Source organism: Anopheles bellator, chromosome 1 (assembly GCF_943735745.2).
Source record: "Anopheles bellator chromosome 1, idAnoBellAS_SP24_06.2, whole genome shotgun sequence".
Classification (NCBI taxonomy): domain Eukaryota; kingdom Metazoa; phylum Arthropoda; class Insecta; order Diptera; family Culicidae; genus Anopheles; species Anopheles bellator.
The window spans coordinates 14,658,332-14,760,418 of record NC_071285.1 but is presented as its reverse complement, the minus strand read 5'-3'; the positions used below and the strand labels follow the sequence as shown (position 1 = coordinate 14,760,418).

General features: G+C 48.6%; 1 protein-coding gene across 3 annotated transcripts; it reads right to left on the bottom strand.

Moving 5' to 3' along the window:
• Positions 1–5,477: 5,477 nt before the first annotated feature.
• On the bottom strand, positions 5,478–97,055 carry LOC131205545 (solute carrier family 12 member 4). Of its 3 annotated transcripts, none has more exons than XM_058197684.1 (23): positions 96,932–97,055; positions 32,170–32,240; positions 31,007–31,127; positions 30,378–30,511; positions 26,187–26,269; positions 24,750–24,852; positions 16,710–16,815; positions 15,853–15,982; positions 15,656–15,777; positions 15,470–15,552; positions 15,226–15,361; positions 13,918–14,074; positions 13,426–13,818; positions 13,225–13,344; positions 12,771–13,133; positions 11,881–12,070; positions 11,571–11,786; positions 9,761–9,868; positions 9,060–9,119; positions 7,680–7,811; positions 7,440–7,606; positions 7,229–7,368; positions 5,478–7,108 (listed from the first exon to the last, which is right to left on the bottom strand). In XM_058197684.1, exons 1-23 carry the CDS (start codon positions 97,035–97,037, stop codon positions 7,017–7,019), a joined length of 3,333 nt encoding a protein of 1,110 aa, XP_058053667.1. In that variant the 5' UTR covers positions 97,038–97,055; the 3' UTR covers positions 5,478–7,016. The 3 variants fall into 3 exon arrangements, with proteins under 3 accessions (XP_058053667.1, XP_058053666.1, XP_058053668.1); XM_058197683.1 differs by lacking the exon at positions 96,932–97,055 and adding an exon at positions 54,599–54,734; XM_058197685.1 differs by lacking the exon at positions 9,060–9,119.
• Positions 97,056–102,087: the final 5,032 nt, after the last annotated feature.

Here is a 102,087-nt window from a genome sequence, read left to right as displayed (position 1 = left end):
GCAGCTGATCCCCGCGCAAATTGCTCTGAGCCGCGCAATAACGTGTTTCTTGTTTTGATTCCGTTGCATTTCGGGTTTTCTTGTTTAACTATCGTTCCAACGGAAGTAAATAGATCTCTCATAGCCCCATAACCATGATTCCCCTCGCACGGACGCCCATCAAACATTCAATAGTGGTAGTAGAAAAAATAAAATCTGCTTTGCATTCACAATAAATATGGAAATAATAGTACATATATCAATCATCATCAACAACAACAAAGTGCGCCCATAGCGTTCATATTATAAAGTACTCTTTAGACTTTTCCATTTTAGGTACTCAGCACCGTCTGCCATTTAACTACATCCTCCACGATCGTCCGTCCCGCAGTCACGTTCACCTCCTCCTCTGCCCATGCTGGCTCTCACGTAAGTGCAGTAAGTCTGCGATAATGCGGTGCACTGCTAATTCCTTTTTTATATAGAAGTCCCTACTATTTATTTGTCAAGTTTGACTCGATCATAACAATTTTACTCTACTCGGTGTTTCTTACTGAAGGTCTTCGCTTTGCATTTTAGCTCAGGTTTTTGTTTGATGCTTATTACTTGGATTACGAACAGAGTGTTCGTTTGCGGGGGATTTTGGGAGAAAATAGTGCACCAAACGTGAGAGTTGATGAGTTCACTGTTTTTTTTAACTTTTTCGGTAACTTTCCACCATTGCGTGTGGTTTGGTGCCTGTTCGTCTTGGATGACCGTTTGTTTCGATATTTTTGCAACGTTGGTAAAGGATTTAGCACACAGTGGCGCATATTTATGGTCAAAACGTAAAAAAATTGCATCTAAGACAAAGAATTAACAACACAAACAAATCCACCCAAGCATCCGACCACGCTGTAGAAAGTAACGGCAACATTCGCGACCCGTTGTAGGTTTGTCGAATACGCGTATGTGTCCACTTCACCGCTTCGCTTTGGCCTCTTGATTTGCCTGTCATTTGAATCTAGTCACTGTACTAAATACTACCGTGCGTGCAAGTTGAGTTTCTGTTACATCTCATGCGATTCCTTTTGGGCTAGAGTTGTGTCCGCTAACCTGGCCCTTGGTTGCGCCAGGGCAATTGCTAACATTTAGATGATACTAGTATTTTACTCGGTTTTGACCTTCCCCGCGCAATATCTACCGTGCTCACGTAATGTGATCGATTACGAACAATTTATTTTCGTGTTCGATAGTCGTTTTTGGTTGTGAAATGTTTGCATTTTTTGTGTGAGAAAAAGTTTCACGAAACAGAGACCGCGTAATGTAGTGGAAAGAGGATACATACGTGCGAAACCGAGTTTCGAAATCGGCAGTGATTCGGCCAATATTTACGATGCTTGATGCAAATTTTTCACATTGTCTTAAATGAAACGTTCAAACCGTTTTCGATGAGTCGGTAAGCAACAGTGAATCTAACTAGGGGAAAACAAATTCGAACATGAGGCAACAGCGAAGGTGGCGAACATAAACGATCGATTAAAGGGACGTAAACTGATCCATCGCTCGCTAATCTAGCGCCAGAGCTTACACTATCATGCTACATATGTTTCAGTGCACACAGTGGCTTTTGGTGGAATAATTGTTGCTCGTTTTTGCTGCTTCCTTAGCGTCTGTTATTCTGTTTGCGCCTATTACCTGCTGCGTTCTAAAACCTACCACTATAATTTGACTTTATCATTTTCACCATTTTATTTGTTAATTTTTTTATTTTATTTTTTTCCCTTTCTTGCCCCATCGTTTGAGTAGGTTCATCACCCAGCTGCGGCCCACGCCCCCCAGGAAAGGTTGGACAGAGATGTTGCGTTTTACGCGACGAAAGTCAGAACGTTTCACAATGAATTCAATGCGTCTGCTATGTAGTGGTTTTCTTTTCTTCTAGTGCTGCTCTACGTTTTTCCACATGTCTCTATTTTGCATGGACCCATCAACTTCACGCCCCTGTTCGTCCTCGTTCGTCTGTGAATTATTGCTTTAGGAAATGCTCATCCTGCCAAACCGGATTCGATCTATGCTTGCTTCTGTTGGTGTTGAGTGTGCCGAGTTTCGCCATGTTTGCTCGGCTCAAAAACGATGTAAATGTTTCGTCTCCTGGTGCTCATTGCGGAATGTAGTTCTATCTGGTTGATTGGTTTGCTGAAAACCGTTTGGTACAAATGCTTTTTAAATAGTTGTCTTTGGGCTGCTTGGGTTCAAGACCAATCGGTTCATAATTGCATTAAAACTGGGATATGGAATGCATGAGACTGTAATTTTAGTAAGATTATTAGCATTTAGATTACGCACTATTCGCCTTTGTTCCTGGCTTGTTCTGTTTGGATTATTGGTAGGGATGCTAAATTACAAAAATGGAGCTTACTTGTGTTAAGAATTCGAAATAGTAGGGCCTGGAGCATCGGACACGGACATACGCGTGTTCGAGATGCGTCTCTGTTTTCTGTGTTCCGTTAAAAAACATGATCCTACCGATGACGCTCGCGTACGCGCGTGATGAACCTACGGACGATCCAATAGCGTTTCGAGTGTAATATACTCTCGAGACGGCGAAGGATAGTGTTTGACATTTATATAAAAATCATTAAATGAGTAATTAAAGATACGGAAAACCGCGAAACTGTCTCATCGCTACGCACGGGGTGGTGGATATTTCGAAACACCCAAACTTATTTCCTCCTAAAATGGCCATCGCAAGTTCACAGACAGCAGTTGTAGCGACTGTCCCCGATGTAGTTCCCTATTCGAGTTAAATGCTAAAGAGTTTTTTTGTTGACCCACTGACTGGCTTTTTAAGTACGTTCGCATATGGGTCTATATGTATAACTGTCGGTGTCTGTCGGTTATGTTTTGGAATAGGTAAACTCTAGACACGTTAACCTACGCACTAAATAGCACTTTTTCGTGTACTAAATCGATTCTCGGCCTATTGGCCATGGGTACCATCTACTAGAGTACGGCTTTCCACTGGTTAGCTGTTACGTTTTGCTTTGCCTCTTTTGAGTGTTTTTTTTTGTTTGCCTTTTGCATCGTTCCTTTCCTTCCGTTCCCAGTTTTGTTAGCACTACAATTTGATTTAAATGTTTCACGTTTCATGTTTCACAGTAAATGAGCTATAACTTTCTTCCATCCAACACCTTCGAAAGCACTCCCGGCCGGTGGGTTTCGGTACCGATTCCACTCGGGACGAAAATGGTCGGTTCTCAGCCACCATCTGTAGGATCGGTAGTACTCCGGCCGGTGGGACGCCTCGGTTGTATTTCGTGGAAGAAAAGTTGGGTTTGGTATCGTTTGGTACCCTCCTTCTCAATGCTTTTCGCGGCCTTGGCTTTGGCTTGTTTTTTGCTTTTATTTTCTTTTTTTAATCACTTCTTCACGATCTACTTACTTCTCGTTCAACCTTAATTTTCCGATACGTTTTTCTTCCTAAGGTCTTTCCATTTCAACTAGAATGTCCGTTGGCCATTTTTCTTTTGTGCGATCGAAAGAGAAGGAGGGACTGTTCTTAACTTTTAGTACTTTGCTAAGATTAATAGTAAACAGTTACAATAATCTAAAAATGGGAGTGTATGAGAGAGTGTGTTTGTTTTACTTTGTCCATTGTTTGTTGGGTTTGCAGGCTGTCCGGTGATCGCACTGCACGTGTTACTTCAGTCACTAGAATTTATTATATACTTATCTTATGTAAAGGTTATTTTCCTCGCCCCGTCTAAACTTTACCTAGACCTTCCACGTTTTCTCAACGTTCCTCTTCCGGCTTCAGTTTTTGATTATCGCACGACATCCTGCTAGCCTCCCTCTCTCTCGCACACGCGCTCTTTCTTCATTCGATTGCCCATCGAAAATGAACCTATTCAATAAAATTATGTTAATTTCATGAGTGTGTCCTTGTTTCCTACCACCGTGACTCCGATCGTTACAATCGGAACCGGTTCGGAAAGAGTTTTTTTTTATTAAATTTAGTTTAGAAGTAATCAATTTCACGGTTTTATAATCTACAGTACACGCTACGGTAGGATATTTTCACGAATTTTCTTATGCTGCTGCCCACCGTAAGCTAACTATTTTTTAAACTTTGTTGGTTGATCTCATTGCACCTGGAAGCTACTACGTACGCCAAGACTTTGCTGGATCTTACGGAGCAGTGCATCTTTTCTAAACCGCTATTTATTCTCCCAGCTTGGAATAAAAAACAACAAACTACAATTAATCGTTTCGCTATTCTGTCTGATTGTACCGCGAACCAATCGAAAACAAGACATTGAGAAAGTGTAATCAAATGAAACATCAAAGATTGCAATAAACAAGAAAACAACAAAGATAGGTAAAGGTAAAGGTAAAGGTTTTCATAAGAAGCCATTGTGGAAGAAATGAAACGCAACAGTTTGTTATGAAACGGTTTGGCTTCGTGCACTTCGTACGGCCAAGATTTGTCTATGATTCGTTTGTCTGTTCCTAAAGTAATCTGTTAATCTAAAGTTCCTTTCATATCTTACTGGTAAGTGTATCCCTAAACTGTACGCATGTGTATATATGTATATATTAATATTAAGAAGATGAGTTTTGTATATTATTGTTGTTTTGGTTTTTCCTTTTCTTCTTGTGTTTAGAACTGTTCAGATTCGGTTTCGGAGAGCGCTACCAGAATGCCAACCTGAATTTTGTCCACGACGACCGGTCGCTTGTCAATATTGTTATACTATAATGTTAATATCAGCGTCATTTCTATCGTAATTAATTATTATAATTATGTTTGCAAACGTGGTAAATGTTAAACTGTAATTGCTAGCCAACCTCTCGGGTTATGAATATAGAGGATTTGGCTTTCCTTTGTTGTAGTGTTCATTTCCTCCATAAACTTTCATCATGTGTCGTAACAAAGCGAGAATGTTAAATAAAAACACAGTCTTAAATATGTTAATATCTTTCCGTTTTTGTTGTTTCCTTTGTTTTGTTCCATTAGCTTCCGTGTTGTGCCGTTCGTCAGCCCGTCGTAATCATTTTCGACATCCTGGCCACTGGTCACCGGTCACCGTATAATTTGTTCGTTTTCAATCAGTGCTTCTTTTATTTTTGCTTCAAATGCTGGATTCTGATGATTTATGATGAGTCTATGAAAGAGACTGCATCTCATCATCAATGCATGCCGTCCGCGAGAATTAGATATTTTGGAAAGTTTGTTTCGTTTTGCTGGTCAATATTATTTCGTATTAAATGTGGTCATACGTGGGTTTGTTAGTAGGCCGAGGAATTTCTAAATATTCACTCACCGCTTAGTTCACGCTTCTAGAAGCATGCTGTAACGATTGTTTGTCCATAACTGAATACATGAAAAGAATATAATCAAATCAAATGGCAATGAAACACAAACAAATATCATTAATTGGTATGCAAAAGTATGAAAGCATGAAATTGAAGCGTTCAAACAAAGTTTCTTACCTTTACCATACCACGGCAGCCTGCGAGATGATCGTCACCGTTTTGCTGCTGCTGATTTGGTGACCATTTCTTTCAACCTTGGCGTACAAAAACACCGAATACAAAATGAAAAAAAGGAAATGAACAGATAAATAATCGATTCCAATCAATAATCAACGCCCAATGCACTGGTGCACTGGAATACTATATAACTCATTTGCTAACAACAAAATAAAAAATAACATCTAACTTAGTTTCAATAATTCAAACGCAAAGGAACATAAAACTAACACATAAATCGGTCTGTCTGACGGACTGGTGAAGCAGGAACCGTTCGATAACGGAAGCGAAGGTTCTGACTCTAATTTTCCGCTAGTCGCCTTATCTTCTTTTTCCCTCTTTGACTGTTTGGTTGTTTTAGTTCGCTAGTCCGTTTGTTTGGTATCGGTTGTGGGAATAGTTTTGGTTTTTTATGTTTGATCGTTATTTTGTTGGTTGCTTCGCGTTTGCTTTTAGTTCGAGTTAACAGACTATAGGCACATAAGAGTTCTAGTATTACTGTAACGTTTTCTTATACAGACACAGAAAAGCGAAAACCTTCCATTCGCCGCCCTGATTTCGGGTGCATTACATTTAAACGCGCATGCTTTGGCCGCTGCGGTTTGCTGCCTCAACTATGCCCTCGTCAACATCTGGTGTGTGGTTGAAACTTGTTTCGAGTCTCGCGTTCAGTAGTATGTCGGTAGAGCTGTCCTGCATTTTTCTGCAACTGGAAACGTAAAGCCGATGCTCGGTGCAACAGTTTTATCACACCGAACTTAAACCTTTTGCGAGGGCTACATCCACATCAGGAAAATCAGACGGGGTATCGAGCTCCGATTCGAAAGGTTGCTTCGACAGATGCATCCCAACATGAAGAGGATTTCGAAATGTTTTCCGGTTTCCATTTTCCAATTTTTTCCTGTTTTTCTTGTGGGGCGTCAATTTTGTACTTTATAGACACAGTTACAGCAAGTGAAGCGTCGTCAACATCAGGTGAAAAGTGGGAACCAACATTAACCGCAGGTCCCACCGACCTACCATATGTTAGGACTATGCGTTGAGTTCGTTTGGCCTGCCAATTTTCCAGATTACAGCGCCAATGGACATTATGAATGGCAAACGAACTGGGTCCTTTGCTCCGTACGCTACTCTGTTGGCGAAACGGTGGTTCATTCCATGAACGCAATATTTAAACAGATGTTTTTCAGCCGCAAATGTGTGTCTGTTTAATTGAGTGATTGTAGTATAGTGATCACCAGCGAATGTTGCGACCCGATGGCAAACGATGTTGATGCACTCTTCGACGCATTACGATTTGACTGCCATTTCTCGATCGGACGAGAATGACAGTCTCTCAAAGTAGGATATCGGCGTGTGGCGGGACGATAGCCACGACTTGGTAATATCGTTCGTAAGCGTAGATGGGGCTGCTGTCTCGTGGGCAATGCTCGAAGTCGAAGAGGCTGATGAAGGAAGTGGATGGTACCTTGTCTTTGATGCGTGCACGATTCGAACGACAATGAACGTGGGTTTGGGTGTTTCGCTTAAGAGTAGATTGTGATGACTTCTCGGCCGCCTCCTCGCACCATCAGCACTCGTTCGAGACCTTCCGTTAGCACTTCCAAGAATTCCATATCTGGTGTGGTGAAGAACGTTTGGTTAAGGAAAGCTCATGGGATCAGGCGTTGGCTAATACATAAAAGAATCTACTAAAAAAATCCAAGATATGTTTCGTATGTGTTTATGCAAAGGATACAATTACTCTCCCGCTCCAGGTACGTTTCCTTCGGTGGGCCAGGCAAGTTGAGTATGACCAATTGAGCATCGTGCGATTTGTTGACGATCACCTCGTTCAACTTCACAGCCGTGTGCATCCGCCTGACGTTAGCCTCGTCGCTGGGGGAATCAAAGGGAGCCTCGTTAGTGCGGTACGCAACCGTTGCTTAACGGTCCACCCTAACACTTACGGCTTAAAGGCAGACTTAACATCGTCCGGCCCTTTCGATGCGTCGCCGCCAGCCTTCTTATCCTTGCCCGGCGATGGGGAAACGTTGTTGGCTAGCTTATCGGTGTTGTCCGCTTCTTTGTCGGCTTCGGTGGCTTCTTTGGTGTCCTTGTCCTTCTCCGATTCAGTCTACGGAGACGGTACGGTTGGGTTGAGAAATTTAGTTAGCGAAACGAAATGCAATAAATGGCCGCCGCATTACCTCATTCTTTTCGTCACGATCAACTTCCTCGCTTCCGTTTTCCTTGTTCTCCGTCGGATCTGCGAACCGAACCTTGGACGCAGGCTTGGCATTGTTGTCGTTGTGATGGTGATGATCCACAATTGCTTGCACCTGTCGTAAATGGCCGCACATAGTTGTCCACAGCGTTTGAAGAATCGAGAAAAAACATCAAGGAATTAGAAACAAAAACGAACAGCTGACATCGTTTTGGCCGACCATTTTGTGAGCGATCCCTCCGGGTTAAACGGAAAAAGGAGATGTTTCAGCAACGGCTGATGTGTCACTTTTTACCAACCCTTCCGGCGCTAACAAAATGACCGGTGGACCGACCGCTTACAGCTACAAGCGGTACGGGCGAGCTAAGGACAAGAAAAACCGACACGCACGCACACAGCACATCAGCAGGTAGCAAAAAGCAACACAAATCACACGAGCTGAGCTGCACACTACAAGGTGGAGCTATGAATTTGAGCCTTTATGTGAGATGCGTGACAATGCGAAACAATGAATGTTGTCGTAGCGTGATGGCAAGTGAATGTGCGTGCCGGATGTCGATGGGGGATCGAAACATCGAATGATCTGTACAATGAATCTAATGGCGGACGATTCGATGGGTTTCTAGTGTAAAAAAATCGTGATAGAGCAGTATCCGAACCGGTGCAAAAAGGTGTCGAATATTTTCGGATAATGATAATGAACATGAAAGGTGATAGTTGATGAAACGTATCCAATTGTAACATATACCATTCCTTGAAAATAAAAACATTTTCCACGACAGCGATAAATTTGACGCTCGGTGATAGTATGGTAAGATGATAAGATGATTACATCAAGATAAAGTAAATATCTATTCAGATAATTTATATTGCGAATGCTCACTAAAATGACACATAATTAAAAGCAGTGGCCGCAAGCATTTTTTGAATTCATAGAAACATGAATGGCCAATGTTGTTGCAAGCTGGTCTAGCTTTAAATGAAACGATTCAACCACATGAAGGGATGAAGCAAAATCCAAAAGACAGCTTTGCTTTAGTTTAGGGACAGTGAGCTATATTTGATGGAAAACATTGAACAACGATGATTAAAAACTGGATTCTAGGAGAGCAAAAAAAAACATCAAAGAGGATCACAGCAAAAGTTAAGCGCTCAAAAGTGTACACAGAACGAGGCTTAGAGGGGGTGGAAAAGGTAGCAAAACAGGTGGGTGAAAAAGGTAAAACCAGCATTAAACAAAAAAAACGGTTCTAGTCAGTGGCACAAGATCAAACAATTGCACTGCAATGATCGGGCACAGAACGAAACGAAAAAACGAGCAAACTTCGTTTATGTTTTCCACCAGCGCAGAGCGGGTCATTACCAGCGGTGTTCGATCCTCTCCATTGGCTGTGGCCTGAGTGAATTCCACCATATTTTCCACCTTGTGTGTTTGTGTGTGTTTTATTATTGGGGTTCAAGGGTTTTGTTTTAAACATTTTTTTTTCGGTTATGTTTGGTGCATGGATCAAAAGGAATTTTTATATTGTTTTTGGACGGCGGTTTTATGTTTTATTTTAAAACGATCCATTGTGGTTCGGGACATTTTGTTTACGGGACAGTTGGGTGATGGGAGAAAGAAGAAAGAAAATGTTGGTTAAGTCTTGGTTGCATCACAAAAGCCACCATTTGGCGGCTGACGAAACAACCCGTTTTTGTGCAGAAAGGGATGTAGCATTTTGCTGCATCGTCTCTAGATAAATGTACAAACAACCAGGCGCCTCCATCGGCCAATTCGGTTGATCCGTGTGGACGGCAAAACGCAATTTTCTCCGGCGGAAAACTAAATTATTTATCAATTTCAAAAACCATCCCCACGTATTGCGCCACGTATTTGCGAACAGTTCGAAGCACAGAAGCAACCAAATGCGCCGAACGTCCCGTGTTATCAATTCAACCCCGAGCTGGATCACGTCCAGCTACCAGCTCGGTTGGCGTTCCATCACCATCGTGTGTTCGTGGAAACCATCACCATTACGGCATTCCCCGCCACGACCCTGACCACTACCCTCCGACGCTACTTACCACGTTCTCCTTTTCCCGCTTGTTCAATCGAAGTTTTCGCAACATCTGATTCCGCTGCTCCATCATGAGCGTCCGCTCGTAGGTGTACGCCGAGATATCGCTATCCATCTGTGAATCGATTGAGAAAGCAGGTTTGAGAGCTCAGTGAAATCAGTTTAATCGTGCACGGTGTCTGGGGCCGGGACGATGCTGGATGAATGTAAATATGCTACAATGTTCGTAACCGTCGCGTCGGCGAAATAAAAACATATTTCATGCCATTGTACGGTTCGGTCGTTGGGCACGTTAGGCAATACACGACCGAGGATAGGGTGATGCGCAAAGCGATTCCTGGGGCGCGAAATTTACAATGTGTCAAGTAGATTACCAAAACGTTGTTGGCGAGATTCGTGCCGCCGTGTGCAAGTGGGAGATGATGAAGTTTCTTTCCCCAACGAGCACGTCCAGCATTGCCACTAACGTTACGTGCCGGTCTCTGTCCGATTGAGATTTTGATTAAGCGCGGATCGGTGCGACTGTCGGTTGATTCGATGGCCATCGGTGAGACAGGCTAAATGGTGCTCAACATTCAAAGCCTAAATCACGGCTAACGACATGATTTGACTGTTGAACTGTTTAGTTTCGAATCGATTTGGTACATTAACGACGGTGGACGAACTTTAAAACGAACTTTTCCGGCAGGTGCCAATGGATTGACGACACATGCGCACGTCTGTAAATAGCGAATGGTGGGTCAAATAAATTATTCTTTACACAACGCTTCGCGTTTGTGCTTCAATGCCACGGAACTCGGGCGCGAGTTCCAGTGGCTCCACACATATCGACGTGGAAATTGCGAAACAATTTTGAAAGAGCGTTGCAGGAAGCGAAAAAGACGACCCGGACCCGGGCTACAGAAAGGCAAAAAACAATAGAATGGCGGGGCGGGGAAACCACAGGGAGCGAATAGTGAAGCACCGGCTGGGCGGACCATAGCCATAGCTTCGGGTCCCCCCCGGTCCGGTATTAGCAACCGGAAGCTGAACGATAACCTTGCTCAACCCTTGCGGCTAAGCGGGGGAGCACAAGGGGGGCACCGGCGGTGGGGAACAGCGCGTCTTTCACAACAAAACAAACGAAACAACGGTGCCCGGGGAAGGCCGGTGCGCGCTAGCAGGTCGCAGAGCGTAAGCATCCCCGTTCTCGCATCCCGGAAGATGGTTATGCGCTGGCGTTGCGAGTGAAGGCGTCGCCTAAAAGGGGTCAGAAGAGGTGCCTGGCCTTGCCCGCCCCGTATCGCGTATGTACTGCTCGTTAGCCGAAACGAGGGCCGCCCCGGTGCTCCCGGGGAGGTTGAGCGCAGTGTTATAAAATAGAGACATAAACCGTTTTAAGCGCCATTTTATAATGAAGCCGTTCGGGTTCGCCTCACAGAGAGGGCATGTCGGAAGGGGGGTGTGCCAGGTTATCGGATTGTTTGACGAGGGGTTTACGTTTTTGTTTGACTGTTTGAATGACATGGCTCCGTGGCAGCCCGAATCGATGGCTGGGGAACTAGTGGCACCGCTTCCGCGTGAGCTCAGTCCTGGCACAAACATCGGGCGCACTCAGGGCAAACTTCACCCAAAGTTTGGTGTGCTCGTCGTCCTGTAGCCATTCAGCATCACTCTGAGCCGAGAGCCAATATTTGAACTGTGCCGCACTTTTGAGTCGGATTTTCCTTGGTTCCGGGGAACAACACTACAACTTAATCGGCGGATGACGCGCCGAGTGCACTGCACAGGACGCGTGATTTCGAAAAGATTACGCCCAAGCCCACAAACCAACTTACCATCTCGACCACCTCCACCTCGGCCTCGATACGCAGATGGTACAGGAACATCTTGAGATCCTTCTTAATCTGGATGGAGTTGTCCTCCATCTGGGCGACGGTGAAGATGCGCATCTTGCAGTTCTTCCACGAGCGGTGCTGCTTCAGCAGGAACGGCAGCAGCATAAGCAGGCCACCGTCGTGCACAATCCACCAGATGTCAATGTTTCCAGCGATCTGCAACCGGCGAGCAGGCATTAGGAGCCGTTTTTTGGGGTCGTCACGGAGGGCGTGGCACAACCTATGTACCGCGCAACGAATTAACACGTACCTTATCGCCAATGGCCGGGAAGAAGTTGATGCCTTTCGGCACGAGCAGCGCCATGCGGGCCGCACTAACGTGGCGAACCGTCTGCAGGAACACGTGCCAGGTGCGATCGTCCTCACTTTGGCGCCACCCGTACGGCCAGCCGATGATGACCGTGTTCGGTTTCATGCCTCCGAGACCGATGGTTTGTACGCTGGGTAGAAGCGAAAGGTAGCTTTATTTTTCATACGATAATTCTAACTCATTTTGTTCCCGTTCACATTCACGGACGGGACAGGTAAGGAGCTCAAACAAGATGAAGAGCAGGAAAAGAAAACTAATTTTCCCTTGGTTTATCTCCCAAGAAATAAGCTGGTTTCCTATCTGGCCGTTCCCATCTGGAGTCCGGTCAATGCTACCGGAGGCGCCCAGAAGTGATTGCATCACGGACCGGGTGGACATTGGCCAACAGTGCAGCGCAGGATTACATAGAGCTTATGGGGGTCCATTGTGAGAGTGTGCGAAAATGATGAGATCCCTTTTTGACAAGCCCGGTAGTGGCGCTGGGAATCAGATGGCATCCGAAGGCGTTCCGCAGTTCTGGGAAAGGGGATTTTTCCCGGTAGCAGCTTGGATAGTGACAAGGCTTCACTTTCGCAAGCTTCTTCGTAATTGGGTAACCGTTGCTGTCCGCTTAGATTCGGCCAACGGATACGCTTTCAATGTAATTAATTTCCAACGCATTCAATAAAAGAAGCACAACATTGTGCGAGCCAGAAAAGCAGGATATAATAGACAAAAAAAACAAAAAGCAACATTGGCTCGTAACGGACGGCTCTGGCAGACCATCCTTCGTACGCTGATCCGCGCCGTCAATCAAGAGTTCGTTCGTTTACCCTCCCCGGAGTACTCACGCGTGAGACAGCCCGTCGGCAATGTTGGAGGCGACCAGCACGTCACAGAAGCCCTTTAGCTTCTCGTCGTCCATGACCTTGCGCAGCGCTTGCTTGGCGGCGGCCGCTTCCCCGGCGCGCCGCGTAAAGTCACCGTGGATGAGTGACACGACCACGGCCAGCCCCTTGCCGGCCTTCAGCTGCGACACGAACGAGAACAGCTTGCGATACTTCGGCGTGAAGTCATCGTTCAGTTTGGCCAGCATCAGGATCTGCGGGCGCCAGTTCTTGGTGTGCGGCGGTCCCTCCTCCAGGCGCAGCAGCGAGTACCGGGCGGCGGACAGGGCGATACCGCGGATGCCGTCGCCCCACTCCTTCTCGGCTCTGCGCGAGTGAATGGGCAAAAGTTAATAACGTTCTCGGACGTCGGACGCGTGTCACGCGTTTGGGACTTTTGGCCACGGCCAGGGCTTACCCTCGGTACTCGATGTACTTGTAAATCAGGACGGCCATTCCCATCGCAATCAGGGCAAAGTACCAGGAGGTCATGAACATGATCGAAATGCAGAGCGTTAGCCCAATCAGCGACAGACACCTGGGAAATGGAAAGCGAAGGTTCGTGGTTCAGCTGGGGACATGACGGGCTCGACGACGCGACGGGCTCCGCCGGACTCACCAGTGGTAGTACTTGAAGCGGGGCCGCCAGTTGGGCGTACGCAGTAGCGTCTGGAGGGCGCAGGCCAGGTTCACGAATCCGTAGCACATCAGGAAAAACATGGACAGCAGCGGGGCCAGCAGATCGACGTTACCGAGCAGGATGCCACACTGGCAGATGAGTAGCGTCAGGACGAGGGCCCGCGTCGGCTCGCCGCGCTTGGACGATACGGCGAACGGTTCCAGGAACGGGATGATGCCGTCCTTTGCGATGGCCTGCAGCAGACGCGGTGCACCGGTCAAGCTCTGCAGGCCGGCCCCGAGCGTCGAGAGGAACGAACCGATCAGGATGACCCACTGGTTCGGCCAAGCCATGTTGGCCACCACCAGCTTGCCACCGATCGACTGTCCAAATCTGGCCACAGAGTGACAGAGAGAGAGAGAGAGAGAGAGAGCAAGAGAGATTAAGCGATGAACGGGCTTTGGTCGGGAAGGGCTGCCGTGGCCCACTTACTTGTCACGCAGCAGCAAGTTGTCCACGGTACCGGCAAACAGGAGCACGCACGACAGATACACGGTCGAGGTCGTCAGGATGGCACCGATCGTCCCGATGGGAATACTCTTTTGTGCGTCCGCCAAATCTCCCGAACGGTTCGAGCCGGCCATGATACCTGCGGGATACGAGGGCACACGGGACGGGTTTAGATGCCATCACGCGGGCCGTAATCTACAGGACGTGGCAAATCGAGAACTCGGCTCGGCTTCGGTGGGAATTTGTCAACCCCCTGCTCGATAAGAAGCCGGGGCAGATTATGGACAACTTTTCTCATCACGTAAAACTCCTAATTAAAACTAATTTCACTGCGCCTTTGGGAGCCTATCCCGGGGACCTAGCTTTGTTTTTTCTTCTTGCTCCTGCCGAGCAGACAAACTTCTGCCGAATGATTTATTGAATTGGTTTGGTTCCGCGCGCAGGAAGCGCGCCTTAATCAAGAGTGTCTCCCAACGCTCCCTGCATTCTATCCGGTCGTCTCGCGACAAAAGCGCGGCCCAGTTCGGCGGACCTTCGCGACGGATCATTTCTGGATCGCCCCGGTTTAAGGTCGACCGTGTCGAGCCAATCTTCGCCACGGTCGAGGTGGAAAAAGTTTTCGCCCATCCCCATTCCCGCCTGGGGTCGCGCCCAGGGACCGCGTAACGACTTTCGCAATTATTCTTCTCATTGCACCACGCGCTCTGGGCCGGCAGACAGGCACTTGGCTTGGCTTTTTGTTGGCTGCGCTTGTTTGAAGTGGCTTATCAGAATCGCGTTCTGGACTACTGGGCGTCCGGCGTTTTCATCTCTCCGCCTACCGTGGACGATGAGTTCTGGAGGATCCGCGGCGTTTTTCTCTTCGGGACGGCCCGATTGTGCTTATTACGGTGAGCAGCGACTTCACTGAAGTCGCTGATGGAGGCGATGCTAGTCAGCAGTTTTGAACCGCTCTCTCATAGATTCTTGTGTACCGTCGGATCGTGGCAGTTGAAGCATATTTCGGGGATTCCCGTTTTTGTTTTCGCGTCTGACCAGAATGACTTTACGTGAGCTACGAGGGTGTCTATAGCGAAAGTTTCTTCGTTCGACCGGGTTAAGATGGATAGACGATACCGGCTAGAAAGTTGGAATATTGAAAATGACCCTTTTTTTGCGCATTAGCGCACTGTTCGTGGTTTCGTACCACTTTCGTTCGACATTATTTGAGTTAGATCTGCCGGTGTCCGTTTCAAGTAAAAGTTTCAAGCGAGCGAAGGATCGGGAACCAAAAAAAAATAAAACACGTACCAGTTACCGAGGGAAAGAAGATACCGATCAAAATCGTGAAGGCGGTCGTCAAGTCGGCGTACACCTGGTTGTAGCTCGGGCGGTCCATCGGCTCGATGTGCTCCGGATCCATCCCGTACGAAATGTACTGTCCTTCCTGGATTGGGGAAACCGAAAGCCAAAGAAAAGGCCAAAAATTGCGTGTCAGAAACGATTACCCTCCCGCTGGCGGCCGGCGCAACGGATTACAACTCGGGTCGCTCACCTGCAGGAACGACGGGAGCAAGTTGTCGAAGAACACACCACTCTTCAGGCCCTTGATACCGCGGACCAGCGATACGTTTTGCTCTGCAATCGAGAGAGGAACGGAAAGAAGAAAAGCCGAGAGGTCAACAGTGCGTAGAGTCATCGGGCGGGCCGTCACTGGACTGCGTGGAGTAAATGGGCTCACCTTTGAAGTAGGGATCACATTCACCGGACGCACAGAAGTAGTTCCACAGAACGCCACCCTCGTCCTTGCTGCAGTTAGCGACGGCCACATCCTTCAGGAGTCGTTTTCCCAGCACACACATGCTGTTGAGAGAGAGAGAGAGAAACGGGGAGATGATGATGCGGCACACGAAGGAACACTGGTTTCGTTCGCCTTACAATAGTTTGTCGTTGCCGTCGATGTTATCGAAGATACCGGCGTAGACCGCAATGATCGAGAAGATGACACAGGCTAGGGCGACGGTGGCAAATTTGTTCACGAACTTTACACCAAGGTAAACGATGAGTCCTGTGGAGTAAAGGAAAGCCGACCAAACGTTTAGTCTTTGGCGGTTTTGGAACCCCTTCAGGACCGGCTATCCGGGACGTCGAAGATCCAACGGTCCAGTAGAGATGCACCAGGGCAGAGTTGGACAAATTGGACACCGTTCGACGTGATTTATCTGCGACTTCGCTGGGTTCGCTATGGGCGCTAGTTTCAAGGACGAGCGAGACTCAAGGAAAGAGCCACCGCGCTCGCGAACGGAAACTGGGCGCTGGAACAGTTTGGTCGAGTTGCATTTGAGTGGCGCGCGTTGACAGATGATTTATGGTGCTGGTCTGGTTCCAACGGGTTCGTAGTCGAAGCTACGCGCGGTGCTCAAAGCTTAGCCTCCCAATGTTATTGGCGTGCAAAATGTGCATTTAAAAGCTTAAAGTTCCACTCCTAGTGAACCATGGACAGCAATATACGAGGACAGCAGTTTTCAAACCTGTTTCCGAATACGAGATGTGAGTGCGAGTTCGAGTGGATTGGGACCACTCTTCACAACCGCGGGACGTGCCATACTGCGCTGATATAGGTGGAAATGGATCACACAAATTGAACATTGGTCCTCTTCGGTTTTGGGCGCGATATCGCGTAACACGCTCGGTGCCGGTGCTCGATTGAGCGCGTTTGATTTATGCGACAGGTTTAGGAAGGCTGAGTGGTTTTCCCGCTTTTCCCCGGCCACCGACCGATCACCGACACTTACCCATCACGCAGAGCAGTCCGGTGCCGTAGACGCGGAAGTTGTTGTACATCGCCGACGCGTCCTTGGTGAAGTCACCGAATATCGATAGCCACGGTGCCATGTAGGTCTGCAAAACGCGGAATAAGGATAAAGGATTTAGGTGGTGTTTGAATTGGCACTGGCAAGCACGGCCGCAGCAGCGGAACTGTGCCACGTCACCACAACGGTGGTGGTTTGTGTTGTTCGTGCCACATCGCTGCCCGGTTACGGGAATTAATCAATCTTCATTATCGCCGATTGCATTCGGCGGCGGCGGCGCTGATGATGTTCTGCTGACGTCGCGTATTTTCCGAACGCTTCATCACTTTTTTATTCATTCCATTAATTTGCAATTCGATACGCCAAATCCGTCAAGCAAATGCGACGGCGGTCATAAATATTTTAAACTCATCTTCCCGGTTTTATCAAATGTCCAACAATGTCGGTCCACACACGTGAATGGGCCCTTTCATTAATTTCAGGACCCATCGTTAGCAATCAGCGTTCCTGGGGATCTCGGAACCAGCTTCCATACGCCATGGAACGGCCGGTCTCAAATATATGCAACCATCCGCCAGCTCGTCACATGCTGGGGCGTTTATACTGCAGAACTTTGAAAAAGGGCGCAAAGCAAGGCCTTCCAATGTGCGAAAAAACCCGGCCCAAGACTGACGAAGAGTGATTGTCAGTGTTCCAGAAAAATGTTAAACCGACCGACCGGTTCAACGGTAGCAACCTGCGCAAGGATTACTGCTGCGTCGCGGCGGTTTTTATTGGCTCATCAAAATTCCTTCTCCCGGCCCGAAAGGGGCGTGAAAAGGATCCGTGGATCCATGGGCCGGGATCCGGACAGCAAGGGTCGTCCGCTAGTCTGCCGGCCAGTGGTGTGTATGTAGATCTTCAAAACGGTGGCGAGGTACAACTTCAATTAAGGACCTCACGTCCAGCAGCCTCCTCTAAACCGCCTGCCTCCGCAGACCGTGCCGACATTCTTACCGAAACGCTCGCCGAAAGGCGACCGTACACTCAATTATCCTGATGGTGCCGCCGGGTGTGCGGTAGTGGATGTGATGGCCCGGGCCCCAGTCAAGAAGTTTTAATAACAACTTCGTGTAACGTGCTCCTCTCGTACCGGCCGTCGTGGTCGTATTGCTTATTAGTATTGTTTCGCTCGGGGGAAAAAAACGGGCCACGAAGTTCATCGCTACGTGAATGTGAATTTAAAACGCTGATGAACTGACAGCCCGAGCCCGGGCACGCTTAACGGCCTGGGAGGATCGTTAATGATGGTCGAGCCCCGTTGTCGGGCTGACAGAAATGGACCATTTCGGGTGGGACGAATTATTATCTAATTCGCAATTTTGGGCCCCACCGCCAGTCAGCACCGGTCCGGGTCCTGGTAATTTGTCCCCAGCCCAAGACGCCACGGGGTCGTCGGTTTTGTGGTGACAGAATAAGTGACACTCCACCGTTGCGATACGATCTTCGATGTTCTGGTGTCCGCTGCCCGGGCGGAAGAATCTGTGCCGCAATTACACGGCCAGAGCACCAAGCGGAAAGCTCATTAGCTCGTCTGCCTCGCTGAGGCACGAATTCGGTAGAGGCGATAAAGTGAAGCGCCCGGTTTCTCGCTGCTGACGAAAACCGCGGGCCTGCCGCGGCATCCGGTTTGTGGGTTTTTTTTCTCGTCGACCAGAAATCGACAGCGGACCAGAAGGCGGTCCGCCGCCGAATTACATGTAATCGGAAAATGATTTATTAATTCTACGCTCATTTGAGCGAGAAAAGATGGTTTTGCCACACACTCACTACGGCTCCCCGGTGTTGTCGGTGAAAGACAAAAAGTCAAACCCTGGCTCCCCGGTCCCAGCTGAATTTCCGGCGTCGTTCCGGTTCTCGCAGGACGCAGTTAAGCTCGCCGACAGTAATCGGATTAACTTTCTGGAGTGCCGGGGAAGCTCTTCCGGGCTTCCGGAGGAGCAACACACGAGAGCGCGGTGTACAAGTGGCGGGCGTTGGAGCGAGCAAAAACCCGTTGAAAATCGTTCAGTTAATGTTTCGGAGGTTGGAAAAAAGAATTGCGAGCAGCGCGTTGGTGCTGCTCCCGCGAAAGCTTTACTTCGGACCATAATGGAGTTGATGGTTGAACGGAGGGAGTAAAAAAAAACAAAGGCAGCACCATGGCCGGGGCAAGCAGAACGAGGACGATTTGTTAAGTTGACAGGGAAATCGTAAGAAGCGCTTAGGCGGGCACACAACGAGCGAAGACAACGGGTCTTTAGGCGGAAGGCGGAAGAGAACCGAGAGCAAAATGCGAAGCGAAGCGGACACGAAAACACGAGGCTCTCAAACGGAAGGATAAATAAGATAAGAAGTCGTTCGACTCTACAGCCCTGGGCCGCGTGTTTGGGGCCCTCGTCTTGTTTATGAGGCTCATTTTTTGTTTTGGCTCGTGCCTATTCGGAAATTGTTTGCGCGGCTGATTGTTTGGCTAATAGAGAAATTATTCCGAGCGAACCGAAGCCGAAGTTTTACCAGGGCTATCCATAGGGCGGAACGGGCGGTTCGTTTCAATTGGTACCCCTTTTCGGCGTACGGCATCACTAATTAAATAAATAAATAATTATTTGCATGAATGAAGGCGTCCGGCACGCCTGGCCACTGGGCGCTGAATTAGTTTACCATAAAGCTTTTGGGCTTTACGGTGAAAAAGTGGAAGTCGTGTCGTGCTTGGTGCTTGCGGGTTTTTATCAATTACGCAACTCGGCTACCGAGAACACGAACTGCGAAAGCAATAATGCATGTTGTGTAAGAAGAGTCGGAGGGCGGGACTCCAAACAGCCTGTTCCGAAGTAAGGTAGGACTGCCGGAACGGAACTGTGGAAAGAACTCTAAGTCCGCTTGAAACCAAATTAACCTCACCGTTGGCCAACGAGATGGGTTTGGTCTCCGAGCCCGGTCTTGGTGCGCTGTATCGGTTACTTAGGCTCCCGGGCCAGGCACTGGTGGTGTTGATTTTCGTGAGTCTCTGTGTACACAATGTTCCGTTTCGCTTCTGTTTTCGACTAATTTCCCACCAGCGCCCAACGTTGGGGGTTTCTTTGCGCATGAAGAGGGTCCGCGCCCTGGCGCTTGCCTTGCGACAGGCACTGGTCCTGCCACTGGTCCGGTGTGGAGATGGCGAGGCGGATGAAACACTTTATAATGTAATTTAATTTGGGAAGCATGAGCCATAAAAGATGCTTTGCTTCTGCGTCACCCAGCTAACCACCAGCAGCAGCGAGCACGGTGGCACTTTGCGGAACGTCACGGATGAGCAACTAGCTGGTGCGGTCCAGGCAGCATTTTCCCAGGGCACTCGATGCTCACGGGGACCATCCGAAGGACGATCAATGTCAAGCGACCTGGAAAACAGAGGCAAAGGAACTCGAAACACGAAAATTAAAGCCTTCTTCCTGCCCGAATCAAGCAGAACTCGGATCACCTTTTCGATCGCAATGAGCTACAAAACCGCAATCAATCGAGGCTCCAGCCTATGAGCGGGATTAAAAACAAAGACCACAAAATTATGCAGCCAATTGAATGCCTCGAAAGATCCAAAAAACCCACCCGCGTTTAATCGAGGAGTAGTGTTAAACATCACCCAATGGTTGGAGCCGAACCATCGCTAAACCATCTTCTCAATATGCTGTCAATGTCGACACCGTGTCACCGCGTGTGCTGATAGAGACGACAATTGGCAAAGCTTCCGGCTGGTCGATGTGTAACGACACGAAATACATGAATATTCGATTCGTTTTGGATGATGTCGAGTACTCGGATTTGGGCGGCGGATCGCCGCTCCGTGTGGATATCGCCAGCGCCGCTCTGGTTAAGCTCACCCCAAACGAACCGAAATGCGAAATGCTTTCCTTAAGTCAAGGACGTGCCGCCTGGACCGACATTATCATCATCCGATGTTGCTTTGGGAGTTAGCGCTGATGTCCGTATCGCCCTGTGTGTTTCAATCTTTTTGTGTCGGATTGCGATCGGGCAAAACAAGGCACGGAAGTCCGGCTAGGGATTGTTCGTGGTCGGGAGGACAAGGTTGCCGGCACGACAGTAGCCGGTCTCCGGATGAACTCCTCTCCGGTATTGGCTATTATTGCGTACATTAATGACATTATACCGGCCCGGAAGCCTGTGATGATTCGATTACTGCGCCGGTGGCGGATTGGAACCCAACTGGGTGCCAATCTCTGGGACAGGATTGATTCGATGCGATCTGGCCAGTGTTTTACCGCAGCATTTATGGTGGTTCCTGTTATCGTGTACTGCCGCATGATCAAATGAAGCATCAGTAATCAAAACCTCTCCTTCGGTACATCAAATTGATAAAGTTGGCGTCCCACGAGTTAGCAACGTGAAGTATGTAAGTTGTCAACATAATTTTGGCCGAATCAAGAATCTCAAAGGAATTTAAAAAAATGCTGTCTTACCCTCGAAACGTCTAATGAAGGCTAAACGATCTAATTGGGGGAATCGAATAACGTCCTAAAAATTTGCACCACAACGGAACCAAAACCAACAGCCTGCCTGCCCTCTGACGAAGGATAATTGAATGAATATCATTAGAAGTTTCGCGCTCGATCAGCAATAGCCACCGCCCGGGATGTCCACCGGTCGGGCATTGGCGGATGGGCGGATTTAGCCACCCCGTTGCCAGCCCCCGTGATGGTTGACGAAATTTAATTAAGAAATTGTTCAAAACAATCTTTCACGCAACTGACGGCGCCGGCCGTCGTGTCCGTGTCTTCGCCGCCCGCGTCGGCTTATTGGTTTCGATGATGGAATGCGAAATTTGACCACCGCCATCCTGTCACCGGAATACCGCCGGGAGAGCCACCGCGAGATCATTTTCATATCGTTTGTTTGCCCGGAATGTTGTTCGACTCTTCCCGGTTCGTAAACAACGTACGGAAGTGGAAACTCAGGGAGCACGAAATGGAGAAGGATAATAATGTTGTCCGGCCGCGACGCGGTATTTGGGTTGGTGTTGGAACTCAGGCAAGTGTTTTTAATGACACATACCTTGGGAAATTTTTTCTTTACTTTGGCACGCTTCGCAAGGACAACTGTGTTGTGGATTCCTTCTGCCTGATTCCCAACGACGCTGGGAGATAACTTTTAATTAGTCTAGCCTTATGACCACAAAGTGGTCAGAATGTGACCTAAGGTTGGTAGGTATCTATTGCATCAAGTTGTGAGATTAATTAAAACAGATTGTCTAATGCTGCCTGTGGTACATTGCCCGGAGTGCAAAGTGTTCAGAGGTAGGCTTCGTACCAGATGTGCTGGGAGCTCATACAAATAGAATTACTTTCTATTGAGCGCACCTTCTCCATCATGGAATAGCATGATCGGTTTTTGTTCAATCCCAGTGGGTTATTCTCGTATTTGATATTCTAATTTAACTAACTGTCGCGGCCAGGTTTCGATTAATGGTGTTTTCCAATTTAATAACGTTTAGCTGTTGTTGTCACGAAGAACTGCTATTACTTTACCGACTGTGAGCGTTCGTAGAAGCAAAATGCGGAAATAGTAATCCCGGACACTTTCCGACAACATCTCAAAGGACGCAGTCAACGGACTATAAAACATGTGACACCAGCTAGCAAACTCCAGGGTTTTCCTGGGAAACTTTTGAAGGATGCATGAACGGTTCCGCTGTTGCCAATGGTAGTCGGATGCGAGCGTTAGGTACACACTTATCGCTACGGATTTGGGGCAACATAAAAATGTGTGTCGCAAACATGACAACCCTCCTCAATTCTATTCGTATTCCGTGCATTCACGCCGCACCATACGATACTGGCACACCGGAAGCAAAACGAGAAGCTATCCCCAGCGACTGAATATCGGGTATCGATTGGAGCGGGATTTGAAACATTTCTGCACCATGTTGGCGCCGTGGAAAAATGGAGCCGCCCCAGGCATTGGCACGGCGCGGAACGCCAGGTGCTTGAGACGTTGATTCGAGGCACCGGGCAAAGTGGAGCATTCCAGTATGTGTGCACCCTTTTTTTCCTACGAAGATCAAATTTTTCGGGAAACCAATCGAGTATTAATAAACGTCTAACGGTTTGGCGAACTGTGTGCTCGGAATAGGACACGCCGGCATCGAAGAAAGTAAGCAAAGCTCTGCAGCAGCCTATTTCCGCTCGGGCGAACCGCCGACTCCTGAGGGTCCGGACACAAGTGCGAATCGATATCAAATTGGAGCCTTTTCGGGAACCTATTTTGGACGCTTGGTAGAACTGCAAGCTAGAGAGCGAAAATCCTCTTCCAACCAGATATGGCCACCAAAAGGCAGCCAGGCAGCGCTAACTTTCGAACTGGTTTGCGCATTTCGTTCGTCGGCTTGTTCAACACGTTCTGTTGTTTAGTTCTTAATTCAATTAAATGTTCCTGCGGAGGTCTCCCCCGGGAACGCAGACTCCTCTGCCTGCGCATGAAGCTAATGCTCGGCTTCGGGCAGGATAAGTTTCCATTTCCTTCCTAGAAAATCCATTAGAAAACACTCCAATTAGTAGCTCTAGCTTAGCTAAAGTAGGTCCCGCAAGAAAATCGTTTCTTCAGTTCAGTTTGTTCTTTTACAGTTCATACAAATTAATTTCAATTAGAGCAGAAGAACGAAAGTACTTCCCAGATTACCTCATGACGCGGTAAGACTATAACTGTTGCTTATGCCTGAATTAAAACTAAAACAAGACTACAAAATAGCAACCTTAAGGCTAGGCTGTTGACATACATTCGCCTAATATTCAGCCCTCCTGACGGGTATAGTGTTGGGACTTCTTGTCAGAAGAGCCTGAGAAATCGATTCTCTAGCCGTATTGCCTCTGCGTAATTCACACTATTCCATCATCTTTCGCAACAGTGCGTATCTGCCATCATCGGTATTTGCCCATCTCGGCAGTGGCATCCCACATTCATACCGATTCCCCATGCGGTGAATTGAAGGTGGCCAATACGTCCTGTTTGTTTCCATTTGCTATACGATACTCCAGAGATGGATTGTAATTAAAACAGGGAAAACCCTTTTTCTCTCCCCGAAGCTATGACACCTTTCCGATTATAAAGGGCTCTTTCCACCCGGCGCGTATTCTGGACAAAGATCAGCCACGAGAACGTATCGAATTCCCAGGGGCCACACAAAAGAAAGATAGAAAGCGATGTTCCAACCCATGGCATGTTGTGGCACAAAAACACGAATCGGAAGGTTCCATGAAGGAGTCCATCTTTTCCTCTTCAGGGCCGAACGTTGAGATGGATTACTTCTGCTCCGTTGTTCCACAATAAATATTCGAGTTGATAAAAACCTTCAGTAAAAGTCAAAGATCGTTAGCAGAAAAAGTTGAGCCGGCGACCACGAATGAAGGGTTTTCCGATAAGGAAAAGAAAATGGCATTGAAAGAGAATGTACCAATAGTCGTTCGTTCGTTGGCACTCCGGCGGTTCAGTGAAGTAAATGATTCCGGCGGAAAGGCGAAAAGCAACGAAGATTCCAGTACGTTATTTACATTTTACTCAAATAATGAACATTGAACCCAACAAACGTTGGTCCACCACGACGCTGGCAGTAACTTTTCCGACGCTCAGCAATGTCGCGAAAGGAGTGAGTCGACTGTAAACGATAAATTGTTCATGGCGCCATTTTGGATAAAAGTTTTCTCAATTTACCGGCGCTGATCCCGCGAGAGGTTGTGCGCTTGTCCGTGCACCTGTTGGTGGTACCGTGTTGCCATGCACTCGTGAAAAGCATTAGAATTAATTGTCTCCAAAAGGCCGGTGTTCCTAGAGACCGAGACCGAAACCTAATACGACACCAATCGTGACGTTCCGTTCTGCCTCCGTGAAAATTAGAACGCAACCATGAGCGCTCCAATTCCAATTTCGTCGAAAGTTCAAGCAGAAATTACGAGCGGGCAAGGAACGCCCTGCTCGAACGCGAAGATCGTAAAGCATAACAGGGTTACTTACCAGCACGATTTCCACCGCACCAACTATGTACATGGCGGCCGCCAATGTTGTCCCGGTGTAGAACAACATCCCGACAGCGCCACCAAACTCGGGTCCCAGCGATCTGTTGCGATGGAAAAATGAAGCATTCAACATTAGCGTTATTTAGCGGTAGAGAAGGGAAAACAGAAATTGATTAGCAAACTTTTGAAGTCAAACTTTTGTCGCCAGCCCGCCAGCGAATTTTCTTAAACCGCGCTTGTCCGGGTCCGGGGCTCTGGTTGTGGGTTTTCTTCAACTTCCTTCGCCGAGTGAAACGATTCGATGCGATGACCGTACGACAAACGCCGGGCGAGAGAAGCATTGGTGTGGAAAAAATGTGACAGCTCATGGATTTCTCGTGTATCCTCATCTATTTCAATTCATTTCTGTGGAACGTCCTCGACCATTGCCGGATCGGAGGAAAGAAACGAAAGTACGATTTGACCGACAGAGTTTACTTTAACTTGACGTGCCTTTGAGCGTCCACTTCCGTCAGATTCGATTCGGGTGGTGGCCCTTCTGTAGCAGACAGCGTTTTTATATTCATTAAGCGCTTCAAGACCCTTTTTGGATGATGATTTGTTGCGGATATCATTTGCCTTGCCTCGTGCTCCGGTCCGGTTGAAGGTTATCCGGGAGCTCTTTTTTTTTGTCGGGCTGCCAAAAGCATTTCAAGTACAGTCTGCCCTCTGATGTCTTTCATAATGCTCGAATTATTTGTCACGCGACGGTTGGGTCGTTCGGAGCTGGCGGCTTGGGATCGGAAGTGGCGAGTTCTAGAAGGCGGATCTAACGCACTAGAAAAAGGTACCGACCAGCTTCCGGACCTTTTTCCGGTGAACTTTAGCGTAAGCGATTGAGAAGATAGAACTTTCTCGGAGATAAATAAATGATCCAGGACATGACAAAGGGATCCAACAGAGTGCTGAGCCGGGTGCAAAGACGAGGAAATGAAATTCTTGAAAACTGAAACCACTGTCCCCAAATTCTTTGCTCTGTTTGAGTATTTTAAAGCAATGCTCAGATTGCAAATTTATCACATTCTTGTGTCACTCTTTTGGGGAACAATATTCAGGAAAAGTAGGGTTTGTAGGCTACCGAAAAAAACTGGCAGGGTCAACATTCCTCACGGCGTAACGTCGCTCGTCACGGACAGCTGGGATGGAGTGGAAGGACATACAGAAACTGTGCCACAACAAGCCCGGTCCGTGATCTTTTGGCTCACGTTAACGACCCTTTATCGGTTGGTTCCCGAAAAACTTTTCAGTTGGCAGTTGCGAAACCAAGCGAAACTTTATATCTTATCGCCGGCGGCCGTCCTAGAGCGTTACACATCTTCCACGTTGGCACTCATCCAAGCACTGCGACTCCGGGCTGCTTCTGGGGTGCTTCCGACTGTTTAGCGACCAAACTTACCTCGATATCATGAAATAGCTGCCACCCGCCGGTACTACCCCGTTCGTGGCGATGGCCGACATGGAAATGGCAGTCAACATTGTCTGCGCGGCAGCGGGGCGCGGTGGTCCAGTGGTCCAGTTCCAGTTCGGGATACGTTCATTAGCGAGCGAATGGGAACGAGACCGTTTAGTGAACAACATGATTAGCATAGTTTTAGTGAGTTTCGTTCTAAACCTTCCGAAGGCGGAAAGTGAGCAAAGCAAGAGCGGATGGATGATAATGATAATGTATTCCGGAGGATGCTTTTGACAAGATGAAGAAATGAATTCCTGCGCATTGTTAAGGTGTTTGGCTAGGGAACCTTCTCTGGAAAAGGTTCAATGCTATAAGTGGCGCGCGTTTGATTGGTTGTTTCTGAGGAGGAATCGTAAAGCTATCTGTAGGAATCCTTTGTCTACACCGTCCCTAAGCCAATACAACGACCAGGCAACCAATCAGGGACCGCTACCTTCAGGTGTTACCCGTACCGTATCTTGGGAACCCTCAGAGCTAACACAGTTTACATTGTGGCAGGTGCGCTGGTCGACGATGATGAGGGAAGAGTTTTATCGTAAGCCTGGGGAAGTTCCTTAGAGGTCCTTAACGGCATTACTGTCTTATTTATGACTCTTTTCCCATGGAAACGTAGCCCGAACGTGCCACGGATGGCAGCGTCTTCATACCGAGCGGCGATGTCCGGCGCGAACATTTTTGCCGAGTTTACGGCCCGATCGCCGTCGCGCAATAATATCCGACTTTATGGGTGGAAGCTTCAGGAATTCCGAAGAAGTCGTTGGATTGCTCAATGATTCATTCGATTGGATGGATATTTCTGAGACGGGTTTTATCCGGCCGGTTCCATGGCTGAAGCCACACTACGCTCCCTCCACAGGACACGCCACTGGATGGACTATCGGAGAACGGAGATAAATTGCGATTTTCGGACGTCGAGAAACGTCCACAACATGAATTGTTCTACCCACGCACCACTCAACGGTTCGTATTGCAATATCTCCTGGGGAGCTCGAGCCTTTACTGGAACGGTCTCCTACAAGCGGGGAGAACTCCGGGAATGTGGTGCGTCATGTGGGCGTTCCCATGGGGCGCAGAATATCGAAGGAAATATGTTCCTCGCCCGATAACGAGGTAAATTAAGTTCTCAGCCATTCAGGGATTCACCAACCACCCAGTCCGTCGGGGCAACCCGTAATCGAATTGACTCCGCTTCGGCTGGAATGTTGCGGCCGGCCTACTTTCCAATCCGTGGGAAATAGTCGAAACGAAAAAACGGAGCGACAAATCCGTTGAAGCTTTTAGTATGCCGGCTCGGGCGGATGTCTCGGCCTTGTGCCTGGATTAGCAAATGATGTGTAACAGACGACCAACGCGGACTACTCATCGAATGGTTCCATCGGGGCTGAACGAAAGTCACCGGCCGATGATGATGACGAGGGTTATTGGACCATAATAACTACCGTGGGTTATGTTGCATGCCAATCAACACCAATTAGTCCCCAAAAATCCCTCCGGAAGGTACGCAAATTTTGGTCGCCGAGCTTTTGTAACAGAAAATAAGGTTCAATATTATGTTACCTCGACTCACGCAGCTGGCTATAGTATTCGCAATCAAATTGCACGAAGCAAAGTTGAGTGCGTGATGAAAATCCCAATAACATTCTGCTGACGCCGCGTCGTCGCGGTTGCCGGTCGTAGAAAAACCACAACCGAGCGACACCAAAAACCGGATGCTGAGTTGTCGAGCTAAGCCGACTCCTCGGCAGAACGAACACCGTCATTAATTATCGCTAATTTAACCGCACCATTTCCAACCGGCTGGCTTTTGGAGCTGGGAGTGATCGAAGCCGTGCCACGGCGTGGCAGCATGGGGCGCGTATGTGGGAAGAAGTCGGAGGTGACCGGGCTTTCCGCAGCGCAGTGTTAATCGTCGGCTTTCGTCGTCCTTTCGTCGATAGACTAGCGGTGTCAAGGACGAGAATGTGCCTTGGTAGTTGTCGTTCTGCAGCTGACCTTCCAAGAAACGTGCGAGCCCACCCTCCGGAGTCTTCCGGTGGTCTAGCACCGCCACACACTAGTAATCAGCCTATCGAGAGAAGCTACGGACCGAGCCCGGGTGGGGGTGAGGTTTCTGGTTGGCCTTCGCATGGGCCTCCGAAGGACGTTTGATTGCCTTTGATTGATAGTCCGCAATCAAGGGGGGAGAATGAGATTAATTCGATTCATTCGAACGGCCCAGTTATGCTGCTGAGTCGATGTGACGGTGCTCTCGGTCGGGGGAGGCGCCACTGGCAGCCCGGTCTGCCCCGTTGCCAATTGGCCGTGACAAGCGATGTTCATTTGCTCGTTGTCCGTCGTTTTGCTGGTGCGAAAAGTCCTGTGTGCCTAGAATAACTTCATCTGCATCGAAGGTCGGATCCCGAACAGACCCCGGGATGTAGTAGTGTCGGAGCTTGCAAAGTTTGCCCTACCGATCCCACGTCTCATCGGTCAACCTTCGAATAATAATTGGATTAGTGGGGGGCCAAACAGAGCGTGGCAAAGCTAGGCTCGAACCAGACTTCCAACAAAAACCAACGAAATGTAGGCGCAATTTTGAAAATTGACTCCTCTCGGGGCACGAAAAAGGACTGACACGGTTCGAGGACGGTAACAAAATCAACCAAAAGCACTCGAACAAGCATTTTCACTCGAAAACTAACGCTTCGAATGCCGAGTGTCCACAGTGGGCCCCCCCCGCAGATGGGTATCCAGTTTCGCACCGAATTATAGCGTCGCAATTGGAAGTAGTGGCTTAGCGATTTAAATTACCGCCACTCATTAACTACCACAATGTCACCCAATACCACTGACACTGATTGCGCCGAGATCGCTATAGACAGGCGGCGAAGATAATATAGTGCACGGCAGGATTACTCCCGAGAACTTTCCGGTTCCCAACCGGTTGCCGGCCAGCCAGTCGGACGGCCGGTCGGTCGAGTAACCCGAGCCGCCCGGGCGCCATTTCGTATGCAAATGAATGTTTGATTAAACCCATACATAAAACATGAAACAGTCCTAGATATGACCCATATTTCCTTTTTTTGTGTGCGTTTGGTTCGCTTCCTACCGGTTCCAATCACCGAAGGGATCCAAGGGATACGATAAATTTAACAGTATGTGTTCGATTTACGGGAGCTTGGAGAATAATTTAACCAGCCCAGAGCAGGACTTCGAAACGATCCGAGCTCACGGACCTGGCCAATGTTCATTTTGGGGCTGCTGCTTTGCATTTCAATGGATCGTAGACGGATTTACTGTAGAGACACGAGCGTACGCACACGTGGCTGTGGGTTGCGTAATTGTTAAACACGGGCGAGTGGTGGTCTGGCATTTTGTGCGGGCAATGTTTAAAATGCTCTTCACCTCGAGCCGAGATGCCATAAATCAAATGTGTCTACAGATGCCATAAATCCATCAAGATTTATTATTTGCTCTTCCTAGGATCCGGCACATTTGTTTGCGGTGGCCAACCGCACTTTCGGCATTGCAAGCTAAACACATTAATCATTGAACGAAAGGAGTCACAGGAACGGCGTGCAAAACATGAGCTTTTCCATCTTTTGAGCGTATAATGTTTGACAGCCGGTTAGCTTATGTCCAATCGGTTAGCTCTAGCGACACATGCCCGAACACAACCATCATAATTAGCACAGGTGTTGGGAGCCGATTAGCTGGGAAATGCTCTAAAGATTTGAATTCTCTTGAAACTCTTCAAAGGAATGTTAATTTCAAGGGCGCAGTTAACAAACGGCAACGTTAAATTATGCTTCTGCTTTTGGGGTAAGTCCAGATTAAGGAGAACTCCATTCCTTGCTATGCTTATACATGAAGTTGTCGTATAAGTTGTGAAGCATGAAGGATAGAACTTTAAGCTGTGATGATGATGATGATGAGGATGACGATTGTAAGTACATAGCATCTACAGCTTCTATCCATAATTTATGAACCGCATGCCAATGATGATGATGATAATGATGGTGAAGATGGTATGGGATTCTAATGAGTTTCGGGCGAGCAGCATTGCACTACTCAGGCGATCGGCGGATGACGGGCGAAGCATGTAGAGATAGCGGGGCCAGTTAATCAACGAACGTATAAACAGCGTCAACGTACCACACAGCAACAGCATAATACGATTAAAAACCCGAATATGGCACCGGCCGTACCGACCACCCAGGTTAAACGGATGAATAAAATGACACCGAAAATGTTCTGTATGCACGGCAAGTAGACACCGATGAGTGTGCCTGTTGCGGTCGCCGTCGCCACCGGAAGCCATTTTGTTTTGCGTTGCGCCGTTGATTATTGATTGTTGGGGGGATAGGGTTATAATTGGGTGTCCATTGGTTTTTTGTATTGTTGGGGTTTTCACAACACCGACAGATAAAAGGGAAATTGTTAGAGAGAGAGAGAGAAAGAAAAAGAGAAAAAAGAAAGAGAAACATTATAAACAGTGTGGGAACAATACACCTTTTTCGCGTTGCTACACTACTTCGCGTACACCACACCGGGCCGGGCGTTACTTAGCCTTTGGCCCCGTGGAACCATTTTTACAACCTCGAAGCACTCGGTTTCCGTTTTAAAACTATAAAAGCGTCTTTATAGCGTCGCCGAGGGCCAAAATAAATATTTCATCGTCCGTTGGTGATAAAAACCGCAACAGCCGCCAGCCGCGGCGAGCGGCTTCCGGTGGTGTCTGCCCGGGGAGCAGGAAAGTAGCAGTAGCACGGAACGGTACTTACCCATCCGGGCGGAGGCGGGCGCTGGCTTGGCATCGGGGTCCGTCGGTGCCGGGATCGTGTTCGAGTAGTTGGCCAGGGACGAAATGAGCGTGGTGACATGTGGACGTTCTTGGATTTCATCCTGTGGGAAGAGCAACACCGGAGCGGTTAGCGAGTCCACCGAGAACCACCCAGCGGCGTATCGTGCCCTGTACACAAATGGCGCCGATAAGATATTAATCATCCCGTGGGAAAGCGATTCCGACAGTTTGTTCCTCGTCCACCGGCAGGGCAAGGTTAAGACGTACGTGCTGTTGTACATGATCCTTATGGCTCGCTTCAGTGAACCCTCCGGTGGTGGTGGTCTCCGGAAGGTTAGGGAAAGGAACAATGGCCGGGCGCCCAGTGAAACAGCGCGCCAGTGCCATGAGCGCCATCTTTGACACCGTTTTTAATATTTTATGAACCCTATTAACTCGTGTAACGCTGCCCGGCTACTTCTTGGCAGGTTCCGGTGTTCCGGCACCGTGCGACCCATCGCGGGACTTCCTATCATCCTGGGAACCATATGGGCCGGGAACCGGGGCGGGTGAGGGCGTGGTAAGAATATGATAAATGGTTGCCAAGTTGGTGTCAGCGTCACACCGGCGTGTTGGGTCATAATTATTTTCCCTGCATTTTCCATACAACCAACCGGGGCCTGGTGTCGGCGTCTCAGAGTGATGCCGACAGCCAAGTGGCCCGCTTTACGGAGGATGATGGCAATTTTGTGAAAGAAAGGTTGAAAAACAAAAAACGGAAGAAACGAAAAAGCGAAACAAACACCGGACCTAGTGGGAGTTAATAAAAATGTTGAAGGCGATATTTGGTCGGACGCGAAAGGTGAAATTGCTTCTTTTTCGTCAATGCGCCAACAGCCGGTTCTCGATGCTAGGCGGCTCGCTAAAGGCTGTGGAAGCTGCTGAATTGTCGAATAAATTTGAAAACCGGAAGTGATCCGACGAGTGTTTTGTTTGGACTACGATGCAATGTCGAATACTTAATTAACTGCTGACGAAACTAATTTATTTTTATGGACCTCTACCGTTTATGCTGCTGCTCACTGGCCCATCGAAAGTTACCGCATTCGAGGGGATCATCCTGTCGGGAGGCAAAAGATAGTACAATAAATTGCTGAAACTTACCGAGTATAGGTACAGATTGGTTTCGATTTTATCTTTCGACGAAACGAAGGGTTGATCATCGGTGGGTTCACCTGCGTAAAGGGGTCAAAAAAGAAGAAGAAAAAAGAAAAGGGATGAAAAACTGTGGGATGAAGCAATTTATCAGTGGAGTCGAATTTGCAGAATCTGTGCATCAGAGCGAGTTACAAAAGGGACCACTTCGGGTTTTTTTTTTTCGAAATAGACCCTCCGAGTAAACGAACCGTTCATGATTTTGGTGCACTTCGGTCCGACCGTCCTGGCCATGGATCGGAAACCGGGTTGCCCGGATGGTTGATCCACGGGACTCGACGTGGCGGTGGACGTTAATTAACTTTTGCTGTAGTATCGGCCCGAGTGCGGGGGTATAATACTCCAAGTTAAGTGCACTCACTCGGGGACGGAGTTCCGGCTCCTCGCCTAGCATATGCTGGCGGGCCAACACCGCCAACATACGTGCTCTAGTGATGTTCGAGTCGTAAGGACGATTCAATTAATTGCTAAAGCGCTCCTGGTCGACGGCCGAGACTTCCGATTAGAGAGATTGTTTATGGAAAAGCCCTGTTTCGACAGGCCATTCAAGATAATTAGTTGCACCCTGCTATCGCCCTGCCGTCCTTCTATTATTTTTGCTAGCAACAGACGAGCATTCAAAGTGCCTTCTCTGCTCAGCGGGAACACAGCGAGGCCACCGGGGGCACGAACGGGTCAAATATGTTTGTCCTGTAAAATGTGGTCATCTACCGATTTGCTGTTTCTTTTGGTCTTGTAGCAGCAGCAGCAGTAGTGACGACAGCCAGGGCGGCCATTAAAAATGGCTGGCCAAATAATCGGTAGTTAATGTGCGGTAGCTTATAAAACACGCTCTGTTGGCGCCTTTTCGGTTGAGCTTACCCGAAACCAAGTTCCGGGGAAAGCTCGCTACCACACCGGCAGAGTGTTGGCTTTGATTTGCGTCAGGCGCAACACACATCACAAAGTTCCTGCGTTCCTGGCGTACGGTGGACCCATTTGTGGTTTCCTTAATGTTCGATGTTCTTCGGAGTTTTTTTTGTGAGTCGAGAGGCCTCATATGTTTCGTGTGGGGAAGACAAGAAATGGAGAATTGATGATGGCACATAAAACCGTAATCGATTCGATCGTTTCGGCCGGGACGGCGACCAGACGACTAGGGCCGGGCGCATTCCTGTCTTTTCGGAGGACGACGACGACATTATGGCTGCACTAATCGCACTCAGCTTTCCGCGTGCACTGGACCCCATTCTTGGGCGGTGGAATGGTCCATAAATAACCGCCGGCTCGCGGGCAGCGTCTTCCGGTAATCGATTCACCCGATTGAACCGAAAGGCCCATATTTGTTACTGGAAGACGGCAGCAAAAATGTGTCTGACAGGATCATCGATCGAGTTGGTAGAATGAGTGAAGAAGAAAACAAAAAACCTTGTTCTAAGTGCAACCTGTCCAAGGAGCGAGAGAGTCGCTCTCTGGCCGAGGGCAGCAAGAACTCGTTCCACGTACTCGATCGGCCCTACTTCTCGGTCCCGATCTTGCTTCGCACGCAAAAAGGACAGTAATGAGAAATGACTTTTCATTATCTAAAAGCAGCCCAGCATGCGCCGAGCGACCAGTCGTTGTCTAGTGTCCTTGGAGAAGGACTCCGGACGGGCGGCTGTGTCCGTGACGCAGAACCAGTCGGCGGAAGGAGAAGAAAACTATAATCTGCGAAAAGGACAGGAGGAAACCGGCACTGGGAAAGGTATCGACATCAGCAGAAAAGGTGGAAGGTTTGTTCGGTCGGTCGAAGTTAGTAGCAGCAGCAGCAGCAACCTGCCAGCATTCCACTGACCGAATTCTATTTTCTCCATTCGCAGCCGCAGGTCGGGCTGGTCGTTCGGGACGGATGGGCCAGCCCAAGGACGGCTGGGAGATAAATTTCCCATAAATATGTATGCGCACAGTTTTGCGATAAATCATCGATGACCACACATACACATATCCCGGATGCTCAGCGGTTCTCACATGTATGCGTCCTCGAACTCCTTTTCGCACCATCCGACCGGCCCCGAACCGGTCGTAGTGGTACTCGACCACCGAAGGAATCCCATCGATTTTTTATCTCATTTCTCGTTTTCACCCCCCACATTCCACGTTACACTGAAAGCTTTAATTCGGAGATGAGCGCAAATTGTTGACGGTATGCTGTTAGTTGTGTTGGTGTTGGTGGTGTTGACTGCGCCTTGGCTATCTAAAAAAATACACTTTTTTAATTAAAATTAATTTCCACAGGCGAAAGGCTATGTTTTCCAAGCACTCGGGGCGGATTATTCATTTTGTGAAAATGTATTTAATTGTTTCCGCCCGCGCACACACATGTAACAAACGAATGTGTCGCGAAAGCGACACAGTTCCTGCGGTGCGCACCGGAAGCAGGATACGTCTGTCGAAACTACTGTGAATTAATGAATTCCGCCCACAAACACATAAAACTTCTATCTGTGGTGGGTGAGGGCGTTTCGGCGGCACGCAGGGTGGGTGCTTGCATCTTCCCACATGTCCTGTCCCGTTCCGTGCACTGAGCGGCGAATTTAAAGGCTGCTGGCTCATAAACAACTACCGAACGCTGTGTGCGTATGCGTCGCATTTGTCCCCGGAACGCTGAGAAGCGCTAGGCGCGTATGTAGGTCAGGCATTACAGAACGAGCAAAAAAGGGCGGAAGCAACCCGTAGCAAAAAAGGAAAAACGGACGGAAAATCACACAAAACCGAGCCCTGGACGTTGCCGGTTGGAAGCGTTGAAATTTCGTTATGTCCCTATTTTTTGTCGCGTCCTTCGCTCCGTGGTGGACAATTTTACTATTCGCATAAATATTAAATTGCACAAGAACGAAGGCAGTCAGTGGGACGTGGGGCTACGAATGAGGGACCCCTGTGCCACGCTCGTTCGTGCTGCTGCCCGGTATGATTTGCTAACTGGCTGCAGCACACATGCTGTTTCGAGTTCCCGGTGGGGGCTTTCGGGTTGTTTGTTTTCCCATTGTCCGATGCACAGCACCCAAGTGCGCACCGCTTTTTCTGTGTGGGCTTTTTTAGCCCGTTTTGTATTAGGTCAACATAGAACGGGGTCCTTTTTTTCTGGTGAGAGAAACAATCATATCCCTTTTGGAACGATGCAATTCACAGTTCGCAGCACCACGAGCTTGAGGTTCGATATGCTTGCGCCACTAAACCGCGCCCGATCGGCGATACGATTAATTTGCGTTCCGTTGTTTGATGGGTGTCGCCGGGATCCGGGATAAAGCGCGTTTTTGCTGGGTATCCTCTAGAGAGTGCCAGAATGGTATTGTTCGGTGGGTGTAACGTTGGGAGTTTGGGTCAGTTTTCAAACGAATTCATGAGTTTGTTGATCGATTGGCGAATTTTTTTCCAATATGCTCTGTAGGTTCAATAGAAACAACAAAATCGGTTTCACTTCAACTGCCTTAGGTTGTAATTCTCAAAAGTATTTCATTGAAGCCCTGTAAATAAAGTTTTAAATAAAAATGGCTAAAATAGATTTCAACATCGAATTAATTGATCGCCATTTGGCGCACTATTTTCTCGGACCCCAACCTAATAAGTTGATGGCTTCAGCTTTATCACCGTTCGCCAAAGCTCCGTTTGGTTGCGCATCGGTAAACCCAAGATGCCGAGCAAGATCCGGGCGAACGCCCGGAGCTTGGGTTAAAATCCAGGCCTCAGACTGTACGGTTATTAAAAGTTTTCTTCACATTTTATAAATTATTCTAACCCCTTCCGGGACACGGGCATGGCCCACAAGAAAGAACCCGTGTGGTTAGGTTTGTGTGGTTTGTGGTGTTCCTTGGGAATGCGCCACTTCAAGGTGAGCAACTTTCCCTAATGCCGCGTGCGCGTGGAAACTTTTCCCGACGGCTCATTTCATTAACTCGTTGGCTATTTGACTTTTTTTCCACGCCACGCTGGATTGCTGATGATCCCGCCTCCGACTGGAAAACCGAGCTTCGCACAGGCTGAGCGCCGTTACGTCCGAAACGAAGGGAAACATAATTTGCTGCAAAAATAATAAATGATCTTCCAAAGACGCTAGGGGACCGTTGATAAGCCCAACATCCGAACCCGATGTTCGGGTTCATAACTTTTAAAGGCATCCTTCAGTCTGGGCATTTTGATAAGACAAAACTCGGGAACCTTTGCACCGGGCTTAACGAAAAGTCCGAAGAAGGATTTCCAGGGCGAAAGAACTCGGATTTCTTACGCGACTAACAGTGCACCGCGACTATCTGCGGGCCGAAATGGGCAATAACTGCTGTCGGAGGTCCGTTCTCATCTTCTTGAGAGCAGTTTGATGGCTTTGCGTCAAGAAAATTGTTCACCAAACTGAAGTACGCAAGCCAATGGACGAATGTGCCCACGCCACTTGTCCACAAAGCACGAAAGCCAACGGCAAAGAATTCACAACCGTGAACATTATGTAGCCGGACGCATTTCATGCATACGATATAAGGTTCTAAGGCCGGTTCAACATGAGGCGCTAGCTCGAGCTCGTCGTTTTTCACATCAAAAGTGACTCCAGTTCGATCCCATGCATTGAAGACGCCGTGTCCGATCCACGCTGAAGTACGTCCGCTGGAGGAGGAAAGCAAAGCACCGCAAGAAAGGATTGTCCTCTCCGCAGGACACTCTTGGGACGCGGCTACGGTTGGCAAAAGTTTCGAAACCCACCGGTAGCGGCGCAATAGAAGGTTCCGAGTAAGACGTGATTGAAATTCATAGCGACCCTGCAAAGAGGGTCTGTTTGATCGAAATCGATAACGGTAGCTCAGGCGGAGATTTTGGACGCTCTTCTGCTACCGAAAGTTGCGGATTATGACATTTGGAATTCAAGAATCTAAGGGCTTCAGTTCTGTTGTTTTACGCGCAAAAACCATTAACAACAGGATGGCGAAAGCGGATGGAGTGGCATCTAATGTTTTATCAAATCCGACACCATTGTGGCAAACTTATTTGTCAATCTCAAACTGACTTCATGATGAATGCTGGCATAGTGTACGACCCGGCGAGTACTTGGAATCGAGAGGCTTTCGCAGATTGAGTTACACCTAGCACGGCAAAACGAGAAGCATGTTATCCAATTAGTTACATTGTCCCGAACGATTAATACGCTGCCGTCACCAAAAGCGGGACAGCGATCGTCGTGGGGAGCAACAACAGCATTGATAAATGAAGCAAACAACGACCCACGATTCGGCCCAATTTGGGCCCCATTAGCTGGGCGGGATAAGCCTCGATTTATCAGCCCTGGCCTGAAGCAATTTCCAGGAAGCTGGAACCGCTTCCTTCCGAGCCAGCAGGCACCATCTCGCACAGCAATGACATATACAATAACATTTTTCTACCCTCATTGTGGGAAGCCCCGGTGTCTAGGTGTGGTCGTTCCACGAAAGCGGCATCGAAGTAGTTCCATTTTTTGGACACAACCTTAACCCCAGCAATGGCTTCATCACAACCAGGAGAAGACGTCTGACCGAACGTAACCTACGCTGTGAGGTTAACGTACTAAAGAGGTTGCCTTCTGCCATCCCTTTTGCGGGCGCGCTTTGGCGTGTGAAGCATAATCCGAAACATAATAATAGATGCAAAGTTTTCTTTTTATTTTTCCCGGGGAGCCCAGGGAGCGTCTGCGATCAGAGTGTCGGGGCAACGTGGTGCGTCTCGGCCCCGGTGGTTCCGTTGTCGGCGAAATTAAGTGAAGAGAAAACTGGGGTTCGTTTGGGTTCGGGTGACATTGATGGAATGGCTAACCAGGCGTACGATGGATGTTGGACATGGTCGACCGCACCGAAGAATGCCCACGGCTTGGTGGGTTGTTTGGCTGATTGAAAGTCCGGGCACAGTGAAAGGATACGTTTGTCGTGCAAATCGGTTCGCCGTCTCCTGCGTCCGGCCCAGGCGGCGTTAATCGATTGTGTTTCGAAACGGACGAATGTGAGCTACCCGCTGGACCGTGAAGATACAGCTGATGTAGTCGCGTTTCGTTTGGCAAGCGGTACGAATTTATTTGCATAAAATATTCTACAGATCGCTAGAGTGTATCGATGGCTTTGCGACGTGCGCTCGTTCCATTATTTTTGACATAAATTTTATATCGTTTCTGTTACACGTTCTGAATCAAAAGAATTCGAATTTGAAAAATAGTATGCAACTAAAACACAGAACATCGTGAACGTCACCGGTATAATGATCGCCGAAAAATCTAAATCATGCACCAAGCTTAATTTAAATTTCGGTAAACAATTTATGCCTCGAATGGTGAGATAATCAATGCGACTTAATCAACCGCCAGTTAGGTTTCACTACCGTAGCATTCTTGGTAATTTTCACCTCATTTACCGGAGCATGGTCGAGGCAAAGTTTCGAAGCAGTTCAAACCACTGACCACCGGACAAGCTTATTGGTAACAGCGTGTGCGGTCAACTGAACAGTCATTTATCATGGCAGTTTCCCATAAACGAACGCTACCAAAGACAGGTGTCTCACCAAAAACGGGATCAACACACGTTTCGAAAGGACCCCCAATGTTGAGCTAGATCGGTACACAATGTTCTTCTTGGTATTCGACACCTTCAACAGCTGTGAAAGTACGAAAACTGTCCCGTGCAGTCTGGACTGCGCCCGACCTGGTCCGTAAATAGTTTTGAGCTGCTGAGGTTAAAGGCGATGCGGAGCTAATTGAATACTGAACTGCTGCACCAGCTTCCAACACGAACACGAAAATGAGATTGTGCTATTTTGCTGGCGCCATGCTGGCGTTTGGTTGACCGCTGGATCCAGTTCTGATTTGGTGGATTATTTATTTAACGTTTTCCACTTTCCCAAATTCATTACCATGACCGCTGTGCCACTAGGGTCCAGGGAGCGGAGCGGTAAACTGGAAAGCTCATTAATGGTCTAGATTGAAAGTTGCTTGCCAAACTTTCGCTGACTGCAAGTAATAGTAATTTAATTACGTTTGTAGATTTACGTAGGAAACTAAATTTTGAATTTTGTGCAATATATTTACAAAGTAAAACCGCAGTTCTTTTAAGTAGTTTTTGCCGTACGTATCTATCAGAAATGCAGCAAGCATTTCTCCTTCTTTGTTAGGTGCAATACAAAAGACCTTCCCTTTCGTATGCTCCACTGTCAACAAATTCCAAAGCTCTAAATGGAAGGTAATCACGTTATTGCATTGTTAAAGACAGCAGCAGTTTGTTTGGTCTCAGTGCAACATAAAGCAATCAGCTTTATGTTTATTCACCGAATAAACATGAAAATGCTGCCTCTTAATTGAATCCCGTTTGACGAAACCCATTTCCGGTGGCTTAACATGCTAACGATGGACTATCCTATCCCGGAACTCGTGTTTCGTGTTTTTTCATTATGCAGTCGTATCGTGAATTTAGTGACGTAGCACATTCCTTTGCGTATCGCATCTACATAAATCATCGCTTCTGCATCCCATCAGGAGCGTTTTTGTGTGTTTTTCGCCCGCTCGTAAGCCCGAGCTGCAGCTGACCCTTCGTCAGCGGCAGATTCCCGACGTCGCGGTAGTTCTAGTTCGAGACTAACGAACGGAGCGCGCACGTACACGATGAAGCTGTTAGCGCACTTGCGTTGGCGATGATGGCGAATAAACAATTTTAATGAGATGACATTTGTTTTAATTTTGTAACGCTTGCGACGACTGGCGAGACCCGGGAGCGGAAGTGAGGGCGTATTTCCGGGATTCGCATTTCTTTGCGGAGTTTTTACCTCCCCTTCTTGGGGTGAGGCCGGGCAGAGCTGTAGAGAAAATCTGGGCCACTGGGGCCGACAAGGACACACAGACGTTAGCGTGGTTTGGTTTCATCAAAACTGACAAGTTTGACGCGCAGAACGCTTGGTGGCGTCATCGTCGACATTGCCACCTCGCCGTCGTGACTAATGAAGTGTAAATTTGTTTTAATTATGCGCGGAGCGAGTGCGATCTCTCACACGCTCGCTGGATGTTCCCGGAAGCGCCACAGATTCGGAGGGTTTTTGTACTCAGTTTTGGGGAATATTCGTACGATGTTGCAGTCTTTCGAGCAAATGGTCCGTTAAATAATTTTCGACCCTCGAGAAGCCTTTCCGAGAATTAAACTATTTCTGTGCCTTTCCACTCGGGTAAACCGTAGTTTTATTCTTTCACCCTAACGATGAAATCATTAGATCATTAACAGCCAGCCATTAACAGGCTCTTTTGTTGGAGGAAAGTGAAAACACTTGAACGTTTACGACTTCACGTTTGGGTTTGTGCCTATTTAATGATTTCGGTTGCTAATGTGATCATTTTATTGATTTTTGCTACTAAAGTAGTTGTTTTCCTTGAACTATGCTGAAGGACATTCAAGTACACTGCCAGCCACAGCGTACAGACGAACATATGGAACTGTATGTTTTAAGTTGTTTTAATCAGTTAAGTCTTGAACATTAGTTTCTCTCCTCCGCAATTTCAGGCCCCGTAGTCCAGCTGTCAGACTGATTTTCTTCCAGTCTTTTGCTTACGCGATGGCCTTGCGCTTGATCTGATGTTAGTGACAAATTGGACCCAAGATAAGTCGAGCAATTTTGCGGTGAACCGGCGAATTTCCGGAACGCTGTTTAGCGCTGACTTTCTTGGGGGCTGCGTGAGCTTCTCGTCCATAAAATTAGTATTGGAAAAAGGAGAGCCAAGAGGAGCGGGGATACGGAAGGGGGTATTATTAAAAGCCCTGCCAAACCTAAACCCGAACACTTGCGCACGAAGGATTACCATTTGGTGCGGTGCGGCATTTGCATAATCACATAATCAACAGTGCCACTGACTTAGAATTAGTAATCTACATCGACATCGAGTTGTTTTTCGCTTCGCCATAGCAATTGGCCAGTTACGCGGCGAGTCGCTTTAGTTACTTATCTTAGCAGCAAAGGAACTCCACGATACAAGTCAAGATTTAGGAACTTTACAGTAACATAAAGTAACACTTCACGAAGCAGAAATTCTTGTCGAACATTTTGTTCAAATTCAACAAACTCAAGAATTAACCTAAAAACTTTGGACATTTTCACTAAACCATCCCACTAGCGTCACATTAGGTTCGTTGCCCAATTTCTTGCCATCTGTCGTCGTCGGCGTAACGTGTCGTCAATTTATATTCTTCACGGCACCATACTGAACGGCCAATACAATATGTCGAGCCGATGTGTTCTTTTGACACCGAAATTGCTTGTTTTTGTAGTGCCGTACGTGCCTTATTGGAACGACACGAACTCGATATAGTGGGACAGTCGAACGGTTTCTTTTTTGGGGCAAGGCGAATTTCATATTGTTCATCAACGTCATGTCAGTGCTGATATAACGTCACTGCCTAACTTTGAGGCATGGCATTGCGAGCTCAAGATCGATGAGATGAAAAATTAAAAGCAAACCCCCTTAATCTTTGGCTAAAAATCGCTTATCTTCTAAGTTGAAAATGTGTGCACGGATCTACAATATGTTGGTTCAAATTTTGTTCTCACGCTAATGCCCCACAGAAAGAAACAAATTATGAAAAACTTTGCTTTTTGTTACGAATCGCAAAATGCGTTCACCCACCGTGATCAGCAGTGAGATAGTCACAGAGAGTAGAAGCGAAAACACATCACACACCAGTACGGCTTTCGTAAATTGGTACATATTTCGTCTTGGTCCGACTTCTCGGTCCGTGGGCTGGCCGTAACGATCGGTCGTAATTTTTGTTTTGTGCTCCTCCGCTCTTTTTTCTCAAAATCCCCGGCTGGTTGTCGAGACGCCATCTGACCTGATACTGAAATGTGTGCCGAGGGTTCGCAGTAATCGAGTTGATTTTTGCTGCGATGCGATGGAAAACGATGAACAAAATGGACCCTTGATAGAGTCCCGTCCGGTCCGCCTTTGCGTTTACGCAGAGCTATCGACGACAGGGAGTGGTTACGGTCTACATTTTCGTAGAGATTCATTCGAAGAAAGAAAAAAAAAACCTCGCAAGTGCCTCGGTGGATTAACTCCATCGGATCCATAGGAAGAGTTCGTCGAATAAGAGAGAATAATAAAAACATAAGTGCACTTACAATTCAGCTTGGATGAACTGTTAATGTTTCCCAAGTGATACGCTAACGGAAGGTTGAAGAGTATCGCTCACTTTAAATAAAAAGCTTCAGTACGATTAAAAAGTGGATTCAGAGAGGAAAACATTAGATATATGGAAAGGATACGGGGATTTTTATTGTTCAACTACATAACGATCCAGCTGAATTTGATTAGTACTGAAAATCAACAACGGATTGAGAAAATCGAAAAAACGAATAAGAAATTAATAAGGATATATTGGGAACCCGTAAGAAAGAAGTCCATTATAACAACTTATGGCTGGGACCAATTTAAAAAAATTTAGCTAAGAAAACATTTTTATTGTGTATTTAAGAGTTAAAAATTCTCACGTAAATATCATTCCTTCAAAATTAGTATGCAGCAACTTGGTTCTGAAGCTGCCGAAACAATCAGTATCACGACAAGACCTAGCAGTCTGATCTAGGCCACCGAAAGGGCCATTTTGTTGCATGATTTGTCGCAGAAGGAAAAAACCAAATCATGGACAGAGCGTAGTTTCACACATCATGGTGGTGCCCGCCATCAATCTGATTTGGTGCCGAAACGTGACACGCACTTTGCATCCGTTTTCCAACCTTGCGCGTACAGCCATATTTCACGGAAGTGTAATGCATAAAATGGCCCAACACGGCGCTATGGAACTGTCCCTACACGATGCTTGTTGGATGGTTCGGCAGAAATAAATAAATCACGCAACCTGTAGTGCCACCATCTGCGAGCTCAACGCCCTCGTGCGTTGCTTACAGATTTATGATGCATTACTAGTTGTTGGAATTGCCACTACTATCTACAAAAAGTTTCACAAACTTTATGTATCGTGCAAAACAATCAGGATGGAACCATCGGGCAACGGACACCATAAACTTCACAGTTCCGTGCTGCCCGGAAGCAGCAGCCTACGGTGCAGTAAATAAGACGCGCAGCAGGAGCAACGATTTTCTAGTCCGAACTCCGGCGGTACGTGTGGTATGGCGTTCTAGATTCTGGTACACTGCCCGTCTCTGGGATTGACTTATGGCGCAGAGAGCAACGGTTGCGTGAAAGGCCCGCTAGGCAAGCTTCTTTCAGTCTGGCGAAACATTAAAGCAACGCTACGCTCGGTGGTTCTGCGTGGCAGCTCGTTGGCAGCTCTTTCTCAGGGCTCCTGATGGTTCATTTTAGCACCGCAGCGCCACGGAGGCCACAAGAAGTCGAGAAAAGCACTCGTTCGTAGCTGCATCGCGTGGATCATGTGGTTTTCAACTGCGCTGCTCTCATCGTCATCAGCATCCACTTGACCTATTATTCCGGGCTGATCCGCAACGGGACAGCGGTGCAGTTAGGAACGGAGCTTCATTTACTTCGCTCAATTCAAGTGTTTTTAGTTCACGTTCCCGTCGCCCGTGCGGCCCAGTTCTTTTGTGGCAGCATGAAAAGGGTGACAATGATACGTTCGCCTTTGGGATTATCATATCTTAAAACGCGGTTCACAAAACTCCAGAAAGGGCTTTTGATGTTGACTTAAAGGATTTTGGGTTTAAAAAAAAATCATAATAATCATAAAAGTGCGTAAGTACTTATTCGGATTTGCCATCAGAATATTAAATCAGGCACAAACAGTTGAGTCGACATAAAAGAATACGATAATTACACTTAATAGCTGTTTTGGAAGTGTGCTAGAAAATTAAGAAATGACAGACCACGAGATGACGTGGTGACTTCATGTCATTCCTGCTAAATACTTTGAAAAATCTGTAACACCATATCCGAGCCACCCCAGCGAGTGAGCTTGTTTCCCCACATTATCCCACATTAACGGCAGCACCTGCGAGGGCTTTGAACAAATGACTTGTGAAAAGACTTGTCATACACTAATCTGCCATGACAAGGAGCTTTCTCAAGTTGTTGTGCCGATTCTTCCGCCTCGGTTGCCATCTGGCGGTACGGAGTTCAAGCTTAGCTTGACGAAAAAACAAACGAGAGAACAGTTTATACCATTCACAAACACAAGAGTGACACGACGGCACGGACCAAGACGGTAAACAATGACCATAAACGATGATATAATAGCCCGCCACTAGCTCGCCACCATCATCGTGGCAATAATCAATATTCGTCGTGTTGTTGCCCACAGGACCATTGGGCGCTCCACAATCAATAGGCGGAAACATGAAGTTTTATTTGCGATACATTCCGGTTTGTCGTAAAGAAGCGACCCAAATAGCAATAAAAAGCTCGGGAAACTTTGCACAACATCGGAGCGACGGCAACCTAGGAAAATGCGGCCCACCGACTCACTCTCCAGTGTTGTAAAATGTTTGCTCTCGTAGACTTTATGCTTCAGTGACACCGCGTGTGCCGATGTCGAGTGTCGGTAGCGAAGCAATAGAAATTGAATGGATCAATGCTTCCGGATCCGTGCGCCACCAGGCGTCTCCATCGGGATTGACTTTATTTATTTTCGTTTCCAACAGTGTATCCCAGCTGGTTTTACTCGACGTTTCTCGTTTGTCCGTTCACCCAGCGCAGCCCGGAGGAGCCACTGACCGATGGTGACACTGTGATACTTTACTCACCACCACCGGCGGCGAGGATTTATCGGGCCCTGTTTTTATGCTCGACCTAGTCGGCCGGACGTTTTTTTCAACTGGGCGCTTCTTCCAGTGGCCAGTGTCGCAAATTGTACCATACCGTAGAACCGTAAGTCTGTGGTTGAGGTAATCAGGAAATGGAATCATTTTCTTCGCCACAAGCAAATTGGGACGAACAAACAGAAAAGTGAAGCATTTTGGTGCACTTCGGTGCTTGGTTATTTCCATGATCGAGCAATAATGTACTAAGTAGTAACAATTTATACACATTTGTCCTTTCATAGCCGGAGAAGTCACTGTTTCCTATCATCGAGCTACACTTTGCGAGCGATCTTCTCTTCATTTTCTTTTCAATCTTCCTGTCATTGCCATCTTCAAATCTTCAAAGTTTCCTATCATTGCAATAAAATCTGTGGCTTTACGTAGAAGTCACTTCTGGTTCCTCGCTTCGGTCATTAAAACTGAAACCCTTATCTACAGCCACAAGCCTGCCTGCCTGTTGTGCCAATGAGGCATCTCGCAGTTTGCTCACCAATTACCGGCCTTATACCTTAGCATATTTATGCTGCAAAGAGACATGCTTTCGATTGGCTATAAAGCTAGCAATCCATTATTAAATCTCCCGCCACGCGACACATAAACCATGGCCAGACCATGGCGTTTCGGGGAAACGATTTTCCTTTCGGATGTCCCGGTTCCTGGTTATGACATAAATTTTCCCTCCTACGAAAGGACAACAATCGCCGTCGCAATCCGTACATCAAACGAGGCGCTCGAAGGCGGACGGAACGGTCCCATCATAACGAGATGGTTTGGAGGCGCGCGGCGGAGGCGGTGGCCCCGTGCCCGTACCGGTTTCGGTATTCTATTGCGAAGCGTTGTTGTAACTATACCGTTGTTCCGCCAAAACCGGGGCTCCCTGCGGGAGATTTGGCTTGATTCGAACGAGCCACAAGCGGCCAAACCGGGGCCGGGTGTATCATTTGCTTTCATCGCCATTACCATCATCGTCCTCGCAATCATTGTCGCTGCCACCGCCAAAAAACAGTGAAGCGTCGTGTGGCTGATGCTCAAGGATCTTACACTTTGTTGCAATGAACTTGCCAGCCGTCCACGGTTCCTGGCGGGCCGAAGCTCTTGGGCGGAATCTGCCCTTCAAAGTAGTGGAGATATAAAAATAACAAGCTCTCCGGACTCCGGACTCTCTTAACTGAATGCAAATATATTCGTTTCCGGCACTCCCGCCGGTCCTGTAGGTAGGTTAGCTCGCCCTCATCGCCGATCCCGCCCTGCTGGCTGCACCTGCCCCCGGGAAATCGACCATTAATTCGGGTGTGGTTCAGCTTTTGGCTTTCATTCCGGTACGGTTCCGTGCCCAAAGACAAACCGCTCGTATTGCGGGAGGCCGCCACGGGTGTTCACGGCTGAGCTTTTCGCCCGGTTCGGCGAAGAAGCGGAAGAAGTGCGCACCGCGCTCCCGTGGCTTCGGTGTGGTTGCCTGGATCGTGGCGGATGTCAGTAGACTCCCGGGGTGCTTATATTGGTGGGGGCCAAATTTTATGCGCTTGTTCAAGGGCGGGCATGGGCGTTACCAGTGGACCCCGAGTGTCGCGGTCAAGGCGCTGCTGGTGGTGAAGTTTTTCGAGTACCCTACAGGCTCCAAACCAGCGCCCATGGAGAGGCTCACACGCGCGCGTTCGAAGTTAGGCAAATGCAGAACGCCTGGCGTTCGGGCCCTCGGAGAGCAATTTTATCAATATATCAAAGCCAGGCTAAGGTCGAAAAATAAAGAAAAAAAAACACATACACACAATTTGTGGGCATTGCACGGAAAAACACCGTGCCATATCGGAACGGTTTGCCACGGTTCCAGCACCGGTGGGCGTCGAGAAAGGCAAAGGGCAGCATAAGTTATTGCTTTTCTTCCTCAAGTAAAAATAATATGCTCGAAGAATATTACCTTCTTATCGCACGGGGGAAAATCTTTATTAAGGCTATGGGGTGATTTGTATAAGTAAAATGGCCCAGTTGCCAGTTTAAAATAATGGAAATCGATTTTTCATGTAGCCGTTTTGGGTATTTGGGAGCATAAATGAGTCTCGCTTTCAACGTCGCATATGATCAGAACTGACGTTTTGCGTTATTTGATCCTTTTAAGCTATTCAGCCAATTTGTTCCACAGAACTTTTGGTAATGCAACATAATCAGGAACCTCAAGTGTCCATCACCTTTTTATCATGATTAGAAATGAAATGATTTGATTACTGTTTCATATGTTCAATTAATCAAATGACATCAACACCAGGACCTATTTATTTCTTGACCTAAAATGAAAAAAAAAAACGCCGAAATCGGAGCTCACGGAGTCTGTGGGCCCAGCGAATACATTTTGGCTGACAGGAAATGTTTAGGCAGCCAGCAAGAAACCTTCGGTTCCTGCTTCGGATGTGGTGGAACTTAATAATGAAGCCTGCACCTGCCACCGCAACACTCATGCCACGCCTTCCCGTGACATGATCCCCTATAGTGTCACGGTCTCCATTTCGTGTTCCGTTTCCTGTTACACAACACAGCGCACGGGGTGGCGCTCGCGCTGAAAAGTAGCACACGCAAAAGCTCACTCTGTCGCCGGCGGCCGCGCGCCTGTCCTCGCTTCGGCCCCGGATGTCTCGGGGCCTGTTCTCAAAGGGTGAATCTGGCGGAAGCTGGCCGGCAGGCGGATGCTGCCCGGGAGTGTAAATTAAAATTGAGTGCCACGTTCTAGTAGGACGGCTTCACGGCCGTGTCCTCGTTTGAAGCATGCCTTAATTCCCTTCGGTGGTTTAGCAGCAGCAGCCGCCGGTTCCGACAGCGCGCACCGTGATTGCCGTGCGGTTGTGCCGTGCCCGTGGATTAACGGAATGTCACGAATCAACACTCAGCGCCAGCAGCAGCAGCAGCAGCAGCAGCGTGAGCACGATGAATCGGGGTACGAACGCGACTTCCTTCCGTCTGACAGGACGGAAGACTCGCGCCGAGAAATGCATGACGGACTACTCTGGCAACCCGTGGGATCGGATCCGGCGGTCTTTTTTTGCTTGTCTTGCCACATTGGGCAGGCGTTTGAAGGAGAAGTTGGAGAAAAAATATGTGCAGATCAGCGCTCGTAAGTCGCTCAGATTGCGGTCCGATTGGATGGGAAAGGATTTTCCATCGAGGACTCTTTGCAGAGCGGTTGTGAGACACAAATTGATGGCACACGTTCGAGTCGATAGAAAATTATTGGCTTTTCCCAAAGCCCAAATATAGCCCGGAGGCACCTTTGAAAGGGCGCGGCCCAAAAGGATGACGGACAGTGGACTGAAAAGCGGGTTAGATATTGGTCAGCTTAGAGTATTATGCGCCGGTTCGCTCGCTGATTGAGGTCCGGAAGCTGTGTTTAGCCTTAACATTGTGAAAACCTTTTCTGCGAATCCTCAAGTAAGACTCCTAATTTAAGGGCCTCCAGGACTTTGAGGGCTGCGAAGCGTTTTTTTTTTCGTTGCTTGGCCCCCTCCGCCAGAGGCGATGTGAAAGCAGCGTTCCGGTCCTTACCTGAAAGTAAACAGGAAATGAAAAGAAAAAAAATACGTCAGTGGCTAGGTCAGTGGCAAGAAGAATGGTCGGTATTCTGTTTGGAGGCAAAGAGGCTTTTCGGGACGGCTGACATTAAACATTTAACAAATAATAAAAAGTACCGACCGCCAAGGGCCGAACACGGGTGGCTGGTAAAGTACTTCTCATTAAAATAAATCCCGGCTAAAAGCGCTACCGCAGTGCTTCGTTTCGACCGGATGTGGAACGCTTACGATGACGCCCTTTGCCCTGTCACCAAATCTCAACCCCAGCCGGGCACACTAACCGCCACTTTGTCCGGCAGCGTCAATAAAACGGGTCTTTGATCATGGCCAGGAAGCATTATGACAGTGTGACCACAGTCGTAATGGGGCACCATTTACCGGATGGCCGGGACCGACGACGACGACGGCAACCAGACGACGGTAATCACCGTAGTGAGCCTCAGCCGGGCAAACTTCCGTTTCGCGGCGGAAAGTTGCATCCGCCAGCTTCGTCGGATTTTTCGGAACGGAACAACCCTTTTTCGGTTGCGGTTGGTACCCGTTTCGGTGTTTGTTGGCCATGCGGATGATGGGAAGGGTTCTTTACCAGGAAGCGGTTCAGGGTTGGGCGAAAGGATTCGGCATCATTACGCCACCAACACAGCATAATGCCGTGGCAGTGCAAGAGCAATTAAAAACCGAAATTAGCAAAAGTTGCTCATGAGAAAGCAATACATTTAATTAAATTCTGCCAAACTGGCATTTGATGTGTTTGTTTAACTGTTTACAATGGAAAAAAATTGTGGGCTTTCACTAGAAGTTTTGAGTGTTTCGAAACCAACCTTGACCTTTGTGCAAGGACTTTTCCTAACATTGTAAAACCATTAAACTATCTTTCCAAGGACTTTAACTGAGCGTCGCCAAAACCTTCAGCAGCGGGAGCTACAGCAACAAAGTAATATGCTTGTTGCCAACTTACTTCCACCTTTCATCACTTTAATCATTCCGAACCTCTCGCTGAAGGGCCCTTCAAACGGAACAGACTATTCAGCCAGTGTCGACAACAAATCGGGTACACTCAGGAAAGTGTCAAAAGCAGCATAAAATATTCAGAATGCACAGAAAAGCCGCGTGGCCAACGTGGAATGCTTTAATGGGGTGCGGTACCTTCCGAATGGGAGCATCAGCCTTCGGGGGCTTTTACTACACTCCACAGGGCCACAGGAGGATGAGAGAGCGAGCGTACCTTCTTCGGTCACCGCACTAGAGACTGGGGAATGTTTTAAGTTTAAGACCAACAAAAAGACCACAGATAGGCCGCGTTGTTGGCTGTCGTGTATGATTCAGTGGAGCGAAGTGAAAAAAAGAAGAACGTGGGAACCGATGCCCATATGCCCGGTGAGTCTTTTGTAGTAAAATATCCCGTTTTAGTACAAAACGTGCGTGTGATTTCTCCACCATTCAGAATTCCGCATAAACGGACGAGCCGTCACGATGTTTACTTTGGCCGGAAGTAATTCTGTGCGTTGATGTTAATAGAGTGGAATCAACGGAACCATGGAACCGTGCCAACAAGGCTCGAAAGCAGCCGTGGAGACCATAGCTGCGAATGTTCTCAGCATATTTAGTAAAAAAAAGTACGCTTGAATGTTTGGTGTGCTTTTGTAAAACATAACAGCAAAAAGTGTGCGTAATGTAAACAACAATCCGTGGGCAAGCTGCCCACCAACACACGCCGTTGTTAATTTACTACAGTTTACAACGCAAGCTACAATGTTGAGCTTTTGATGTTTCCGAAAAACCTGCTAATTGAACGGTGTTCTGGTTCCCGATTTTTCCACTCCGCTTTTCGCAGAAACACGGGCGGGCGCCAGGGCCAACATGAAAGCGCCGACAAAGTACGGGAACGGTCGAACCCGGTCACGGCACGATCCGGCCTGGGCTGTAAATATCCATTTTTACTGACATTCATAAATTCCGAAAGCGCCCAAAATCCGGAACCACCGTAGCAGGGAAAATGGCCGAGGCGGAGAAAGAGAGAGAAAGAGTGTGTGTCTGTGTGCGGTTGTCGTAGGCACAGAGGCACAGGTATGGGAACGGTTTTCTTTCGCTCGGGAAAGCCTCGCCAGGGAACGACTACGTTGGGTTGGGCGTTTTTTTCTTCGCTCGCTCTGCTCTGTACTCACCGGAACGCGCAAGGCTCGTCCGAGACATTAGAAAATAAGCCGGATTTTCACAATTTGGCCAACGCTAGCACTTTGGCACCGCATTTTACGAATACTTTTCCATCTCGGCGAGCCGTGTGCGTGCCAACGGAACGTGGTGCCCTTTGCGTCCTTTTCGGCGAGGAAATATCGAATGGCATGAAATATTTAAATGTTAACATTTTTACACTCAGTGACCCATTTTTTTGGCTCTCTCTCTCTCTCTCGGTTCGGCCATCAGATATGGGAAAATGTGCGTAATCTGAAATATAGGGTGAGAGTTACGTAAATAATTGAACGATAAGAAAGTTGGCGAGGTTTGGCCGTACATAAAACATTCCCAACTCCTTCGCAAAGGCAACTTGTAAATGGGATTATTTAAAGCTCCGTACTTATCGCTAACGATAGCGAACATGGAATAATTGCAAGAGTTTTTAGCAACAGCAAAAGAAAGAAAAGGGAAAGCAGCGGACAAAGATTGTGCAATCTAACTATTGCAGGCAGATGGAGTTCACAAAACCCTGACGAAACTTCAACACCTGGTGCATACGAAGAACGCTGAAAGCACCGAGGTGGGATAAGTTATTCTCAAGATTCACGAGAGCACAGATAAAGAAAATCACAAGACAAAACGCCTCGCGGCATCTTGGTGCATTGCATTCCAACCGCCCGTGTTCGTCGTTCTCCATCATATTCGGTGTGCGCTAAGCCGCTGTTTTTCCAGCCGCGATCCTTACGATTGTGGGCGGGCGGGACTTGAGATTTCAGGCACAGGACACAGCTGCCGCGAGCTGGTACAGTGTTTGTCGTGGTCGCGGTGATGGCGGCAAGTTGCTGAGAAAGTTGGGCAAACTTTAGGCGAGAAAAATCGCGCATTTCACGACGACCCATTCTCTAGTCGAAGAACCGCCCGACGGTAGGAAAAAGAACTAAGCCGCCGGTATCCGGGGTACGACAAAAAAAAACGGCGTATAAAAGGAACACCTTCTTGGGACTTGCCGGAAAGACGATCGTATTTCTCTCGGCCCGGCGGGTGATTACAAATAAGGGCATGTATTTCGTGAGTCTGTGCCTCGGTGTCCGCAGATGCCCCATCTGAATCCGAAGCGCAACGACGGAAGAGTGGCACGGGAGCGACATGCTCCTTCATCGATCGACGAAAAAAGGATGTTTTATGGTTGAATCGTTTCGGGGTCCACCTTGCCCTGTCCTGAGTCGGCTGTGGCACACTGGGTTTATTGCCTTCGAAAATTTCCACAAATCTTGTTTGAGTAACTTTGGTGGAGTCGTTTTCTGGTTCGTTCGGATTTTGTTCCCAAACGATGGTGTATCGTTGCTCTGACATGGTCATCGATGTTCGGGCAATGGTTTGTCACGGCTTATCGTGTCTTTCAACGGAAACGGTGGCGCTGAAGACAAATTCTTGGCACAGTGGTGACAGTCGGCGGAATAGTATATACCAACTCAAGGGAAAAAAGCATTATCGAAACAAATCGCGAGGCACGGTGATAAATTCTTCAGCTTGACAGCTGAAACCCCTTCCGACTGGCGAGCAATGCGAATGGCATGGATTTGGCAAAAGCTGCACTAATGCTCACCGGAATTAGGGGTGCCATTGCGGTATGTCTTTAACTACATTAAAAAGGACCATTGATCATTTTACAGATCAATGCAAATTTCCAAATAAAATAGCGTTCCCAATGAAGCTGTCTCAATAATGCAATAAATGGGATTATCATGGGTGAGAAACACAACGTTCTGAATCCATGGACATGGCCAAGCGTTTCCGAAAGAATTCGATGCATCTAACCAATCCAATTAATACTAGACACCGCGGGAAAATTGCCCAGCTGCCCATGTGCGGCTGAATCATCACTGAATATTTCAACAGCTTGCGGAATCCATTGCGAGCGAAGGAAATCAACCCCCGAAACGGGATTCGAAACTTACTCAGAATGTGAAACGAATTTGATGTTCGCAGGAATGTCAGTTACCAAAAAGTACCATTTATTTTGCATTCTATAGTGGACGGGCTACTAAACTGTTTAATAATAATGCTACGGCGAAGAGTCCTTCTTGGGTTCATAGAAAAAGCCCTCACCAGCTTTCCGCTCAACAGGCTGCTCCACAAAAGGCGCCAGTTTGGAACGGTGGTTGTAAATGTTTTTTTAATTGCCCTGCGGATGCAACTGGCGCCAGGAGAAAAAGGGTGCGGAGGGTCGAAGCTACGGTGCTGGCAAATGGCCGTACCACGTTGTATGCTTACTATCGACTGTCCATTCGAGAGCGGCGCTATTTTGGGACCGAAGGACTCGGCCCCTGCTGACGCAATAAGTAATAAGTGTTCGTGTTAGCGAAATTCGTCTTCAAACAACCGGACGGCTAACGGTCGCAGGCCGTGGACGAGATTTATTCAATTATTTGTGTTTACATTACCTCATCCTCATGGCTCGCTGCTCCTGCCGACGACTCATAGTAGCCGAGGGAGACTACTGGTTTGTTTTCCGGGGAAAGGATAAAAACAACTGGCCGAAATTGGGTTCCACTCAGCGCGGGTGTGTAATTCGATTCGTACAAGCTCGAAAACCAAACCAACCATTCAGCGTGTCCGGGGGTTATGTGCTACCGGAAAACGAACCATCGAGTGTGCATTTAAATGTGTACAAATAGTCACGTTTGTAGCTGTTGGCCCGGCGGCACGAAAACCCGATCCGAAATGCTTTCGAGACAGTGGGCGATGACAGTTAAACGGATCGCTACTTGAAATAGGACGTTGAGCAGCGAGTGTGCATGGGAAGCTACTGAAAGACCTTATCCAAGCTTCTTGTACGATGGGTCCCGAACGGAGAGAACGGTGCTTTTCACAAGAACTGGTCCGCGGGAGATGCAGGATGTAGAATAAACACACAATTCGCCTTCCTTGTGATTGCGCAATAAATTGGACAGAATCTAAGGGACGTGAGGACTAAATATTGCGCCCTCAATAGTCCTTACATTGCCAACAGAAGATAGTTCGACGTCTGCAAACATATGAACGTAGCAGCAGTGAATCAAAGTTTGCGCCACTCTACGGTGATTCTTCTCTCTATCTTACGTTCGTTTAAACACCTTCCCCAGCAGCAGTGTGTAATTGGCATTTGTTGGCCGGCCAGAGATTGAAAATAGTTTTATCGTGCAATTGTTTTCGCTCCACAATTACACCATCAACGTCAGAACGTGCCAGCCAGTGTTCGGCCACGGTCAGTCGTTGGCGTCGTTGGCAGCACAAAAGCTGTCGTTTGTTTTTTGAAAACGTTATCAACATCGAGCAGAGAGAGTGGAGTCCACTAGGCACTAGGCTACCCCGCACTAACTGAACTGAAGCAACCCGGCCAATGGGGTCTGCCGGTGACACACTTCACTCCACCGGAAACGGTTTCATGGGAGCTTGTGTGTCAATCATGCCGTTAGTTTTCCGCTTCGTCGAATCGCAACCCGATGCGAGAGTTCCACAAGATCTGCCCGAGCATAAGGCGAGATGATCGTGCATGTCGGGCAACGATAACGGTTGTTGAAATTGGAAACCTCATGCCTCGCGGGCGAGCTACACTACGAGCCGCAACCACGAATGACAGTAATGGTGCTGATGTGTTTGATATGAATTATTTAGATATCGCCCCAAACCGCTGTTTGCGGTCCTTTGTGGGATTGATGTTTGCACTTTCGTGGCGGTTTCGAGGTTTCGGCCGGCACTCGGATCACTTGCCACCGGCGCACGTTCGACTTCGAGCAGTGTAGCGTATGATGTGCCATTATTTTGATGAGTTACTCAACTAAGGAGCACGGATTCGCTTCATTTACGGGATGCCCGCCCCGCACTGCACTCGGGATTACCTTTGGCGGCCGCCTTGTTCGGCGATGTTCCCTTGCTGCCCGCATTCTTCTGTTGCGGCGCTGGACTGGCCAGTTTGGTGGATGCCTTCTCCAGGTCCCCTCCAGTGGCCGGAGTTTTGTCGCAATCTTCGGCCATCGTTGCTGCTGCTGCTATCACTCACTACTAGTTCAGCTGCAAGCTCCGTTTGCCAACGGTCTGAGCGTGGGTCGGAAATGAAGGTCGAACAAATCGCGGCTAGGGGAGGACTTTTTTCCAAGAACACAAACACACACTGTTAGATGTTGCTGCTGGCTATCGATTTCAGTACAACACTATTTTTCGAACACTCGCCCAAAACACCGACGATAGGTACGATCACCAACGTGCATTAAGAATGCCCACTGTCACTCTTCGGAGCGGATGCAACATACGGAGCTGGAAAACATATGCACACTGTTACGTACGCTATCTTAACTTGGTCAAGTTTTTTTCCTAATTTTAAACCCAGTGTGGCAAGTCAGAATTAGGCCCGCACCCCATTTTAATCCTACTCATCACACGTTTCAGAAATGGTTCAGCAAGACACTTTGATGAAACGATTACACTCTTACGAAAAATTAACCTTCCTCAGACCCACCCAGTACGATCACATGTTCGCACAAACTTTCGCGGTCATCACGATAGGCGATAGAACCCGGTCCGGTCCGACCGGTCGATGGTCGACTACGATCTCTGGTGCGATCCACGCCCGTTCGTCGGATGCGGTTGTGTTATAATAGAAAATTAACCCAAGCAAGTTCGCGAACATCGTATCGACCATCTTCCCGCAGATCGGACCGGAGTAGGGTAGCAGGTGAACGGAAACGAACCAATCCCGGGGCAGATATCACACATGTGCCGAGGGTTAAACGCCAAAATCAGGCGCCCGCATTAAAACGTGACCCCCCCCCACCAGTTACGACGTAGTGAAGGCTCGCTCAGTGCACAGTGATGGCGATGAGGGCAACTGTTTAATTTTTCATCTAAATTTGGAAAATTATTTAACAATTATTTGACTAACTGGTGTAAAAAATTAAAATTAAAATTTCAAATTAGAATTGTTGTAAAACATTTTTTAGGTGAATTTCAAGAACAATCGTTAACAGCGCTGTTGATGTCCTTGGATGTCACTTCGCACACCGTTTAATAGACTGTCACTGCCACTGCTATATTGAAGTGATGTACAAACAAACTCTGTCGCAAACACATTCGAATCTGACTGACGCTCGAGTAGCAAACCACCGAAAAGCAGCTCCACGGGAACGTCATCGTGATTCGTCGTGTTTGTCGCCCAAACGATGCACAATTTGAGAACGGTCAGTAGTGCAGAAAAAACACCATACGCTAAAATCATGTTCACTCCCGAGAGGAGCTGCGCTACAAATCATAAAAATAATTCTCGGTCGACCGGCGAACCGGTTTCCCTTCCATACCCATAAGGTTGCCAAAAAGACCCGGGGTAACAGCCACCCCACGAGACCCAGCGATGCGTGGAAAAATTGCGCGGAAAATTGAACTCTGGGCGTGCAGTGGCCACGCTAGGGGTAGTTCTTCAAATTCGTTTGACAGCGGTATGGCGGAGAAGGCCAGAATGTGATCGCACGAAAACTCACGGCACGGGAAAATCCGATTATCAAGATACGGGCGAGGTCACTCGAAATTCGCGGCCCGCAAAGGAATCACCAGAGGTGTGCTGTAAATTTATTGTGTTGCGGATTCGTAGTCCATTTTTCTAACTCAATTTAGTGCAGATTTAGTTTCACTGCAACGCAACCCAACGACGACGACGACGTTGATGATGATGGAAAGGTTTACATATGCCTCTGCCAAAAAACGAGGACAGGCAAATTGAATCATGCCAACACACATGGCACGGCACGGAACCCGCAAATGATCGGCGAGATTTATGGCTTCAGGGCCACCGCAATTTCGCAACCGTGATTGGCATTAACATGGCGATCGTAACCGATTGGTGACAAGGGCTTGCGAGTTTCGTTAGGTTGTTTTTGCTTATTAATGTATTCTCTATTTAATCGCTACTGGCGAAGTGTTGCTTCTCGGTTTCGGTAGAACCGCTTTCGTGTGGACAGCCAGTAGCTCTACACAACATAATGGTTGCGCGGTTCAGCACCAGCGTGGGAAAACTTTGAGTAGAACTAATCAGAAAATAACTTCCACACAACAGCGGCACGGGACACAACCAACTTGCTCTATGGAAACACCACACAAATCTGGTGTTCTTCACAACCAGAACGGTGCCACTGCTACGGTGGGTCAGGTGCGCTATCAAACGATTTTCCACTCCAACAATTTGATCTCGTGCCGGCGAAAGTTCACGCACCGGGGGCCACGGTGTAAGTGGATGCGGTGCCGATCGAAAAGGATAAAAGTAACACCCGAAAGCGAAGCGGGCTCGTGATAAGACACCCGGCACGTAACCTTCGGCTGTCCTTTGTCAAGCATCTCCCACACACTGTTAGGCTACTTTCTCGACGAACGCCACTCCACTTCAGGAACGCGCGGAACGACACTCGAGTTAATCAAACGGCACCGTTTTGCGATCGTCGTTGGATTGGCAATTCTCGAATTTCCCGCGAATCGCAGCCATAATTTTCCGTCACGTTAAACAAGCGGCGGCTCGGAGATGGTGGTGAAAATTTGGGCGTGCGATTAAACCTTAATGAGGGCCACCGCCAAGTAACGGTTTCAGCGGCGCCAGTAGCGATACAATTAGCAAACACCATTTGGAGAGCTTTTCTGGATGTTGAAAGTCCGTCTTCTAGGCAATCACTTCGATAAGGCACTGGAAACTGGGTTTTGTCAATCAACTTGGGATTCGACAAACTTCACTCACAGAAAGAAATCCGTTACTCGCGGAAAGACCCATAAAAGCAGGTTGGCACCATTGGGTTTCGATCAAAGACTGCCGTCCGCCGCAGTAGGTCATCGGCAGACGGTCAGCTGTGACAAGTGGTAAGGTTTTCGGTGGGGATGACCATCGATCTTCCGGCGGCGACGACCGCGACACATCACTCGCAGCGGTGAGAAAATGTATGTTCTAACCGGCGCACCCAACTAACAATGGTGTATGATAATTTTCTCACAATCGTCCCCGTCGCGGTTTTGGTTGTGCTGTTCATGCTAGAATGCATGGCACTGAGAGATGCGTTTTGCATTTGATCTAGACATGATTTATCGCCAACCATCCGCGATAGGTGTACGAGCCCAGCTGGTTGGGCTATTTTTCAGCTGTGGGGCGTGTGGTGTTAATTCTGATCACGATGTTACGTGGAAACCGCCATGAACAAGATGGTCACGTGCCGTCCAACACAAGTTGGTTAGCAAATGCGCGTACATAAATTTAATTATTTGCTCCGCTATTTCTGCACCGAAAAACGGGCCGCTCCGGCCGAGATTTGTGAAAAGCAAGAAAATGCAATCGAAAAAAAAGTTGTTTAATATCTGTTTAATCTACACGCTTTTTTCGATTGTCCGTTTTGTACACACAGGCACAGACAAAGGCAGCCAGAATGCAGTTTCCGGAAAAAACTGAACTCATTAAAACCGCTAAAATTAAAAACCCCGTCGGGCATGAGGCATGACTGCAATCCGGTGCAGTCCTGGTCGGGAATATTAAAATGAAATGAAACGAAAATTGCCACAAAAAACACGGTACTTTGGCAACTACATTCTTTGGTAGCAATTGTCAACGGGAAGAAAATTATTTAAACAATGGGGCGAGGGCTGAGAGATGAGAAACAAAAAAGCAATAAAGGACCCCAAGTTTCTTTCCCGGCCGAAGATGCAGTCTCGGCACGGTGACACGGTTTGGCAGAAAATCTGGTGGAATTTAGATTCCAGCGAGCGAGCGTGGAGCGGCCGAAAGCAAAACGCTTGTTTCGGGTCCGAAATGAATTTTCAATTCCCAGCGCCCGTGCAATGTCCATCCTGGGAGCGAACCTTTTTTTTGCGCCATCGGAAACTGGCCACTGAGCGAAACTGAGAACGAGTATTCGATTGCCAACACGCTGGTGGGGTTGGTGTTGAAGTTTGCCCCTGCAAAGTTCTGCTGTTTTCTGGACGGGCAGCGAAGCGAAAAGGAAAACTTTGCCCGGTTGGGGCCGGCTTAGACACCAAAAACCGGTCCACCGGATTATGCGCTTGGGAAACGCGTTTTGGAGGTGCACGTAGGACACTACACCCCGGGTCGTTATAAGAGACACGTCGGAACATCATCTCCAGGTTACAGGGGCACCGTGCGCGAAACGTGCATCGTGGGTGTAATTAAATTAATTCCTTCTCGGAAAAATCGTTCCTCCCGTGGGCGCAGTAGAACCTTCAATTTTTGAGCCCTCCACGTCCGGAATGCTGATGAATAACAGCGGTATGTATGGGTGTGTGCGAGAGCCTAAATGAGCTACCTCAAGTAACTAGCGAGCCAGGCAGGAAAGAAATTACGCCTGAAACGAGATCTTGTGAAAGAGTTTCTCTGCCATTGACGGGCAGCGGCCTTCATAAGTCTTTCGTTTAATGACCATCCTCTTGTTAGTTCCTTCGCTCGCTTGGCTAAACATGGCACCGGCCACTAGAACTGCCAGCGCCTTCGTTGCTGTGCTAAAAAGCTGGCAGAAATAAAAGTTTCTTAATTGGTCCCGACAAACACGGGCTCCGGAAGCGCCCGTCCCGGCTCCGTGCCGCTATTATTAGTTGATAAGGGCAGCCGAACACTGACCAGTTAAGTTTGCCCGGTCCTGCCCGCCGTCACGCCTCAGCGTTCTTGGGCACCAAGGTGGGCACCTCATCTTTTCGTCCTTTTCCTCTTCCGCCGAGCGTCTCCAATTGTCTCGCAGGCAGGGGTAACGTGCCGCGCACGGATGGGAATTTCTTTACCGGTGGGGACTCAATGGTGGCGATTAATTTCGTTTTATAGCGGATAGTTTGGAGGTTTGGGAAATTATCCTCCATTATGGCGATGGCACCATAAAGTAGGGAGCCCGTTGCAGTAAAAGTAGTAATGGGCCACGTCCGCAACGTTACGGAGGTCGCGTCGTTCCTTGCCGTTTCCAGGAGTTTTGTTTGCATATTTGTGGCAAATGCTACACATTTGACGTGTTGTCGGAGAACCGGAGAATTGACGAAACTGGATTTTCAGAAACATCACGCACCATCGCATACGCATTTTGGGATTCGCTTTTCGTAGAACAAAACCGATAGCCACCGATGGCAGGCCAAGCAAACTTGCTTACGCCATCATCATCGGCTGAACCGGAGGGCACGTCAATATCTCGGAACGGACTGGGCATGTGAACCAACGAGCCAACCACACGTCGGCTGACCCGGACCCAGGAGCTCTGCTTGACTTCCGCATGGCCGCTGCTGACCAAATTCATTATACAAATACGGGCAGCATGGCATGGCTGCTGTTCGCATCGGTCGCGGTTTTCGAACTAATCGGATTGGCCGACCTGTTATAGTCATCACTCTCTATCGGGCGCTCTCACAGCCGGTCAGCTGTGGCGGTCCGTGTATCAGAGGCGGGAAACCCCAGCAAAGGCAATTGGCGCTTACGGTGACGGTAAGTACGGCACAATGTCACCGGCTGTCAATTAATGGCCGACGACGGGCGGGAGAAACCCAGTGCTGGCAGCAATAGAATGCCGCCACCAGCCGCTGGACTCCAGGCACACGCGCAACCATTACGCAATGGCCCCCTTCCCGTCCCGTCCCGTTCCTGAATCCTGAATCCCAGCCACGAGCTGACCTAGGCGAGGGTGTCTGGCTGGATGTTGGACCGTTTGTAGAAGTTATGAGCTGCTACTCGTGTCCTACACAGCAGCTAGCAAGCCTAGCACCGGAATTCTGGCCGAAACCGGAAGGGAGGGGGGAGGGGACTTGGTGCACGTGTTGGGCTGAACCGGGCGACCCGGAAGCTCCCGAGCGCGGGGTGGGATTATCGTGGCCGGTGGACAGATTGTGCAACGACCCAGTTTTCGTACCAGAGGCGCTGATGGTCGCACGAACACATTCACAAACGGAATCGTACGCTAATCGTAGGCCCGGTCGCACCCAGATCCTTCGCTCGCCGTGGTGCTCGAGTCAAACGTAAGTGGAATCCTCAAGGTTCATTTGGACACTGCCACAGGGTGAGCATATAATTTGTAATAATATCTCTACGGCCAACCAATAAAGGGACCGTTGACTAATCCTTTCGTGGTGGTCTAAGCAGGGATAGCGTAGAAAGAAAAAGGGTTTGTTCGTCGTCCGACAATCGGACTACCGCAGTCGGTAGGAGACCGACATCTGCAGCTGCCAAGCAATGATAATTGTTGAAAATTTAATATAAATATCTAACACACTAATCGCTAGTTGATTCAAGAAGACATCACAACCCTCTCATTGCAACGAAGTGTTTTTAAATTTTCACTCCGCAAACGACAATGACTGGCTAATGGGTAACACGACACAGTAACGACTCCGCTAAGAGCTTTACCAGGTACCGTCCCATTTATGGCCACCACAAAACAGAAGAGCCAATCAAGTGCGTGACTCGTCGTTTAAGGAGTAACATTTCATTTGCCCAACGAAAACAACGAAATCATTCTCCAGCGGATCCCGAGGGCTGGTGGTGTTGTTCTGACTTCCCCAGGATTTTGACACAAACACACACAGACACGCAGGAAATGGAAAACTACATCCGAGACGCCTAAATTTTCCGCCCCACAATCAATCTCCGCTCCGGTGGTGGTGATTATGTAAATCGACGGCATTGTGGACCGTAGAGCTAAAAATTCCGGCTTCCCGCCGAAGCAGCCTGCCGGAAAAGTGGCAAAAAATGCAACTCCTCTAAATCTAAAGCTAGGCGTAGCTCATAGTTCAAAGGCCCTATCATCCGCTTAATCTGCCGACGTCGGCGAGTGTCAGCGAGCCGAAAGAAAAACAATGTGTTGATGGTTGCTTTTCCCATTCACGCGTTTTCCTCCGTTTTTTTTGCTTTTCGATTGTTCGAAGTTTTCGCGCCAGTTTGCCGGGTTTGTTTCCGCCGCACTCGCGCGCCAGCGGTCCGGTTGAAAGGGAAAAATCGACATCCAGGATCTTGGAACGAACGGGGCGCCCGAGGCCCGAGAAACGGCCCCCGGCCACCGGTGGGGTTATTTTATTTTTGGATCACGTTCAAAACCGATTTTCCACCGGCCACGACCTTACGCTGGGCGAAAGAGTATCCATTTTGTTTTCCCAGCTGCAGAGCAGAAACCCGGCCGGAAAAAATACTGCGGACAGCTGGACGGTCGGTCCTGCCACCTCCTGCCCGAACACACGGGTCGGTCGTGATGAGAGAAATTGCCATCCGGTTCGTAGGCCCACCGCCACCGTCGGCCACCTCCGACAGATGTGAGGAAAATGATCATTCGCCAAATTCGATTAAATTGGTCGATGCGTCCACCGTCGGTGCTCTGCAGATACACCACCGCCCCGATGCAGAGGGTGCGAAATTTGGCCACACTTTTGCCGGATGCGTGTGCATGGCTGTGTGTTTATTCGGGATTCGAGTTCAGCTCTAAATCCGGGCGCTCGTTGGGAAATGGGAACAAAAACGGCGGACCTCGTCCGTCCGTTGGGAAAATCAACTTCTAATCAACGGAGACGGACTTGAAGTTTTCCACAAGAACTTTAGAAGTGAACTAAGCCTAGTCTAACGACACTCGTAGCGAACCAAACGTTCCAACACCCTGTTGGCTTGCTCGCCTGTCGGAGACACTGCTGTGTCGGAACTTGTCAAAAAGTTGTCAAAAAATGTCAAACCGAACGGACTTTGGCCCGGAACGTGGTGCAGAAGCGACCAAAACCGGGCATCCATCTGAATCCATCTCGACGACGACGACGGCCACGACGACGTGTAGTATGCAAATGTTTCTGGGTCACTTTCCCGACGGCCCGAGATCCGGTTTTTTCCGCATTCGTGCTAATGGCGCCCACTTTTCTTCTTCCCCGTTTTGGAGCCCATGTGGGTAGCAAAAAACAGGAAGCGACCAGTAAAACTGCACATTCCGCTGGAAAGAAACGGTGCCGGGATGCGATGCGATGGCCATCGGAGCGGTGCTCCGTTTATGCCGGGGAGGGAAAACTCTGGAAAAGCCTGCCATCCTGCCCGGAATGGGTCGGTCAGCGGCTGGTCACTTCGGAGACTGGCGCCAATAATTGGCGTCTCGCGCCCTGGTCTGTGATGAGTAATCAGGAAGATGATAGCCTTTGGAGCACGTCACGTCTCGAGCGTTCGGAGTAAGTATGGTGTCCCGTGCTCGTGCAGTCGACGGACCGAAAGCCGACGGAACCGGCAGAAACCGGGTGCTATGAAATATGGTGCTTTGCCCGGTGATGAGCCCGAGCTGTCACGATGCTGAAGCGTGACGGATATCACGGAAAGTATCACTTTCCAGCAAAAAAATCGAAGGGACGAACTCAGGCCACGCACACAACCGTCGCGGGCGACATGTCGCTAGATTGGGCTGATGATTGTGTGATCGCGAAAATTGAAATTCAAATCAAATTTTCTTCACCCCGGACCGTCTTGGGCCGTGCTCAAGAAGCTCAAGGGCCATCCGGGGGTGGCCGGATAGTTCAGGTGGGTTGCGACTTCAAGGATCATTTCTGAGACGGGCGCACGGGCTGCAAATGGAACACGGCCGTCGATCACGACCGGCTGCCGTGGCCCGAGCGATGACAGGAAACTCGATTGCCGTCTGCAATCAAACGTCTCTGGCCAGCCCGGGGTGTGGTCTGGGTTGTCATGACGCCGGGGCCATGTCCTCCCCCTCCCTCGGTTTCGAGGTAATAAAAATAAAAATGATGTCGTCATCTTTGGCACGGGCACCGTGGCCGCGGGCCGCTGATAAAATATTGAAGCGGTAATTGGATTGCAGCCGGAGCGTAACGTACCGCGTTTTGATAGAATTTCACCAGCAGCCAGAAGCCGGAACCGAGCCCGGTTTTTGGTCACACCGAAAGTTGCCGAGTTTGCCAGTGGGGGGCACACGCGTGACAAAGTTGCGAAAAGCACGGCGGGAGCGTCGAAATCGGCGTGTCAAAATGCCAACAAATTAAGGGCGCCAACGCTAAATTATGATCTATCTCGCTTTGTGTGCGCAATGTCTGCCCGTCTGCCCTCTGGGTGCCGTGATAGAGACCAGAATAATCGCGTTTACAACGACAGTAATGAAAAAGTTACCGACTCGTGGCTCCGTCAATCCACCGTAAATGATTTAAAAAGTTTCCAAATCCCTTTCGGAAACTCTCGGAAAGTTCCGGCAAATGATCACCCCAAATCGAGCTGTCGAGGACCCGGTGAAGTCTTTTAGTCTCCAAAAGTGGCATTACCTATCTCGCTCTCTTTCTCTCCACTTCCACTTATCGTGCGCCACTGATTGCGCAACGTAGGGTGTGTCTGCCCAGAATGGATCCTAGTTGTTGGCGGTGTTTTCTTATAAGGACACTCCCTGTTGGGCGGTGTGGATTACAGAGCAAACACATCGACCAACGATTTCATTTGGCCCCCCCCTCGATGCATTTCTGCTGACAGCTGTCAAAATTAGTGGCACGGGAATGGTTCGCCAAAGAGAAACAGGTAAGCTAGTGCGACCCGTTACTTGCGTTACGATGTCGCAAGAGGAGCAAAAGGGGCCGCCTGGTTGTTTACTTTACTCGGCGAATGGCAAGGAGCCCGGGAAATCGGTTGGCCACCGCGGAACGTGGTTCCGAGTACCGTCAGAGCTCACTAGCTGCCGAAAGCACAGGCGTTTTCGGTCCAGTGGAAAACAGGACGAAGCTTTCCAGCGACCATATAACGCGTGCTGTGTTGGTGCGCAGATTCGATGTTGTCGGTCGGGTCGGAGTCCACGCGAGAGCCGTGCGATTGTGAGTGAGTGAGTTCGTTCGCCGGGCTCCGCTCAGTGCTCAGGGCCGAGCCGAGTGCGGGGACGGCCGCGGGGACGACCCGACATGACGATAAGTCACGACGGGGAGAGCCCGGGAGGCCATAGAACTTTATGGTATTTGTGTGCTCCTATTACTGGAGCGAACGGAGCGATGAGAAAATGTGGTGATGCTGCCGGAGCCAACGATGGCCTGAATCCTGCACCATGGTATAGGCCAGGAACGAAATTTGTAGTCAATCTATTGCCCTGTCACAAGTTCGGCCACCCGCCAGTCGTTTCGTCGCCGGGGGAGTGTTATTGCCATGCTGCCCAATTTAGTGTCAGTTCCTTTTCCTATCACAAACACAGTCACACACGGCCACGGCACAGATACACTCTCTTGGTCACTGTGCTCGTGCTCTCCATTATTTCATCCTCTACGACCGTCAGCTGTAACTGTCATCATCGCGGCAGCATCCTTAGCTTTTCTGGGTAGGGCCCTGGCACGGTTTCTTACTCCTGGCGGACTCTTTCCTTGCGTTAAGTAGCACATTTGCGACCGTGCACGTCGTCGAACGGACAGCGCGAACCATCCCTTAAATGTCACAAACACACGGAGCCGGGATCACTTCACTGGCACAGGACCAATTGGGCCCGCAAATGTTTCCAAAACAAGGCCAGGCAAAATCGTTACACCATCACGATCTGTCAACTGCCCAACACTAGCGAAACACGGAGATATAGTGCAGCTACTTAGTGCGCGTTACGACACCAGGCTGCTTGACAGTTTGCACCACTACATCACCTCACGGAAGCGTATATTGCGTTTTCATGTTTACCACCAAAGTAGGAATATTGATGGCGATGCTGCTCGGTTGGGCCGAGTGTTTCTGGTACATGGTTCGCTTCCGGATCACTGCTCACAGCGGAAAACCAACTAGCTGGTGAACTGGGCAGCAGCCTTCGTCACATGGTATATGGGTTCAACGAGAAAAACAGGACACACACGAGTCGGATTCCCGGATGATGCTGGGTACACACCTTCCACACCTTCCGCTAACGCACGCACCGCTGCCGGACACAGCCGCCGCCGTATCCGAGACCCCGAAACGAGCCTAGCAGAAACGAGACCCACTGAGAGGCTAGCACAGCCGGATTGCGGACAGCCCTCCGTTGGTGACGTCAGTGCTCGAACTGAGCAGATCTGGACTGATGCGGTTCGTCAGAAGCCTACCAGCCGACAGAGCAGAGGGCAAAGACTAGCACAACACCGCGACTCGGCAGCAGGCTCCGGTCCGGACGGGCACAGCATCCACAGCACAGATGAGCAACGTGAGCGCCCCTGCCGACTAGGACAACAAAAGGACCGTGCGACCAGGGCCAGGACTAGGCTGCTGGATAGAGCGAGAGATAGGTCATGCCACGGGCCAGAACGAAAGCAAAGAAGCATCGAGAGAGAGAGAGTGAGCGTGCGAAAGGATGTGGATCCCAGATATCGGAAGGCGTTCCGTTTTCCGACCTGTTCCGCTCCGGATCACGGTGGTCCCATCACGAGCGGCCACGATGCCGCTTCGTGCGTGTGTCCTGCCCGGGGGATTGACGGCAGCGACGGTAACATCCGCTGCGCCATGTGGCGTGTGCTTGCGCGGTCGCTGTCGAGCGCTGTGCATGTGGTCCTGAACCACTCCTGGCCGACCGCGTGAGAGCGCACCGAAAGGAGACACAATCGCTCCGATCCCAAGTAGCCCCTTTTCACCGAGCGGTGCACAAGGAAAACCCCCATTTCGGGCTTCTCTGCCCATCGCGGAACCGGGGGATGTGGAAAATGTGGGTCCTGTTCATATCTGCCGTCGGTTAAAGGCTCCTATAAGGTGGACGGGGCACTCAATCGACCAGGCCACCCCAAGGAGGAAGCGATGCCGATCTCACTACCCTTGCAGAACAACGATGGATAGTATCGGTACACAATGATGTGTGCCTCGCTCCGGCTCCGGCTCCGAAGTGGTGGGACAGCCTTCCAGGATGATAGCCTGGTACGGAAAATGCGAACAACTTTGCAAGCTTTCGGGCAGATCCGGGAACGCTTTATCGGTTGCGGACCGGAATCTATCGAGTCGAGCGTGTTATCAGCCTTTCGTTTTCAAGCAATATCTTTTGCTCTTTTATTTACCCAACGTATTTAATTGCCTGATATACGTTTAATGTTCTATTAAAGGACTATTGCGATGTTGATCATGATCGTACAAAGTAAAATATGCTTTCCCGTTCCCGTATTAGTTGATAGATTAAATTTCTGCGACTTTCATCCGCATAGTTCGTCGTTGCCTAAGCTCTAGCCAGCATCGTTCGCGGATGCTGCACAACAACATTCCCAGGTTGGGTGGCGCTGTCATTCCACTTTCAGCACGCGTCCGCAGGAAAACCATAAAAAATAAGGTCAAACACTCACTCACGCACACCAAGGGAGGTTGAGAGGGCAATGTTAATGCTCCCAGCCGAATGTTGCTGCTGATGGTGAAAGCCTGTTATTTTCCCCTAGCCCAGTTCCCAGAATCGCTCACGCTCTCTGGAAACTTGTAAATAGGCGAGAGCACGAGAGAGAGAGCGAGAGAGCAATACTAAAACGACACAAAACTGTTCAGGATTCCCCTGCCGACCCGAACAATGTGCACGCTCGGCTGCTGCAGGGGAACCTGGGGCAAGCTTTGAATCTAGTTTTGGTCTCCCGCCGCACGAACGAACGAATGGATCCATTTTGAATCCCCATTCGGGGTGCCACTCCAAAGCAAAGGAAACCAGGTCCGGGATTGAAGGTCATCGTTGCAAAACATGCTTTTTTTGTACGCCGCTCTACGCCGATCGTGAAGATAATAGAGCGTTGCTGGAGATGAAGGAAGCACGTTCCGTGTGTTGCCACAGGGGCCGCCAAGGGCCAAACGGGCTCTTATGTGTGTCAGGCTCTTGACTGTCACCTTGAGGTTAGCCGAAGGTGCTAAAATAGGCAATCCAGATCCTTGGCATGCACACGGTAATACGACGTGTCGGTATCCCTTTTTTCTGCTGCGTGTTTTCTTTTCAGCCAGCCAGTTAAGTAAGTGGACCGATTTCCTCAGCAGTTATTCATCGAAAGACGCGCGAGAATATGAAACCCTGGGCCCTAGGTATTCTTCCGTATTCCTTTGCGGATCTTGCAGATGATTCAGATGAAACAATAAACAAGGATCAAGTCCGATGAGAGTCGAGCTTAGCAGGGATTCCGCGGCAACCGCTAAGCGCTAACCCGAACCCGGCCACGAAAGCATGGATTGTAGGTGCCATGTGCCTTCACCGACCAACGGCAACTCGTGTGAGCGTCTGAAGTGTGCGAATAGTGCGCAGGTCCGCCAGAATGGGGCAACAGCGGCCCGAGAGCACGGTCACGGTAGATACGTTACACAGCTATAGGACCCGAACTGAGCCCCAACGAGTGCTTCCCCCGAGCGTCGCTGGAAAGTGGAACACCGTGGATGCCCAGGAGGATTGCTGTTGAGCAAGGTCTTCCCGAAGGTGCCACTCTCTCTCCTCTCGGTGAGGTTCAGGGGAGTAGCTGCCACGTTTAAGAGCTTTTCTTTCGACGAATCGTCCACTCTCGCGATAAGCGAGAGAGAAAGCAATAGAGATATATATATGAAGAGAGAAAGAGAGAGAGAGAGGGAGAGAGATAAAGCAAAACCTTCGGAAGAACAGCGTGTGGTGGGTAAGGTCGTCGACTGGCGCGCTGACCGTCGACTGATGAACTTGAGAATGAATCTTTAAGGACAACGAGGCAATAGGCGATAAATCTTGCACAGGGGCCCTGTGCCGATAACGGACGACACGGTGTCAAGGGAATGAACCGGAAAGATTGGGTTCACGATCGGTCACGCAATGGCTAAAAGGCTTACAGAAAAGTGTCCTTTCTCTCGCGCACCAGACTTCCAGTTATTTTTAAACAAGTTCCGCTCATGATACGAGTTTAATTTATGAACCTTTCGGGAGAATCTTTTGAACAATTGCTAATATTGCAAAATCATCTTCTTATCGATTATTACACTCTGGCTTTTAAAACGGTAAGAAAATGTACGCGAAAACGGGAAATAGAGGCATAAACACAGACATTCTCGTAAATTAATTGTCCACGCCTTGGGGAAATGAACTCATTTCGTGCCGTGTCCAACGTCTTCGAATAATGTTTCCCATTTAACCTTTAAGTGAACGGATTGACCTGTTCTACCCAGTCCGGTGGAGGCGCCTGGTGCTCGACAAAGGCAGAGCAGGTGATATGCTCACCAAGGTACCGGAGGTGTTGGCAGCCGTTCCACATCACTGCCACCATAGTTCTTCGCGTAAGATGGAGCCGTGTATGCGTGCGGAGAGAGGGCTATACGATTTTTCTCCCGCGCATCGCACTTCTCCGTGACCTCCGTGATTAAAGGAAATGGTGGCAGGCAGGTAATGAAGGTGAAGACCCGGAGGCTAAACTCCTGAAGCGGGTCGCAACCAACTATCGTGGACCGGCCTGGCTGGGACGAGTAATTGAGGGCGAGCCCTCGAAATGGCGGAAGAAGTAATGAAGCACCAGCTATCCAGGCACCGTCGGGGGCCTTTCGTTGTACTAACGATCTTAAATGAGGCCAAGCGGAGTGCTTTATTGTACCACCCGGCTAGTGGTTCATCTCTTTAGTCAACGCTAAAGTCGTCGTCGTCGATTCCGTCGCCTCGAGTGAACGGATAATATTACTCCGGAATACGGTAAGAAATGACCCAGTAACAGTTTCCGTGTTCCTTCGCAAGTCGTACCTGGCTCGGGGTGAGAGTAAGTTACATTCAGTGCGGATACGTCGTTGTTAGGCTTCGTAATGAACTCCCAGCAAGACAATTCTTTTGTTATTCGATTCAGGGCTTTCTGTGGGAGTTAGAAGCGAAAAGCTGTTCAAGGCTAGTAATTTTACTACGGTAGAAATGGTATCTTTAACAAATTCAATACTGGAACTAGAGAACGTCAGGTAGATAAACACTACGTTGCTGTTGAAGGAAACCAGTTTAATGTTCACTCAGTATTTTTCAACAAATTTTTAGAGCATAAACCTGTCTATCGACCAGATTTATTACTATCTCTGGACGATATTATAATTGACCATCTATGGAGTTTTTGCGTAGAATAATTTCAATTCCCCAGGAATGTGGCATTTGAAGAGCTTTAAAGATTCCCTTAAAAAGTAGTAAGGCAAAATATGGAATGCTGCGAATAACATGGTTAAAATTTGGCTCTTTCCGTACGCATTTTATAAGACTTACGTTTAGCATACCCGTAGCCTCAGGCTCATAGGATTTGAGGGATTAGTTACGGAACGGGGCTTAAACCGGACCGCCAAGAGGTTCACCGGTTCACCATCCGGAACGTAAAGTTCTCGTCGCACATGTGCCACTACGGTTGCTGGTGCTCCTGGCTGTCCTACGGTTCGAGCAGCATGCGTCTCTAGATTACAGCAGCTTAGCCTACGGGATGAGCCACAAACTTTGCCGGCAAACGAGATAGTGAACGGGTAGCATACGGAACCATAAAACTGACAATTGGTGAATCGTACCGAAGTCAAACCGAAAAAAAACATAATTCCTCGTTCGGTCGCGGCACGTCCGCCTGGGTTGACATTTTAAGCTACAGAATATTCAGCGCCGTTGTTGATCGGAAGCCGTATGTCATCGAGTGCCCGACACGTAAAACTCGCCACGAAGTGTTCGACCGACCGTTCCGAGGCAAGCGCAAATTATGAACCATTGGCTTCTGCAAAACGGACAGTTTTAAACTCGGCCAGAGCCCCGGCTGGTGGTTTTTATGATTTATTTTTTCCGCCCATCATCCGGTCTTTTTCGGACTCGGACACAGTTTGCCACATCGTCTCGTGGTTCGTTGTAAGCCCTGAGATTCCACCACAGAAGCCGCCCGTTTGCACGAATGGCTGAGTGCAATTATGCAGATAATGGACCTGCCTTTCACCACTCCGGCTGTCGAATGACTGGCGTGGTTTTCCGGTATGTGCCGGTGAACATGGACAGAGGACCCGTTCCGGGTGTAAGCAGCTACGCAACACTGAACTAATGCTAGGACGTTCTTCATTCTACAGACAATTTCTAAGCCTCGGCTGCTACATTTGGCTGGGGAACCGGGGCAAAATTTTATTCCTTGAACAGACCTCTCGGTAAACTCGGGTTTATGAGCACCGTGTCGCCAAACTATTGAGTGTGCGAAAAACGTAAAACGACCACCGGTGAAGGAAACAGGACCCAGATAAAGTTGATGAACACCGTTCGGGTGGAAAGGGAATTATGAAATATTTGCCCTCATAACTCTCCGTAGTCGGCCCAGTGAATCGTCGTCGTCGTCTCTCGTTTCACGCATTAATCTACTTACCGGCATCAGAAACGGTTACAAACTGCCGGGTGGGTGCTTACCTGTAAGAAGAGCACAGGGAGAAAGAAAATTCCGTTAAAAATAGCTAATTTACATCACTACACTTCGCCGGAGAGCCTCAGCAAGACAAATCTACGAAACACGTACGACGCCGGTTTCCTCCGGGGGCGCCTCTGGTGATTACAGTTGTCCTTTTCTCGTGGGAAACTCGCATGTGAAATCCGCAAACGAGAAAAGGGGGGAAATCCGTTCCGGGTCTATGGAAGGAGCACAAAATGCTAATAAGGAAATGCTCGTCCTACGACGACGAATACTTTCTCGGTGGAACCAAACGTTTAAAGAACGTTGCTTTAAACATCCGTTTTGGGTGGTTCGTATAAATTCGAGCAAGGAAGCGTCATACGAGAAGTACTCCAAATTGATCTCGAACTGTTCAGCGAAGCTTTAAGGGCTTTATGGCTAACATTATTTACTCAATTTACTCTCAAACTGTGTCCAAACTCAAATAAAAGCAACACGAAATCTCGCTCACGTCCTTATTATCATTATCACAAAAATAGTAAATGAGTAACCGGCAGGGTAACGAAGCAAACCAGGAGTCAAAGGATCCCTTTTTTCGTGGTTTGCCCCAATAACAAGGGTCCGTACGTGATGCGGAATCGCGCTGCTGCTGACAGCTCGATTACGCCGACGCCATTGACTTTCGATCAGCCGCACTCAAACACACACATGCGCACGCGGCCAGGATGCAAAAGGTGTAAGCGATCGTTGCAAAAAATTCAATCAATCTCACACGGTACGGTACGTGCCCAAGCTGGCATAAAACGATAGCATGGAAAAAAAGGTTACGGTTTTGTGAATTCCGGACAACACCGCTGTCCTGCGAAAGGTCACTTCCGCTCCCCAAACAATTTCCGATAGGAGCAACAAAACGAGAGAGAGAGAGAGAGAGAGAGAGCAATTGGTCGCATAACAACATTACTGGCGAAAGGTGGACCGCTTAAACGAAGCGTCTAATGAACGGCTCTTTTGCACCGACCGACCGCCAGTGCGGCCAGTGATAAAAAACGTGAATCACGCACACAGGAGGGGAGAGGGGGAAGTTCACTAACAAAACAATTAAATTTTAAATTGAATTTTGGTTCCGGCCACCGGAAGTTGTTGCAGAGGTGCAAACAGCCCCCTGTGTCAGGTGGGCAGATGTTTCGACAGGACACACTGTTTAGATGCCACGGCCGGGTTGTTAGTATGCGGTCCGGAATGTCAGTGGTCGGCTGTAGAGTGTGTGTATGTGTGTGTGTGTGGTTTCGCAAGTTAAACTCAATCAACGAAACACAGGTATCCAATTGAATGTTTTACCTTGCGCACATACAAAGGGTGTGCAAAGTTTTTGGAATTCGCATCAAATTGGGAACTAATTTGAGTCAGTCGGATTACATGCGGGATTTTGCCACAGACCACACAGAGCCACACGTCATTTGCAGTCTATTTATTGTGGCACAACGATTTGCGATGGGGAATCTTCGCGGAATGCGTAACCGCCAAACGGATCCTTTTATCGCGGGATCAGATGCAGATTGGTGTTGGTTGCACGTTGATAGCTCATTTCATTTTCTTTGACAGCCACCGAAAACCGCACGCCATGTGTTGCAGTGCCGGTTGCATAATTTAGTAAACCATGCTGGTCGCTGGTCGTTTTAATCCCAGACTCCATATGTCGAGCCAAAATGGTTCACGCGTGCATCAAATCAATGGTCCCGGGCTATTTGGCACAGCCGGAAAGGAGTCCTACGGTGCTGTTATCACACTATCGTATCGCTTGTCGTTCGGGTAAGCTCCACTGCATTACCATTTCATTACTTGACGTCCTTTTTTCAGGCTCAGGCCCGGTGAGCCATTTAAGGTTCACTCAAAAGACCATAAAACGCTGGCCCGAACCGAACGGTTGCACCGAGCGAACATGGTAAACATGTTGTTCATTTGGCAGTTATGATCCGGGCACGGACCGGGTGGGTCGTCGTCGGCACCGTAACCTAACCGGGTGCATCATCATAAAAATCTCGCGCGAAGAGAAAGTTTTTTCGAGGGAAAAAATCCGCACCGTGGAGATTATGGCGAGAAAAAACATGTGCCACACAGGGTTTGATGGTTTAAAGCGGAAAACATCGAAATATGCCAAACCCTGGACCGAAAAGGATCATGATGAGCTTAGTGAGAGAGAGAATGAACGGAGAGCGAGAGATGACAAAAAAGCAATATCATGCAGAACAAGGAAAAGGGCGAGCCTTGCGCCAGCGTTGTTTGAACAGGTTTGGCGTAACGCGCAGCAGTCGGTCGGTCGGTTGGCTAGATCCTCGACTCGTGAGCTTCCCTGCGAAAAGCTCCCCTCATATCCTGTCGTGAGCCCTGCATAGTGTACATCGTGTTGGAGGATGCACTTGATTCGCTATAAATAACAGATTGGGCGGCGCAGCGCAGCATCGGTGGCCGGAAGTGCCACTATGCGCAGCGCGCCCTTGTTTACCATACAGTCACCGGCATGGTTCACCAAGCACGGGGCTACACGCCCCGGCCGGGGCTCATACTTATTCAAAAGTGAGCAATCTGCTGCGTCTGCCCGGAACCGGATGCGTCGGAGCGACCCGAGCCTCGAATCTAACCACCCGCTACGGTACGCCCTCTACATGCGGCGGGCGATTCGAAGATGCATAATGGATGTATGACGGCATGTTTACAGGAAATTTAACAGGAGATATTTTAACCTCACACGGCCACGGCCCCGACGGGCCCGGCGGATCCGGTGGTGGAACTTTTCGGCATACAACGCACAGCCTGGAGTGCCGGGCTCTGTTGGCGGGCCAACATGGGAAGGAAGCGTTTACTAGGTCGCGATTATTGGCAAAATCCCGCCTGGAACGTATCCTACTTCATAGTTGGCTGGTCGAGTTTAATGTGATTAACGGAGCCAGGCACGCAGGAGGCTTCTGGCCCATAATAAGTACTTAACTTATTCAATTTCCCTCCAAAGCTGGAATTTGAAGAACTCTTTTCACCACATTCCGGTGCAGTACTCTAGTGCCTGCGTTAAACAACTGTCCGGAGTCCGCCAACGGAATCCTGTACGAACCCAACAAGGAACGCATTGGAAAACCAAAGATCGGTTTAATCAAAAACAATCGGAAGCAATCCTAGTTACGGTGCCATCATCAATTCCCACTGGCCGAGAACCTGAAAACCCCGAGAAGTTGCCCCGTCAACCCGATAACTTTACGAGACGCGACGAGATTGATATAAAGTGCGCGGATCAACGGCCAAATGACTTCGGGTGAAACAGGCGGCACAGGTGTCTCCGTGGACAGGGCGGGCGCCCTAATGGACTGGCGAAGAGAAACTTGTGCGTGGCAACAACCGTGACTCGCTAATGCCGGCTGAGGCACTGCTGGGAATGACTGTAGGGTTCGACCTGTAGGGTGAAGTTGAAGGTAGCGGAAAGGACCGCACAGTATCGAGTGGAATGTTTTCAATGCCCAACACTGTAGGACCTCGAAGCAGTCGCTCCCTTAGAGTGCTCCTAGGCAGATTACAGAGCTCTGATTAGTTAGTGATGGTGTCAGGATTGTGAAGGTTCGTGTTGTTGGAAGGACCTTGGTCCGCACCAGCCATCACACCTACCTACCTTCCGTGTCGTAGACGTCCATCTCGATGGACTGCGAGTGGCAGTGTTGGTACTCTTGGCGTTGCATGCTGAACCGTTGGCGGCACTTGTGGCGTGCCTTCGCGAGCAGCGGCGATGTTACGGTCGCGGTGGCGCTGCTCTCCTCCGCTCCTGCTCCAGTGTCCCCGGTCGCCGCGGCCGTCCTCCGCGCGAAGCTGTCCCGAGCCGCCGCCGACCAGAGCAGAGACCTGCTGCTTTGCTGCTTCGCCGGCTCGCCCCTAGGGGGCGCTGGCGCCTCTGCCGACGGTGACGCAAGCGATACTGCTGGCCGCAGGCTAGGGGCGGGCTGAGGGTGGTGGTTCGGGTGGGGGTTGGAGGAGGAGGGGGAAGAGGGTTGGGAAGCGGGCGAACGGCGGCGCAGGTGCTGGCGCTGTCGGCAGTCCCGGCGGCAGTCCCGGCGCACCGCCGACGAGGCGTGCCGCTCCCGCTCGCGCTCCTCCTCCTCCTGCCGGCGGGCCAGTTGAAAGAGTAACAGAAGCAAAAGGAGAAACACTAGCACCAGCGGTGGAAGCGGAAGCAACAATACTACTACCTTTACCGCACTGATACCAACACACCGCCGGCGGTTACGTTACAGGAGGATTACGTGTGCGGGGGACTAGAGCGCGGATTGATGATCCTCCTGGATGGGGGGTGCAGGATGGGCCGGCGGACGAAGTGGCAAAGCAGACCGGCGTGACGCTGCTCTGTGCGGGGGAACCTGCCGTACTCGGCTCGCCGTAAGCCGATTGCAACGCACGGGGCACGGTTCTTCACTCTGCTCCGATTGTAGGACACTCTAGAACACTGGCCACTCGGGCGGCACACTCTATTGGCTTCGCCAATCCACGACCTTCGCACAAGATACGCACACGCAGCCCACTCACTGCTGCTGCTGCTGCTGCTGCTGCTGCTGCTGCTGCTGAACACTTTTTACGGCCACAATTCGACGACCACGACGCCCGATCGTCGGGTACTTCACGTCGAGATAGTAAACAGCGGATTATTGCAGATTTCACCGGACCATTGAAGCGTGGAGCACTTTTCCCTTCGCAGCATGCCACCGTTGTCGTCGTTGACCCGGAACCGGAAACTACTGTGGGCACCCGATGGGAACATTATTCGTTAATTTATGCACTCGACCGGGCGTTTGAAAGTAACCAGGGGACCGAAAAAGGGACCCGAAAGGATTACCAGCGATCCTAGCATTATGGTGCCCCACTGTACCGATTTGCTATCAAACTTCTGCTTAATTTCCCCTCGGAAAGTAACGAATGACGGTTACGCGTTACGCTCAGTTACCCCGGTGTCAGGAACCTGTCAAGCTGCATCCACCTTTGCCGCCTGTGCGGTCTTGACTGTAGATGGCACTTTATACAATAGTTGCTTGTGAAGGGCGGTCCCAAGTTCCTGCGTCTTCTTTCGGACGTTTATTTCGTTATCGTTGGAGGTTGACAAAGTTTCGCATCCGGGAAAAGCATGGCGACGCTCAATCTGTATTGCCGCAGAATGTTGGCGGTTCTTAGTCAGCCTCAGCCGCACGTAGGTGTAGGAAAATTTCAAGGAAAATGCATCACATTCGAAGCACGTTCCCACCCATTGTGACCAACTTGAGGTTGTTGCGTGAAGGTGTTCACCGTACACTTTCTATGCTCCTTTTCCACATTTTCATTGAGTGTTGACGTCGTTTATGAATGGAAACTTTTGCCGCTCTCGTCGCACTTGCAAGAAAACTTTCAACGGTAGCTCAGATTATCGCGCAGAGTGACCGGCATCTGATCCTCAAAGCGGATCATACGAAAGGAGCATAATAGAAATTGTTACAATCCCTAATAAATTGGTAACCGGGTAAACAAATCGCTAAGCAACTCACAATCGCCATTTCTTTACGGGTACCAAATTGGAGAAAATGGAAACAACAGGTTCTCGGGCACGCACGCACCGCAAGGTCACACGGCTGAGCATAATTCAACGCCAAAGGACCACAGTGGCACAGGACCTTCACGGAGCGTCCGACCAAAGCACCGAGGACAGGGCGGGCCCAAGTTTGCGGGTGCATAAACTTGATTCTCCATTTCACGGGCACAGGTATTTTAGTTGTCCTTTTGACGTTACTCGACGACGTCGAGGCGTATCGATTCAACAAATGCTTCCGTCCCGCGATCCGGGGATACTATTTCTTATGCGCCGGTGACGACGACGACGACGACCGAAGACACCTAGCCAAGGTGATCATGGTTGTCCTACAGGGCACGACGAACCGAAAAGCCATCAGTCCCTCCACTAGCATACAAATGGTGCGCACGGACCACGGGTTTCACCAACATCAACTCGACTCCACTATCGCCCGGTGTATCGGGTAATAGAAAAATATCGCCATCGTTTAGGGGCGGAACGGCATGCGAGTGGCCGGCTATGGTGGGCCCCCCCGAAACGGAGAGCTGTAATTCATACCATCGATTCCACTTCAGCGAATAGCGAGGAAACCGAGCGAACCGGTCAGCGAATGGGTTACGCTGGGGTAGAAAACTTTTCCTAGCCAAGCTCGCCCGTTCCGAAAATGCGAGCTCGGAAAGTTCGAGCCACATTCCTGCTCGGAGCGAATCGAAATAGAATTCCGAATGAGTTGTCGGCTGAATTATTCAGCACGGACTCGGGAGTCGAACTAGCGAAACATAGTTTTCATACATCATCGGGCGCATAAGTCCATATCTTTGAGTACCAGTAATTTCGGTCCATTGGCATCATTGGGACGTGCCAACGATATTACTTTTCCAGACCGGATCGGTGCGTCCTTGAGAGGCACTGAAGCACTGTAGTTGTAAGTGGCTCATAGTGCAGAGTTCGAAATTATCGAGAGGATGCTCCGAAAACGTAACGATGTAGGAGAGTGTATTGATCTGTATGATTCAAGTGCGGTTGACCATTAGAAATATGTTTAGCATACGTCCTTGTGGCCGCACGGCTCGGTACAAAATTTTCATAGTAAAGTACAAACTTGCCCAGGCGTTTTCTAACTTCATTACCACAGATACAACATCTTCTCTGGCTATCAGCTACGGTTCCGAATTGGAAGCAACTCATACCAATTAGCTGCAGTCCCTGTGAAAACGTTTGCACCGTCGTCCGATGGATCTCCTCCGTCCAGTTCCATTTGCCTCCCGGGGAATTGCTTCATTTCCGATGTACGACGAACGAATGGTGGAATCGTTTTGCCAACATCACTCGGGGCCCGTCACTCGAATTCCGGTGTTGAATATTAATGTCTCGCTGGCGAGCTCAGTGAAGCGCTAGTCATGAAACGGGCGCAAACGGCCGAGATAGTGTAATGATTTCTTCATTAAACTTTGGCTCCGGGGCTGCGTTCGGACTGGAGCACAAGTCCGGTCAAGTCTAGAACGGCAATTGCTGGTGTTCGTTCGTAGTCGCATCAGGTGAAGCATTTGCCATCGTTCCGTTGACGGTCACGTAAACCCATCAACAGGTTGATGGTACCGGACCAGGCACAAGGACGATCGTAAACGCACCAGCGATCCTTCACGGCGTTGATCGACACGCAAACCGTCAGCCGGCGACTTTTGCTGATGAAAACGGTAATGGTTCGTCGGTTCCAGAGTCGTCACCGAGCCGGGTCTTCTGTCGGCCAACTCAACTGGCTGTGAATGACGTGAATCTTAATGACCGACGCACGCAAATGCAATGCTTGACGTGTCCCTGTCGGCGTTGGTCGAAGAAACCTGTCCAGGGGTGCTCGGCCCGACGGAAGTTCCACGCCCATTGGACATTTCCAGCGTGGCGCTGTGACGTTCATTTGCCCATCGGCCGATGCCTTAAAGCTGGCTTTTGGCCGTCGCCCAACTGTAGCACAACAGTCGCCGAATGGACGGCTCCGCAATCTACGATGGTGCTACCTGTTACTCTACAGTATTCGAAGGTTAAACCAGAATAAAAGAAGTCTGAAGTCTCTTTTCAAGAGTTTGTAGATTGATTCCTTGATGGTCCGTGATGGCGCAGGCCACCGTGGAACCGGATGTCAAATATCAATCTTCTCGACGGGAAGGTCTCAACCAAATTCAAACACATTTCTAAATGCAGACGCAACCTTTTCAAGGCTCTTTGAAAAATCGGAATTAAATTAGCTGTCCATCGAGTGGTCGAAGCTAATTTGGGCAAAGTTTCATGCAAACTATCAATTATCCGTCCCATTTCTGAAGCCATACTTGCGCACGATGGGCGTTGCGTTAAGTGGAGAACGAACCTTCAGTTCCTTCCCCTCAATAGGCTGGTGTAGGTTGACCTAAATGACGTCGGTATTCAAGTTCGACCCGCAAAAGCCAAGCCTAGAGTGTGTCGCGATGCCGCGGGCTTTTACTTCCAAGCCAGGCTCGCTAGGTTGGGGTTTTTTCAGCGGTCTCTTAACGCTGATTACAGGCCAATGTTATAGTCCAAAACCGAAGGACTACAATCCATAACGATGCTTATGAGTTCTGCTTCGCACTCCATTTCTCGCTTCCCGAAGTCAACCACGAGGCCGAAGAAGAGGGAAATGGAATGAATGCGATGGGGTCGGCCGACTGAAAGAGGGAGAACGGAAGAGTGTGTGACAGAAATAGTAAGTGGCAGGCTCTCACTGTAGAGGAGCCACAGGTTTTGCGATGTACAGGGACGTGCGCGACGAGGTGGCGTCCAGGTCGCTAAGCCAAGGTCCAAGTGTTGAATAATTAAATAAGTCAATTAGTATTGAAAATTGATACCGCCTTGGCCGAGATGGCGCTGGCCGATTTGCGGAGGCCAGCGGCGATGGTGAGGTTGAAAGTTTTCCCACATCCCGTTCGGGCGGGGACCAAGGGGTAGTGGTACTGTTCCCGTCACTTCAGGGGGAAAGGGGTTGCGGCCTTCACTGGGTTTCGATCGGGCCACTCAACACTATGCCGACAGAGGATTCCGAGAAAAGCCCGGTCCGAGCGAGCGGAAACCCATGAACCACAATGTAGGCTCGCGGAAAACTCGGCGAATAAACGCAAACCCATGTATGTGAGTGTGTGTGCTGGGAAATGGGCAACATTGTGGTGGTCGCTTGAAGCGGCTCACGATAGCGGCCAGGAGCTGGTAGACGAGCTTGTTATTTAAAACTTTTTTGGGATTTATGGAAAGTTGAATGGAGACAATCTTTGACAAATGATAGCCAATCATCGAAAGCGCTGAAGTAGAAAATTGTATTAAAACGTATAAAAGTAAGGAACAATCGATAAACTGGACCAGTGGCCTTGAAACAAATGCAAATAAAGAAAAAGAAGACGTGTTTTATCAGAAATGATGCAGTGTTTTGAAAATACAAACAAAATAAAAAAAAACAATTAAACCAAAGCAACTTATGCGTTGCATCTGGTTCCAAACTTCTGTTAAAAGCACTCTCGCCCGGTATGACCTTTACCGCTGTTGTCATGTGGCACCGTGGGAATCGCAGGAAACAACTTCTGACAGGTTCTGTGCGCTGTGATTCCGGTCCCAAAATCACCGTCCCAACAGCCAAAAACCTATCCCTTCTTAAATATTCTCTAGTTTTTTATGCTGAAAAAAAAACACTTCCTCAACTGCAAGAACGCGAGAGGAAAGCAAGAAAACCTTTCAAGCGCCACGGAAGATAAACTTCGCATGTGGAAAATTTGCATCCGGCACGGGGAAGGATGCTGACAGTAACACGTATCCGAACGAGGGGTACAGGTATGGTTTGGGTGGTCTGGAGTGTTGTGCATAAATTGCACTATTGTATTTGTTTCCAAAAATAAAAAAAACTAGTCACGTTCCCCGAATTCTACTGACATTTTTCAAGAACCACTTTTTCACTTCTTGCCATAAATGTTTTATGCCTTATCCTGTTCGGGGCCGCACAGACGTTGCTTTAGGTTGGCTTTTTTTCTGTATTTTGACAGAAAAGGAAATGGCCTTGCTTCGTGACTTCGTTGGAATGGAATCACTATGAACGGGTCCCGGCAAAGGAAAACCTTTCATACGGCGCAACATAGGAAAACATGTTGTACAAATTGTTATTATCATGTCGTATCCAGGTTGTAAACATTTTAATTTATGATCCGTGTCTTTGAGGTGAAATTGAAATCCAAAAAGGTCGGCGTTTCGGTGGAGGTTGGAGATACTATTTGAATATAACCGGAATTTATTTGCGCTTAAAGGTTGCACATCATAATTGCAATGCAGTACGAAAAGTTGAATTAAAGTTCAGACAGTTTTCAACTACTTTCTATTGCGCTTCCCATCAAAAATCATTTACGTGGCATGACAAGGTCTTTCAAAATGACTCCACTTCCCGGAAGTGGATAAATCAAGGCGCATCGTTTGTGCACTGAGACCTCCGACGATGCACCCAGAGCCCAGATTCGCAACAGCAATATTCCCAGCAGCGAACAAAGCCAAGCTTGTTGTCAAAGCCACGGAACGGTGGAAAGTTGCTTGCCGGTGGCTTCCACAAGCACGCTGGAGAAACAGTGGATGGGCGCCTTTCAAGTAAAATCTAATAAATGTTGAATTCCTTTTTGTGGTTCAACCCCACAACTACGCCACAAACTGGAAGCCTCGGCCCCGGGTTGCTCAAAATATAAGCAAACGCAGTGAACATCATCATTCACGTACGCCCCACGACGCATCGGTAAACGACGTTACAGCGGAGCCGGGCATAATCGGGTTCCCGAACTCACCTCGAAGTGGCTTTTGGGTCGTTGATCGATAATCTGTCACATTGACACTTCACATTCAACATCCGGCGACCGGCGGAAATCAGAAACTCGAGCATTCGTGAGCCCAACCAACTTACGGAGAACATGGTCTATGTTCTTGTCCCATCTTTTAATCGATTGGACAACCCATCGGAACCATGGAAACCATGTTTCTGTGGCTCTCGCTCGAAAGAACTTTTGGGCAAGAGAAACCCCAACGTGGGATATCGGTTCATTTTTCACCTTTAAGTAGTTTCATCTTCCAGCAACCTAGGATCATAGGTGGCCACGACTGCTGCCGGGGTTTTCGGGGGTACAACACGGGATAACAAACGATCGCATCCTTGGAAGCGATGGAACCGAACCAATGATGCCGTGTGATGGAGTGTTTTAGATAGCAACAACAAAATAAAAGAGAAGGGAAATAAACCCAAAAATAAACTTTCCCAACTGCCGGTGGCTTTCCCTTTCGCCGGAACAAGCTCATGAAGCTTCGTCCCGTTCCATCCCCAACCGGATACTGCCCCGAATGCATGCCCTCTCTATGGACCGGCAGCTGGTGTTCGCCAAAATTTCACTACGCCCTTCGATGAGGGATGAAACATCAAATTAGATTTATTGTAGACTATCAATTTTTTATCTTCCCTGAGGCGAGATTACAAGCTACCAGGGATAGACTCCGCCCGGACCCCGGGACACGGCCAGCCCCTCAACCGGGCGAGCAACAAGCATCACAGCGTAGCCCACCTAGTTTATGCTGGGCACGATACTTCGGTCCCACAGAAAGCGTGCAGTGTTGGCGTGTGTGACACCCACGGAACGGAGCTGCGCCATTGAGTTCTGTTGGTTCTGAAGGCTTCTGCACGGTTCCAGCCTTCGACGGCTCGATGAATTCAATTATCAAAGTTACTTTAATTACTCTTACGGGAGCCTGGAGATTGGTTATTAGATTACACACCGGGCTGCAGTAAACGGTGATCGAAAGCGAGTCGGTTTGGCAACCAAGTTCCGCACTTTGGCCATAAATTTGATAAGTGGAGCAACTTGGACTAGGCGTAAGTACGCACATCTCGTGGAAGAAAATCAATTAGTTGATTGTGTTATGGCTACTTTGGAGAGATATTTTTGGACAATAAATCAACCACAGTCCTCATTAATCGAGGTCGGGCAGCAAAAGACCAACAATTTGTTCGGTTTTAATGCTGGATTTGCATTCGTACAGCCTTGTTCGCTGGTTCTTTGCATTTTAAATATTTGCGATGATATTTGTTGAATGCAATATTTAAAACTTTTAAATTTGCGGAACGACAGTTTACAAAATTTACTGCCACAAAAAGAAAGGCAAGACACTGTTTTGTTGGTCACGATCTGATGGATGGTAGTGACGCAACCGGAGATCGTCACAAAAAAACCCCATCGCATGGTAAAAACGACCCACAGAGCTGGGACCTGGTCTACGTCTGTCCGAATGAAGAAGTGTTTTCCATTTCTGCTTCCGAAACCGTTCGCCACTGAAGCACATTAGCTAATTAAAATTTATAGCATCTGCCAGCGATGCAAAATTGCACCACGCGTTTGGCTAAAGTAGCATAACAACAAATACCAGAATACGTGCAAAGACCATCTGAGTGCTGCCGAAGAAGGTTCGCTTCTCGTTGGCATTTGCGTTCGTTTTGCAACTCTTTGCCCGGCGTTGATTACAATACCATTTGCCTTCGACGGCACCAGAAGATTCTGTCTTTGCAGGCAGCCACCAACACTTTGGCATCCCTGAGCGGTAGCCTCAATCTTTGCACAAACAACTTCTACCGACACCGAGGAATTCCATTTCCGTTCGGTTGACGGACACAGAAGATGAGAACAAATGAAAAAGCCAACGATTTAAAGCCCACGAAGTTTGCGCCGTGGTGCTAATGGGAACCGCGGGAACCGTTGCCAGTCGTTGCTGTGGACCGTCTTTAACACGGACGTTGGTTAAAGTTCTTTATGAATTCGTGAATCTGTTCGGCATTCGTTTGCATTGCCCAACATTATCAGCAACATCATCGGACGTTCAAGAGTGCCGGACGTCAGATGGCAGAACTTGGCCTCAACATGGCACAATTTATCATGTCAGTGAGGAAGCGCACGGTTGAAGATGTCGCACGATTGCCCCGCGAGCCCGCCCACCACCTGTGTCCCCTTGTTATATCACTAGTCCTTTCCTTTTGCTGCGATGTGAGGTAAGTTATGTTTAAGCCTTGCCCCGCCACGCCATGACGCCGAATTCGGTTCCGCAACGCCCTCCAAACAACGGCACACTGCGGCAACTGTGTGTGGGTGAAATAACCGTTCGGCGAACGTGCCTCAATTTAATTAAATTAAACGTGACCCCAGTGCAGCGGAATGCACCGCAACATCGTGCTGAGCTTTTGAGCGCGCCCCACAGTCCCAGAAGCAACATTTTCTACGGCAAAAAATGGCAGAGGTAAGAAAGAAGCTGACCGATATAGTTGCGGGCGCACAAACGGAGAGAAGCACTGGATTTCGGAAAGTACAAAAAAAATGTGTCAAGTTGAAGATCTGGCAAGTAAACTTCTTGAACGCAGACAGTCTTCTATTTGTGGCCCAATAATGGCGGACGGTTGGAACCGTGTCACTCTGGCGATCTCACTCAGTGTCACTCAGAACCATCGCGGGTTCTACGTGGGCTACACATCACAACACAATCGTTTTGCTGGCGGTTGAAAAAACGGATGTCGAAAGTCCTTTGCCAATATGTCGCTTGGGAGAAAACGCCACTTCCAGAGCCGTTAAGAATCGCGAAAACTGGTGTCCTGTCGCACCAGAGATTCATGCTCGACTGGCATCGACGTCGAGCGACTCGATATGGTAGTCAATCTTCGTCTCACTGGAAGCCGGCTACAGCTCGATCACCACCGTGTTACACCGTTTGCGAGACCGTGTGCCTCGTAGAGCAATCGTTTCTTCTCCAGCAATACACACAACCAAATCCAACAACCACGATGAATGTTAAGCCCTTCGCAATCTCACATCTCGGTGGTCGCACAGGTGATTCGGTTAAATAACGGTCCCAGTGTTCGAGTGCTGGAAAACCTCACACACCTGGCACTGGCACTGACCCTTTGAAGTTAGGAACGGTTGCTCAGCAAGCAATCCTCCGTAACATCGTTGCGGTTAGTGGCTCAACCGATGATATTGGCAACGGCAGCGTGTTACGATCGGTATGCGGTCAATGCCGATGTCACTGTTAACAGCACCGTCTGAACATTCCTTCGAACCAGCACTAAGCCAAGGAGCTGCCATTCCAGCGCGCGTACGGCTACCACCATCGTAACTCAGCCACTCAGTACACCTGGCCCACGCCGGTGAGTGCCGGGCGCCACTCAAATGCCGGCTCCGGTGCGGACCATGCCAGAATATTAACGTTTGCGATTTTACGATACGATGATGACGGCGATGATGATGGGTAAAGGTGAAGGATCCCGCATGCCGAGTGCCGTGCTGTTGCTTCCGACGGGTGATGGGTCTCAGTATTTTTAAATAAACTGCAATCAGTGCAGTGAATACTTTGGTGCTGCGGTGAGAACTCTTTTGCACAGTTGCAAAACCTTCGATGAAATGATAAGCCACAAACACACCCATTTTGGGAGATATGCTTGGGATCATAAAGTGTAAGGGAGAAGCTCGACTTTGGTTTCATAAATGATGAAAAGCATCGAGCGGGCTGTAATATTTAATTTTACAATATTCAAATCAATCAATATTCAAATCAGCAACTTTACAGCTCTTGCCAATCGCAAACATTCGCTATTGATCGTTCATTAGTACACAAACACTCGAAGCGCATGTTTACCGACTGCAAATTGATTTCAGCAGTAAAGCAAAGCAAACACGATGTTCTCACGCTGCCTCTAAACTTGTAGCCTAAGCGTGGGCAGTGACGAGTCACTCACAAATTTAATGCACAACCAACATGCAGCATCGGAAATAGCGGGCAACGGCGTGGAAACTGGCCCGACCACACGAACTGGCAAGTCACAAAGTCAGATGAAAGGAAATTTGCCTCTGACGATGGTGTGCTTTTCATTTTGTAAAGCTGCCACTCTCGGCCGCAATTGCCGAGGTATGTGGCCGGTACAATGGTGCAAGTAGGGCGGCTGGACCTTTGGCGGAAGTTGCCATGGGTTTTAAGATTAAATTACGGTTCTAAGGACCTGCTGCTGCTGCTGCTGCTGGGGCGAGGAGCACAAAAACTAACACAAACAAAGTGCAGCGAACGGACGCACGAACTCGCAGAAAGGGGGATCTATCTTGATTTCCGGTTCACAGAACAGCTGGAAGTTATCCACTTAGTAGAAGGGGCCCGGAGAAGAGAAAAACTGGCTGCGGGGTGCACCTACCACTTCTGTTTGAAGAGGAAACCTCGTTCCACCTCTGTGGCAATCCCCGTGGTGCAGTCGCTGCGGAATGCACTTTTGCGGCCATTTCCTGCTCAACGCTGCTTTTGCAGTCACTTCAAACGGTGCGCACCTTCCAATGGTGCGATCGTTTCTTCTTCGTTGCAATGATTTCACACTCGGTGCGCTTCATCCAAACCTCGTACTAGGAGCGGACGTGCCGAGGACAGCATCATCGACAACCTGCAGTTAGTGACCGGTAGATACCGGTCACCAGAAACACGAATGCCCCGATGCCTATTGCCGTTCGAAGCGTGGCGTACTGGGCGTCTCCATTGCCATGGAAAACCGCCTCATTATCGACTTCCGTCGCTACGAAGGCTGGTTGGTCCGAAAAACAACACCCCGTATCTGTTATCTCCTTTCAAGCCCCAATCGGTCTGATGTCGCATTCGAGACAAACTGCAAAGCTGGCACCTGTTAAGGCACCGTGACATCCCGATGGAGGCGCCTGGTCACTTTCACGTTTTACTACTTGCAAGAACTAACCCGGTGGTTGTGCCAGCGTTCGGCAACCTCGACGCCTGCTATCCGAGCGCGTATCCGTCAATTTAACGCCTTAATGTGCTCTTTCATGTGGCAGCTCGAAAGTGTAAACCGCATCGAGGATGTAAAACCAAATCCAACGTCCAATGTCGCCAGAGAACCGATATGGCGATCTTCGCCTTCTTCCGAGTGGGGAGCCACGGAGCACGGTATCGCGAACCGAGTCGAACGACCGAACACGCCACGCCAGCAACAGTGCTAAACCAGAACTGTGCCACCAGCGAGCGTCTCCGGTGAGCGCAACCAGGACCTGCGGTGTCATGCGGTTTGCGTTTCTACGGGTTTCTCTGCACCTTGCGCAAAGCTGAACGCGGGTGATTCCACTACGTCACCGGTTTTGCAACCAGTGGGACAGCCAGGAGGGACGCTCGCCACTCCTGAATCCTGGAGTCTCCGGGACCGCGACCGGCACTGACACTGGATATTGCTGGACTGACTGACGGCGTTATCCGCGCTTCTATCACCTGGGCGCGCTAGGGGTGAGCGTTGTTTTATTTTTGCCAGTTTACTTCTTCCTTCACCTTCACCTCCAGCCGAGTCAGGTCCAAAGGGCGAGAACGATGGCGTATGACGGTGATGACGGAACGTCAGTGACGGTCACAACGGGGCTCGACAGACGACTGCTCAGCTACGGCAGCGTCGTCGGGCGAAGGATCGATACTTGCAGCAACAGCATGAGTTTACAAAATTTATGAAAATCGATTTCAACATCTTCCATCGGGTGCTGCCGGTGGTATAATGTCTTAGCTTCCCGTAGTTTGATTGTACCCTAGATTAATACATCATTGTGAGTTTCGAAAGTTTCCAATTAAAGAAAGATTAGCACGGAAAGGGAAACTTTTTGGAAATTGGATACAAAATGGGAACCAAGAATTGAAGACACAAAACTTACAACCATTTAAAATAATTCGACACAGAGAGCCAATATTTCTTTCTGTGCTTCCATACGCCACCGGGGACACCTTTACTGTCCGATAAAAAATGATAATCCTTCGTTTACAAGAGTATTCATCGTTTGGATATTAATCGTTCGAACCGATAATCTACGGGCCCGCAAACCAATCTTTCGCAGTCACGGTGTACTTATGTTCTTACGTTTGTTTATTTTTGCGTACTTTCCCGGACCAATTTATACGATTTAGGGGATTAAAACAGAACGGAACCGAACGAATGCAAACCACACGAAGGAAACCGTGTAGCTCCTTGTGTAGCGCACGACTTCTTCTCTGCTAATGTCTTGCTCTGCTGCCGTTTTGTTACTTTTAACACTATTGCAAGGTACACCTTATCATGGAGCCAACCGGAAATGCTTCGCACCGAACGAGCACGCAAAACAAATCGTTCGAACCACACTTTGCACCGACCACCCGAAGACTGATGATCGTCAATCGGAATCCTTTCAAGACCCCTCTCTGAAATCTCCAATCACTCAAACCGGTGGACAACCACCTTACGGATTGTGCGGGGCAGGAATTGTCAACGCTTTTCGGTTTCTTTCTCAACCCTCTTTTGACCTTCGTCTTCGGAATTACCTCCCGGGAAGGGGCTCCGGTTCCTGCAGCGTGAGGTAAAACGGGCAATAAAACACCGGCGTAGTGAATCCATGCCTGGGCAGTGCCTGGGGCGAGAAATTTATAGAACTGACCGAAATGGCCCGAAGAAATTCTTCTAGCGATTTCCATAACTTTTCGCCGGGCCCGAGCTCCACAACGGTTAATGTGAGGTTACGTCGGGTGGGGCCGATTGCCTGTTCTGGTTGTTTCGCCTCTGTCTCGTTCTCGGCCGGCTTCCAAATGTAATAAAGTCTAATTTACATTTTTATCCCCAATTTAACATAATTGTAATTATCGCTTCCGAAAGGATGGCAGGGGTCACATTTCAGAAGAAAAAACTCTTTCGAGATTTATGAATTGTAACATTTGATCCAGCGATGATAAGAATGCCAGTAATTTATGCATCTCAATCCGAAGCAACGTTATTAAGTGGGTAGCATTTTTCTGACCTCTAGTGAAGTGTTGAATATTTCTAACTATTTTGGAATAGTGCAAAATGCTACGGACTATGATTGCTTTCGCCTTTCCCCATTATCGTTCTAACGACAGCCAAACCGGGCTCGCATCCTTATATCCAACCGAATCTATCGAATCGAGGGTCTAGAGAGCCAATGTTGGTGTGAAAATCATTCTAATGCAAAAAGATCCGGCCGTCGTTTTCCAACGTTCAGCTCAACCTGGGCCACGGCAACCATATGCTGCCTTTGCCGCTTGAAAATGGGCTTTTGGCCCTGCTTCTTGGCTCGGCTGCATGATGTTTTCGCATCGGTCCTGGAACGGATGAGAAAACGAACGATTTCCTTCCCATAATAGGGGTTTTCGAGCTCGAGTGCAACCCATTGAAAGGTCGCACCAAAGTTCCATGCCGTGGTATCCGTGGCAGCCCTTCCAGACAGGATTGCGGGATGCAGGAGTAATTTTCGTTTCTCATTGTTGTCCCCATTCGTCGGATCTATTATGTTGTCGCCGAAAGCCACGTAGCACACCCTCCCGTGGCGGCTGGCGGACTCGGTGATAGGAAGGCAATTTCCCAATAAGGTCCTTCCCCACCACTTGGGATATGTTTTGTGGATTTTCAAAAGATTTATCGAACGGAATGTGTGTCGTTAGGCTCACGACCACCAAACAGCAGATCAATTATCGCCAACGTGGCCTGAATATTTGGGGGCAGCTCAAAACCGGGATCGAAACGGAAAAGAGGGACAAGTCGATGGAATTAATGAAAAGAATGAGGCCATTCCTATACTTCCCTACATTAAATGACCGATGGGCCGAAAGGGATCAATTTGGTGTTGTTGTAAAGTGTACGAAGCTACTTTAAAGATGAAGACATTTTTAACCGAAGACAACAGCCTTTAGATACTTACGAAGCGCTACCAGGAAGATACAATAACCGCAAATACCAATACTTCACTAACCTGTCAATAGAAGAAAAAAACGACATTACAATTTAATTTCAATTTAAAATAAATAATATGTAGAATATAATAAATATTGTTTCTATCAATAGCAATATGTGTCAATATTAATATAGCAGGGACCTTGAGTAGACAAGAATAGCATAACGGTTGCTAATTATCATTTGTTCTCGTTCGGCGGTTCTATAGGCAAAAAATCAATGCCTTATTTTAACAGTTCATGAATTGCGCTTAGGCAACATCATGCTTCATCATAGAGTTGCTCCATCGGAACGAAGCGAATCTGGAATTCGGTAGGCAACATTTATTTATTCCACTCGTGCCGCAAACACATTCCGAAACATTGGTTGGTCCGTCGCGAGCCACAGGCACACGTAGCCGCCCTCCACACTCTACGAATAGCTGTTGCGCAAATCATATCAAAATCAAAGCTCAACAATGCCGATTTTCCATGCAATGCTGAACACTGCTTGGCTCGCTGCTAGCCAGGCACCACTTTGACTCGTTTGTGTAAGAAATTTGTGCCCTTTCGCTAAACTTGGGCCACTTGTTCTTAATACACTGGACGGAAGGCCCAAAGGGTCCTTTCGAGGGAACTTGCCAAACCTCAAGCCCTTCGTGGACTAGCTTCGAGTGCCCGGGAGCCCGTTCGCCGCGCGTTTCGGGCCGTAGATTTACGCCCTAGGGCAAGTGGTTTTATTTTATGTTCATCACGCAGTGAATGAAATAAAAAAGAACACATCAAACAACGTCCCTTGAGGTCAGTCGAGCGGGTTGCGGAGCGGCCGATGGTAAAGTCTGTGAATATATTTTTACTGGCAAACCCAACGGTGCTACGTTGAAACGAGCTGGTAATAATATTGTGAGCAGCCGTATCGAACGCCGTAGTACCGGGCGTAGGATAGAGCATAGTAATAATCCCACAATGAACCGGCCAAGAGAGCTTTTCGCATTAAACTCGTTCCAGAACCTGTGTTTTCTGTTGCTGGTAGCGTGAGTCGAGCTTAGTGGCACAACATTAACATTCCTTGAACGTTTTTTAATGCTTTCCTGTCAGCCAATCTTTTGCTCAAGTGGGATGCAGGACCGGTCACGTCGCCATGCCGAGAATCGGTTGTGGTTTATTTTTGCAAATCGAAATTTCGGGCTCCAAAATTTGCATATACGTGCCATTTGCGTTGCTGTATGATTGGGGTGGATATCATTAAATCTAACGCACGGTACTTGTGTTGGCCAGCTTTTCTATGCTTTTAACTACTGTCGAACAGTTTTACGAGGATGTTATGGCTTTATTTTGCCAACAGGAACAGCTCACTCTATCATCTCGACGTGGTGTTTGGCAACGGTACAATCTATTGAATCTGGAAAACTTTGCTCAACTGCCTAGTTAATGTTCAGCTGCAAAAAAGAGGACTCTGTTCTGTTTTTGATGGCTACCGTTAAACTTGCTCGATAAGCTTACACTTGATTAGAGAATAGGCATAACGTAAAGAGGCTTTTGCAACATATCCTTCACAAACAGGCATCATGGCAAACAAACATTATACGGTATAAGCTACTCGGCAGTCCAAATTTATTCGCCTGAAAATGGTTCGGAAATTGCTGTGTACCAATATTGATCAACATCATCACTGTGGACCCTACGGTCGTACTCGTTCAACAGCTTTATCAATGCAGAACTGTAATCATCACCGAAAACAACGGTGAACAGTGGAGCGCTATCCATTTTCAAGGGTTTCCATGCGGCAATCTTTATTGGATTTTTACCAAACAAAGGGGACGATAATCGCCGACCGCCGAAACTGTCCTCCGGCAGTGGGAAAACAATTAATGTGATTTAAAAACATGCTCGGCGAGTAATCCGGAAATGGATGTTACGCGCGAGTGTCTCACTTCAAAAGCCATGTGGCGTAACACACACGACAAGCACATGGATCAGTCCCTGGGGGGAGTCTGAATGCAGCAGACGAGTGCTTCACGCGAAGAGAGAAAAAATGCTAATAAACCACCCGATGAGCAGCAGCGGCCGGGACAGATCGGTGGGTGATGAATTTTCAATTTCCGACGCACGAACGGCACTGAAGCAATCGCCGCGGGTAATCCGATCATAAAGATGAAAGTGGAAAAATAAAAGTGCGCCCACACGAGAAGCGCAGAAGGTATCACGTTCCTCTCGAACTGAAACCGGTCATGGTCGTTTTCGCCAACGAACCAAATGGGAGCTGGTCTGGAATTCAGAATAACACCCCTGTTTTATGCCCGTCGTTTAGAGCCATGATGCAAAATAGTGCTAATTTTCTCTGGCAACATCCATCCACAGCATAACGTTGAAAGGTCACTGACCCCAAGCGAAACCCGGCCAGACGCAGGCGGCCTCGCTGCACCATTCCGTGACTAACTGCAGCAACTGCAAAACGGTCACGCGAGTGTTTGGAACACCTTTGGATGTTTATGCAGCCCCAAGGTAATGTTGATACATAATTATAGATCAATTAAAAGTCAGGCACTAGGATCAGGGGTCATCAAATTGACCAAACCTCGAACCAAAATCTCCAGAGTTGAAAGACCCTGTGGGCAACATTTGGGCAGTCACTTTCGCATAAGGAAATTGCCTTTTCCAACATAAAATATATTTCAAAATAATACAGAAAACACTAAAAAACAATTTGGCTAGTCTCACGCAGCAACAGGTTGCAGACGGAAAGCTTACAAGTTCCGTGCCATAATAATGATTTGCGCGAGTCGGGGAACTCATTGAGTTGAAGCTTTATGCTGCTATAAAATGGAAGCTTTTCCAGCGATGCTCTCTCTCACTCTCTCTCTTTCTCTGGCCCTCTTTCCCAAACAACTCCTTGTTCATCGAATTACTCCAGCAGGACTTTCGATGTTTGCTACAGGCCACCAGATGTCTCTTACGACACGTGCAGCCCACATTCGTCCTTTATGTAGCCAGCGCGCTGGTCGGGCCGGTTCCCTGTCTCTGTTTGCGGCGCGAAGCCGTTCGCCGAGTACATAACGTGACTCGCATTTTTTTCGTAGTTTACTTTTATCGTCTTGTCTGACGTCTGAATGCCATCGCCTTCGAGTAAGTGCCGTGACCAGAGCCCGCCACCGACCGACCAACCGCCTCGCAAGCTACACTAATTACCATTGGCAATGACCCAGTTGCTTTTTTCTTCCACTGCAACGCTGTTCTTCGATTTTCTTCAAAACAAACCACCACGACGAACTTCCTTCGATCGCGCCGAAGAAACCGGTGCCAAGTTCGTGACCGAGCCGATAAAAGTCGAAGGGGCGATAAAGTGACTGTGGCCGTTAGTTTCTGACCCCTCCGAGGGCGGCGAGGATGCCTCATCACCATCATCCACCGTCGTCGGTTGACTTCGCCGTCGGTTTTTGGGCAGCAACTTGAGCAAAGCAAAGCAAAGCAACAAAATTATTTTTAGGGCGACGAATCCATCGTCGTTTCAAATTTGTTCGCCAAATATTTGCCACTCAATTAATTATGAATTTTGGCATGCATCGCAGGTTTCGTGGCCGGTCGCTCGGTCCATGGTACGAGGGCAGCGGTCGCAACGTGCTATGCGTTTTACCACAACCATGACCTGCCCTTCAAAGCTGCCCGTGAACCGCGGTGGCAAATGAAGCACCCCGAATGTTGTCTAAGATATTGGAGCATGTATTAGTCCGGTCCTTCCACTGCCCACCGTGACCTAGACCGGGAGACCGCACACCTGGAAAATGTCTTCCACGCGATCCATTGCGTAATGCTATGCCCCATAGTGTAGCGTCCCACTCAGTCCCACCGGCACCACTTGGCAGCTAAAAATAAATTATTGAACCACGAGTCGAGTGGTCGGCCCTCCGAAAAGTAACATGCTGCTCCCCAGCCCCACCTTCCTACCCGCAAGGGTACCGCAAAGGTGTGCGTAAGCGACGCCCCAAGTGCAACGCGACCGCGCGGCAAAAGGGTGCGCCCTCGAGGAAACGTCCGTCCTTCAAAAGTCATCATTTTCGATTCAACTGTCAACCATTTTTCAAACCATCGCACCATGATATCACCTCCACATTGAGGAGCAGTTTGTTTATTTACTCCAATTTTTAGTATAACAATTGTTTTAAGGACTGGGAATTATTAATGAAAGTATTAGATCAAAGTGCATTCGATGAAAGGAAATTTAAAGGACCGAATAATTTCACAAAATGGCAAAACAAACAAACCGTTAACAGCTCTTTTTACGATTTAACTGATCGCTTTGGGCACGACGAAACATTATCTTGCCATTTTGAAGATACTGAAGTTATAAATAAAGATAGGTTCTCCTGATAGTAGCAGCACGGTGTTGTTGTTCCAAAAGCCGATCAGCTGATAGCGATTACGGGGGAGGGGTTGTTGAAATAATGCAGCGTACCGTAATTTAACGTCCAGCTTTAAGCCATATTAATCTGGCTGATATGCTGAAAGACGATTTTTTACTTTGTTCAACTCGCACGTGCACTGGTCGACGTAAATTGATTCCAGAACATCGTGTGGCTGGGTGGCACTACGGAAGTGTTAAATTGATCAGGTTGCAGTTGCCTCCTTTCTCGTAAATATTTTCACATTTTTCATGTAGTTACGAACTCCCGTACACGGTGAACGTATGCAGCGCATTCAATTGAGCCAGCAAAATGGACTAAACGTGCCGTAGTCGAGAGCAGATCGTCATAAGCGATTGTAGTGGTGTAGCCTGTGCCGTGCCGTACCATCATCATTATTTCTCAACAGCGTCCTGAACGGTCGAAACGACAGCCACTAGCAGCTACTCACTGCGGCTTAACGACCGGAACGACAGGATCAGGAAGCCGGTCGGCCGAGGAGAGCCGGTAAGGTGATCGAGTGGTCAAACATGTGGATACCCAGGGTACTGTATCTGCTCCACTCTACCGTCGGTACTGCTTCGTGGATCGATTTTGTAAACGATGGAGTACCGGATGCAAAAAACAAGAAGGCAGCACATGTGTTTACAGTGCGCTATATAAATATCGAGGGTCACAAGCTGACTATCGTTGGCTTCTTGCACAAAACGAACTTGCTTTACACAAACACTGTAGAAAAGTGCTAAAAAGTGAGGTAAACTATAATTGGAAAACCATCGTCAAAAGCACCAACCACAATGGCATGATTGGCTCTCCTAACAAGTGCATGCAATGTGTCACAGTGACGGACAAACCCCCAGTTGGGGTTGGCTGCTGTCATAACTCTCCCTTTTGGTCTTGGCCTTTTGGTTGTGTTTTTGAATTATTTTCGGCCACGAAAGCAATGCAACCAGTGGGGGTTGAGTGTTCGACGTTCCATCGTTAAAAACAAGAAAGGCAACAATTGGTCGAAAGGAAGTACATCGTAAATATGAAAGGCTTCAAAGCTCTTCTTGCAGTGCTATGTTAATGGATCAAGGATGACACAATATGACCAGTGACCAATTAAATGACAGCACACAAACTATTCTGATTTATGAAATAACATTGTGAGTATTACAATTACAGAAAAACGTGACAACTGCAACAATCCCAATAGACGCGTTAGTTTTCGAAATGTAATGCTTAAGATAGACACAACCTTAAGGACCTCATCAACCTTACCCTACGCAAAATATAACCATAATTGGAGGACCTGTTCCTTCTCGGGCGGTTCGCGCCACAGCCCCAGAATCAACAGCCCCAGCTACGCTGGCCCATCAAATTAATATCGAAATCGAGTTCAACAGCCCAAAGGACTCCTCAGCTGGCATGTGCCGTTGATGGTCGCGAGTTTATTTTGATTAACCTCGGCCGACTTTCGTCCCCACAGCGAAAAGGCCACTAGGGGAGCGTGAATGAAGTTGTAGATAGCACGCTCTCGGACGAAGAACGCGCGAAAAACGGACACCATCACTAGCGGGAGCCAATCTGCGCTACTCAATCAACATATTTTTAGGTTTCTTTCCGTCCCGTGATGGTGTTCAATTACAATCAAACACTAGAGCGTCTCGCACCATTAACGCGGCACGGCCCTTACTTGAGCGCTCGCTCGCAAATCAATAGCCACGATCTATTGGTTCTGCGAGGCGGCCGTTTCGAAACCGGTAACAAACTGGCTCGCACAGCTCACGGCGAGATAAAACCCCGTTCGTTTGCTGATGAACACCCGTTCGAAACGTTCCGACATTCCGGGCGCAGCTCATCGTTTCGCTGAATTTCCCGCATGCACCGAATGAAGATTAATGAAGACCCGGCGGCGACCAATCGGTCCGGTATTCTTTGGTGCCCCCGTGGAACGACCACAGCGGGCCGCAGGCTAAACGAATCACTTTAATTCGGTCGATCCACGCGATCCTATATTAATTGGCGGCGTGTTTGTTTTGTCACCGAGTCGGCCATGATGATGACATATGTACCCCGCATACTCACGCGGCTTGGCCACCGTTACCAGGATCTAGATCAAATCGGCAAATCGTCGGCTTTTCTCGATTCTTCGAAGCCGGGAAAGGGAGCCATCGGAGCTATTTAATTAACAGTAATGAAATAACTGGGCAAACCAATGAGTGACTCGCACGAAGGCGATGCCTGGACAAGACACTAATTTGTACTATGGCAAGCGCCCTTACAATGCGCAACAAAAAATGCCACCGCCAGTGGTATCTAATATTCGAACCGTTTTTTTTATTTTCAGCCCGTTAAGATACCAGTGTTAAAGTCTTACAAAATTGTGTCTTTAGTTTCTCAACTTTGGTTTATTTATCATCGACGACACGCGGAAGCAAACAACGCGTTATCTGTGCGTCACGGTTTTGCGGGAACCCCTGTTTGTCTAAAAGTATCACCATTTACGGACCGCCACAGATAGTCGTCGATGGTCGATAAAAATATTACTGTGCCTTACTAACGGCCGTAACGCGCCAGCATAACGCGTCACGAGCTCTCCAAATAGAGCCATTTAGCCGATACAGTTCTATTGAGACCAATTAAGTGGCATCAAGCCAATGGGTTTCCGATGACCGGCTGGACCCGGCGTCCTTGCTACTCCGAATACTGGCAAAAAACATGACACAAATACGAGGTGCTGTGATTTATCCACATTCAGTAAATAAGCCATACGCCGCGAAAGGCTCGCCTCTGGACTCGGGAAGCAATAAACGTCTTTCGGTAGAAATGGAAATATTTTTAAATTCATTCATTCCGAGGCCGACCATCGGTGCAATATTCTAGTCACACAAATATAAAGTCAGGACCGATGATGGCAACTTTATAGGAGCAGACTGAATAATTCATGGCCGGTGCGTTGCAAAGAAGCCACACTGTTGAAGGTATTAGTAGCGGAAAGTGCGACAGTAAACCATGCCTCGGAGCCGCCGAAACTGTTGTGCTTGCCAGGAAACGGTTTCTTGTGGCGTCAATTTATGATTCTCATTATTATTCTTGGTGTGTGTTATTTTGTTTCACAAGAAAAATATATCATGTTTTCTCTTTACGTATAATTTCAAACTATTTAACCGCAGAGCATACAAGTATTTAAACAATCCACACGACTGTCGACGCCAACTGCGATCGCTTACCTTGCTGCTGCTTTTCGGCCTCCAACAGTTTCCCCGTAACGGCGGCTTCCTCATCGACGTTGGCCGCCGTCGGCTCCGCTTTCGTAACCTTGAACCGCTCCGTCATCGTCGTCTTCCCGCGGAGATCGTTTTCGGTGTGGTTTCACTGCCAGTACCGTTCCGTTTTCTTATGCGGTTCGAAAGGACGCAAAACGGTCAGAGCCCTCGTCGTCCCATAAAATTCGTACACTACACTATAAAAAGAGCACTAAATTGACGCACAGCAAACACCAAACTACGGCGAAGAATCACTGCCTCACAAACTTCACGGTCTCGAGCTTTTCCGGTTTTTACTCACACACTCAAATACGGTGCACGACACTACTTCCTCCACGGAACACACTACACAACCGGACCACTTTCTATCACGAAACACGATGGTGAGGCGCCGGCTTTTGCTTCCTTTCTAGCGCTGGAATGTCGGAGTGCTACGGAGGTGAAATCGGAGGTACCCAGATGAGTGGCTCGCAGGACTTCACGGAATGTCTACCGGTGAGAAGAAAATAGAACCCCCAACAAGAGGGCCGTTACTTCGGTCGGGAGCTTGAAGCGTTGAAATGAGCGTTTCCCTCCGCGTGCGCTGGCTACTCATAACGCATAATGGTTCGCAAAGCCTTCTTCGACAGTTTTATTTACAACGTGCATGTTTCGCTGCAATCATGCAGCAAACGTGACACACGTGGCGTTGTGTTTGAATTAACGATGGTGATGGCCGTTTGGCGGAATGTTGATGCATTGCAGAATAGAGAATGCCACAGCAATCAGGTCAATGTTTAATGCTTCACTTCACACATGGAACCGGGACGCGTTCGTTTTCTGCAAACCCCATGTCTAATCCCGGGCCGACGGTGGGATTAAACTGAAACGCGCGGTAATCCTTCTTCAAATCCCTTTTAACGATGAAGAATTTAATTTGGACACACCTATCACCGGCCCGCGTTGATTATCTGCCCTTCTCTGACTATGCTCCTGAGGCACACAAGGTGGAAGCAATCAATTTTTAATTTTCTTCCTTCTGATGGGGGTTTTGAAATGGAATAAGGGATTTCAAAATTTACTTTGTTGGTCAAAATTCTCACTGAAAGCTACCAGCAACGTATGCGAACGTTGACGCTAACCGGTTAGTTTCTTCTTCATAAACGGCACATAAATTTGCCAACGGGTTATCTCCCGCCACAAATGACGCAGCCATTTCCTCCTTGCGTCGACATTATTATGTCACCTTCGCAACGGAAGATATCGCTCGGGTGATCACGGCGGAAACTGAGTAACGCAAACCGTGTGTCCCTTACCTGCTGGAAAAGCCCAGTGTGCCAAAGAACCGCCACAGTGCGAAAATCACCCACTTGCATCGATCGTCACCGGCGAACGCAGACTGAACGTGCCGAAAAACCGTAGGGCAGTTCCGTCCAGTTTCGGGCCGGTAACAGTCGGCTGTCGATAAGGAATCTACGAATCGGCCGTGGTTGGCTCACATACCCAGCATGTGAGTAATCGCACCCAGTTACCGGCACGAGAGTGAGAGTTTGTGAACGTTATCGTAAGATAGCTCAGTTCGCCTCCGGGCACCTTCGGCCGGGTTCGTGAAGGCCAAAATTTGGGCCAATGATGCCGGGAGCAAGATAAGACACCAGGCTTGCGGTTTGCCTGGTGTGACCGCCAAGATATGGTGAGGTGATGGTGTTTCTCGATCAGTTCGCCTGCCGCTAATCTGCCAGAATCGGGTGGCAAGGCTGCGAAACGTGACTTCGGAGCGCATCGCCGGGAGGTTTGTTTGATAAATGGCCACCTTCGGCCCAAAGTCATACCAGTCACGCCCAGGGCTTTAAATCCGATGACAATAAACGTTGCGGATTAGAAGCGATTTTTTACGCCACTGCACTTGTTTATTTAACGGTTTTATCGCGTAACATTAGGTAACTTAAGACTCCGCATGAGGTGTGGTTGCTCACAGGTGCAGTTCTAATTGCGAAACATAACTCAAACGACTGGTGGAGAGCAGAGTTCAGTCACTCGTCCAGATTCATAGTGTCCCGGAATGGCCATGAAATGTTAATTAAGTTGCGATACACTCCTGTTTGGCGCAAAGTGGCGTCATTGTGCCGCTCGCCGCAAATCAATGGATGGATCAATGGTTGTACACGTTGAAACACCGCCACGGCCTCCCGATCGTCAATACGGTTGTTGAATTGGACCTGGACCCCGTACAGCAATTGATCGCGAAAGCGATTTTTGATTGACTGAGGGACCAACGTAGGGGAATTCTATGTTCGTTTGTGATTTGTATAGCAACAATTGGGTGCTGCTCACCACCATTGGAAATAGGTAGCCCCCAAAAAACGGAACCCTGAATGGGCTTACAAAGTCGCCGCGTTTTATGGTGGGCGATGTGGTCGACAGTTGGGTCACTTTCAATTTAAATCACATAACGGAACACAGCGGATTACTTAGAGGGAAGAGTAAGTCTCACTCAACTCAACGACTGTAGGTTATTAAAAGCACATTTCATCCCAGATCGCAATTGACCATCGCCCGCCCGCGGCGTCGTTATCGTGGCGTAAGTACTTATCTTCATTTTGTTTATCGGCCAGCGGCATAAACAACCTGTAAGCACGGCACCTGGTGCCAAAAATTGACGGACCGGATAGGGAAGTGTTGTCACTGAAGTGTCGTCGTGTACCGACGGATAAAGAGGACGGAGAGTTTTGATGTCCGGTTGTCCTCGTGTTTATCAGCAACCTAATGACGGACGCCATTGTGGAGGAAGTGAACCAGTTCGGGGGATTGGTTGGGCGAAATATGGTGGCCTTTGTCAATTACCGTAATTTCTTGTTCAATAATTCAAAAAGTGTTGTTGTCCCGGAATGTAACGTTGATAGCAATGCAAAGGATTTGAATAACGGGTTCGAGTTTTTTTAATGGACGGTAATCGATTTACAGGACAATGGATGAAATACTATTATATCATGTGGTTAAACTTGCAAAGAGTATTCGAAATATTGTAAAAATTCTAAACTAGGCTTATAACATTAGATTCTCAAATAAATATCCAGGCTGCGTGTGAATTTTACCATTAGGGTTTTTGATGATCCACTCAACACCGCCCGGATCGTTTATTTCCTATCATAAAACTAACAAAACACTTCACACTTTATCGAAAGTGAAATGATTACATCGTATAGCCACTTGATCGCAATTTCGGATCGATTGAAAGCGAAGGAACCATGGCCTAAGCTCGCCGCTAAAATTAAACATTGACTGTCGAAACACTTCCAACCTACGCGAAGGAGTACGCTATTTGATTCCCATCCATCTTCGCTTCGCTCTGTTCAAAGCCGAACATCAAAATATCGTATCCTCACTGTTTACGCTTAGCATAACCCCCGCGGTCCGCAGTTCGAGAAAGACGAAAACATTCCTGGCCACATAAATCGCGCCGCTTCGTGTAGTGATGGTTCCGTCGTTCCAGCACTCGCCGGATAGTTGATGATGGATCTTTCGTCAAATTGATCACCCAAACCAAATCGACTGCCGAGGGTAAACCACTCAAAGCCTCAGTTTTCTTCGGGTCTTGGTGTTCGTGACCGTACCTTGGCACCTTGGCATCGAAAAAATAGCAACGGTCGACCGCACGCGTTGCCCCCTTTCTAGGCCAAGTGCAGCGCGGACAGTTTGGGTTTTTACGATCGCGTCACTCATGGCTGCGCAGCGCCACATTTGTTGCCAATTTCGTTTCTGCAATCTGCCCGATTCGTATGCAGTTTTCCGATGCACTTCACACTCATACCAACATCCTATTGGCCCCGTTGACCCTACCCCCAGTCACACGCAGACGCGAAACGCGTGTGTCGATATCTGAACTGCGCTGCGGTTGTCCACTAGTCGCTCACAGCGGTCACAGGTTGCGCCTATCGATCGGTTTCGCGTACCTAATGACTTCACTGGGTTTCAGAACGATTACTAGCTAAATTTTACCATGATCAAACCCCTTGTTCACTGTTACTGGAATTCCAATCACATCCCGGAATAGTTGATCGGTAACCAAAAATAGAACCATGTGTGGAAAGGTTACATTGGATTGCTTACGCTCACGTGTGACGATTGCATTAACGGATCAATTTGATTTGAAAAAAACACTTTCACGCAACTCGCGCAAGCGATTCCTAATCGCGGAACGAGCGGCTCGATACTGATCGTCCATAGGCTCGCCACGCTGCTCTGGGCCTAACGCAACATCTTAATATCAAATTGGTTTCAATTAATTGTCGTTAAACGACGGTCAATAACACTCGCCTCGCGTGCTCCGGATGCTCACGCACCAACACATACACCGAACTGCTCGCTTTAACGAGTGATTCACGAAGGCTTCGCGTTCGCGTTCGAGCGATCATCTGTTTTCGAGACGGTTAAATCAACAGGGTGTTCCCCTTAGCTGCTGACGTCACGATAGCGCCGAGGTTCAAAGGTTGATTCAACTCACCGCCGAATGCTGAATCATAAAGTGATGGACGATAAGTGCGAAAATGACAGAAACGGAACACGTGTTTTGTAGTTTGCGCCCCAATAATAATGCAGACACAATGGTGAGCAATCCGATCGGAGCACCCGATAACAACTGTTGGACAGCATGTCGTTGCGCCGAGTTGACTGTGGCGTGGTGCGTGTCTCAATCGGAAAAGCAATCGCACCTGTGGCTCTCTCGTTCGATAATGTAATCGATCGATCGAACCGCGCGTGCTGTAAGGTCAGCACGGTCCGACTACTGGTCCTGTGTTTAACGTACCGCGCGGGGAAATCGATTTTTTCACTGCCCGTTTTTCCACTTTTCAATATCCGCTCTGTTCCGGTTTCGGCACGCCGCTACTGGTTACTGGGCTGACGGGAAAATACCTAACCCTTCCCAGTTTGCCACCATTTCTTACGTTTCTAAACTACCAGTCACACACATGAAATTGGCGAGCCAGTTGTTTATCTCTCCAGTGTTTGTTCACGCCTTCACCCGGCGACCGGTTCAACTGGTAAAATGGCAAAGTCCGTCCGTGGGGGATCGAGTGAAACCGCGCCAAAAAAAATCGCCGCGAAAGAACCTACCGCGCGCGCGTGTGTCCGCGAACACA

Bases quoted from the DNA above. Each gene is read 5' to 3' on its own strand.
- LOC131205545 (XM_058197683.1), bottom strand. From the start codon at position 54,734: ATGGCCGAAGATTGCGACAAAACTCCGGCCACTGGAGGGGACCTGGAG. The intron at 31,128-32,169 runs GTAAGTTTCAGC...CTCTTCCCACAG, and splicing joins CCAATCTGTACCTATACTCG to GATGAAATCCAAGAACGTCC. The intron at 9,869-11,570 runs GTAAGTTGGTTT...ATCGATTCACAG, and splicing joins AGGTGGAGGTGGTCGAGATG to ATGGATAGCGATATCTCGGC.